Consider the following 135,530-nt stretch of genomic DNA (forward strand, 5'->3'; position numbering starts at 1 on the left):
GGGGAGAGACAGAGGGAGAGAGAGAAAGAGGGAGAGAGAGATGGGGGTGAGACGGAGAGAGAGGTGGGGGTGAGACGGAGAGAGAGGTGGGGGAGAGACAGAGAGGGAGAGAGAAGTGGGGGAGAGACAGAGGGAGATAGGGATGGGGGAGACACAGAGAAGGAGAGAGAGGTGGAGGAGAGACAGAGACAGACAGGGAGAGAGAGGTGGAGGAGAGACAGACAGGGAGAGAGATGGGAGACAGAGCAGAAGAGAGAGATGAAGGAGAGAGAGAGACAGAGAGAGATGGGGAGAGACAGAGATAGGGAGATAGATGGAGGAGAGAGGGAGAGAGAGACATGGAGACAGAATTTGCAGGGACAGAGTGCTTGAGCTCTGGGCTTCCCCTGTTATCAGGGCACCAACCCTGTCCTGTGAGCCCAGCCTCGAGACTTCATCTGACCCTAATCACCTCCCAAGGGCCCCCTCCAAATGCCGTCACATAGGCTTAGGGCTTCCACATACGGATTTGTTCAGTCCACAGCGAGAAGCCTGGGTTCCTCACAACAGAGCTGTGGCGCCTCTGCCAATTTCCATTCCAAGTCAGTCCACAGAGCCAGGCCCTGAGGAAGGACCTGATGACTCTGCCGAGGGATTTTTTTTTTTTTTTTTTTGAGACAGAGTCTCGCTGTGTCGCCCAGGCTGGGGTGCAGTGGTGTGATCTCGGCTCACTGCAAGCTCCTCCTCCCGGGTTCACGCCATTCTCCTGCCTCAGCCTCCCAAGTAGCTGGCACTACAGGTACCCGCCACCTCGCCCGGCTAATTGTTTATATTTTTAGTAGAGACGGGGTTTCACCGTATTAGCCAGGATGGTCTCGATCTCCTGACCTTGTGATCCACCTGCCTCGGCCTCCCAGAGTGCTGGGATTACAGGCGTGAGTCACTGCGCCTGGCCAACACTGCCAAGGATTTTACTGTAAATTTCCTTCCTGGACTTCCCATAGGCCCCTAAGAACCACATGCCAGGTGGCTATGAAGGGAAGGAGAGAAACACAGTCTTTTCAGGGACCTGGCTATGCATGGACGTCGATTCCACAGTGGTCTGCTCGGCATAGCAGGGGCTTGTGGCCATCTGGTGATCCCTGGGTTCTAGCTGAGATCTGTCTCTGGCGAGGGCAGTGACCTGCTCTCTGGTTTCGGAATGCATCATTGGCACAGACATCCTCAGAATCCTACATTGGTCCCTGACCCATGGGATGAGGCATCTCATGTTGGAAAAGGCCAGAAGGAGGCCATAGAGCTGCCTCTTCCCAGGAAAATAGTTCATCGAAGTCAGTCCTGCCTCCTGGAGGAACAGCAGAGAATAGTGCCACCGTCGAGGACCTGAAGATGCAGGGCTGGAGGTTCCACCACAGCCCAGTTTGCCTCCCTTATTTGGCCTGTGCAGAAGGCAGATGGATCTTGAAGAAGGACAGGGAATTGCTGTAAAAATAATCAGACGGTGGTTAGTGTAACTACCGCTGCTGACATGCTTTCGTTGAGCAGCAAATCCACACGTCCCTCGCGGCCTCACGGGCAGCGTATTCATCAGGGCAGGGCTTTGTCTCCACGCCTGCGGGTGAAGACCATCGGGAGACTCTGCCTTCAACAGGCAAGGCCAACAGTTCACCTTCACTTCCCTCCCTCCAGGGACGCCAGCGCCCAGCTCAGAGTCGTCCTCTGGTGACGGGAACCCACATGGCGCTCGCTGCCCTCGCTTGCAGGGAATCACACACCGCCTCTTCCGTGGGAGGCCATCATGTGGACTGGACTCGCTGAGCAGAAAGTAGCCGCTGCCCTCAACACCTCCCTCGAGCATCTGCGAGCCAAACGCCTGGGGCCCACACTCCGGCACGTCTAGGGACCCAATGGCCCATCCCTTCCCAAGCACAAGGCAAGTGGCTACCTCAGTCCCTTCCACCACAAAGAAAGAGGCACGATGCCTAGTGCTGTAGGTCTTGTGTTATTTGGGAAGCAACTTTTGCCTTATTTGGAAGTGCTGCTCCAACCCCTTAACCCAAGACAAGAGGTGGCCTGCTAGGGGCCACGCACCATGTGGGTTGCTCGGCCACTTGGACCCCATGGTAAGGGCCACACACCACGTGGGCTGCTCGGCCACTTGGACCCCATGGTAGGGGCCACGCGCCACGTGGGCTGCTCTGCAACTTGGACCCCATGGTAGGGGCCACGCGCCACGTGGGCTGCTCGGCCACTTGGACCCCATGGTAGGGGCCACGCCCCATGTGGGCTGCTCGGCCACTTGGACCCCATGGTAGGGGCCACGCACCACGTGGGCTGCTCTGCCACTTGGACCCCATGGTAGGGGCCATGCACCACGTGGGCTGCTCGGCCACTTGGACCCCATGGTAGGGGCCATGCGCCATGTGGGCTGCTCGGCCACTTAGACCTCATGGTAGGGGCCACGTGCCACGTGGGCTGCTCGGCCACTTGGACCTCATGGTCGAGCAGACCCAGTGGTGCTTGAACTGTGTGGAGCTTCTGGCTGGACCTCTAGTTGGCCCCTGCGCTGACCTTCAGCAGGGCGTTGCCACCATCTGGAGAGAGGTATCCCAGGGTCCACCATCTGGACAGAGCTGTTGCAGCCCATGGCATCTGGAGATAGGTGTCCTGGCACCCACCATTTGAAGAGAAGTGTCCTGGTTCCCACCATCTGGAGATAGCTAAGCCAGACCCACCATCTGGAGAGAGGTATCCCGGCCCCCACCATCTGGGGAGAGCTGTCTGGCTCCCACCACGCTCCAGATACTGAGCAGGGTCAAGGGCCACATTCTTTTTTTTTGGATAAGGTCTTGCTTTGTCGCTCAGTCTGGAGTGCAGTGGCATAATCACGGGTCTGCAGCCTCGACCTCCCAGGCCTCAGCAATCCTTCCACCCCAGCCTCTCAAGTAGCTGAGACTACAGGTTTGACCACACCTGGCAAATGTTTGTATGTTTTGCAGAGATAGGGTCTCCCTGTGTTGCCAAGGCTGGTCTCAAACGCCCGTGCTCCAGCGATCCTCCCACCTCCACCTCCCAAAGTGTTGAGATTACAGGCATAAGCCGCCATGCCCAGCCCCAAGGGCCACATTCTAACGCCTGGGCTGCCATCGTGCCCTGGGTGTGGTCGGACCCACCAGCCTCAGGGCTGGGTGTGCACAGCAGATGCCACTGACAGAAGTGGTCTATGCCTGATCAGCTCAAACAGGTCCTGGGGGGCCCGAGGTCCTGAACAGGCGTGAACAGGCAGCTCCCCTCACTCCGCCTCATCTCTCTGAAATACACCACTGGGTCGTGAGGAGTTCCCTGGGACCGGATGACTAACAAAGCACAAATGCAGCCCTGGTCACAGATGGCTCTGCATAATAAGCTGGCACCACCCCGAAGTGGGCACCCCAGCAGGGCAGCGCCACCTGGGTGTGGGAGGCCAGGCCTGCACGACAGACGCAGAGGCAGGATGAAGGAGGAGGCAGAGCTCCGTGGACCCCCCGCCATGGCCGACCGTCTAGCTGACCGCCAGGCACTTGGAGGGGTATGACTACAAAGTCAGAGATGAAAAGGTCTGGGTGACGGTGTGTAGACAGACCTCCTGGGGTGGGCAGGGTGTGAAGAATTTGTGTGCAAAGACCTGCCTCAGCAGAGGAGGACCCTAACAGTCAGATGGACAAAATGACCCATTCGTGCGCATAAGCCAGCCTCTTTCCCCAGCTCCCCTTGTCCCGAGTCAGGGCCAAGTGGCTGTGGCAGTGGGAAGCGGGTTACCCTGCGTGCCCCGCAGCCAACAGCAGAGACCAACACTGGCCCCTTCCTCCACCATGGAGGACGCTTGGCCCAGCAGGAAGGGCTCCCACCCCGGCTGTGGAATGCTCAGTGCCCTCAATGCCTCTGCCCAAACCACCACCCCGCACATTCGAGGCACCTCACCCACCCACGGGGTGCTCCACACGGTGGCACTGCCATTGTCCTGGGGACAGCAATGGGCCGGTGCTCCTGGAACCCACGGATCTCGCCGTGTTCCTCACGGAATGGCCTTTGGGAGGCTCAGTTTTGGCACCAGCTGAGTGGCAATGCTGTGGATTCGGGGTCCTCCGGATGCAGCGGACCTACTGAATCAGCACCTGATCTCTGGCTTTTCCCAAAGCTGGGGCTCACTGGTCCAGGTGTGGAGGAGTGGAAACCACAATGTTTTCCCATTGTCGTTAATCTCCAGTGAGCCACACATGAAAGTTTTGCCCCCTGCAGTGTCGCCCGCTGTTGGTCTAGAGGCCTCAGATTCCCAGGGACCAACTCATTCCAGTTGGCTTAAGACTTTGCCAGGTTTAAAACGGAAAGTCCCATGTCCTAGGAATCCCCCTGGTCCCGGGAAAGCTCTGGAGTGCTTCCACCAGGGGACATGTTACGCAGGAAGCTGAGACTGTCCACCTGGACGCGGGTTCCTCACACCAGGGGGTCGACAAAGAAGAGGGTCCCTGTGCTGGCCGGGCTGACTGACCCCAACAAGGGGAACCTGGAACCCGATTACAGAATGGGGCTAAGGAGGAGAAATTTGGGGGGCAGGAGATCATCTGTAATATCGCGTAGCTCTCCTAAGCCTTGTATAAAACGCCACTAGAAAACCAGAACCACCCCATAAGGCAAAAGTGCTAACGGCATAGGCCTTTTGGGAAGGAACGTTTGGGTCACCCCACCAGGCAATGAACCATGGCCAGCAGTGGTGCTTGCAGAGGGCAAAGGGCCCACACAGGAGTGACAGAAGAGCGTGGCCATAAAGACGGCACCAGCCACGACCACGTGACTGTAGAAATGAGTACCTCTTATCCTCACACAAGTCATATTTGTACTAACATTATCCAATCATTCTTCCTGCTTTTCTCCTCTTCCGTTGCCCTGCTATCTGCATAAAATGTGTTAACAATAGTTAACTTCACATTTCATATCAGTATTTGTGTCATCCAACCCCCGAACATGCTCTTTGGAGTGTCAAGTGTTAAATGCTCTTAGAGAAACTGAGTGCAAGAACAAGGACCATCTTCTGAAATGTGGATAAAATGACACGAACCTTTTGTTCAGTCCCTTCTGGTTGGAATATTTGCATCATATTACGTAGAAGCATGAATTTGTTTTTTGCTTTATTCGGAAGTTAAATGTGGTTTTTAAGAGACGTGTGCGTGTGTGCTGAGCTGTCAAGAGGAGGGTCCTGCCAGGTTGTCCTCTTATTCCAAGCTGGAGACCCATTTCCCAGAACCTTTGCCTCTGTGGTTGGGTCACACAGAAGTGAGGCAGTGGCCATTATTCTTTGGAAGGGGCCGAGATGGATGTGGTAGCATATGGAGCATCTGCGTCCGGCAGATCCCAGCCTGCCCCTCAATTGCACAATTGAGCCGGTCCCTCAATTGGATCCACAGAGGACACCATCTGGCTGTGGACCCATCAAGTGTCCCAAACGCGTCTCTCCCAACATTGCCAACACTTGCCTTCTAAGAACCCTGTTTATGGATCAGGCCAGCCGTTGCCTCCCCAGAGAGAGACTGTGGAGCTGAAGCCAGCCTCCCTCCATCCCCCATCTCATCTCCTTCACGTCACTCACCATCAGCAAAGTTACTATGTGTTCACTGGTTTGTCCCTGCCTAGTAACATGTAAACTCCACGAAAGGGGGCCCCTTTCTGTCTTGCTCACTGCTGTGTCCCATAAGTCCCAGCTCGTCAGGACACTAGGATATTAGGTAATGTCCACTGGCTGGATGAATGTGCCTAGGATGGGGTGCCATGCAGTGAAAAGACGGAAAGCATTAGATGCACAGCAAGACAGACACATATAAAAATTATGGAGGCCTTGGAGAAACAGAATGATACATAAAAGAGCACTATTGGCCGGGCACAGTGGCTCACACCTAGAATCCCAGCACTTTGGGAGGCTAAGGCGGGAGGATCACTTGAACCCAGGAGTTCGATGCCAGCCTGGGCCACATGGTGAGACCCTGAGTCTATTTAAAAAATACAAAAAATTAGCCCGGCATGGTGACTCCTGACTGTAGTCCCAGCTTCTCAAGAAGCTGAAGTGGAAGGATCGCTTGAGCCCAGGAGGTCAAGGCTGCTGTGAGCTGAGATTGCACCACTGCACTCTAGCCTCAGAGACACAGTGAGACCCTGTCTCAAAAAGGGGTGGGGCATTATATTTTAATGAATATGCAGATAACAGAAATATGGAAAGTGGACTGCAGGAGGTAGGAGATGAGCTGATGGGGTGGGGGAAGGTTTGAGAGATTGGGTGTTGTTTTAGGGCTGCTATAAACAGCAGGATGCAACCAGCTTGCTTCTTACTTGGAAGTTACGGGAGGAGGGAGGGAAAGGAGGGATGAAGGCAACTTCTGGTCAATCTTCCATTGTGAGGTGGGGTCCACGTCCCCACAACCCACAAACTTGGGTGGCCATGGCGGCATATGGCAAACCTGGCAGGTGATTCCAAGAGGCTTCACTCTGTGTGCTGGACCGGCAGGCTGCCCCGGGAGCTGGGCGTGCAGGTGCCCTGGCCAACCACCCAAGGTGAGCCCAGCCATTCATGCCGAGGGTGCACCAGCTCAGGGCAGAAGCTTCTGGATGGCTCCAGCCTGTCCCGAAGAGCCGGCCCCACCACTCACGTCTTCCCGCGGGAGGCCAGCACCTAGAGAAGCAGAGAGGAGCTGTTCCCGAGTGCCCTGAGTTCCTGACCCACAGAGGACACCATCCGGCTGTGGACCCATCAAGTGTCCCAAACAGGTCTGCTCCTCTGCCGAACAGGAACGCTGCTGTTGGACAGCAGTGAGGTTGGGTGGTTTGTCACACACCCAGAGACCGCTGAAGAGAGGGAGAAGAGTAGGGTCAAGCTGGCAGCTAGACAAGGGAAGTACTTGGGGGACAAAGGGATTGGCGGGGGTTGGTGCAGACCAGGCGAGAAAGGGCACAAAGGGGTACAAGGTCCCGGTGAGAGGCATGGCACGGTCACCCGCCTCAGGCCGCGCTAGATGGGGCGAGGGCCACCAGCTGGGGCCGCTCCTGCCGCCCAGACAGGCGAGATCCCGCAGCGACTGCCACCCCTGGGCTGAAGTCGGTGCTTGCCCACCCTCCTCCCGCCTCTCTCGCCCGCCCCCGTCCCCACCCTCATTCCCCGCCTCCCAGCTCCCCGGGTCCCTCCCTTCCCTCCTCGTCGTCTGGCTCCAGTCCTTCGGGTCACTGTTCTCAGGAGGCTGCCCCGGCTCCTAGTCGGGCTATGCCCATCCCCCGCCGACCCCCACGGTCCCCGAGCCGCGCTCCGTGGCCCAGGTGGACGTGCGCCCCGCCCCCCCCGCCCCCCCCGCCCCGCATCCCTGCCCGCCCCGCACCCCGCGCCCCCTGCCCCGCATCCCTGCCCACCCCGCATCCCTGCCCGCCCCGCATCCCTGCCCGCCCCACACCCGCGCCCCGCACCCCGCCCCGCACCCCGCCCCGCACCCCGCCCCGCACCCCGCGCCCCGCCTCCCCGCGCCCCGCCTCCCCGCGCCCCTACCCCGCCCCGCTCGCCGCCATTGGCTCCCCGCGGCCTGGCTCGGCCCGATTGGTTCCGCGCGCGGCCGGGGCCTGATCCGCGGTGGCAGCTCCGCGGCGTGGATGCTGCTCGGTCCCGCCGCCGCCCCAGGAGCGCGGAGCCGGGAGCGGCCGGGCGGGGGGCACCGCGAGGAGCCGCCCCCGCCGCCCACCCCCGGCCCGCGGCCGAGGGCGGCCTGGGGGGGTCGCGGCCGCACCCGGTGGCCGCACGCGGCGGACAAAGGACCATGCGGGGCCGCGGGCGCTGAGCGCGGCGGGGCGGGCCGGGGATGCGGCGCGGGGCGGGCGGGGGCCGGGGGCTGCAGCGGCGCCGCTGAGCGCGGCCTGGGGCGGGCGCGGCGGCCGCGATGCCGCGGCTCCCGGTGAAGAAGATCCGCAAACAGATGAAGCTGCTGCTGCTGCTGCTACTGCTGAGCTGCGCCGCGTGGCTCACCTACGTGCACCTGGGCCTGGTGCGCCAGGGCCGAGCGCTGCGCCAGCGCCTGGGCTACGGGCGAGGTACGGCGCGAAGGGCGCGGGCGGCGGGGGCCCCGGGGCGCGGGCCGAGCCTCCCACCGCACGGGGTCTCTGCTGGGCCCGACCCGCCCGGAGACCCCGCCCGCTGTTCCCCGCCCTGCGATTTGTGAGGAGGGGGCGCGGTTCGGCTCGGCCCAGACGCTGGATGACGTCGGCAGTGACGCGCGCGACCCTCTCTGGGAGGGACCCTGGCCTGGATCTGGTAGTGAGCGGCTGACGGTGGGCTCCCGGGGGATTCTCTGCCCCAGACCCTGCTGAGCCTTCCGAGAGGCCTTCTCAGGCCTCGCCTCCATCCCCTGCCCGCTTAGCAGGGCCTCAGTTTCCCCGTGTGCTGGGGACCCGGGCCCGGGCTTGGCGAAGTGGCCGGTGCAGCTGGGACGCTTCCCGGCGGGGGCGCCCTCGGTGAACTGTGCCAGTGTTGTGGGGGTCCGTGCGTGGGGATGGGGCCCAGCTTGCAAAGCCTGGCGTAAACTCTCCCGACCCCAACCCACAAACAAAGCGGATCGGGTCACGGTGAGCCAGCCGGGGTAGGGCCCCCTGGAGATGGTGATCTTTGACACACACCTTTTGTGCAAGGAGCATTCCAGACAGGAAGGCGCAGATGAAAGCCTGGGGGGTGGGGGGAGAAGGAGGGACAAAATGCCCCCTCCTGAGGAGGAGGGAGGTTAGTGCCATGCCCAGACCAGGAGAGACCCCAGCTGGCTGCCTCTGAGCCTTCTCCAGGGAGCCGGGTGTCCCGAGGGGGCAGAACAATGATACTGGCGGGGGACACCTGGGCCACTCCACCTGCCAAAGCTCCTCTGTCTTCTCTTCGTGCGCTGGGAGGCCGGGACCCACACAGGCCAACGGTCTGGGGCTTGTCCCAACCCACATACCTCGCAGCTGCCACCCCCTCAAGAGACCCCAGATACTGCTGAATCCCTAAAAGAAGCTCCACCCCAGCTCTTAGCAGACAGGGCAGGATCCACAGCTGCCCCAATGACACAGAACAGAACCAGCCCCCTCTGCAGGAGCCTCTGTAGTTTTCGGAGCAGCGGAGGGATCTAAGCCCAACCTGGAGGGGGCGGATGCATACGAATCCCCCTTCCAAGGACCCCTTGAGGCTAAGCGAGCTCCGCCCCAGGGCACCTGTACTACTTGCTACCTTTGAGGCCAGGGCCAGGACAAGAGGAACTCAACAGCTGCCCAGGGAGATGGGGAGTGAGCAGACTGTTCTGTCGGGGGAGCTGGGGCCAAAGTCGGGGGAGCCCCCAGGGGACCCTTCCCAGGTCTGCCTGTGGACATCTCTACTGCCTCCCCACAAGCCTGGGCAGGCCAGCTCTGCGCCCCAGCCCTCTCCGCTTCCTGGACCTCCCTAAGCTGAGGACCTAGACATCCTCACTGCGGCCCCAGGGGGTTCCACGCCCTGGGACCTGAGCATCTGAAGGGATGCTTCACTTCACCCCAGTTCTGCCCCTCCTGGTCCTCCTACCCAGGGACACTCAATCCAGGGCCACCCTCTGCTCCAGGGCCACGCCTGGGCTTCCGCATCCATGCCTGTCCCTCAGTCCAGACTTTGAGAGCTCAAATCCTTCAGGAGAGGCAGTGCCGGCTTTCCTGACTACAGTCCCTGGCACTAACCCTGAGTTCTCAGTTCTGGTAAGGGAGGCAGACATGGAACACACCAGCACACAGAGAAAGTGCTGAGGGCACAGGGCAGTCCTGGGGTCTTCCTGGAGGCAGAGCCACTTAACAAGAATGGCCAGATGGGGGTGCATGTGGGTGCCTACACACACCAGCTGGCGCACCCAGCTTTCCTCCCTCACACCTGCTGGAGGTTGGGAACAGCCTGCTGGAAGGCTCAGCCTGGGCTGCCCCACCAGAGGTGGGGTGTGGAAGAAGTTGCCTCGCTGTGGGGTGGGGCATCTGGTGGTAGAGGACGCAGATGAGAAGGAGAGGTTTGGCTTTAGTGAGAGACACCACAGCCTCCTTGCCCTGCTCTGGCCATGTGGGTCCTCAGCCTGGCTGACCCCAGCAGCAGGCAGAATGGCCTTGGAGAGAGCCTGGGCCCGAGACAGGCCTCATGTGCCACCTGCAGATGGTGAGAAGCTGACCAGTGTGACCGACGGCCGGGGTGTCCATGCTGCGCCATCCACACAGAGGGCTGAGGACTCCAGTGAGAGCCGTGAAGAGGAGCAGGCGGTGAGCAAGGCCTTGGGGAGAACGCGTGTGCACGAGACGAGACCCCAAAGCCCCGAAGCCACTTGAGCATTGGTGTCTTGAGAACCTGTCCCTTCTGGAGGACACAGCAGGGGGGCATGAGACACAGGACATGTGGGTGGGGAGCACGGCATGGCTTGTCAGTGTGAGCTGCAGCACCAGGCATCCTGTCTGGAGCTCTGTGTCTGGGGGCTGCAGCAGGTGCATGAATGCACCAGCCGGTCAGTATGTGGGGTGGCCGGGCATCTGCTTGGGCGAGAGTGACCAGGGGGTCTGAGTGTACGTGCCAGGGCCATGGGTCAGGGTTTGCGCGGCTGTGGGCTCGCAGGCATTTAGGCCTGTGTGGCTCCATGTTGGAAGGGGTCTTTGTGAAGATCTGTCTTGCTGTTTGTGACCTCCTCCCTGCCCTTCCAGCCCTGACCCCGCTGCCTTTTCTCTCCTGCAGCCCGAAGGTCAGGATCTAGATATGCTGTTTCCTGCAGGGGCTGGGAAGCTGCCACTGAACTTCACCCATCAGACACCCCCATGGCGGGAGGAGGTGAGCTGGCTCAGCCTGTAAGGGGCTGGGAGGCAGGGCGGGGCTGGGGGGGCGGCGGGCCGTGCAGAAGGTAAGGCCCCCCGATCCCCAGTACAAGGGGCAGGTGAACCTGCACGTGTTTGAGGACTGGTGTGGGGGCGCCGTGGGCCACCTGAGGAGGAACCTGCACTTCCCGCTGTTCCCTCATGTGAGTGCCGGGGTTGGGGGGTGCAGGGCGGGCAGGGCACGCAGGGGGCTCCGACAGCAACAGTCACTGCCCCCTCAGACTCGCACCACCGTGAAGAAGTTGGCCGTGTCCCCCAAGTGGAAGAACTATGGACTCCGTATTTTTGGTTTCATCCACCCAGCGAGGGATGGTACGGGGGTGAGGGTGCCCTGGGGGAGGGGTGTTGTGAGGCTGCACCCGCCCTGAGCCTAGTCTTGTGGACTAGGAGACGTCCAGTTTTCTGTGGCCTCAGACGACAACTCGGAGTTCTGGCTGAGTCCGGATGAAAGCCCCGCTGCTGCTCAGCTTGTGGCCTTTGTGGGCAAGGTACCCCCACCCCACCCCTGGTGTCTTCCCAGGCCTCCTGCAGCTCAGTCACCTGTCCCCACCAGCCTCTTGGGAATGAGGACCCGATGGGTTTGGTGTCCCCAGGGAGACAGTGAACCCCCCCCCGCCGCCCCTCCCCTATCACCCCCCAGACTGGTTCCGAGTGGACAGCGCCTGGAGAATTCACCAAGTTCAGCTCCCAGGTGTCCAAGCCCAGGCGGTGAGTGACTGTGGGGTGCATGTGCATGCACTTGTGTATTCGTGGGAGGGGGCTACGTGGTGTTTCCTTACCCGGTGCACGATTGCACACACTCTGCACAAGCACCCGCCCAGCCCAGCTGCCATCCTCCTGAGGGCCAGCCCTGAGGGGTGTGGGCACCACCTGCCCCCTTCCCTGGCTCCACTATGCATGGCGGGGCCCAACCCTTGCTCCTCGTGTCCCCAGGCTCATGGCCTCCCGGAGGTACTACTTTGAGTTGCTGCACAAGCAGGACGACCGCGGCTCGGACCACGTGGAAGTGGGCGTGAGTGCCCCCCACCCCCGGGAGTTTCTGGAGACTCCACTTCCGCTGCCTCCCTTCAGGACAACTGCAGTGGAGTCCCCGTCCCAAAGCTGACAAAGCAGTTGGTCAGGGCCATGGGCCTGAGGTCAGGAGGGTCTGCTCTGCCCTCTTGGGGGGCTCGGTGAGGCCTCACTAGGAGTCACCTTTGAGTAGAGTCTTGAGAGAATGGAGACATTCAGTAGGGAGATGTGGGGGGCAGATAATTTGGGGTGGGGCGTATGGTGGGTGAATTCTAGACCACGAGAGCAGCGAAGGAACAGACTCAGCAGAGGAAGCGGGTCTTTGGGACTGGGAAGGCTCTGGTGGCCAGATCAGGCGGAGCCTGAGCACCACTCTGCACAGATAGGGCTTTGTCCTGAGAATGAGGCCATGGGATTTGCATTCCAGGAAAAAACCCCTGGCCAGAGTGGAGAGAGCCTGGGGGAAGGGTTTTTACTGTGGCCTTTGGTCCTCGAACCCAGGGAGGTGGCTGTGGGGATGGATGGGGGAAGCGGAAAGGGGTTACACAGCAAGGCAGAGGGCCTGGAGCCTGGTGGGTGTTGCGGGCTGCTCCGTGGTGCCTGTGTCTGGTGTGTGGAGGGCGCGTTTCACCCCAGCTCAGCTGGGCAGAGGGCCCAGGCTGGAGACAGGGGTTTGAGGTGGTCTGTGGAGGCCCCAGGATGAGGTGGGAACAGAAGGACCCTGGAGCCCCAGCTTGGCGGTGGGGGCAGAGTGGAGAGGGAATCCAGCCCGACCCTTAGGGGGCCAGCAGTGACTTCACTGGGAATGGGCAGGGTTGGAAGTCATAACCTGAGGCGGGCAGGGGGGCGGACCTCAGGGAGGGCGGGAGGAGGGGAGGGGGTCTCAGGGAGGGAGGGAGGGAGGCATGAGGGGAGGGGGTCTCAGGGAGGGAGGGAGGGATGAAAGGAGGGGGCCTCAGGTAGGAAAGGTGAGGAAGGGAGTATGGGGAGGTCTGGCCCTGCTCCCAGGGCCCCTCAGCTTTCTGGGCTTCCTTCCCCAGCTTCCCTGCTGCCCCTTGTTGGAACCCCGGGACCCCTCTACCATCTCCCCTCCTGCATCCTTTAAGGGATTGGTCCTACTAGTCCCCCGGCCCTGAGCCGGGGTAGACCCTTTCTTCCCTGGACCCAGCCACGGCCCTGCCCCTGACGCCCACCCTCTCTGCCCCGCAGTGGCGAGCTTTCCTGCCCGGCCTGAAGTTCGAGGTCATCAGCTCTGCTCACATCTCCCTGTACACAGGTGCGCGGGCGCCGCTGGGGATGTGGGGCTCCTTGGGACGGGCTCTGGGTGGGAGCGGGAGGAATGGAGGAGTCTGAGCACACCCTGGAACCCCTCTTCCCCCAGATGAGTCAGCCCTGAAGATGGACCACGTGGCCCACGTCCCCCAGTCTCCAGCCAGCCACGTGGGGGGGCGTCTGCCGCAGGAGGACACCAGCGCAGACATGCTGCGGCCGGATCCCAGGGACACCTTTTTCCTCAGTGAGAGGGGGCCCGCGCGGGGGCGAGGGCGGGGGTGCCTGCCCCAGCAGCCCCATGACCGCACCTCCTGCAGCTCCGCGCATGGAATCTTCGAGCCTGGAGAACGTGCTGGAGCCCTGTGCCTACGCCCCCACCTACGTGGTCAAGGACTTCCCCATCGCCAGATACCAGGGACTGCAATTTGTGAGTGCGGGTGGAGACCTGGTCTCCCGTCCAGGACTCCGAGGAGCCTTCTCCAGCCCCTTGGGAGGCCGCCCCGGGAGGTCCCTGCCCTGAGCCCTGAGCCCGCCTACTCCCCGCCCCCCAGGTGTACCTGTCCTTCGTTTATCCCAACGACTACACCCGCCTCACCCACATGGAGACGGACAACAAGTGCTTCTACCGCGAGTCTCCGCTGTACCTGGAGAGGTGGGCTCGCAGCCCGGCTGGAAAATGCGGGGCGGGGCGGGCAGGGCGGGACTCGGCTCTGATGCTTCCGCTCCGTCCCAGGTTTGGGTTTTATAAGTACATGAAGATGGACAAGGAGGAGGGGGACGAGGATGAAGAAGAGGAGGTGCAGCGCCGAGCCTTCCTCTTCCTCAACCCGGACGGTGAGTGTCCGCAGCGCCCCCAGCCCTTACCCACCTGCGCAGGGAGCTTCTGACCCGCGTTTCCCGCAGACTTCCTGGACGACGAGGACGAGGGGGAGCTGCTCGACAGCCTGGAGCCCACGGAGGCGGCCCCGTCCAGGAGCGGCCCCCCGTCCTCCGCCCCAGCGGTCCACGCGGAGCCCGGAGCCACCCCTGCTCCGCCAACCCCTCCCCGCCCCCGGGACGAGGGGACCCCCAGGCACTCCCGGGCCCTGAGCTGGGCCTCCCGGGCCGCCCGCCCCTTGCCGCTCTTCTTGGGCCGAGCTCCGCCCCCGCGCCCTGCAGCGGAGCAGCAGCCCCCGAAGGTGTACGTGACCAGGGTGCGGCCAGGACAGCGGGCATCCCCCCGGGCCCCAGCGCCGCGCGCGCCCTGGCCGCCCTTTCCCGGCGTCTTCCTGCACCCCAGGCCTCTGCCCAGAGTGCAGCTGCGGGCGCCCCCACGCCCACCCCGGCCCCACGGCCGCAGGACCGGCGGCCCCCAGGCCACACAGCCGAGGCCCCCAGCCAGGGCGCAGGCCACCCAAGGGGGCCAGGAGGGCCAGGCGCGCACGCTGGGACCTGCGGTGCCCACAGTGGACTCAAACTTGTCTTCCGAAGCGCGGCCCGTGACCTCCTTCCTGAGCTTGTCCCAGGTGTCCGGGCCACAGCTGCCCGGGGAGGGCGAAGAGGAGGAGGAAGGGGAGGACGATGGGGCCCCGGGCGACGAGGCTGCGTCGGAGGACAGCGAGGAGGCCGCGGGCCCGGCGCTCGGACGCTGGCGTGAGGACGCCATCGACTGGCAGCGCACGTTCAGCGTGGGCGCCGTGGACTTCGAGCTGCTGCGCTCGGACTGGAACGACCTGCGGTGCAACGTTTCGGGGAACCTTCAGCTACCGGAGGCGGAGGCTGTGGACGTGGCGGCTCAGTACATGGAGCGGCTCAACGCGCGCCACGGCGGGTATGGGGCCGGCTCAACGCGCGCCAGGGCGGTTGTGGGGCCGGGGACAGCCGGGGAGAGGAGGTCCTGGCCTTGGTGGGCCCCTCAGACCTTCCCCAGGGCTCAATGGTGTACCGGCCTGGGCTGAGGCACCGCCCCCCACCCCAGCGAAGCCCCAGCTTCTCCCCTTCCTTCCCTGTGTCCTGACTGCCCAGGGCACTTGTCCAGCCTCAGGGACCTCCCTGGAGCCCCACCCAGGGCTGGCGCCTCATCCTTGCGCCTGCGAACCCCACTTCTGTCATCCTGGACCTGGGCCCAGGGATGAGTCCAGGCTACATAGCTCAGCGTCAGTCCCAACCAGTTGCTGGGCAGACAGCCCCATTCAGGGGCCAGGCTGAGACACTTAGGGCAAAGCTCAGGACCCCTGGACCCCTCCTCCTCTCCCCTCGCAGTGCCCCTGGGTGTTCCCAGGTGCTCAGGGCCTGACTACAGAGGAGGGTGCAGGGCTTCTGCCCATTGGCCCCTCTGGTCTCCCCCAGGCCCCAGGAATCTAGTGCTGTCTGCCCTCCCTGCAGGCTGGCGGGCGCGAGTGGGGAGTCTAATTTGGCCTCTGGGAGGCCTGTGCAGTCCTAAGAAGAGGCAGCATCTGTTGTGCCCAGCCTTGAAAGCGAGTTAGGAGCTGCGCAGTGATGACAGGCAGAGGCAGGGTCAGAGGATGGAGGCAGAGCTGGGACTGTTTCTCCTGTGCGTGATGGAAGGTTGTGAGCAGGGCAGGAATTCCACCGGTTTGGGTACAGACAGGTGTGCCGCTGCCTGGAGGGGAAGGGATGGTGGTGGTGGTGACTGACAGCCTGGAGCCCTGGGGGGTGGGTGCTGGATTCAAGGTGGCTCAGAGGGCACGCCTGCCCCTGGCTCTAAGCTTCCTGAGAGCAGCTCGTCATGCCATGGAGGCCTCATGGGATGGTCATTGTTGTGGTCCCACCTTTGCCCACTTGGGTGTGGCTCAAGGAGCAACAGTGTAGAAAGACCAAGAGCATTTGGGGCAGGAGGTCCCTGGCACTCAGGGCTTTGGGGTGGGGAAGGACAGGAATTGGAGGGAGGCCTCGGACCCCTCGGCACCCAGGTGGGCGTCCCCCGGTGAAGGGCACAGACTGCCAAGGGAGGATGTGAGGCCGACTGAAGAGAAAGCGTCGTCTAGGGCAGGATCCTATTTTCTCCAGATGAGGAGAGCAAAGTGGAGGGAAACTGAGGTTCTCGGCTGGGCAGAATGAGGAGGAAGGGGCCAGGAACAGGCTTCCAGCATTGAAGCCTCCTCCACTCGGGGATCAGGACAGGCCCAGAGCTGCTGCCTGGGGAAAGGGGTTCTGTGAAGGCACGAGGGGGGGGGGGGCTTCTCAGAAGAGGTGACCCAGGGCCTGAGAGAGGAGTGGCTGGGAGGGCTGGGGCAAATATCCCAGGCAGGGGACTCCTCAGGACAAAGGAGAGGAGACAGTGGCTGTGCCTGAGGAGGAGTCTGCTACCCCAGTAGGAGGGGAAGATTGAAGGCCACAAATTCGAAACTGCTTAAGGTCCTAGAATGCCATAGAAGCCGTTTGAACCTTGTCCCATGGGCGGTGGCCAACTCCTGAAGGTTTCTGAGCAAGGGGGTAACAGGACAGTTGGACATGTCATAAATGTCACCTGGGACGTGCGTGGTGGCCGGGAGGCCCGCGAGGGGGTGATGATGGGCCTGGGCTCGCTGGTGTGCCCCCAGTCCTGCCCCGACCCTGGAGGGGTGGCTGGAAGGTGGACCTGCCCGCTGGGCCTGCCTGGAGGGGCAGAAGCTGTGCCGCGGAGCCCGCAGCCTCCCGCAACTCCAAGTCAGCTGAGTTTCTGTGGCCAGGGCGGCCCAGGGTTGCGGGTGGGGTGCAGGCTGGAAGCCTTCCTACCGGCTGACCACCCAGCCTTGCAGGCGCTTCGCGCTTCTACGCATTGTGAACGTGGAGAAGCGCCGGGACTCGGCGCGAGGGAGTCGCTTCCTGCTGGAGCTGGAGCTGCAGGAGCGTGGGGGAGGCCGCCTGCGACTCTCCGAGTACGTCTTCCTGCGGCTGCCAGGAGCCCACGTGGGGGATGCAGACAGAGGAAGTCCCGAGCCCGCTCCCGCGGCCTCTGTGCGCCCCGATGGCCGCCCCGAGCTCTGCCGGCCACTGCGCCTGGCCTGGCGCCAGGACGTGATGGTTCACTTCATCGTGCCAGGTGCGCAGGGCGGGCTCGGGGTCTCCGGGAGACCGCGTGGGAGGAATGTGGACCCTAATGACTAGGAAAGGGTGTGGGTGTCCGGGATGAGGTTCTTCGGAGCTGGGAGGCCCCAGCATACAGTGCATACAGTCAGGGTCGGCTCAGCGCCCCGCCCCCCATTTCTCCTCCAGTGAAAAACCAGGCGCGGTGGGTGGCGCAGTTCCTGGCGGACATGGCTGCGCTGCACGCGCGCACCGGGGACTCGCGCTTCAGCGTCGTCCTGGTGGATTTCGAGAGCGAGGATATGGACGTGGAGCGGGCCCTGCGCACTGCGCGCCTGCCCCGGTAACGGCCCCTACTTCCACCTGGGCGGACCCAGCGCACCTTTCCTCCCCGGGAGGTGGGTTTCCCTGACCCCACCCCCAGAGATCGTGCCTGTGACTCCTCCTCCCCAGGTACCAGTACCTGAGACGAACCGGGAACTTCGAGCGCTCCGCCGGGCTGCAGGCGGGAGTGGACGCGGTGGAGGTCCGAGGGCCAGATGGGGGTCGGGGAGCAAAACGGGGCGTATCCGGGGAGGAGCGGAGGGCGGAGCTCAGACCTCCCGCACCCCCCAGGACGCCAGCAGCATCGTGTTCCTCTGCGACCTGCACATCCACTTCCCACCCAACATCCTGGACGGCATCCGCAAGCACTGCGTGGAGGGCAGGCTGGCCTTCGCGCCGGTGGTCATGCGTCTGAGCTGCGGGAGCTCGCCCCGGGACCCCCACGGTGAGGCCCCAAGCGCCCCACCCTGTGATGGCAAGGTTCCCACCAACCGCCACGGTAACGTCCAGGAACCCGGGGCCTCTCAGTCCCCAGGGGAGACCTGGGAGTCCATCAGTGCTCCCCGTAGAGCCCAGAGCCCCAGTCCCCCGGCACCAGCACACCCAGGGCCATGCGGGGGTCCCCGGGGACCTCCTGCAGTATCCTGCGTTTATGCATCGCGCTCCAGGGTCATTACCGGGCACCGCCGGAAGCCCCCATGGTGATGGGACCCTGCCCCTGAGGCCCTCCCGAGGTCTCCTGGCGGCCCTTTGCGGGGAGGCCTTGCAGGACCTGGTCTGAAGGGCAGCACTCCTCACCCTCCCGCCCCAGGTTACTGGGAGGTGAACGGCTTTGGCCTTTTTGGGATCTACAAGTCGGACTTTGACCGGGTCGGAGGCATGAATACAGAAGAGTTCCGAGACCAGTGGGGGGGTGAAGACTGGGAGCTCCTGGACAGGTGACCGCCTCCCACTCCCCTCACCCCTGCGTCCTCCTCGGAATGAGGAAAATGGCGCCCACATGCTGAGAGAACTCTACCCTTCCCCATCTTCCCAGTATCCTGTAGGCTCAGAGAGACCCCCTCCACCCGCATCACTCCTGAGACCCTGTCCCACCCCCAGGGTCCTGCAAGCTCAGGGACATCCCTGAACCAGCTCTGCCCCGGATCCTGTAGGCCTTGGGTGGCCCTGAGTCCCCAACCTCCCACTAGGGCCCTGGAGGCTGGAGGCAGCCCTGACACCCCCAGTCCCTGGACCAGGGTCCTGATCACCTCTCCTCTCTCTGCCCCCGGCCCCGGGGTCCCGACCACCTCTCTGTCTGCCCCGGAGTCCCGACCGTCTCTCTGCCCCCGGCCCCGGGGTCCCGACCTCCTCTCTCTCTTCCCCCTGCCCCGGGTCCTGACCAACTCTCCTCTCTCTGCCCCCGGCCCCGGGGTCCCGACCGTCTCTCTGCCCCCGGCCCCGGGGTCCCGACCTCCTCTCTCTCTGCCCCCTGTCCCGGGTCCTGATCACCTCTCTCTGCCCCCGGCCCCGGGGTCCCGACCTCCTCTCTCTCTTCCCCCTGCCCCGGGTCCTGATCACCTCTCTCTGCCCCCGGCCCCTGGGTCCCGACCTCCTCTCTGTCTGCCCCGGGGTCCCGACCGTCTCTCTGCCCCCGGCCCCGGGGTCCCGACCTCCTCTCTGTCTGCCCCGGAGTCCCGACCGTCTCTCTGCCCCCGGCCCCGGGGTCCCGACCTCCTCTCTGTCTGCCCCGGAGTCCCGACCGTCTCTCTGCCCCCGGCCCCGGGGTCCCGACCTCCTCTCTCTCTTCCCCCTGCCCCGGGTCCTGATCACCTCTCCTCTCTCTGCCCCCAGGGTCCTGCAGGCAGGGCTGGAGGTGGAGCGACTCCGGCTGCGGAACTTCTACCACCACTACCACTCCAAGAGGGGCATGTGGAGCGTCCGCAGCAGGAAGGGCTCTCACACGGGGGCGTCCTGAGGACGGGCAGCCCCTCCTAGCCCCGGTGGGAGTCCGGAGGCAGCTGCTGGGGGCTGGGCTTTGAGCTTGGTCCCGAGGGACCCGGCAGGGCTGGTCAGAGGGGCACAGCCACCACCTGTGCCTGTTCCTCTCTGGCCCACTGGGCCCTGGCGTCATGCCCCTCCCCGGAGAGGCAGCCTTCACAGCGGGTCAGGGCCTGGCCTTGGTCCCCACTCTGCGATGATTTCTGTGAAATTTTGCTGTAGCGACGACATTGTTTTCAGGATTTCCAAGAGTTCCGTCTGTTCTGTTTTTTATTCAGAATGAAATGAAATATTTTTTTTAGTTCTGACTTGTCCTCTGTGCCTGTTCTCTTGAGAGGTGGAGTCCTCACCGCTGGGGGACCCTGAGCACGACCTCCTGACTCCCAGCGGCAGCCCTTCCAGACCCCGGCTTCTCCCACCCCCGAGACCACTTTCCCCTTCCTGCCTGTGAGGTTCGGTGCCCGGCCCTGTGGGGAGGGGGCTTCCGACCTCTTCCTCCCGCCCTGTGTCTGTGGGGTCTGTGCCCGCTGATAACAGACATAGACAGCACAGGGCCCCCCCACACTGGGGCGAGGAATGAGCAGTCACCGCCACAGTGCCTCCATTCTGCAAACAGAATCGGGTGTCAGTCCCACCCCAGCCTCCTCTAGGGTGATGGAGCTGTCTGCACCCAGGTGGGGCATGTCTTGTGCTGGGGCTGGAGGTGATTAGGCAAAACTTGGGGTTGCCAGAAACAGAAACCCAACTCGAGCCAGTGAAGCCATAATCAGGGGGCCTGTATGACTTTGGTACCTTCAAGGTCAGGGTCAGCAGGGCACCAGAGAAGGACTGACTCAGAGGCTGGTCGAAGCCCACTCCTGCCTTGTCTCCTCTCTGCCCGTGGGTCCAGCTCGGTCCTGGCCTGGGCTGGGTCACAGGAGGGAGGCTGTACTCTGCCAGGCACCGAGTGGCCGTGTAAGTTCCTTATGGCTGCTGTAGCGAATTGGCACAAGTGTAGTGGCTTAAAAAAATTATTATCTTACAGTTCTGGAGATAAAAAGTCCTAAAATTAAGGCTGGCACAGTGACTTACGCCCGTAATCCCAGCACTTTGGGAGGCTGAAGCGGCCGGATCCCCAGACACAGTGGTGTGTACCTGTAGTCCCAGGTACTTGGAAGGTTGAGGCAGGAGGATCACCTGAGCCCGGGAGGTCTGGGCTGCAATGAGCTGTGATTGCACCACTGCACTCCAGCGTGGGTAACAGGGCAAGGCCCTGTCTCGGGAAAAAAAAAAAAAAAAAAAAAAAGCCAAAATGAAGGTGTCAGCAGGGCTGGTTCCCTCTGGAGACTTAGGTGTGAGTCTGTGTCCATGCCTTCTCCAGCTTCTCCAGGCCACCTGGATTTCAGCAGCTTGGCCTCTTCCTCTCTCGCACTTCCTCTCTCTCCCTCTCTCTCACCTCCTCCTGTGACTCTGACCCTGCTGCCTTCTCTTGTAAGGCTCCCTGTAATTACACTGGGCCCTCCCAGCAAACCCACAGTAACCATCATGTCCCTCACTGGGTCACATCTGCAAAGCCCTTTGCCGTGAAGGTAACAGTCACAGGTTCTGGGACTAGAACAGGCACATCTTGAGCGGGCACTCTTCTTTCTACCTCCTCGTTCACACTGGGTGGAGTGGCTCATACGCCCAGCAGCCAGAATTGTCCTCTGAAGATGTGTCCTGAGGTCCCCGCTCACCACGCACACAGGGCAGCTGGGAGGTGGAGCCGAAGGAGGAACCATGTGGACCAGCCATTGACCAGAGCAGCATCCAGTCACCTGGTGTGGGTTTCACAGGTCCCGCTGGTCCATAGGGGAGAAGTGCCCGCAGGGCAGAGGACATGGCTGGTCACACACGCCCGGAAGCCATGTGATGACCAGCTGTCCTGCCCACTGATCCCTGTGTATCTAATTCAGATGGAATTGTCCCCACTCACAAATGTTTCACAGCAAGAGAAGAACTAGCCTTGGATTTAATGATCCATGCCACCCCAAGAAAATGAGAAAAGGAAAGAAGAAGCGTAAACCACAGGCGGGGGAAGCCCGCACATCAGAAAGAGAATTAATCTCGGAAAACAAGTCAAAATTCCATGTAATCTGGACGATTCACACCATCGTTTAATCCATTTGGCAATGATTCATTGCACACTCACTACACGTCACGCACTGAGGAAAAGGCAGGGGATGGAACAGACAAAAACCGCTGCCCCCAAGGATCTTACATTCTAACACGGGGGGGTGGGGCACGACGACGCCATCAATAAAACACCTGGTATACCGGCTGGCAGCAAGGGCAGCGGAGGGAAAGGAAGCCCGGGAAGGCAACAGCCCATGTGAGTGTGACTGCGTTTCTGAGCAGGGTGCTCAGAAAGACCAGGTCTGAGAAGGTGAAGGTGGCCGAGGACACAGGCGGGGGAGGGCAGGGTTCAGCGGCAGCCTTTGAAGAAATTTCTTAAAAATCAATGATAAGGCCGGGCATAGTGGCTCAAACCTGTAATCTCAGCACTTTGAAAGGCTGAGGCAGGAATGATGGCAGCAGTGGCCCATCTAGAATGGCCGCTGCCAAGATGCTGGCCGCAGCGGGGAGGCATGGCTGGGCCTCTCACTCCATGGGGCAGGCAGGAGCCCCGCCCTCCCAGGCACTGGGTTCATTTGCGTGCACCTCAACATTCCTGTGCTCTTTGGGGCCCAAGAAGCACCCCCCACTCCCTGTGGGCTCAGAAGTACCTGCTCCTGCCCTCACTGCAGAGTCTGGCGCTCCCTGTAGCTGGAGCCAGGGCCCACAATCCGCTCCCAGAGGCTTCCCCCAGCATGGTTGCGAGTCGGGCGAGGGGGGTGCCCCAGGCTGCCCCTGAGTGTTGGAACTGCAGGGGGAACTCACAGTGACATCGCCTCCCTGTGCCCCGGATGCCAGCCCGGGTACTGTGAGGGCCTAAAGCCTTCACCCCAGGCTGCAAGGAGATGGACAGGGCAGCAGGATGGCTGCAGGAGCAGCAGTGGCAGCACTAGGTCCCCTGTGCCCCACGTCCCCAAGGCTGCCTACTGTGCCACCTCCACCCTCGCACAGCTGGGCAAGACCCACTCCCAGGCCTGGAGCCCCCACAGCCGCCTCAACCTCGCTTCCTGCCGTGTCCCGGGAGCCCATGAGCACCCGGCTGAAGGCACAGCCAGGATTCATGGAACCAGCCCTGGAAGCATTGGGTTTATTTGTGCAGGGTGGGAGCACTGCAGGTGCAACCACAGCCGTCCAGGTTGCAGCTGTGGGCCCAGGCCTCCTGCTGGTCTTGGGGACCAGGGAGGACCCCCTAACACCACAGACTTGGGGGTGTCCCTGCTCCTGGCACCCACTCTGATCTTGGAGTGGGGTTGGGACCAAGCCTGGGTGCTGTTGCAGCCCAGCCAGGTGTGCACCCTCAGAGCAGTGCTGACACACCAGTCCCCTGCCATCTCAGCCCCTCCAGACTTTGGGCACCAATGAGTGTGGGAGGGAGGCCAAGATGGGGCTGGGAGCAGCTCAGTGCTGGCCTGTGGGCATCTCTTGGCACGAGCAGCCTGGGCACCATGGGCGGCCGTGGGAGGCAGACAGGCTCCTGGGAGGCAAGAGGCAAGTCCCTGGTGAGGCTCCACCTTCAAGCCAGGGTGAGCCTGAAGGCTGGGGGCCAGGCTGACACTCCCGAGGACCAGAGTGGGGACTTGTGGTGCCTTTTCCGGGCCCACCCATGGCTGCCCATGAACCAGTAGGCACGAATTTCCTCCCCTCTGAGGCCCGTAAAAGCCCCGGGTTCAGCCAGAGTGGAGAGGAGGACGGAGGGGACAGGACGACCAGCTGCAGAGAGGAGCTGCCGTCTCTGCTGAGGGCTGAACACTCGTTGGGATGACCTGCCTGCAGAGAGGAGCCACTTACTCCCAGCCTCCTCTGCTGAGAGCCCCTGAGCTGTTCTAACACTCAATAAAGCTCCTTTTTGTCTTGCTCACCCTCCACTTGTCTATGTACCTCATTCTTCCTGGACACAGGACAAGAACTTGGGCAAAGGTGCTCCCAGCCACAGAGGTTTCTGGTCAGAATAGCAACACCCCAAATATCCCATAACATTTTTGGGGGCTCATCTGGGATCTGTGGAAGGGTGAGCAAAAGTGGATCTTCTCTTTCTGTCCTTTCTTTGTGGTTCCTAAACTCCACAATAGCTAAAATGAAAGAAAAATACCAGGCCTCAGTCAATCAGTTAAATGTGACGACTAGTCTCCAAGTGCCAGACTCAATACATGGGGGCCAGGCTTGCTGGGGAGGACACTGTCAAGCGCCCATCACCCTCAGGTGTTGGGAATGTTGGCTCTGTTCCAACCCAGTTTTCCTTCATGGAAGTCTAGCTGTCACCTGGGACCAGAAGGAGGTCCTAGGGCAACTGGGGGTATCTGGCTGAGGTTACCCCTTGGTGTTATCCAAAGGCCCCTGGACTGACTCCAGTCCCAGGCCTCCCATGAGGGTGTTGGCACGAGGACCTCCACTCTTTCCTATCATTCTTTTCTTTCTTTCTTTTGTGACTGTCATGGTTCCTATCTCTTCTTTATGTATGATGTTAAATGTTAAGGATGTTGTTGCAAACCAGAAATATTACTGGGTAGAATGAACATTTGGCTGAGTCATCAAAACTGTAAAATGGAAGGTTAAGAATAGCACAGATGAAGCTAAGTGTGCCTCGGTATCTGTATATAAATTTGTGGCAAAAATGTTCTTGTTATTTCCTTGGTCGCCAACTTGGTGCCAAACACCTTGAGACCCAGAAGAGAAGCATGCTCTCAGGAAGGAAGCTTTTCTGTAAACGTGAGACCCAGAAGAGAAGCATAGTCTCGAGAGGAAGCTTTTCTGTAAACGTGAGGGCCGGTGGTCTGAGGACTCGTGTGTGCAGGCTTTCTTTGCTTTGCAGGGTAACTTGGACCTTTACCTCTGTTGTAGGATTGATCCAGCCCTCGTAGTGGCTGTCTCAGGAGAGGCTGCAAGAGGCAATCCCAGGGAAATAGAGAAGCAAACCCCAGAGGCACCTCCAGTGGAGGAATCAAACCCTTCCCTCCTCCCTATCCAGGTTCTCTCTCAATCTTTCCCCAGCCTAGAAATCCTCATTTTAGGCAGTTCCCAGTCAAATTAAGGGAGATCTTGGCAAGTTTTTAGATGGCCCTGACAGATAAATAGAGGCTTTCCAGAACCTAACCCAAGTATTTGAGCTCTCCTGGAAGGATGTCATGTTGCTTCTGAATCAAACCCTGACCACTTCTGAAAAGCAGGCCACCCTGCAACTGGCAGAGAATTTGGGGGATGAGCCGTATATCTTATCTAGGGCCAGGGAAGAGGAAACGCTTTATCCAATTGGAAAAATAGCAGTACCATTGGAGGACCCTAAATGAGACCCCAGTGATAAAATGGGAAAATGGAGGATGAAACACTTTCAGATGTGATACTGGAGGGCTTGTCAGGGACTGGGGCTGGGCCTCTCGATTGCACCAGGCTGGAGGGCTCGCAAGGGAAAGGAACTGGGCCTCTCGATTGCACCGGGCTGTCCGTGGTAGAGCAGGGATTGGCCCCACTGCCTTCCCGGGGGATGGCAGCGGCCTTGGTGAAGGGTGGCTCTCTGTCTCCTGATTCAGTCAATGAACAGCTGGTCCTAGGGGATAAGGGGATGAGTTTATTGCACAGGCAGCCCCTGATGTCAGGGGACATATAATAGGGAAGCAACAGTGGGAATGGGCTGTGGGACCAGATGGTACTTTGGGGGCATCCTGGGAGGGGCAACCTCGGTTTTTTGCAGTGGGGACCGGGAGGAAGTCCAGGAAAGAAAGGGAACGCAGAGGGTCTAATAGCCACCGTGTGGGCTCATGGACCCCAGAATCCCTGGATACACCTGTGACTGCTGCAAAGGTGTTGGGCCAGGGCCCTTCAGGAGGGTTTCCAGACCGTGCAGGGAGGAGGGCCCTTCAGGAGGGTTTCCAGACAGTGCAGGGAGGCCACCTTGGCCCTGTCCAGTTTGCCTTGGGGACCACTGGAGGACAGACTGTCCCTGGAGACATGGGTTGCCAGACCTAGGGCCGGTCTCTCAAATGGTACAGCAGGACTCATGGGTTCCCAGGCTCCTCTCCCCAGCTCCAGTTGTCCAGACCACCACTGCCATTCAGGAGCCCCAGGGATTCTGGAGGAGGATGGACCACCTCCTGGACTCCAGAGCAGGCCTTTCAGTTCTCCTCTCCAATCTGGGCCCCACTCCCCATCTCTTGGCACAACTGTGAGTGGCATCTCAGGCCTCCTTCCTCCACCATGTCAGGAATCAATATAGTCTTGTGAATACGGGGAGCTTTTCTATGGAGGGTTTAATGTTTTTTCCTTTCAAAAGCCAGGCCTTTCCTTCTTAGGCCAGGCCCCCAGTTCCTGGGACTTCCTTCCTCCCCCTTGTTTGAGGAGGACGTGGCCCCACAGCTCCACCTGTTTATAACAGAAAAGCAGCAGAGGAGCTGCCGCCACCTGTTAGTAGCTGCAATTTGGTGAGGGACACTTGGGACTAATTTAATGGGTCCCTACACCCTCCTGAGGCCAGACTCCAGGAGAGCCCCCGGGAGATGCCCTACCCGTCTCGGACATATGCGCCCTTCCCCAGAGCAGCGCCGGGGGCAAAGGAAGAGCCCAGGACTCATCTGATGAACGAGTGGATGGACGGATGGACAGACTGACCAACAGGGCGGCAGCGGATGGGGTGTGTGCAGACGAAAGGTGTCCCCCCAAGAGCCTACTGGGGCCGTACCCCTCAGCTGCCTTCCATGCCAAGGACCAAGGCCAGAGACCTCAGAGCTGCCCACCCACAGGCCCGGGGCAGGGGCAGGGGCCACACTCCATAGGGTGAGGGGTGGTGCCCATAGGCAGCAGGGTAGGCTCCGTGGAGGGGCTGGGCCCTGGGCTGGACTTGGCTGGAGCCCAGGTCAGAAGGTTTGCAAAGCGTGGGCGCCAACAGGAAGCACCAGGACGCTTGCCTCTGGGTGAACTGTGCCCCCACACTGGGTCCATCAACCACCAAGGGCCCCCCAATGCACTCCCCACCCCGCCGCTGCAGGCGGTGGGACCTGAGGCAGCCTCCCAAGCCTCTCTGTGCACCAGCACACTCCTGAATTCGGTTTTGACTATTATTTTGCTTCTAACGTCCTCACACCTTTCTCCCCAGATCCTCCCCCTTCTGCTCCTTAAGGCTCCCACCCCATCCCCCTCCATCCAGGCAGGCTCTGCCCTGTAGACTTGAGTATGTGCCCTCCCACAACTCCAGGCATGCACCTGGCAGCTCTACCCCCGACCTGGGCCCAGCCCACCTTCTCCGTGAGTGCCTCCCATGCCCCCCACGCTGAGCCCACCGCACCCCGAAGCCCTCCTGCGCCCTCTCCCACCTCCTCTTGGGAGGTGATTGACAGGCCACCTGCCACCTGGGATCCAAGAGCAGTGCTCACTCACCCTTCGAGGCCCTCACGTTCCGGGTTCTCAACCTGATTGTGCACCCAGAGCGACCTGAGGCTACATGCAGATTCCAGGCCCCACAGACAACCGCCTCCTCCAGGAAGCCCACCGCCTCCTCCAGGAAGCCCACCACCAAGCCCTCGTCCAGGGCTCCTGTGCCAGGAACTGGCTCCAGGGAGAGCGAGACACTCGGGGCTGGTCACAGGGCTCAGATAAGACTCCCCTGAGCCTGGGGCTGGAAGCTGCAGCGGTGGTCTAGCAGGCATCGCCATCCCTCTGGCCTGACTGCGGTGAGGGAAGGTGCACCCCAGATTCCTGGCTTTGCCAAAACTGTGCCTGGCAGGGACCATGCATCCTCCGGGAGGCGCCGCAGCTCTTGGGGGACACCCGCAGCCCTCTCTGCCAAGGGGAGGAGGGAAGGTCGGCAGAGGCCCTCCAGGCTGGCTTCCCCTGCCACGCGGCCCCGCCTGGCCTCTGCAGGGCCCCAGGTGGGCCTGGGGTGGACCTGGATGCAGGGCGGGGCCCAGTCCATGCCAGGCACATACCTCCAGGCCCGCTCTGTGCCGCACAAACTTGTCTCCCAGGATTTTTCCACACGAAACCCGTCTCCCAGGGAATCAGCCAGTCTGATGAGCTGGGCGTTCCCACCCCGCCCTCCGGGGCCCCCACAGTCCTGTCCCACCGCAGAGGCTGCCCCGCACGCGCCAGGCCAGGGATGGAGCCCGGGACACCTCAGCTGTCAGCAGTGGCCTCTGGAATGAGCTGGGAGGCTGGCGGGATCCGGACCACGGGCAGGGTAGGTCTCCCACCCCTGCCCCACCACCCCGACCCCACCTGGTGGCCCAGCCCAGGCCTCGCCTGTCCTTTCAGTGGGCCCTCCCCTCCCCCTTTAGCCCCCAACGCTGATTTCCGACTCCCACCTCTAGCTTCCTTCCCCTCAGCACTGACCTCACCCTTAATGCTGCCTCCTAACCCTGGATCCACCCTCACTGAGGGGAAGGGTATGCCCGAGAGGAGAGCCCAGAGCCCGGGTCCAGGGTCCAGAGAGAGGCAGAGGCTGTCAGATGAGCTCGTAAGAGAAGCCCAGGGGTTGTCAAGATGTTCAGCTCCCACCCCCAGCCCTCCTAGGCTTATCCCCACCCCCCCCCCCCCATCTACCAGGGGCCTGTCCCGGAGGCCAGAGGGCCTCAGAACCTGCCTGCTGGCTCCACTGGCTGTGGTGCTCGAAGGAGACCTTCTGGGCACAAGCCCTGCTTGGTCTGGGCCTCCCCCGCCACCCCACCCCCACCCTCACTCCCTCTCCATCCCGGCCACTGCTCTCCCAGACCCCCTGGTTCTTCCCCGCACACCCCCACCCTCACTCCCTCTCCATCCCGGCCACTGCTCTCCCAGACCCCTGGTTCTTCCCCGCACACCCCACCCTCACTCCCTCTCCATCCCCGCCTCTGCTCTCCCAGACCCCCTGGTTCTTCCCCGCACACCCCCACCCTCACTCCCTCTCCATCCCGGCCACTGCTCTCCCAGACCCCCTGGTTCTTCAGCGCACACCGCTCCTGCCCCAACCTGGCATGCGCTGACAGGAGTGCAGGCCCCTCTGAGTCAACCCCCTGGGGCAGCCCCGCCCCCTGCACCCTGACTCATGTGCTGGGAACGGCCTCCCACCCGAGGGCCTGGGGGGCAGGCGCAGTGGTGCCAGGGTCCCAGAAGCCAGAGAGGGTCAAGTCAGCCCTTTGGAGGCCTCTGTGGGGGGTGAGGGGGTCCTGAGGGTGAGTTCCAGGGTCGGCAGGCCTCAGGGGAGGGCCGGTCCATCCACATGCTTCCTGTGGGGAGGGGGCTCTCTGGGTTCCAAGCACCAGGGCCTCCATGGAGTCCGGTTGGACCCTAAAGCTCCGTCCCTCCATCCTGTGTCCTGACCCCGGCACTGACCCCTGGCCCCCCACAGTGTCTCCTGCCAACCCCTTCCTAGGCCTCATCCCCGCCTCACCAGCAAGGCTGGGCTACCGTGGAGGCTGTCTGGTCCTTGGAGCTACCTAGGGCCCTAGACCCCCCAGGGGGTGGGACACCCTCCCCTTCATGCTGGGGGTGGCAGGACATAGGCCCCCTCAGGACCTCTGCCCTTCCCTGACACTCAGGACACAGAGGGCCCCTCTGTCCCAGCCCCACAACAGAGGGCTCGGTCCGGCCTTTACAGGCTGAGAACAAGAAGGACCCAGGGCCCCCGTGGCCCTGTCGTGGGATGGGAGAAAAGGAGGCAGGAGGCCAGGCTGGGACCTGGGGCCATGCAGGGCCTGTTCTTCCGCCCAAATTCCACCTTAAGCAGGCGGTGGCCCCTCCCTCCCACCTGGCCAGGTGTCCCCGCCCCCAGCTGCGCTCAGGGCTGGGCAGGCGTCTGTCTCCAGGCGGCCCTGGGTGAGGCTGGCGGGGCGGGGACTTCAGGGAGAGGGCCTGGAGGGACAGGACGTGAAGATAGTTGAGTTTGGAGGCGGCCGCCAGGCCTAGGCCCGGTGGACCTGCCGCCATGCAGGATGGTAACTTCCTGCTGTCGGCCCTGCAGCCCGAGGCCGGTGTGTGCTCCCTGGCGCTGCCCTCTGACCTGCAGCTGGACCGCCGGGGCGCCGAGGGGCCGGAGGCCGAGCGGCTGCGGGCGGCCCGCGTCCAGGAGCAGGTCCGCGCCCGCCTCTTGCAGCTGGGACAGCAGCCGCGGCACAACGGGGCCGCTGAGCCCAAGCCTGAGGCGGAGACTGCCAGAGGTAGGCCAAGGCACAAGGCAGGTGCCGGGCAGAGGGGACCGCGGCGGGGACGATGGTGGCGGAGAGAGGTGTCTGCGGGCGGAGGTGGTAGGGCGAGGGCAGAGGCCGCAGTGAGGCTGGCTCCTGACTCACCAGGCCTCACACTGAGTCACGCACCCCGCCCCAACGGGCGTGGGGAGAAGCCATGGGTGGGGCTCCCCATCCAAGCAAGGACCCCCGGGTCCTCCAGGGACAGAGCCTGGCCAGGCCCCACCTGTGTCCTCAGCCTAGAGCCTCCCCCGTGGGGGATGACAGGGAAGGCTGGCACACGGCAGGCGGGCCAGGCCCCTCAATCGGCAAACCCGGAGCACGCACGCGACTGCCCCAGAAGCACAGGCTCACGCACGGTCTCAGGGACACCCAGACACCCACGCTTCTCCCACACCTCATGGGAATGAGCAGAACAGGAAAGCGGGGAGAGGTGTGGGGGGGCTGGGAAGTCCTGGAGGAAAGCCAGGCCTGTCTGGACCAGGGGCTCCCTGAGGAATTAGAGGGGAGGGCCCCACTGGAGTGACCCAGATTTCTCTGTGGGAACAGCAGGTGGAGGAGCACCCCTCAGTGCCAGCCAGACCCACCTGTGGCGGAATCCTGGCCCCACTCACGCGAGTGCGTGTGCATGCGTGTGAGTGTGAGTGACAGGAGCACGCAGATGCTGTGGTTGAGGGCAGTGGTTCTAGAACGTCATTTCCTCCTTCGCCAGCTACAGCAACAGGGATTAAGGTCAGGCAGTAAGAGGAACCTCCCAGAATGCCAGGGACCCAGATGCCAGTTCATCGTGGTGCTTAGAGGGGACCCCCAGGACTGGTCTCCAGCTACTGGCCGGGGGGAAGTGAAGGTCACCCAGCGGAAGGGCCGGCCTGGCGGCCTGGACTGTGGGGTCCTCCCTCCAGGGGCCTCAGCCTTGCTGGTGACCAAGTTGGGTGCCCAGGGGTCATGGGGTGGAGGACGGTGAGGGAAGGGTTAATTACCACCCTGGCTACCCTGCCAATTAGAGGGGGGTGGATTATAATTGGGGGGTGGGGGTGAGGTCCCCAGGCTGGGGCGTGCCCCTACTCCGGGCTGGGCCTCACCAGCGTCAGAGAGTTAATAGCCCCGGCCCAGAAGCCCCATTAACCAGGGTGAGTCTGGGGCCCCTGCTGTGGGGGTGTACCCAACAGAGCATCCAGCTCTGGGCAGAGTTGTGGGAGGGCCATGGCCCCCTTCCCTGTACCCCACACTGAGCCCCTCAGCCAGTGGTCGCTCTGCTGGGCCTTCTCATGCCCCCGCCATCAGCCCGTCCTCTCTGCACCCACCCACGAGTCCATCCCTCTCCCCACTCACCATCCACCTGCGGGACCCACCATTGTCGCCGGCTCTCCCACCCCTCCGTCCACCACTCTGTCCATCCTTACAACAGTCACAGCAGCCCTCCCATCCTCCTCCTGCCTGTCTCTCCATCCACCCTCCGCCCTCCGCCCTCTGTCCACCCGCCTGTCTGTCCACTCACCGTGGAGTCGGGCTGACGCAGCTGCCCTTGGCGTGTGTGTGGCTGGACGGGGTGGGTGTGGCCCCTGCCTCGGGCTCTGCCGGGTGGGAGAGAGCACTGCAACAGGGCATACTGGTCCAGGGAGACAGTGTCACTCTCCTGTGACTGGGCACAGATGAGATTTGGGCACAGGAGGGGCTCAAAAGGAGTCAGTGTGAGTTGGGGCAGGCCAGGTTGGCTTCCTGGAGGAGGAGGCTGGGCGCTGTACCATGGCAGGGATTGGAGAACTGATGTCAGAGTCCCTGGCACATTCCTCCAGGCGACCAGGAGGTCAGTGGGTGAGCACATCTGCCTTCTTGGGCAGAGGAGGCACAGCTGGGGGGTGGGCTGTGGAAGGTGGACCACCAGGGCTGACATGTGAGGAGACCAGGCCATGGCAGGAATGGGGAGGCCCTGGCCCCGAAGCCCCTGGCCTCCCTGCCCTGGATTGGAGGCTGCTCCTGGGGTTGCGAATAGCGATGGAGTCGGGAGGAGGCAGGAGGCCGGGGCTTTGCCGTGTGGCAGAGCTGGGCTACCACTGTCCCTCTCCACAGGCACATCCCGGGGGCAGTACCACACCCTGCAGTCTGGCTTCAGCTCTCGCTCTCAGGGCCTGAGTGGGGACAAGACCTCGGTAAGCAACGGGCCCAGCCCGAGGGGGACAATCTGAGCTCTGCAGCTCGGAGAGGGGGAGGCCCTGCGGCAGGGCTGGACGCAGGTGAGCCCAGGCACGTCCTCACTGCCCCCTCTCGACCCACAGGGCTTCCGGCCCGTCGCCAAGCCAGCCTGCAGCCCAGCCTCCTGGTCCTCCCGCTCCGCCGTAGACCTGAGCTGCAGTCGGAGGCTGAGTTCTGCCCACAACGGGGGCAGCGCCTTTGGGGCCGCTGGGTACGGGGGTGCTCAGCCCACCCCTCCCATGCCCGCCAGGCCTGTGTCCTTCCACGAGCGCAGTGGGGTTGGCAGCCGGGCCGACTATGACACACTGTCCCTGCGCTCGCTGCGGCTGGGGTCCGGGGGCCTGGACGACCGCTACAGCCTGGTGTCTGAGCAGCTGGAGCCTGCGGCCACCTCCACCTACAGGGGCTTTGCCTACGAGCGCCAGGCCAGCTGCAGCTCGAGCCGGGCAGGGGGGCTGGACTGGCCCGAGGCCGCCGAGGTTTCCCCGAGCCGGACCATCCGTGCCCCTGCCATGCGGACCCTGCAGCGATTCCAGAGCAGCCACCGGAGCCGCGGGGTAGGTGGGGCAGCGCCGGGGGCCATCCTGGAGCCTGTGGCCCGAGCGCCATCTGTGCGCAGCCTCAGCCTGGCTGACTCGGGCCACCTGCCGGACGTGCGTGGGTTCAACAGCTACTGTGGCCACCGAACCCTGCAGAGACTCAGCAGCGGGTGAGTGTCTGGGCCTGGCACAGGGAGGGGGCTTCTGCCACAGGCCCAGCCTGAACCCAAAGTTAGCCTGACCCTTGACCCCTGGCTCCACAGTTTTGATGACATTGACCTGCCCTCAGCAGTCAAGTACCTCATGGCTTCAGACCCCAACCTGCAGGTGCTGGGAGCGGCCTACATCCAGCACAAGTGCTACAGTGATGCAGCGGCCAAGAAGCAGGTGACCACCCGACCACCCACTCACTGCCCCTGGTGACCTCCCTCAGGGCCCCACCACCTCCCACTGACCTCTGCTCACTGACCACCGCTCATGGTCCCCAAGCTGACCAGGCAGACCCCACTGTGTCCAGAGTCCCCTCAGCAGAGGAAGAGCAGTAGGGTACAGTTTGGATACACGTGCATCACCTGCATACATCTGCGTACACTTGCGTTACCTCTGTACACCCGCATACACCACCTCCATACACCCGCATACACCTGCGTCACCTCCATACACCCGCATACACCACCTCCATACACACGCATACACCACCTCCATACACCCGCATACACCTGCGTCACCTCCATACACCCGCATACACCTGCGTCACCTCCATACACCCGCATACACCTGCGTCACCTCCATACACCCGCATACACCTGCGTCACCTCCATACACCCGCATACACCTGCGTCACCTCCATACACCCGCATACACCTGCGTCACCTCCATACACCCGCATACACCTGCGTCACCTCCATACACCCGCATACACCTGCGTCACCTCCATACACCCGCATACACCTGCGTCACCTCCATACACCCGCATACACCTGCGTCACCTCCGTACACCCGCATACACCTGCGTCCCCTCCGTACACCCGTAGACACCTGCGTCCCCTGCATACACCCGTATACACCTGCGTCACCTCCATACACCCGTATACACCTGCGTCACCTCCATACACCTGTATACACCTGCATCACCTCCGTACACCTGTAGACACCTGCATCCCCTCCATATCTACATCTACGCACCTGGACACATCTGCACACATGTGCATAGTCTGCATCCATCCACATGCATCTGTGCGCCCCCATATGCCTCCGCCCGCAGGCCCGCAGCCTTCAGGCCGTGCCTAGGCTGGTGAAGCTCTTCAACCACGCCAACCAGGAAGTGCAGCGCCACGCCACGGGTGCCATGCGCAACCTCATCTACGACAATGCTGACAACAAGCTGGCCCTGGTGGAGGAGAACGGCATCTTTGAGCTGCTGCGGACACTGCGGGAGCAGGACGATGAGCTTCGAAAAAACGTCACAGGTGCTGCCTGTCCCCTCCTCCACCTGTCCTTCCTCCACCTACCCCCCTCCATCTGTCCTCCATCTACCTGTCCTCCATCTACCCCCTCCTCCACCTGTCCTTCCTCCATCTACCCCCCCTCTGCCTTCCCCCCTCCACCTGTCCCCCTCCTCCACCTGTCCCCCCTCCTCCTCCTCCACCTGTCCTTCCTCCATCTACCCCCTCCTCCACCTGCCCCCCTCCACCTGTCCTCCATCTACCCCCTCCTCCACCTGTCCTTCCTCCATCTACCCCTCCTCCACCTGCCCTTCCTCCACCTGCCCTTCCTCCACCTGCCCTTCCTCCACCTGTCCTTCCTCCACCTGCCCCCCCTCTGCCTTCCCCCCTCCCCCCGCCCCCTCCACCTGTCCCCCATCTACCCCCTCCTCCACCTGTCCCCCTCCACCTGTCCTCCATCTACCCCTTCCTCCACCTGTCCTTCCTCCACCTGCCCCCCCTCTGCCTTCCCCCCTCCCCCCGCCCCCTCCACCTGTCCCCCATCTACCCCCTCCTCCACCTGTCCCCCTCCACCTGTCCTCCATCTACCCCCTCCTCCACCTGTCCTTCCTCCATCTACCCCCTCCTCCACCTGCCCTTCCTCCATCTACCCCTCCTCCACCTGTCCCCCCTCCACCTGTCCTCCATCTACCCCCTCCTCCACCTGCCCCCCTCCACATGTCCCCCCTCCACCTGTCCTCCATCTACCCCCTCCTCCACCTGTCCTTCCTCCATCTACCCCCTCCTCCACCTGTCCTTCCTCCATCTACCCCTCCTCCACCTGTCCCCCCTCTGCCTTCCCCCCTCCACCTGTCCCCCCTCTGCCTTCCCCCCTCCCCCTACCCCCTCCCCCTGCCCCCATCTACCCCCTCCTCCACCTGCCCCCCTCCACCTGTCCCCCCTCTGCCTTCCCCCCTCCCCCTGCCCCCTCCACCTGTCCCCCCTCTGCCTTCCCCCCTCCACCTGTCCCCCGCTCCCCCCATGTCCTTCCTCCTCCACCTACCCCCTCTGCCTGTCCCCTACTCCTCCTGTTCTCCCTCTGTGTCCCCCCAACCTGGTCCCCCTCCTCCACCTGCCCCCTCCGCCTATCCTCCCACCTGTTCCCCCTCCTCCACCTGTCCCCCTTTTCTGCCTGTCCCCCTCCTCCTGTCCCTCCTCTGCCTGTCCTCTCTCCTCTGTTCTGATCCCTCCACCCCATTTGGTTCCCTTCTGTCCCTTTGTCCCTTTTGCTGGCCATGCTTCTACTTGGGCCTCCCCTGCCCGCCTCTTTCCTGGACCCCTGGCCACTCTGTCCTGTGGCTTTGTCTCCTTGGAGCCACCTCCCGCACCAAGCCTGCTCACCACACCCCACATTTTGTCCCCTTTTGCTTGGTCCCAGCTCTATCACCCCAAATGCCACCCCAGGGTCTCCCCAGCAGGGCTTGTGGGGGAGGCACAGAACACCAGGCCAGCCCCTGGGGAGAGGCAGGACCTCCTCACTCCATGCCCAGAAAAGTGGAGGGGGTTGGAGGGCAGACTCTGAGAGCAGCCTCCCCCGTGGTCCAGGGATCCTGTGGAACCTCTCATCCAGTGACCACCTGAAGGACCGCCTGGCCAGAGACACGCTGGAGCAGCTCACTGACCTGGTGTTGAGCCCCCTGTCCGGGGCTGGGGGTCCCCCCCTCATCCAGCAGAACGCCTCGGAGGCGGAGATTTTCTACAATGCCACCGGCTTCCTCAGGTGCGCCAGCCTCGGGCAGTGAGGCAGTGGGGTGGGGACTGCGGGCAGGTTCATTGTAGGGACTCCGCCTGGCCTGGCGTTCACAGCCCCACACACCGCACGCCCCGCACTGGAGGATGGGCGTGCGAGGGCCCAGGATGGGATGGGACGGGGCCTGGGATGGGGGGTCCCTGGGGGGCTCTGATCCGCCTCGGTCCCCAGGAACCTCAGCTCAGCCTCTCAGGCCACTCGCCAGAAGATGCGGGAGTGCCACGGGCTGGTGGACGCCCTGGTCACCTACATCAACCACGCTCTGGACGTGGGCAAATGCGAGGACAAGGTGAGGGGCGCGGTGCGGAAGGGGGGGGCCGTGCACCCCGGGCCGCCGCCCTGACCCGCGCCCCTGCCCGCAGAGCGTGGAGAACGCGGTGTGCGTGCTGCGGAACCTGTCCTACCGCCTGTACGACGAGATGCCGCCGTCCGCGCTGCAGCGGCTGGAGGGTCGCGGCCGCAGGGACCTGGCTGGGGCGCCGCCGGGAGAGGTGGTGGGCTGCTTCACGCCGCAGAGCCGGAGGCTGCGCGAGGTGGGCACCAGCCTGGGCGGGGCGTGGGGGTGTGCTGCGACCCCGGCCCCACTGACCCCGCCCCGCTCACCCCGCCCCGCTCACCCCGGCCCTGCTCACTCCAGCCCCGCTCATCTTGCCCCGCTCACCCCGCCCCCTGACTCCAGCCCCGCTCACCCCGGCCCGGCTCACCCCGCCCTGGCTCACTCCCGCCCCGCTCACCCCGCCCCACTGACCCTGGCCTACCGCTGACCCCGGCCCGGCTCACCCCGGCCCCGTTCACCCCGCCCCGCTGACTCCCCCCGCTCCGGCGCAGCTGCCCCTCGCCGCCGATGCGCTCACCTTCGCAGAGGTGTCCAAGGACCCCAAGGGCCTCGAGTGGCTGTGGAGCCCCCAGATCGTGGGGCTGTACAACCGGCTGCTGCAGCGCTGCGAGCTCAACCGGCACACGACAGAGGCCGCCGCCGGGGCGCTGCAGAACATCACGGCAGGCGACCGCAGGGTGGGGCACCCAACCCAGACCCGAGGGGCTCCCAGGGGTTCATGCTGTGGCGGGGGAGGGCAGGGGAAAGAGGGAAGGGAGGAGGTAGGGGACGCAGGGGGCCCGCGGAGCCTCCGAGGTCAGTGTCCCAGTGGGGCAGGCCTTGGGCCCTGGGAGGACTGGAAGTTCTGCCCTGGGTTTGAAGGGAGGCACCTGATCCAGGCTGCGGATGATGTCCCCAACTGGGGGGCAAAGGCGGAAGCAGAGGCCCCCGTGAGGGTGGCAGGAGGATGCAGCGACCCCGTTGTCGCAGGACCCCCCCAGGTGAGGGTCTGAGGCCTCCGGTCACGGCTCACACCCTCCCTCCCCACAGTGGGCGGGGGTGCTGAGCCGCCTGGCCCTGGAGCAGGAGCGTATCCTGAACCCCCTGCTAGACCGTGTCCGGACCGCAGACCACCACCAGCTGCGCTCACTGACCGGCCTCATCCGAAACCTGTCTCGGAATGCTAGGAACAAGGACGAGATGTGTGAGTCAGGCAGACCCTCGTCCCCACCCTGCTGGGCCCACACATCAATTTTGTCTTTACATGTGGGCTTCAGGCCGCTGGAGTCAGTCCAGCTCCCTGAGGGAGGCAGGGGACCCCAGGTGCCCAGGTGGCCGGGAGTAGGGGTGTAGACTGACCCCCGGCCTCCCACAGCCACGAAGGTGGTGAGCCACCTGATCGAGAAGCTGCCGGGCAGCGTGGGTGAGAAATCGCCCCCAGCCGAGGTGCTGGTCAACATCATAGCTGTGCTCAACAACCTGGTGGTGGCCAGCCCCATTGCTGCCCGAGACCTGCTGTACTTTGATGGGCTCCGAAAGCTCATCTTCATCAAGAAGAAGCGGGACAGGTAGGGGCCGACCCAGGCATTCAGCAGCCTGGCCAGGGGTCCTCCCAGCCCACCCTGCTTCCTGGCTGTGTGTCCCCTCCTGACTCCCCTCCACCCTCAGCCCCGACAGTGAGAAGTCCTCCCGGGCAGCGTCCAGCCTCCTGGCCAACCTGTGGCAGTACAACAAGCTCCACCGTGACTTCCGGGCGGTACGTCTCCCGAGCCCAGAGCGAGCCGGGACCCGGTGCAGGGCATGGGATGCCGGGGGAGGGTCACCGAAACCCACGTGGAGCAGACAGTGAAGAGGCCAGTGGGAGAATGGAGACCAGGGACCCAGAGGGGAAGGGTCCGGGCCACACCCCGCACACTGCAGGAGGGACAGAGGGCAGAGGGCTGCACGGGCAGACATGCACCCTGACCTTGGGCCTCTCTCCACTGTAGAAGGGCTATCGGAAGGAGGACTTCCTGGGCCCATAGGTGAAGCCTCCTGGAGGAGGAGAAGGTGACGTGGCCCAGCGTCTGAGGGACAGACTCAGCTCCGGGCTGCTGGGCGGCCCAGCCTGGAGGAGAAGGCTGATGACCGAGGGGCCCCTCGCTAGGACCCCTGTGTGCACCTTTGAGAGTCCTGGGCCACCAGGAGGGGCAGGGGCTTATAGCTGGGGACTTGGCTTCCGCAGGGCAGGGGTGGGGCAGGGCTCGAGGCTGCTCTGGGGTATGGGGTGGTGATCCAGTCACATTGGCAGAGGTGGGGCTGGCCGTAGCCTGGCAGTATCTTGGGATAGCCAGCACTGGGAATAAAGATGGCCATGAACAGTCACTGCCCTGTGTCCTTCCATGGCTGGCCTGACCCTGTGGCTGGCAGCATGATCCTGGGACGTGAGGTGTCCCCAGGCACCCCCCTGCTCCTGAGGACACCCACCCCCTGGGCTCACACACAAGCCTCCCAAGGTCAGAAGATGCAGGACACGGAGAGCCCAGCAGAGGGACAGCTGACACCTCAGGGCCGAGAGGGGACAGGGTGGGCAGCAGGTGCACCACAGACACAGATGGAGCAGAGCTGGGGGCCTCAAGAGCAGAGGGTGACTGGAGTGGGAAGAGGGGGGCTGCCTCGTGGGCTATACTCATTCAGTAAAAGAACCCAACTCCCTCTCCGCCCGCCTTGGGCCCGGAGTTGCCTGGACCAGGGGCTCTCACACTGGCTGCCTGAGGTCTGGGGGCGAGTAGGCTCTCGGACACCTCCATCCATCTCACCCAGTGCCAGGCCATTTATTTGTGAAGTCACTGTGGATATTTTTAAAACAGAAATCTTCTGTGACGCTCAGAACTTGAGGTCTCTAAGGGGCCTGCTCCGTCCAGAATCTGCCTGCATGGGAGGGGTCTAGGAACAGTCACGTCACCAGGCAGGGAGGCCCAAGGAGGCTACTGTGAGCACGGGACATGCCTGAGCTGGCTTAGGAAGGGGGATGGAGAGAGGGCAGATTTGGTGATTTGTGGGGTGGGGATGAGAGAGGGAGGGGTGGAGGGCTGAGAGAGCCACAGAGGGGAGCCGAACCAAAACCTTCTGCCGCATGGGAGGAGACTGAGGCCCAGGCAGAATCCAAAAGGACTTTATTTTCTGGCACTGGGAGGCACCCCTGAGGCCACAGCCTTTTCCCCCAGGGTCCCAGGGCTGCTGGCAGGGGGTGTGGTCCTGCTGAGCAGAGGAGCGATCCCCCAGCCCTGGCCCCCGCTGTCCCTGTGATCCTGCACTCTGGGGTGGGAGCTACATATCATCCTTGGACACCAGGCAGTAGAAGTCTGTGCGGGCACTGTAGTTTCGCGAGCCGAGGTCCGAGACGTCCACTTCACTGCTCCGGCCCTCCCCCAGCGAGACCCCACTCGTGTGCGGTGGAGCTGATGGCTCTCCAAAGACAGGCCCCCGGACACCTGGGATGGGGAGACCGATATGCCTGAGGTGGCCACCCACAGCCTTGGCCCAGACCCACTGCCAGGGGCTGCCCCTGCTCGCCCCCTGCTGTGATGGCCTGTGAGGCCCAGGAAGTTCCCAGGTAGACCGAGGGCCAAGCACCTCCCGGGCAGAGAGGCGGTGCAGGGGCTGTCCGTGCCAGGAGCAGTCCTCACCACCTGGGGCCCCCTCCAGGCCCTCTGCCCTGTGCCTCTCCCCACTCCGCCCCGTGCTGAGCTTCTCCAGTCGGAAAGTGGGGCTGGGCGGGCATACCCAGGTCTCCCTCAGGGTCCGGGTCCACCTCTGAGTCCAGGGCCCGGCCCTCCGGGACTCGGCCTCGAAGAATCAGCATGGGGTCCTTGTCATCCTGGAGCTGCGTCTGGGGGTCTCCTTCCACCGGCCTGTAATGCACCTTCCGCGGCAGCGCCAGCTGTAGTTCTTTCCAAAACTCGGAGGAAGGAGTCTGGGGGCCAGGTTGGGGCGGTTCGCAGGTGTGAACACCTCGGAAGCCCCTGGCGTTCTGGCCCCCAAGGGCACACCTGCGGCTGCCCGTGGGTTCCACGTCCTGCAACAGCTATTCCGTGGCTCCGGGGCCCTCAAGGGCCGCTCCCCGCATCAGGGTCCCAGGCAGCGGAACCTCCCCCCAGGGCCCATTCAGAAAGCGTGGTGCCGCAGAGCTCCCCACGGAGGGGTCCCCGCCTGGAGCCCGGGCACAGCCCATCTCCAAACCGCCGCTCGCCCCGGCCCCCCACGCCTGCTCCGCACCACGGAGCCGGGCCTCCAGAGCAGCAAGGTCACCAGGTGGCGGTGCTGGCGCAGCAGGCGGAGCGCCGGGTGCGCGGGATCGCGCCTCTGGCCCTCGAAGGTGATGAAGATGGGTCTGCGGGTGAGCTCCAGCAGCCGGCACAGGCCCTCCCTGCGGGGCGGGACCGTCAGGGGGGTGGGTGCTAAGCTGGGTCCCACCCAACCCCGCGCGGGACCAACCGGAAGCTGTGGCTGCACCAGGCCCGGCTCAGGAAGGCGTCGGAAAGCACCACGATGAGGCGGCGGCAGCGGCTCAGGTTCACCAGGAGGTCGGCGGAGGGCTCTGCGGGAGGGCGGGCGTCGGAGGTGCGGGGCGGGGGCGCAGGGGCGGGGGCACAGTGGCGGGGGCACGGGGCGGGGGCGGGGCCCTGATCGGTGGGGCGGAGCTCGTGGTGGAGGCGGGGCTCGGGGTGGGCGGTGAATGGGGCGGAGCTCGGTGGTGGGGGCGGGGCTCCGGTGGGATGGTGGTGGGGCGGGGCCTCTGGGGGGCGGGGCCCGATTGTGGGGGCGGGACCTCTGGGGCAGGGCCCTGTGGGGCGGGCCCTCCGGGTGGGCGGGGCCCGGGATACCAGCGCGCGGCAGGAGGTCGCGGTCGTCCAGGAAGAGCTTGTATCCCCGACGCCGCTCCAGCTGCGGCTTCAGGATGAAGTTCACGAACTTGCGGTCCTCTGGGCAGTCGCTGTAGGAGACGTAGGCGTCGTAGAGCTTCCCGTCTGCGGATGGCGGCCAGTCATCCCGGTGGCTCCTGAGGCGTTACTCCAGCCCTGGGGGTCCCCAACACCCCTAACCATCTCCCACGTGCACAGAGGCAGACCCGCCCCGGACTTTAACCCCAGCCGGGCCCGCACAGAGCCCCCTGGGGCTAACTCCTCCCCGCCCCACGCCTCCAAAGCTGAGCTCAGCAGCGCAATCTCAGAGAGGCCGTGGCGACCCCTCCTCGTGTCCACGCGGGCCCCACGCACCGTTCATCTCCACCTCCCCATACGCGTCCTGGTACCAGAGCAGCACGTTGAGACGGCACTTGACATAGAGCAGGGCAGCCAGCAGCAGGGTCAGCAGGACCAGGAGGGAGGCCAGCACCGCAGCCACGTGGCTTGTAGGGCCTGCCGATGGGCTGCCTGAGCCACTGCCCCTCCAGCAGCCCCCAAGCCTCAAGGTCCCTGGGCCTCACTAGGTCTAGGTCCCCTCCTACCCTCCACCTGGGGAACCCCCATCACCAGCTCTCTGAAGAGTGAAGGAGGAGGAGCTGACGTTCTGGATGGAGCAGGCAAAGGCCCCGTAGACCTCAGCGCTGGTCACATTGATCCCCAGGACGCTGGACACAAGCACCTCTGACAAGTTGGCCTTGTCCCTGGGGATACCAAGCCAGGGTCAGGGTCGGCCGTGGATACCAGTGGACACCCCAGAACCCCACCTGTCTGGGTTCGCCCAGGGAGGCTGCAGAATTGGGCCTCCTGGGTGGTTCTTGGGCCTTAAGCCAAGAGAAATGACCTGAACCTGGAGGGGGTGCAGATTTGTTTCAGAACAGCCGTCCCAGTCCTGGGTCTGGGGCCTGGAGGTCCTCTGATCACAGGCTTGGCCAGATGGTCAGCGTTCATTCAGGCCCTAGACTTTGCTGACACCCATAGCCCTGGGCAGTTACAAAGTGTGTGTCTACAGGGGCCATGCGGACCCGAGGGTCTGTCCCTGACATCACTGACCCTCCATCTGGGTCCACAGAGGCACTCTGCTCATGTCATGTCTGGCCAGGTGGTTACAGACCCAGGCGTTGGTCAGGGAGACCACTGCCCTTGGCATGTCTGAGAGGTCACTCTGACCCTGGATACCCAGGTCTCTTACCAGGAGTACTCGTGGAGGCTGTAGTGGCCCCCATTTCCCAATGGAAGCCCATCTTTCAGCCACTGGACTGAAGGCAGGGAGCAGTGGGGCCCAGAGACTACCCAAGCTGTGCAGTTCAGAGCCACTGAGCTGCCCAAGGCGGGCCTCAGCACCTGGTCTTCAGACGGGGAGAGGAAGTCAGGGGCCTTATCACAGACACCTGAAGAGAGAGGACACAGTGGGTCAGCTGTGCCAGGGTGCCTGGCCCTGCCACGTCCACAGTGGTCCGTGGTGCAGGAAGAAATAAGGCCTCTGTGTGGCTTGGCAGTCACACCATGTCTGCCCATGAGTCCCATGAGGACAGGCTTAGCACTTGGCACGTCTTCCCCCAGTAGTGGCCAGGCTTTGTGTGTTCCACCCACCCTGTGCTGAGGGGGCAGAGAGCAGTGGCCCGTCACAGTTGAGCTGCCTCAGGCCCACACTCAAGCCTCATCTGGCTGCTTGTCCACCCAGGACGTGAGTCCAGCCCCCCATTTCCCAGGTGCACCTGTTGCCCACCCCTGGTGACACCGTGAGGCCTGTCTCAGAGGAGGGGCCAGGCACTGCGCCCCTCAGCCTGGCCTGCCTCTGCTGGGGGATCTGCAGACAGTGTAGGCGCCAGTGGGTTTGGGAACCCAGATGCCCAGTGTGCCAGCACCTTCCACCTGGATGGGCAGAGCTAGGAGCCTGGAGCAACTGGCCTCATTCTTGCCTCAGGAGTCTTGGGGCCCTCTGCTCCTGGCCACAGGCAAGCCCTCCTCACCACCTGAGGCCTGAACTTGTTCATCTTTACATCAGGGTGATGAGCCTTAGCGGGAGTGAGACTGCCATCTTCTCAGTGGGGTATGGTCTCCTACCAGCTCACATCTGCCACACCCCTGCTGTGGGCCCCAGCAGTGCCCACTCCTAGTGTTCCTGGGCTTTACTGACCTCATGAGCCTGGTCTGAGGCAGGAGAGGGTACAGGGCTCATCCTCACCACTCGCCCTGGTTTCAGGGCCAAGGGCCCAGAGGGAGGGGTGAGCAGGGGCCTTTGTACCCCCGGCATGTGGCCAGGCAGAGCGCCTGGGACAAGAGAAGGATGCACAACGTGAAGCTAGCCTGAGGGGCAGGAGGTGGGAGTGGGAACTCAAGCCCATCCCTCTCTGACCTGCCTACCTGGCATGGTGCTGAGCCAGGGCCTCCTCGGGGCAGGCTGGGCTCCAGGGTCACCCCCGGCTCCACCGGGCTCCTCGGCCGAGCAGACTGATTCAAGAGCTGGGCAGGACTCCTCTCTGTCCTTGCAGTCAGCTGGACAGGGCACCTGGACGGGTCAGAGGCTGCCGCCATCCCCAGGGAACAAGTTAAACAGGAACAGGATGAGTTAACCAGTAACTGCCGGCCACAGACAGCACTGGCCCTGACCAGATGCCACCTTGAGCAGCCGCATGGATGCTGGCAGAGTTCTCAGAGGCCAGCAGGTGTCTCTTTGAGCCCCTTACATGTGGCCAGAATGGGCATCACCTCATGCAGCCCAGGGCCACAGGGAGGAGCCATCAAGTCCAGGACCACCTCCACCGGCCCTGGGGCCACCATGACGACCCCAGGGTGCAGTGGACGTACACCAGGTGGGACCCTGTCTCCTGAGACGGCAATTGGCCTCACTCCTGGCTGTCCCCTTCAATGGAGCTGCCACTGCAGGGGGTGCTGCAGTGCCAGAGACACAGCCTGGTCTTGGGGCAGGGGTGAGTGATGTGCCCTATACCATGGGGGGCCCATCTCTGACCACGTCTGGATGCAGCCAGGGGGTGGGTGCCCAGCTCTGACCCATGTCTGGATACAGCCGGGGGGGTGCCCAGCTCTGACCACGTCTGATACAGTCAGGAGTGCACATGAGCACAGACACCTTGAAACGCCTCGGGAAACGCCTCGGGAACCTCAGCTTAGCCTCGCCCTGCGGTTGTGAGGCTGGAGGGTGAGCGGGGCCCAGTGGGGATATAGGTCCCGGGTCCTGGGCCCTTTCCCAGCCCGTAGCAGCAGCCACATACACCTCAAGTCTCCCAAAGCTCCTCAGTGAGGTAGCCGCAGGGAGGAGCCCAGAGCCTCTTCCTTGGCAGCCCAGGGCCCTGAGGGCCTCCTCACTGGGTACCACAGGGTCACCCTGTTTATCCAACAGGCACTGACTGTCTACGCCTCTCCCTGCTGCAGGGACACAGTGGAAGTGGGGATGTGGGGATCAAGCCTAAGGTTCTGCACCCCAGCTCCCTCAGGTTTCTCCCCGCTAAGGCCCCAGAGGCGGTAGCAGGGACGGTCCTCTTAGCCTGCCACCTGTTCCCTCTGCATGGGTGAAGCACAGTCAGAGGCCCAGGTCTGGCTGTTTGGCAGTTTCCTCGGGAACCAACATGGCATGGGGTGCACTCCCATGGGGGATGGCAAGGGGGTCCTTGAAGAAGCCCTTGCGGTGGAGGACAGTCCAAGGAAAGTCTGACCCAGGGGAACCACCCACTGAGGGTCCTTAAAACACACACTTCCCAGGCCACCAACTCCTCACAGCAAGTGCGGGAGGACACACCCCCAGCCCAGCAGAACCCCCGGCATCTCCTGCAGTGCCTCCATGACTGCCCCAAGCTCAGACCTCAAAGTCCTCCCTCCAAAACAGCCTCAGAGCCTTCTGGAAGTCAAGGGCAGACTGCCAGGATATGAGCACAGCAAGAAAGTAGGTGCCCTCCCCTGCACCCTCTCCCCTGCCCACCTTCCCCTGCAACCTCTCCCCTGCACCCTCTCCTCTGCCTGCCTCCCCCTGCACTTTCTCTCCTCCCCACCTTTCCCTGCACCCACTCCTCTGTGCACCTTCCCCTGCACCCTCTCCTCTGCCTACCTTCCCCTGCACCCTCTCCCCTGCACCCTCTCCTCTACCTACCTCCCCCTGCACCTTCTCTCCTCCCCACCTTTCCCTTCACCCTCTCCTCTGCCTACCTTCCCCTGCACCCTCTCCTCTGCCTACCTTCTCCTGCACCCTCCCCTGCACACCTTTCCTTGCACCCCCTCCCCTCCCTACCTTCCCCTGCACCCACTCCTCTGCCTCCCCTCCCCTGCACACATCACATACACACAGCCCTCTGCCCAAGCACACCTGCACTGAGCTTCAGTCTCAGCCCGTGTGCACGCTTGCACCTCCCACACAGCACACTTCCTACCACACACAGCTCCCATTACCACTGCACAGAGCTTAGGCTGCAGACCCCTCACACACCTTCTGAGTATATACAACACCCATTGCAACACTTGTCACAGAGCCCAGGACCACAGGCACCCCACAGCACACACACTGTACCTCACACCCACCCTTGGCCGCTGATGCCACACTCACAGCCTCCTGCTCTCTTGCACTCTCTCACACACACATACACACATGCATGCATGGGTCCTGTGCACCGCAGGCCTCCTCTCAGCCAGGCCCTGACACAGGCTCACTCAGAGCAGCAGGGAAGGTACAGTCACCTGGTTCCCGTTCTTTCCTCCGGGGGGCAAATGTTGGTCATTGATGTGCCTTTGGGAGCAAACTCTCGCCTCTGCTGGGTCCCAGTGAGTGTCCACAGCACCAAGGCTGCTCTGGGTGCATCACCAAGCGCGGTGGGGACCTGGCTTGTGTTTATGTGTATTTTAATCAGAACTTTCCTGTAGCTTCCTGGCCTTGCAGTCACATCCTCTCCTAAACCTAAACCCCACCCAGGCACCCACCCCTTCCCTAGGCGGGCGGGAGGACGGGCAGTTGGTGGTTCTCACCCCGCCTGCCCCGGCTCTTCCTGTAGCTCTGAGTCAAGCGGCTCCTTCCTCTGGGGCCCGCCCCAACCCACCCAGGCACAGCACTTTCCTCTGTGCTGTGTGTGTGTGTTGTGTGTGTTGTGTGTGTGTGTTTGTGTGTGGTGTGTGTGTGTGTGTTGTGTGTGTGTGTGGTGTGTGTATGTGTGTGGTGTGTGTGTGTAGTGTGTGTTTGTGTTGTGTGTGTGTGGGGTGTGTGTGCTGTGTGTTGTGTGTGGTGTGTGTGTGTGTTGTGTGGTGTGTGTGTGGGGGGTGTGTGTGTGCTGTGTGTGCTGTGTGTGCTGTGTGTGTTTGTGTTGTGTGTGTATGTGTGTGTTGTGTGTGTGTTGTGTGTGTGTGTGTTGTGTGTGTGGTGTTGTGTGTTTGTGTTGTGTGTGTGTGGGGTGTGTGTGTTTGTGTGTGTGTGTTGTATGTGCGTGTTGTGTGTGTGGGGGGGGTGTGTGTTGTGTGTGTGTTGTGTGTGTGCTGTGTGTGTTTGTGTTGTGTGTTGTGTGTGTATGTTGTGTGTGTGGTGTGTGTGGGGTGTGTGTTGTGTGTGTGTGTTGTGTGTGTGTGTTGTGTGTGTTGTGTTTGGGGGGGTGTGTGTGTTGTGTGTGTGTTGTGTGTATGTGTGTGTGGGGGGTGTGTGTTGTGTGTGTGTTGTGTGTGCTGTGTATGTTTGTGTTGTGTGTGTTGTGTGTGTGTTGTGTGTGTGGTGTGTGTGTTGTGTGTGTTGTGTGTGGGGTGTGTGTGTTGTGTGTGTGTGCTGTGTGTGTTTGTGTTGTGTGTGTGTGGGGTGTGTGTGTGTTGTGTGTGGGGGTGTGTGTGTTGTGTGTGCTGTGTGTGTTTGTGTTGTGTGTGTGTTGTGTGTGTGTTGTGTGTATGTGTGTGTGGTGTATGTGTTTGTGTTGTGTGTGTGTTGTGTGTGTGTTGTATGTGTGTGGTGTGTGTGTGTTTGTGTTGTGTGTGTGTGGTGTGTGTGTGTGGTGTGTGTGTGTTTGTGTGTGTGTTGTGTGTGTGTGTTGTGGGGTGGGGGGGTGCTCAAAGGGGCAGGTTCCGGGGGTAATGGGTGGGGGGTCCTCCAGCCAGAAGACCCCAGCCAGGGCCATCCTGCGCACACACAAGGAGGACGGGGGACCGTGCAGCCTCCCCGGTGCCACTAGGACTCACACTCAGGAGCCAAGGGGCCAGCCGGTTTGCGCTCCGGTGTGCCTCTGACCTCTGACCCGGGGAACGGGGACCTTCAGAAACTTCAGTCAACAATGGGGCTCCAGCAGAGCTCATCAGCCCTCTCCCGGTCCCTCTCCCAGGCCCCGCATGGGTGAGCAGTTGCAAGGGGCTATGGCATCTTGCGGACCTTCCCTTCAGGCTGGGTGGGAGGGCAGCGCCCCCTTTTCCAGATAAGGAGCAAACACAGGTGGCTGAGGATCCTGGCTCAGAGCAGGTGAGGGGCAGACGGCATCTCCTGTTGTCACCACACTGACACCCCCCAGGTTGACCTGGGACTCGGGACCCAGTGACCGGTGGCTCGTGCTGCCCACACAATCAGACAAGGGTCTCCTTTGGCCCCTGGCCCTGCCCTCAGCCACATGGGGGCAGGGCTTCACCATGGAGGGGCTGCCCTCCAGCCTCCTGGCCCTGGCTAGGCAGCCTCACAGCAGCTTTCTCCAGGTACTTACCTGCCTGAGTCCCAGCCCCGCTAGGACCCTCCTGTGTCCAGGCACTCAGCCTAGGGTGATGGTGGACCTTGGGCTCGGGATCGTAAAGAGCTGGACGGACAGCATCCCTTCCCCCACAGAGCCTGGTACCAGCCCCTCCTTGAAGTGGGCCCTTGGAAGCCCCTCAAGAAGGTTCTCCCCACACTGCAGGTCAGGAAGCAGGCACAGCAGAGCCCAGGGCACCCCCGCAGGAAGCGGGAGCAGGGCCTCCAGCACAGGCCCCGGGGTCAGCCGCCAACTCCGAAGCCCGGGCCGGGCGGCTGCTCTGTGCACCGGTCTCGGCATCACCATCTCTCAGGGCTGGCTTGAGGTGACTTGGCACCCCCTCCTTCCCTCTCTCTGCTAAGGTCCTCCGCCCCCGAGCCCCCAAGTCCACCGTCCAGGGTGAGCATGAAAACCCACAGTCTCCGACCCTCGCCCGCACAGCTCTTTCGAGGCGCCCAGAATCTCAGTCCAAGCCTGGCCCTGGTCGCCTCGCACTGCCCACCGCACTCTGCTGGGCACCCTGAGGTCCTTAGAAAGCGCCAGCTCCTCCCGCCCTCAGACCCAGCCAGCGCCCTCGGTGCGCGGCCGCCCCTGCCCGGTGGGTTTGGTGCTCAGCACCCAGCAGCCTGCGGGTGACTCCCGCTCAGCTCCGACGCGCCGCCCCTCCGCTCCCCGCGCGCGCTGGGCCCCCTGCGCCGGTCCTGAATCAGGAACGTGGGCATCAGGCCGAGGGGCTCCGTTTCGCTCCCCTACCTCGTGCCCACATGCGCCCTGGGCACCCTCCAGGTGCGGAGGGCGGAGGACTGGGACGCGCGCGGGGGGCGGGCACGGGGGTGCGGCTCGGGGCGCTCGGCCCGGGCAGAGGCGCGCGGATGGCGGAAGCTCCACCCGGCGCCCGGCGAGCTCGGGCCCCAGCCTGACTCTTGGTCCGCCCTCGGCGCCTCAGGAAGCCTCGAGCTGGGATCCCGGCTTGGGGGACCGAGGTGGGATCCCCGCGAGCCTCGGCGCTCCTCGCCACGCTCTGTTCTGCGCCGAGGGTCACCAAAAAGCCGCTGACCACGTCCGGGAGAGGAAAGGGCGGCCCCCGCCCCCTTCGCCCACTTTCCTCCCTTCCCCCAGGCCTGGAAGGGGCCAGGACGCGGGCGAGCTCGGGCTTCCGGGCGACGCGGGAACCTCCCCGGCCCCGAGCCACTTCCTGAGAGACCGCGCCCGGGGACCAGCAGCGCCCCGGGCCCCCGATTCCAGGCCTGCAGCGGCTCTGGGAGGACAGCGACCTCCACTCACCTTCGCGGGTCTGATCGCGACCGCCACTCACCTGCTGCCAGGACTTGGGCTCGCGCGGGGCGGGGGCGGGGCAGCTCACCTGAGCCAGGTGCGCAGCGGCAACAGCCCCGGCGGCAGCAGCAGGTGCGGCCCCGCCCCGCAGCCAGGGCGGGGGCGGACCCCAGCGTCCCGCTCTGCGCCGGAGGCTGACGCTGGAGGCTGCGCTGCTGCCCGGGAGCCGCTGCCAGTGGCCAAACCAGCCCAGCCAGCCTGCAGAGCCCCGGAGCCCCAGAGCCTTGGGGACTCTTTGGAGCGTCCACCACCCGCAGGGTTCTGCGCGCCCGCCCCTACCTCTTCCCTTTCCTCCAGGAAGCCTGTCTTGACCCCCACCTCACCCCCAAGTGACCCTGATGTCTTCTCTTGCTACCCTCAACACCCCAGGTGCAGGGAGGAGAGGACTCCCATAGGCGCCCCTCCCTTGGAAGCCCATGGAAAACCGGAGAAGGGACAGGTGGCCTGCGGCGCCCTCACCTGGTTCCAAACCTTCCACACTCTGGGTCTCAGTTTCCCATCTAGCCCTGAGGGCAGATATAATCCACCCGGGACCCAGCCAGGCCAGGAAAGCAAGACAGACAGGTTTAATTTTATTACAGAAGCCACTGCTGGCTGAAGGGAACAGGCCAGCAAGGTGGGCTCAGGCTACCCCCAATAGCCAGGATGGGGGCATGGCCGGATCTGGCGCCTAGAAGTCAGAGGGAGGCCCAGGAAACTTGCGCCAGTTTTCCTGCCTTGTGGCTGCCTGAAGAGCCCCCTACTCCCAGTTCTGTGGGTGCCCGGAATCACCCAGAGTTCAAGTCAGGTCTGTGCCAAGCCTGAGAGCCCCCACAAAGACGGAGCAGGTGGAACAGGCCGGCGGCTTCCAGATGCCCTGAACATACAGGGGACTCCTGTGGCCCCCCATAGGCATGGCCTTCTTACAGCACCCCTCAACACGCATAGCGGTGAGCTGGTGGGAGGTGCTGGTGGTGGCACCGTCTCAGCTCCTAGTGGCCTCTAGACGGGCTCTGGCCCTACACGTCTGTGCTCCTGGCACTGAAGATGGAGGTTGGGGTGGGATGGGCAGGCATTGGGGGCTGAGAGCCTGCCCCCACCCCGCCCAGCCTCTGCCTTCCATGCCACATCTTCTCACGCAGTCTCTGGTACTTCACCTCCAGAACCTTGTTCTTCACTGACTGAGGGACGTCGGGCACGAACCAGGCCGCAATGAGCTTGATGCACAAAGCCACATGCTAGGGGCAGCACAGGAGAGGTCCGGCAAGATCAGGCGCCAGCAGGCATTTGGGGGTTCCGGGCCGGGGAGGAGGGCTGGAGAGAGAACTGCCCAGACCCACTCCAAGGCCTCTCCCGGTTCCGGCTCACCTCAAAGAGGATGACGAAGGCCAGGCGGATGGCCAGGAGGAACCAGAACTGCTCGGAGAAGTTGTAATCGGGGGGATTGCGGTAGTCCCTGTATCTGGGGTAAGGAAGTACCTGAGGTCAGGGGTCGGGAGTTCAGAGGGCATTCTTGGGGGATGGGGAGTTCCAAACCTGCACAGAGTCACGTTTTCTGAGCCCTCAATCCTATCGGGGTCCTGGAAGTCCTTGGTGTGGAAGACGGACAGGCTGTGGTTGACGTAGCCCTTGAGGCAGCTGGGGAGAGGGGAGAAGAGTGTGGGGTGGGGTGTCTTCCAGGGCGGCCCCTTCAGGCCCCAGGGTGCTTCTAGCTTGTGTTATGGAGCAAACAGTGAGGTGGGGGCCACACCACAGACTGCCTCCAGTGGGATGGGGCTCCCAGGCCAAGCACATCTTCACATCCAGGGGCTTGGGGGTGCTGTGGGGACTCTGGACATCACCAGCCACTTTCCCTGCCAGGGACTGACCCTGGGGACCCAGTCTGGTTTGGTGGTTCCTCCAGGTCAGAGAGCTGGATAAATCAGAAGAGGACATGCGGAACCTCACGTCAGGAGGAAGCCGTTCTGGCAGGGCCTGCTCAGGAGGCAGCCAGGTCTGGGAACTTCACCCCCAACTGCGGTCCTGGCCAGTTATCCCTGACCTCCAGCCCAGGGCCTGCAGTCAGTGGGCACAGGGCAGGGGCCACCCCCCGGGCCCCAGCCTCATTAAAGCCCCAGGGGTATTGACAGATCCAGCCATTCCCAGGAGAGACAGTCTGGGTTTCCCCAGGGCTTGGCTGTCGTGGGGCCAGTTTCTCCTCGGGGTCTCCAGACACTGTGAGGCCTTACTCGACGGTGGAGTTGGCTTCTTTCAGGCATGGGCTATAGCGGTACTTGTAGACCACGCGGGGGATGAACTCAGATGTGAAGGCGATGACCAACCCGTTGGCGATGACCGCCAGCACACCGATGGTCTCCAGCACCTGCAGCCAGGTCCCTGCACCAGAGCAGTGGACAAGCGGTCTGACTCGTCTCCCTCGGCTGGTTCTGCCCCCAGAGCAGTGGACAAGCGGTCTGACTCGTCTCCCTCGGCTCGTTCTGCCCCCCACCCCCGGCCAACGACGGGCATGCCATGTCTCTGTGCATGGTGTCCCATTGCAGCCCTAGGGCCACAGTATTCATGAGGAAGTCCCCAGCCACGGCAGAGCATGGCCTCAGCGCTCCTGCACCCCTCACCCTGACGTGGACAGGGAGGGACCCAGGACCCTCATCCCTCCATCTTCCTGAACTTCTCCCCCAAGCCACTCCACCTCGTGGGTTCCCACCCCAGGGTAAGACCTTGTAACCTGGGCCCCAAGACTGGGGGCCTCCCTAACACCTCTCTCCCTTTCCCCACATCCAGCGCCCCAGCCCCTGTGGCTCCCCTGCTGCCTGTCCATCTCCACGTGACCAGTCTTGGGACACAGGCCGGCTGCTCTGTTCCTGCCCCAGCCACTGGCAGAACCTGGGTCCCGCTTGGGGACGTCAAGCCCCTCCGTGAGAGCCTGAAGGTTTGTGGGAGGGGCCTACAAAGCGCCCCGCCCCGCCCACTCTGGGACCCTCCCACCCAGGCTCAGCCCACATCCGAGGCCGAGGCCATCAGAGGAGGGCTGGGGGCTGTCTGCGGTGTGAGATCACAGATTATGTCCAGCTGAGCCGGCGTGGCCAGCGGGAAGCCCACAGGCCTGAGGCCGCCCGGTTCCCACCCATCCTGCACCCGCGGGGCCTGACCGATGTCCTTGGCCTTGCGTGGCACCAGGCGCCGCTGCAGCCAGACCATCTTGATGGCGTCGAGGCGGATCTCCACGAGGTTGCTGAAGAGCGCGAGCAGCGGCGCCAGCGGGAAGGCGGCCACGAAGATGGTGGTGAAGCCGTACTGGATCACTGCGGGGCGGGGGTCAGGCTCGCCGGCGCCCCGCGCTCATGGCCGTGGACCCCCGCCCCGCATTAGTCTCGCGAACCCCCGCCCCGCAGCGCCCACGCACTCATCTCCATGAACTCGTCGAACAGGCTGAAGACGTTGACAGAGTTCAGAAGGTAGTTGCGCCGCCAGTCCCTGAGCTCGGGGTCCCGGGGCAGGTGCCCGGCCAAGGAGGCCCGCAGAGAGCGGAACTTGTGGGTCACCCACCTGCGGGGAGAGCTGCGTGGCGGGGAGGGCGCAGGGGCGGAGGGGCCGGGGGCTCCCGGGGCTGGGCGGGGTCGGCACTCACGGGACCAGGTACTCCCCGCAGTTGCTGAGTGTCTGCTTCAGGCCCATGATGATGGCCATCTGCACGAACAGGTCCATCATGCAGCCGCTGGCGTGGCACTGCGGGGCCAGAGAGGAGGAGTCAGGGAGGGGTCCTGGGGGAGGGCAGGGGGACAGGTCCACCATGCAGCCGCTGGCGTGGCACTGCGGGGCCAGAGAGGAGGAGTCAGGGAGGGGTCCTGGGGGACGGTCAGGGGAGCAGTGGCCTGAAGCCTGGGGGCGACTGACCTCTTCCAGCTTCCACAAGCCTGCCAGGCGCGTGGACTTCCCGGGGTGGCCGTTGATCCTGGGGGGGAAGGGGAGGTCTGGGGCACTGCAGGCCTGCCTCGGACAGGGTGGGTGCAGCAGGACAGAAGCAGAGAGGAAAGAACAGGCAGGGCAGGCCCTCAGGTGAGCGGGGCACAAGTGCTCACATCCAGGCGAACCACACCCACACGTGGACGCGCACACACACACACACACACACACAGGGGAGGCCACAGGCTCCCAGACAAACTGTACCTGCACGTGGGCACACACACACACACACACACACACACAGGGGAGGCCACAGGCTCCCAGACAAACTGTACCTGCACGTGGGCGCACACACACACACACACACACACACACACACAGGGGAGGCCACAGGCTCCCAAACCGCACCTGCACGTGGGCACGCACGCACACACACACACACAGGGGAGACCACAGGCTCCCAGACAAACTGTACCTGCACGTGGACGTTCACACACACACACACACATACAGGCGAGGCCACAGGCTCTGACACGTGCTCCAGACACTGTCTGTTACAGGTGGCCTCAGTTTCTCCCCCTGGAAACGGCACATTGGGTTATTTTGTGTTTAAAATCACTTGTTTTCCATAATATGAGAAATACATGAACTATCTTAAACCAAAAGTCAGGCTCGTGGTCAGTGGTGAAATCCGAAAGCATTCCTATTGTAGCTCAGGACAGCTGGTATTTAACACGGTTCTGGAATTCCTTGCAAATCAGCAAGAGAAATATAAAGTATAAATAGTATACATTTGCAAAGGAAACAATGTCTCTTTTTAGAAAACATGATTATATACCTGGAAAATCAAAATAAAACAACTGAAAGGCTGGGTGGATAAATCAATCGGGTGCTCAAGTGGATACAAAGTGAGCATCCAGCAGAACTGGCTTGTCTGTGTGGGGAAAAGCTGCAGGGAAATGTGGCGTGAGAAAGCATCGGTCGCCCGCAGACACCAGCACCAGTTATACCATAACGAGACTGAAACTCACAAGGCATCTGTGGGGCCTACATGAAGAAAACTATAGAACTACTAAGGAGCATGAAAGACTTGCGTGGAGAACCTTGTTCTTCCATAAGGAAACGCAGGAGGTATTTGTAGTCAGAGCGAGGGGCTGCAAAGACATCCACGTGCTCATTCTTGGAGCCTGTGACCACGTTCTTACCTGGCAAAGGAATTTTATCTCACACGGCAGATGGGATTAAGGCTGCAAATCAGCTGGCTTTAAGATGGGGAGATTATCTCGGGTTATCTGGTTTTCCTGGTGTAATCACAAGGGTCCCTCCATGGGGACAGGGAGCAGCTGGGAGTTGGCCTGAGTCAGAAGGACTCAGGACCCAGAAGGACTCAGGAGTCAGGAGGACTCGGGACCCAGGAGGACTCAGGACCCAGAAGGACTCAGGAGTCAGGAGGACTCAGGACCCAGAAGGACTCAGGACCCAGAGGGACTCAGGATCCAGAAGGACTCAGGACCCAGAGGGACTCAGGAGTCAGGAGGACTCAGGACCCAGGAGGACTCAGGACCCAGAAGGACTCAGGACCCAGAAGGACTCAGGACCCAGAGGGACTCAGGATCCAGAAGGACTCAGGACCCAGAGGGACTCAGGAGTCAGGAGGACTCAGGACCCAGGAGGACTCAGGACCCAGAGGGACTCAGGACCCAGAAGGACTCAGGAGTCAGGAAGACTCAGGACCCAGAAGGACTCAGGACCCAGGAGGACTCAGGACCCAGAAGGACTCAGGACCCAGAGGGACTCAGGATCCAGAAGGACTCAGGACCCAGAGGGACTCAGGAGTCAGGAGGACTCAGGACCCAGGAGGACTCAGGACCCAGAGGGACTCAGGACCCAGAAGGACTCAGGACCCAGGAGGACTCAGGACCCAGAAGGACTCAGGAGTCAGGAGGACTCGGGACCCAGGAGGACTCGGGACCCAGGAGGACTCAGGACCCAGAAGGACTCAGGACTCAGAAGGACTCAGGAGTCAGGAGGACTCGGGACCCAGGAGGACTCAGGACCCAGAAGGACTCAGGACCCAGAGGGACTCGAGAGTCAGAAGGACTCAGCCCCACACTACAGGCTCTGCAGGGGGAGGAGCAGCCATACACCAAGGAGAAGCTGAAAACGAATTCTCCCCTGGGGCCTCCAGAAGGAGCCCAGCCCTGCTAACCCCTTGGTTTTCAGCTGGTGGGACTCATCTGGGACTTGTGGCCTGCAGAACTGGGAGGTAATAATTTGACTGTTTGAAGCCACTAAGCTGTGGTCATTTGTTATGGTGATTTTCTTGGAAATAATGTATCATTTTACTTCTACGATCTTAAGCCAAGTCCCATAGTCCCACATTTTTTTTTTTTTTTTTTTTTTTTTTTTTGTTGAGACAGAGTCTTGCTCTGTCGCCCAGGCTGGAGGGCAATGGCGCGATCTCGGCTCACTGCAAGCTCCGCCTCCCGAGTTTAAGTGATTCTCCTGCCTTAACCTCCTGATTAGCTGGAATTACAGGCGTGCACCACCACGTCCGGCTAATTTCTGTATGTTTAGTAGAGACGAGGTTTCACCCTGCTGGCCAGGTTGGTCTCAAACTCCTGACCTCATGATCCGCCCACTTCAGCCTCCCAAAGTGCTGGGATTACAGGCGTGAGCCACCGTGCCCAGCCAGTCTCACAGAATTTTTAGGTAATTTGACAAAATGATTCTGACATTCATCTGAAAGAATGAAATACGTAAATAACCATTAAAAAAGTAGAAAAGAAGAGTGATGGACAGCAGCTAGCCCCACCCTACAGTAAGGCATAAAGCAATAATACCCAACACAGCAAGGGGCTAGCCCTGGACTTGTCAGAATCCATGAAAAGACAATATATAAGCAAAGAATGGAATTTGGGGTATGATGAAGAAGGCATTTCAAACAGGCTTCCCTCATTTCAAACAGGCTTCCCTCCTCTGCCCCTTGGAGCAAAACAAATTCCTTACAAGTCAGGGATTTGAACGTTTAAGGTTTTTTTTGGTTTGTTTGTTTGTTTTGAGACAGGATCTCTGTCACTCAGGCTGGAGTGCAATGGTGAGATTATGGCTCACTACAGCCTCCACCTCCCAGGCTCCAGTCATCCTCCCACCTCAGCCTCCCAAGTAGCTAGGACTACAGACCCACACCACCACACCCAACTAATATTCTATTCTTTGTAGAGATGTGCGATGGGGGCTGGGGGGGGCAGTGGCATGAAAAAATAGAACCATAAAGGAACGTATTGTCAAAAAGAAAATTTGCTGTAGTGTAACATGGGAAACCAGATACATTTTCACCTCTGTTTTCCAAGAGACCCCCTGTGCAAAGAGGCACTGCCTAGAACTAAGCTCTAGAGCCAGACTTTGGGGTTTTTATCTGTTCCACCACCCACTGGCTGTGTGTCCTAGAGATAGTTTCTTAACCTCTCTGATTCTCAGTCATCTAATCTGTAGATCAGCTGTGCCCTATAGGGCTATTGTGCAGATTAAATGAGTTAATGATAGAATGTGTGAGTGTGCAATGGATGTAGCTACTATTATGCCACTCCTCAAGATTAATCAATATGTTCAACTGTGGGCCAGGTCCAGTGGCTCACACCTGAAATCCCAGCATTGGGAGACTGAGGCAGGCAGATCACTTGAGGTCAGGAGTTCAAGACCAGACTGGCCAACATGAAGAAACCCTGTCTCTACTAAAAATACAAAAATTAGCCAGGCATGGTGGCGTGAGCCTGTAGTCCCAGCCATTATAAAGACCCATCTCATCCATCGAGAAAAATCAATTCAGATCTTGGGTCCTTAATATGAATGAATACCCACGAAGGTTTACTCACAAGAGGGAAACCACCTGTGTAACAGGAGGATAATGATTAAAAACCAAAAATGGACCCTTTAGGAAACAAGAGATAATCAGGGAACAGATGAGAACTTAGGGAGAAGGAAAACCTAATTGAAATCCTCAAGAAAATAAAAACACAGATGGGATGCTGTGAGTAAAAAATAAATAGGGAACAAAAAACACTCTTAGAAATTAAGACTTTAGGCCGGGCGCGGTGGCTCAAGCCTGTAATCCCAGCACTTTGGGAGGCCGAGACGGGCGGATCACGAGGTCAGGAGATCGAGACCATCCTGGCTAACACAGTGAAACCCTGTTTCTACTAAAAAATACAAAAAAATAGCCGGGCGACGTGGCAGGCGCCTGTAGTCCCAGCTACTCAGGAGGCTGAGGCAGGAGAATGGCGTGAACCCGGGAGGCGGAGCTTGCAGTGAGCTGAGATCCGGCCACTGCACTCCAGCCTGGGCGACGGAGCCAGACTCCGTCTCAAAAAAAAAAAAAAAAAAAAAAAAAAGAAATTAAGACTTTAATAGTTAAATGTAAAACAAAGAAATCAATGGATGGAGAAAAAGGCAAAGTGAAGGAAATCTCCCCAGATGTTACAGGAGGAGACATAGAGACGGGATGCGCCAGCAAAAAAGGTGAGGAGTGTGGTCAACAAGCCCACAAGGACCAGAAGCTCCGTGAAGAGAAAGCAGAAGGAAACATTTTTAAAACCAAACCTGAGGGAAAAAAGTATTTAAAAAAGAAGAAAATTTAAGGAGCCTAGACAGGACACAGGATTTCAATGGGAAGGGCTCACCGATTGCCCAGCACAGTGATAAAGAAAAACCCACCCCTGTATTGGTCCCCAGTTTAAAGAGAAGGTCCTAGAGCTTCCAGAAGGAAAAAAGTAGTATTGGTCCCCAGTTTTTGTTTGTTTGTTTGTTTGTTTTTGAGACAGAGTCTCGCTCTGTCGCCCGGGCTGGAGTGCAGTGGCGCGATCTCAGCTCACTGCAAGCTCCGCCTCCCGGGTTCCCGCTATTCTCCTGCCTCAGCCTCCCGAGTAGCTGGGACTACAGGCGCCCGCCACCTCGCCCGGCTAATTTTTGTATTTTTAGTAGAAACGGGGTTTCACCATGTTAGCCAAGATGGTCTCAATCTCCTGACCTCGTGATCCACCTGCCTCGGCCTCCCAAAGTGCTGGGATTACAGACATGAGCCACTGTGCCCGGCCATTGGTCCCCGATTTAAAGAGAAAGTCCTAGAGTTTCCAGAAGGAAAAAAGTAGAAGGCCTAGGAAGGAATGAAAATCAGGTTTTCCACACACTTCTCACCAGTCGCTTTGTGTGTTAGAAGGCAACACAGTGCCTTTCAAGTTCTAGAAGGACATTTATTTTGAACTTAGATTGCTATACCCAGCCATGTCAATCACATGCGAGGGTAGAATAAAGACATTTTTAGACATAGAAGAATTCAGAAAGTTTACCTCCCAAATATACTTTTTTTAGTGAAGAAGAGCAAAAACCAAGAAAGAAGATGGCTTGGGAATTCAGGAAATAGTGGCCCTAACCCAGGAAAGTAACAGAAACAAGTCCCAAGAAGACAGCCGTGAAAGAGACCCAGAGAGCAACCTGCCAGGCGTGGGTAGGAGAGTGGAGGGCTCCCAGGGAAGGTCTCTGGAAGAAAAGGGAGTCTGTGCAATACATGGTACACCGTAGAGAGGCTGGATAAAATTGAGGGTATGATAAAGGCATTCAAGAAAAAAAGGCAACTAGAAACCCCAGGACTGGGCAGGAGAGTGGAGGGCTCCTGAGAAGATTTCCGGAAGAAAAGGGACTCTGTGTAATACACAGAGATGGATCCCAGCAGATGGATTGGAAGGCAGACAAAAAAAAAAAAAAAAGATAAAAGAGACTGCAGGAAAAACAAAGAGCTGCACAATAAATGTTATAAATATGATGCAAACTAAAACATACCATGATTTTAAGAAACTGACAAGAAAGAAAGAAAGAAAGAAAGAAAGAAAGAAAGAAAGAAAGAAAGAAAGAAAGAAAGAAAGAAAGAAAGAAAAAAGAAAGAAACTTTGCCTTGGTGCTACGATAACAAAAATGCTTAGATAATATGAACAGTCAGTCAGTCGTAGGAAAAAAACACAATGGTCAATAAATATCTGGAAAGATGCTAAACCTCACCAATAGTTTTTTGGTTTTTTGGGTTTTTTTGAGACTGAGTCTCACATTGTCACCCAGGCTGGAGTGCAGTGGTGCGATCTCAGCTCACTGCAAGCTCCGCCTCCCAGGTTCATGCCATTCTCCTGCCTCAGTCTCCCCAGTAGCTGGGACTACAGGCGCCCGCCACCGCGCCCGCCTAATTTTTTGTATCCCTGGTAGAGACAGGGTTTCACCGTGTTAGCCAGGATGGTCTTGATCTCCTGACCTCGTGATCCGCCCACCTCGGCCTCCAACAATACTGGGATGACAGGCCTGAGCCACCGTGCCCGGCCCCTCACCAATATTTTTTTAAAGGCACATTTAAAAAATGAAAAGACTGCCCGTTGGCTCAGGATGGAACGTTTCGCACACTGTGGGTGACTTTGTTGCTGACACGGCCTTTCTGGAGGTCTCTTTAGCAGGATCTATGTTAATGTAAACGCACACTCCCAAGTCACAATTAAACTGGCGACTGCAGGCACGGAGGCTCACACCTGTCATCTCAGCACGTGGGGAGGCCGAGGCAGGAGGATTGCTCGAACCCAGGAGTTCGAGACCAGCCTGGGCAACATGACAAAACCCCGTCTCTACAAAAAATATAAAAAATTAGCCAGGCATGGTGGCACATGCCTGTAGTCCCAGCTATTCAGGAGGCTGAGGCAGGGGGATCGCTTGAACCAGGAGTTTGAGGCTGTACTCCAGCCTGGGGCAATGGATCAAGATACTGTCTCGAAAAGTAAATAAATAAAATAAAATGACAGGCTGCTGACACCACTATCAGGCATCACCTTACAGGTAGAAGGGAACCGGAGAGGCCTGCAGTCCGCTCAAGACATCAGGCTTTCAGGGGAGATACTCAGGAAGCAATCCAGCGCTGCCGGGAGCCCCAGGAAGCCTCAGGACTTGGCTGCCTGGTGACTTGGGGGCACTGATTCGGAGAATGCAGCTGCAGCTGGAAGGTCCCTGGGCCTCCTACCTGACCACAAAGTCCCCTCAGGAGGACTAGAAGCTCACTAGGGTTTTCAACAACCAAGGACTCAGCACACAGGGTTGGACCAATTGACACTGAGGCCCCACAGTGTCCTCCCCAACCCCAGCCCCAGCCCCAGCACATAGACAGCGTCCTCCTGCCTGCAGACAGGAGACCAGGGTTCAGCCCCAGGAACTTCCAGAGTGAGAGGTCCGCCAGGAGATACGTGGCCCACAGCAAGCCATGGTGCACGCCTTTCCCAAGACGGATGGAGGTCGAGAACCAACATCTACAGGGCCAGGCGTGGTGGCTGACACCTGTCATCCCAGCACTTAGGGAGGCCAAGGCAGGTGGGTCACCTGAGGTCAGGAGCTCAAGACCAGCCTGGCCAACACGGTGAAACTCCATTTCTACAAAAAATACAAAAATTAGCCAGGCGTGGTGGTGGGCGTCTGTGGTCCCAGCTACTCGGGAGGCTGAGGCAGGAGAATCGCTTGAACCCAGGAAACAGAGGTTGCAGTGAGCCAAGATCGCGCCACTGCACTCCAGCCTGGGTGACAGAGTGAGAATCCGTCTCAAAAAAAAGAAAAGTAAAGTTGCAGCCAGCATCCCTCTCATCTCACCTTCCTAATTAGTGAAATGAACCTTTCTGGCTCCACAATCAATGTGCACCTTTTTTTGGCCAGGTGCAGTGGCTCACGCCTGAAATCCTAATACCGAGCCTGAGGCGGGAGGATCGCTTGAGCCCAGGAATTCCAGACCAGCCTGGGTAACACGGTGAGACCCCATTTCCACAAAAATTATTAAAATTAGCTGGGTGTGGTGGTGCACACCTGTAATCCCAGCTATTCATGAGACCCAGGAGGTCAAGACTACCATACAGTCAGCCAACATTGTGCCACTGGACACCAGCCTGGCGGCAGCGAGACCCTCTCTCTCTCATGTATATGAGGGTGCGTGGACAGGCAGGCCCAGGAAGACACTGAGTGCATTTCCAGCATAAAGAGCAGGTGCCCTTATTCCTAGGACAAAGCCATTTCTGCCAGTGCTGTTACGTGCCTGCAAATGCATGAGGAAGCCTGGGAGGCCACCAGACTGTCTTGATGGACCTCAGGGCCTGGAATTTTCAAGCTGGGCTCACTGCAGGCTTCGTTCACGTGTCTCTATGTTGGATTTCCACTCGTTCTCAGCAGAAATTATTTTTAAAATTAAAAGAATGGATATTGCCACTTTAAAGGCGGTGGAACAAGCCCTCGTGAGTTGGGTTGGAGCAGCCTGGCGCCGGCCCTACCTGCCCAGGATGAAGGCGATGTAGATGAGAGACGAGAAATGGGTGAAGAACTGCAGTGTGAAGAAGCGGATGGTGAACCTGCTCTCTCGCTCCGAGTGGGTCCTGGGCATCTCTGGAACGGAACGGGCCCTCACCTCTCTCCCTGCTCATGGGAGAGGCCCTGGGGCAGCAGGAAGGGCCCCCTCCCCTGCTCTCTGACCACAGCTCCAAGGCCCAGCCCTGAGTCCTCCCGCCGGGTCCCCCAAGAGGGCCTGGGGTCGTCCTCTCACCGAAGTCACAAAGCTTCAGGGCCACGTACTTGTTGATCTGCGGAGGAGGGCACCGAATGGGCTCACTGGGGCCACGGCAGACCCCCCAGCTCGCGCCTGCCCCGCTCCCGGCCCCACCTTGGTCATGATGCTGATGGTCACATAGTGCACCAGGGCTCCGGTCACTACCACTGCTGTGGTCACCTGATCCTCCAGGAAGGGCAGGGCCGAGCTGCTGAAGAGTGCAGAGGCCAGGACGCGGTAGACCACCAGGATGTGGGCCATGCCGATCATGAGGCAGATCTGCGGGACGGCTGTGGTGGGTGGGGGCCAGGGCGGGTGCGCAGCCCGGGTCTCCAGCCCCACCGCGGTGTCCCCCGAATACCATGATCAGGGACAGGATGAGGATGACGGTGCTGCGCAGGTAGGAGTGCTGGTGTGGCCGGAGCTTGTAGTCAGGGCAGTTAATGAGCTGAAGTGCCATTTCCTCCTGGGGAGAGCACCAGGCAAGCCTCAGACACGGGACACGCCTCACAGGTGGACAGACGGGACACACGCCCCACATGTGGGGACACGGACACAAGGACATGCCTCGCAGGTGGATAGACGGGACACACACCCCACATGTGGGGCGACAGACACGGGACACGCCTCACAGGTGGACAGACGGGACACACGCCCCACACATGGGGACACGGGCACAGGGACACGCCTCACAGGGGACAGACGGGACACACATCCCACACGTGGGGAGATGGACACGGGGACACGCCTCACAGGTGGACAGACGGGACACACGCCCCACACGTGGAGAGACAGACACGGGACACACGCCTCAAACACTACAGGCATATGTAGGCCGTGCAGGGCACCAGGCGCCCACAGCCTGTGCCCAGGTCCACCTCAGCTGTGCTGCCAGCTCCACCTCACCTGGTCTTCGTCCCACGTGTACAGGTCCCAGTGCAGGACCACGCGGGCACGCTGCCGCTTCCAGATCTCCAGGAACACCGTGGCTGTGGCGGGGGCAAGGAGGGGCATCACTGCGCTACGCCGGGTGGACCTTGGAGCTCAGGCTGGCACTTCCCCTGGCCCCGCAGAGGTGTCCCGCAGCAACTCACCCCAGAGAGCCATGAAGATGGCGAACACCACCGTGCCGTCATTGTCAAAGAGGTGAGTGAGCTGGGGGGGTGATGGGTGGGCCGGAGAGGAGACGGGTGAGCTGGGGAGGGGGGCAGGTGAGCCGGGGAGGGGGGTGTGAGCCGGGGAGGGGGCGGGTGAGCGGGGGAGGGGGGTGAGCCAGGGAGGGGGGTGGGTGAGCCGGGGAGGAGGGGGTGAGCCGGGGGGGGGGCGGGTGAGCCGGGGAGGGGGGGGTGGGCCGGGGGGGGTGAGCCGGGGGGGGTTGGGCCGGGGAGGGGGGGTGGGCTGGGGCTGGGCCTCCCCCTCAGCCCTGTGGGGAAACTGAGCAGCTCTGCAGGGCTCCAAGGCCTTGGCCTCCCCACCTCCGGGTGGGCGCACTGTGCCCATCATCCGCAGGCCCTGGGGTGGACCCAGAGGTGACAAACCTTGGCGAAAGTGCAGGTTTCCGAGAGCCGCTGGTACCTGCGGCTGTGGTCGCCGAGGGGACACATGAGGATGTCGTGGGCCTCACAGATCTCCTTGCTGAAGGGGCAGGGATGAGGCTGGGGCCAGCTCCTCCTGGCAGCGGGGCTCAGCCCGGACCCCCATGCCCGGCCCCTGCTGCAGCCCACCTGATCTGGCTGGCATCAAACAGCGAGAATCCGCTCAGAAAGACCAAGAGGCCTGTCAGGGCGGCCGGCACCAGCATGTAGTTGTACCAGCCCAGCCAGGCGAAGTACAGGGCCACCTTTTCCCCAAAGTAGTTCCTGCAGGCAGCAGCGGTCAAGGCCCGCTCCGCTGGGCACGTGGCTGTCAGGGGGCGGTGGGGGAGGGACGGGGGTGGGAGGGGGCGTAGGGGTGGGACGGGGGTGGAAGGGGTGGTGGGGGAGGGACGGGGGTGGGAGGGGCGGTGGGGGAGGGACGGGGGTGGGAGGGGTGGTGGGGGTGGGAGGGGTGGTGGAGGTGGGAGGGACAGGGTGGGGGAGGCGGGTCTCTCCTTTGGTGGCATCAGTGAGTCTGAATGGGGAGCACATCTGTGGGCATGGGGGCATCTGTGGGGGTGTGGGCAGTGTGGGGGCATCTTCTGGGTGGTGTGTGGGGGCGTCTACAGGGGTGAGGGCAGCCGTGGTGGTGTGGAGGCATCCACAGGGGGTGGCAACTTCCGGGTGGTGTGTGTGGGTTAGTCTGCAGGGCTGTGGGGGCTCCCGTGGGTATCTGGGGGCGTCCGTGGGGTTCCTGCGATCTCTTTGGCCAGCGTTACCTGATCTCGTCAACTGGCTGCTCGCGGAACACGTGTCTCCAGCCTGCCCACGTCTTCTTCAGGTGTCCCTCCCCCTGGCTCGGGCGACAGGGAATGAGAGCCCCCATCCCAGGGTCCCACCCCAAGGCCCTCTCCCGGCTGCCCACTCCTCACCTTGTGCAGGGGGAACTTGGCCTCGAAGACCCCGTCCTTTTCCAGATCCTCGAAGGTCTCTGTGGGTCACAGGGGCTCACGAGTCAGGGGGAGTGAAGTGCTGGAGGAGGCTGCCCGCGGCGCCCCGTCGGTGCCCCAGCCCTGCCCTCACCGCCAGCAGAGGTCTTGGTTTTCATGACAACGAAGTTCACGATTCGGATTCTGAGATTCAAGAGCCAGAGCAGGGTGGGCCCGTGTGACCACAGTGGACCCTGCCTCCAGGTCTCGACCTGCCCTCTGGTCTGGCCAGGCCCAGGCCCCTCCCTGTCCTGGCAGAGCCCCCAGCCTGCCAGCCCTGACCGGAACCCGGAATCCACAACCCACCCGGGAGCTCCCCCCGTACCCTCCTTAAAGTGCTCCCAGGGCCTGACCTGCCCCACGGCGTCCAGGATGAGGCTGGGCTGGGAGCTTCCTCTCCTCCCAGCCCGTCCCTCCCAGAATCCCAGACCACAGCCCCCACCTCCAACCACACCTCCCACCTGCGGGCCCCTTGTGTCCAGAGCACACCCCGGCCTTTATCCGCACACACCCTCCTTATACCCTGGGAGCTGTTCTGTCTGTGCAGAGACTGAGGCTCAGGAAAGGGAATGTCCCAAGGCCACACAGCCACAAAGCAGCACAACCAGGTGTCCGACGGCAGAGCCGGGCTCCGAGCCTCCCCCTGTGCCTAGAGACATGGCTCCTGGACACCCCAGGGCACGTCGCAGGCACGTGCCCCCTGAAGCCACCTCCCCTCCTTTGATGCCCCCTCGCGACCCCTGAAGACCCACAGCTCTCTGTTCACGGATCCGCTGCCCCGTCCACTGCCTCGTGACCACTGCCAGGAGTGTCCTTGGCCAGTCCACAAAGCAGGCTCTGGCTGAGCCCTGCGGGGCCTGGACGGGGCTGGGCAGGTCATGGGGGCATGGAGGGCCAGGCTTGGAGGCTCCCTCCCGGGCTGGAGGACTGGGGAGAAGCAGGGCCTGAGGGAGTGAGGAGGCTGTCCCTGCCGGGCCTCTGGGTCTGTGCCTGGGAGGCCAGGGACAGTGTCCAGGAAGGGGCATCAGACCTGGAGAGGAGGCGTCTTCAAGAGACACTGGCCTTGGTCCAGGAGGGGCCACTGGGCCTCTGCAAACCACGCCCACCCCCTAAGGCTGGCTCTGACTCTGTCCCCAGGAACGAAGGCAGCCACACGGGGCCCTCAGAACGCTCTGAGAGGTGAGAACCACCATGATCCTTTATTGGGATGGGGAAGCTGAGGCTCACACGGCCGGTGGGTCTCACACCTGTGGCCCCTGCCCTGAGACCACGCGGCTGTCCCGCCTTGGCGATGCCCGGAGCCTGGCACTGTCTCCTGCCCGGTCTGGACCAAGCACACGGGTGGCAAGGGGTCCTCCTGGCCGCGGCTCTGGGTGCAGCCTCTCACCTCGTGGTGACCGGGACGGGGGTCGGCGCGGCCAGCTCGGCGTGGGGGGCAGGCCCCTCGGGCTCCAGGAGGAGGGTGCGGTACAGGTCGAAGATGCTGCTGTCAGCACGGATCCCAAAGAAGACCCGTTTCTGGTCCTGTATCGTCTGGGGCTGGGGGGCACACGGGACCCTCTATTCCACCTCCGAACCCTCCCTACCTCTGCAGCCCTGGCCCAGACCACGGAGCCTCCTCGCTTCTCACGCCCCTGCTTCTCCCCAGTCCTCCAGCCCGGGAGACAGCCTCCAAGCCTGGCCCTCCGTGCTCCCGTGACCAGCCCCACACCCCGTGCCCCTCGCTGGGCACCAGCCCACCTTGATGTGGAAGCCCTTTCTCCTGAGCTCCTCCAGGAACTGCTCTTGCCGGGGGTCTCCCTGGGTGCGATGATGGGCCACGAGGACATAGTCCCACTGCTCAGAGGCCTCGGCCTACAGGAAGGAGGCACCGGGCCAGGTGCAGGTAAAGGGGCAGGACAGGGCCGGGGGGGCCCGGGAGGGGCCCACGGACACCCACCTCACAGGTGCCGATCTCCATCAGAGGGAAGCTGTCCCCTTCGGGCTCCACCAGGATCCGGAGGCTGTCTTTGCCCTGGGGGTTTGGGGGCAGAGAAAGGGATAGGAGGATGTGATTGGGGGCAAGAGGCCCCTCACTGGCGGGTCCCTGCGTCAGACCACATAGTCACACACCGTCCTTCCCCACAGCGAGAACAGCAGAGTCCCAAGGAGTTGGCTGTAGGCGGGTGACAGGCCAGAGGGCCAGGACCTCCTGCAAACAACCGACAAGACTGTGGAGACGGAAGCACGTGAGGGTTCCTGCAAATGCAAAAGGGAAGATGCAGCCCACAGAGGCCAGCGGGATTGTACGGAAGAGGAGCATGGTGAGCAGCCGACAGGGGAGGCGACGGGAACGCCAGAACAGCCAGGGAAATGCAGGTCAGAGGACCAGGAGACGCCGATGCGCGGGAGAAGCCACAGGCACCCCTGCACACTGCTGGTGCTGTGCGTATCAGAGCATGGGTTTGGAAACCTGTTGGACTGTGTTTAAAATCGAACGCTCCCAGCTCCTGGCCCAGCCCGTCCACCCCTGGAGGTGCAGACAAGGGCACTCACGGCGGCCCCATTTCACATGAGGTCCCGGGGGCTGGGCTGACGGATGGACACCATGCCATCCTCACACAGGGAGGGTCCTGCAGCAGGCGAGGTGAGTGCCTGCAGGGCACAGCACACGGGGCTCCCGCGGGGTGACTGCCAAGGCACATCCCAGCAGTCACAGGGACAGGAGAGTCTGGGGCCAGAACCTTCCGGAGGAGGGGAATTTGCAGGGCCTCAGAGCGTCCGCCTGATATTTGTTAATTACTGAGGCAGTCCCCATGCCATCTCTGGCTGCATCATACCCGGTCCCTGCACCTGAGTCCTTCCCCTCTCCCTGCTGCATCCTCGCCAAGCTCAAGACCTGCCTCCTTGCCGGGCGCGGTGGCTCAAGCCTGTAATCCCAGCACTTTGGGAGGCCGAGACGGGCGGATCACGAGGTCAGGAGATCGAGACCATCCTGGCTAACACAATGAAACCCCGTCTCCACTAAAAATACAAAAAAATTAGCCGGGCGTGGTGGCGGCGCCTGTAGTCCCAGCTACTCGGGAGGCTGAGGCAGGAGAATGGCGGGAACCCGGGAGGCGGAGCTTGCAGTGAGCCGAGATCGCGCCACTGCACTCCAGCCTGGGCGACAGAGCGAGACTCCGCCTCAAAAAAAAAAAAAAAAAAAAAAAAAAAAGACCTGCCTCCTCCGGAAAGTCTCACTTGACTGCTTGAGCCTGTTGGCCCTTGAGGGCTGCCGGGTAAAACAGAGGCCACCCAGTCACACTTCATTTCCAGATAAACAACAGGAGGATGTAGTATAGATAGGGCAGGGTAGGGTAGGGTAGGGTAGGGTAGGGTAGGATAGATGCCCCAGTGATTGCATGGTGCACGCCTACACTAAAAATGTTGTTTATCTGACATTCAGCTTGACTGGGTGTCTGTTTCTTTTTTTTTTTTTCTTCTTTTCCTTTTTTTTTGAGACCGAGTTTTCCTCTTGTTGCCCAGGCTGGAGTGCAGCGGTATGATCTCAGCTCACCGCAACCTCCGCCTCCCGGGTTCAAGCGATTCTCCTGCTTCAACCTCCCGAGTAGCTGGGATGACAGGCACCCACCACTGCACCCGGCTAATTTTGTATTTTTAGTAGAGACAGGGTTTCTCCATGTTGGCCAGGCTGGTCTCGAACTTCCGCCCTCAGGTGATCCGCCCACCTTGGCCTCCCAATGTGCTGGGATTACAGGCGCCTGGTCCTGTCTCTTATTTTGTTTCGCTAAGTCTGTAACCCTAGTCAAGGTCTGCCCTCCAGCCCCCACCCCCCCCACACACACCAGGAGCTACTGATTCCGGGACAGGTCTCCCCATTCTCTCTAGTGTCTCAACCACAGAAGCCAGGAAATGCATCCAACCAACCCCAGAATGGGAGGCTCTCAGGCAGGGGATTGGTCCACAGCTAGTATCAGTCCTCGGCCAGTCAGGAACCGAGGAGAGCAGGAGGTGAGCAGGGGGTGAGCAGGGGGTGAGCAGGGGTGAGTAGGGAGGTGAACAGGTGAGAGGGGGGTGAGCAGTGAGTGAGCAGGGGTGAGCAGGGGGTGAGCGTTCCCGTTCCCGCCTGGGCTGCGCCTCCTGTCAGATCACCGGAGGCATCAGACTCTAGCAGGAGCGAGAGCCCTGCTGGGAGCTGCACATGCAGGGATCTCAGCTGCTCCTTATGAGAATCCAGTGCCTGATGATCTGAGGTGAGACAGTTTCATCCCAAAACCATCCCACCACACCCACAGCTGTGGAAAAACTGTCTTCTGTGAAACAGGTCCCTGGTGCCGAAAAGTTTGGGGAGCGCTGCTCTGAGGCATCCGACGCCCTGGTCACGGGGAGATGGGCTGCGCAGACACCATCTCAGCGCCCAGCGCCACACTGCAGCCTCCCTGGGGCTCTGAGGCCTCCGACACCCCGGTCACAGGGAGATGAGCTGCGCAGACACCATCTCAGCGCCCAGCGCCACACTGCAGCCTCCCTGGGGCTCTGAGGCCTCCGACGCCCCGGTCACGGGGAGATGGGCTGCGCAGACACCATCTCAGCGCCCAGCGCCACACTGCAGCCTCCCTGGGGCTCTGAGGCCTCCGACGCCCCGGTCACGGGGAGATGGGCTGCGCAGACACCATCTCAGCGCCCAGCGCCACACTGCAGCCTCCCTGGGGCTCTGAGGCCTCCGACGCCCCGGTCACGGGGAGATGGGCTGCGCAGACACCATCTCAGCGCCCAGCGCCACACTGCAGCCTCCCTGGGGCTCTGAGGCCTCCGACGCCCCGGTCACGGGGAGATGGGCTGCGCAGACACCATCTCAGCGCCCAGCGCCACACTGCAGCCTCCCTGGGGCTCTGAGGCCTCCGACGCCCCGGTCACGGGGAGATGGGCTGCGCAGACACCATCTCAGTGCCCAGCGCCACACTGCAGCCTCCCTGGGTGGGGAGGTTCTTGCCCTAGTTGGCCCACGGGGCTCACCTGGTCCTTCTGCCCCATCCTAGACCAGCAGTTCTTCCTGCCTCAATCAGCCCTTCCTCTGACTCCCTGCCTGGCCTTCCCAACAGCCCACGGACAGATACCTGCACTCAGGTGTGGCATGCCACACTGAAACTTCTCCCCCGTGCTGGGTCAGAGGAGAAACCTCCATCCTCAGACAGATATGCAGGGAAGGGCGTGGCACCTGCCCAGGTGGGAGAGGCACCTCTGTCTCAGTGCAGAGGGCAGCCTCGCCCGAGGGGACTGGTGGCCCGGGGGACGTGGGCGTCACCACTCTGGCTCTGTGGTTTGCCTCCATAGGAGCCCGGGAAGTGTGTCAGTGGGGTTTGTGGGGGAATGGCCCCTCACATGCCTGGCTTCAGACCCAGGATGAGGGTCCCTCCTCTGCCCAGAACCCCAGCTCCTCTGGCAGACGCTGAAATTAGAGACCCCCTCCCATCAGCCTGGGCCCAAAGCTGAAAGCAGGCAGGATGAGCCCAGACCCCTGAGAAGGAAGGGACGAGGCAGGGACCCCAGACCAGGCGGGACTTTCAGAGAAGCCTGGGAGAAGGGACTGTCCTTGGGGATCACTCTCAAGGGTCAGGGTGGGAAGTCATCCTTCACCCCAGAAATGAGGCACAGAAACCTCTTCCCCACCAAAGACATCGTGCAGCCCTGGGGTGATGACCCCACGCCTCGAAACAGCCGAATCAGCCTACCCCGGGGAGTGGGGTGTGGAGCCCTCATCACTGATGTGGGCTGACAGGGAGGCCTCCACCCGGGGCAGAGCTACATGCACACCTGGGGCGTGCCAGCCCCTGGCTGCCCTTAGCTGCTCCCTTAGACCAGGCAGAAGCACTAGGGCTGGCAGGTGGAGCCCCCCCAACGGCCAGACAGGTGGAGCCCCCCAGCACACACAGCCAGACGGGTGGAGCCCCCGAGCACACACAGCCAGACGGGTGGAGCCCCCCAGCACACACAGCCAGACAGGTGGAGCCCCCCAGCACACACAGCCAGATGGGTGGAGCCCCCCAGCACACACAGCCAGACAGGCCTCAGGCTCTGAGACTCTGCTGCGGAACTCTGGGCCCACCGGCCTCCAGGACCTGCCGTCCATCTGTCCATCCATCTCCAGGGCCAGTGTTTACGGAGCCACACCCACCGGCCCATCCCCGGGGCCGCAGCCACAAGCCTCCAGGACTGGGCCGTCCATCTGTCCTTCCATCTCCAGGGCCTGTGTTTATGGAGCCACGGGGGCCTGGCTTCTCCACACCGCCCTCGGGGTCTTCACAGGTGGGGGCTGGACCACCTGAAGTCACCTCTGCTTCCACCCAAGCAGACTGTTCGGTTTATCCACAGTGAGAGGTTTATCCACAGTGAGACGTCTGGGACCCCCATGTCCCCAGTCCATGGGCTGCACCTCCAGAAAGCTGTGTGTGGGCCCAAAGGCTCCCAGCTCCCAAGGCAGGGACTGGGGCTGGCCCTACACACTCAGTCTTGGGACCTCTGAAGCTTCAGCCAGCCTTGCCGTCTGCAAACCCAGAGAGGGAGGCCAGCTCCGGGTGGACAGCCGGCCAGGCCGTGGCTCTGACACAACTGAGACGCCCCAGGCCTCAGTTTCCTCATCTGTGCAACAGGGTGCCCTCACCCCAGCCCCCAGAGTCACCTGAGCGGTGTGCAGACACAGGAAGAAGGTGGACAGAACCACACACTGTCCTCCCCGTCCTTCCTGCACCACAGCCCTCGCAGGCAACACACCCAGTAATCCAGGGCCCCAAGGAGTTGGTGGGGGGCCCCTGGCACCCCCATTGTGGGCATAGGCCAGCATCCAGTGGGCAAGCCCCCGGCTCCCAATGAGGAAGCTTCTAGAGATACTGTAGCCCACAGGAGACCCTTCCAAGGGCTGGAGTGTGAGGACGGAGCTGGGGGTCCTGCCCATCCTTCCTCTTCCCAGTCCAGCCTCCAGGTTGGGGGCAGGCAGAGGAGACGGCTGTGTAGATATGACCCCACCCTGCTCTTGAGAGGCCTGGCCAGGGGTCCCGTGACACATGTCCCCCCAGGTGTGCATGGGAAGGTGTTTGGGCCTCATCTCCTCCTGAGGTCACGTCAGGCCTCTTGGCCAGCACCCTGAGCCCTCTGGGAATCTGGCCCTTGAGAACTTCAGTTTCCTCATCCCCGGAGGGTCCCCTCCTGCGCCCACCGCAGTCCCAAGCACACAGAGGCCCACCTTGTGAGCCACAGTGCCCAGCCTCTGCCCAGCCTACGCATCCTCTGAGCAAACCTTCCCTTGGAGGCCCTGAAGCCAGTCGTCCGCCCACCCAGCTGCCCAGTCTGTCATCTGTCAGTTCACCCATCCATGTGCCCGTCCATCCCCAGACACTGACGGAGTGACCTGCATGCAGCCCTCCCAGGCAGTGCATGGCGTTCGTGGATGCAGGGGCAGGGGCCTACTTGGCAGGTGAGGAGGCATGGAGCTTGGCATTGTAGGGTAAGAGGTTGGCAGAAGGTGAGAAAATGGGAGCAGAATTCCTGGGAGAAAGAACATGTGTGGGCAGGCCCTGAGAATCAGGGTGCAGTTGGTATCTGGGACTCAGCAGTCAGCACCTCCCAGGGACTCAGCACTCAGCACCTCCAAGGAGGACTTGGTAGCTACTACTCCTGGTGACTCAGCACTCAGCACCTATGGAAACTGAGTCCAGGGACTCAGTCCTTGGCACTTCAGCTTTGCAGAAGCATAAAGGACAAGAAGGGAGCTGCCAGAGGGGAGGCTGGAGGTTGGCAGAAGCCAATCAGGGAGGGCTGCTTGGCCAACTGGAGAGCTTGGACTTCAGCAGGGGCAGTGGAGAGCCATGGAAGGGGTTAGAGCAGAGGAAAGGCACGCTCAGATCCAGCCTGGAGCTGGGACTACCAAGTCCTCCCCGTGTCTGCAACTGTCCTTTTTGATCACCACGGGAGTTTGGACCTGCTCCGTTTCCGACCCGGACCTGTTCACCCCTCCTTAGGCAACTTGGTGGTCCCCTGCTCCTGGGAGGTCACCATATTGATGCTGAACTCAGTGCAGACACCCAATCAGCCTAACACACTACAGCCCAGAACTCCCAGGCTCGAGCAGTCCTCCTGCCTCAGCTTCCCAAGTGGGACTGCAGGCATGTGCCACCAGGCCCGGGTTCGAGCAGTCCTCCTGCCTCAGCCTCCAGAGTAGCTCGGACTGCAGGCATGTGCCACCACGCCCAGGTTCGAGCAGTCCTCCTGCCTCAGCTTCCCAAGTGGGACTGCAGGCATGTGCCACCAGGCCCGGGTTCGAGCAGTCCTCCTGCCTCAGTCTCCGGAGTAGCTCGGACTGCAGGCACATGCCACCACGCCCAGGTTCGAGCAGTCCTCCTGCCTCAGCTTCCCAAGTGGGACTGCAGGCATGTGCCACCAGGCCCGGGTTCGAGCAGTCCTCCTGCCTCAGCCTCCAGAGTAGCTGGGACTGCAGGCACACGCCACCAGGCCCGGCTATAACTGTCCTTTTTGAAGGACTGATGCTCTCACTTCTGGCAGACCAGGTGCTGCCTCTCCCAACCCAGTCCCTGGCCAGCCCCAAGTCTCTCCTCCACCCCCAGCATGGGAGGAAGGGGCTGGCAGTGGGGACCCTGAGCTCAGGCCAAGGGGCATCAGGTGCTGGGCTGAGCAGCCAGGGTGTCGGAGCTGGATGTGGAGGGCGGAGGAGAGCCCTGGGCAGAGGTGAAGCAAGAGGCCGCCTGCGCAGCCCACGGGTGGAGGCCCTGGCAGGCCGAGAGAGAGTCTGGTTTCACTCTGCACCTCACCACTGCCTCCTCCCTGGGCCGACCAGGTGCTGACCCGCCCAGGTGTTGGCCCCTGGCCCCAGGTGACCTCTTCACTGGCGGAGGGGAGAAAGGATGTCTTCCTGTGTGTCCTCCTGCACCGCGCCCCCTTCTGCTCTGCACCCCCACCCCCAGATCGGAATCCAGCTGCAGCAATCGGCCCCACCTGTGCCTGGGGAGGGCTCCTTGGGGAGCAGAGAGCCCACAGCCCGCCGGCCACTCTGCAGCTCCCAACTCTGGGGCAGCCCGCCTGGAGCCCACGGCCCCTCCCCCTTAGGGACCAGCTGCAGGGTCTGGGTCCTCACCAGCAGCCCCAGCCCCGGTGGACTTGCCCGCTCCATCTCGTATTGAGGACTCTGGTAAAGGTTCCCGGTCCCACACACTTGCTAAGAACCCGGCCCTGGTGTCCTCAGAATCCCGAGCTAGAGGGAGGAGCACGGCCCTCCTCCAGCACTTCCAACCCCCAGCGTGCCCCAGGGGTCCAGCAGGCAGCTTAGCTGAGCCGGGCTCTCACCCTCACCATACCTGGCAGCCTGCAGGGACACAGGCGCCTTCCTGGTGGGGCTGGTGGCCGGTGGCTGGGGCCGGGTGGCCCAGGTGTGGGTGTGGCTGGGGCCACGCAGGTGTGGACCCTTCTGAGCGCAGAACTCACCTGCATTCTGGCTGCGGCTGCAGTTCCGGCCGGGGTTTGGCGGCCAGGAGAGCAGCTGCCAGTGGCGGGCGCTCCTACCTGACTTCCGCGTGGGGTTCGCCCCTCCCTCCTCCTCCTCCCGCGTCCCGCAGCCTCTGCGCCTGGGTGTAGTCGGGGAGGAGCTGGCGTCCGGGCCAGGAGAGTCCCCCAGCCCCTGGGGCCTGCGACACCTTCCTGGAGCCCAGATGGCGGGTCAGGGGCCGGAGGGGCCAGTGGGGAACTCCTAGGCTAGAGTTCCCGAGAACGGGGTTTCCACTGTGAGATGGAGCTCATGACACCTGGTCCTAGGGGGAAGCAGGATGGCACAGAGCCCCTGACAGAGCTGGCACCAACACCCCCACTTGCCTTGCCTCTCTCACCCCTGCTCACACATCCCCATGTTCCCTCCAAAAGCATCCCACCCCAGGCCACGGCCTCCCCAGCCCAGGCCACCGCCTCCCCCTCCCAGGCCATGGCCTCCCCAGCCCACAGGTCCAGTGTTGATTCCCTTAGAGGAGAAACTGGGGCAAGGAGGACTAAGGACGAGACAGACTCCCAAAGAAACTGTCTTCTCCCACCCGAGTCCCTGCTTTCTGGGCCCCAGCTGGGCAGTCCTTGGAGTCTTGGGGACACGTGGCTGGCCCCAGGCTGTGTAGACAACGGAGGAGGAGTCCCCCACCCCACATCCCCAGGCCCTGAGCACGTTCTGTGCAGCCTGGGCTGAGGGCAGCAGCTGGGCAGACTCTGGGTGTCCTGAGAGTGACCGTCCAGTGGAGTGCCCCAAGGATGGAGGGGATGCAGGGAGTGGGGGCCCAGGCTGCGGGCTGCAGGCATTGTCTGCAGTGTGTGTGGCGAGGAGTCCGCTTCTGAAAGCTGCTGGGAAGCTGGGGGAGCAGGGACAGGGCTCTGCAGGCAGACGCTGTCACACCAAACAGCACCAGGCCCACTGGGGCCAGAGCACCCCCGGCAAGCCCAGCAGCCCTCTGCTGTGGTTCAGGCCCAGGGCTGACAGTTGGCTCCGGTTTCCCCAAGGGTTAACATGGCCCCACCCATGTTTCTCCTTGGGGGACCTCCTGACAGGCTGGGATAGCAGCAGAGACCACAGCTTTACCACTTTGGCAAAGACAAGGGAGTGAAGTGGTGGCCGAGGACCTGTGAACTCAGATGGAGCAAATCCAAATGGGACACATTAAGATTTGTGTGCAGAATGGTGGTGGCTTCGACAAGCTGTGTATTTCTCCTGTAAGTGAAATCTGGAGTTGGCCAGGCGCGGTGGCTCACACCTGTAATCCCAGCACTTTGGGAGGCCGAGGCGGGTGGATCACCTGAGGTCAGGAGTTCGAGGCCAGCCTGGCCAACATGGTGAGACCCCGTCTCTACTAAAAATACAAAAATTAGCCAGGTACGGTGGTGTATGCCTGTAATCCCAGCTACTCGGGAGGCTGAGGCAGGAGAATCGCTTGAACCTGGGAGGCAGAGGTTGTGGTGAGCCAAGATCACACCATTGCACTCTAGCCTGGGTGACAGAGTAAGACTGTCTTTAAAACAAAACAAAAGTCTGGAGTTGGCTAGTCCTGGACTAGCATGGCCGCACTACAGTCATCAGAGACCCAGAATGCCTTTAGCTTGTTGCTGTGCCGCCTTAAACATATGGTCCCATCACCTGGTCCAAAACGGCTGCTCAAGCTCCGGTCACCTCATCCACATTCCAGCCAGTGGGAAGAGGAAAGGGTGAAGGAGGCACCCTTAGTCACATGACCACACTCTACGGCAAGGAAGCCTGAGGCATGTGAGCTCTTTTCCCATGGAAGAAAGCAGGGTAAGCGGGACAGGGACCATCCAGCAGTCTCACCAGAGAGTCATAGCGGCCAAGTTCGATCTAGTTCAGAAACAGAATCTGCAAGGCTTGTTGAGCATGGGTGGAACTTACACGCAAGATCCACGTGCCCAGCTCCTGCACTGTCCGTGACGGGTGTGGCTCCCCAGTCCCCAGCTCAGCCTGCCCAGGATTCTCTGTGCTCACGTTGTCATTGTGCTAAAGCAATCTGCTGGCAGGTCGTGTGAGTTACTCAGGCATCACTTCTGCTGTCCACACAGCTGCTGTGCTCTTTTTCAATGACTTTTTCAGCATTCCAAGTTTCATTGCAGAAACTGTTCCTCCTCCCCCCACACCTTCCGTGGGCATCACCTGAGAAATCCTCAGTCACTCCCAGAGTCCTGGCTGCAAGGCCAGCTCATCCAGCCTCAGGGGAGAGAGCTCACTGAGGTGGCTGCACTGGCCGCGGGCCTCACCCGTTGTGGAAGTTCCCTCGCATTCAGTGAAGGGTGGAGAGGGAGGGGGACCTCACCCAGTCCTATCTGGACAGAAAACCAGTACAGCCCTTTCAGAAGGCAATTCGACTATAATACGTATTAAGAGCCTTAAAATTGTTTAGACTTTGGTCCATTAATCTAACTTTTTGTAAACTGTTCTAAAAAAGATGCAAAGTAATGAAAATACGTATATATGTCATTTGCAGCAAAAATTGTAAACCACTAATGTTCAACAATAGGAAAATATCAGCGAAAACGTGGTATTCATATTTATATGCTGATTAAGCAGACATTAGAAGTTATACTTTCAAAGAGTTTTTGAGAACATAGGAAAATGCTTATGTTATACTGTTAAATAAAAAAACATAGATTACAAACGTATAAAAAAATTTTGCAGATTAAAATAGATGTATTTATTATTTTTTTTTTTTATTTTTTGAGGTGAAGTCTTGCTCTGTTGCCCAGGCTGGAGTGCAGTGGCGCGATCTCAGCTCACCCCAACCTCCGCCTTCCGGGTTCAAGGGATTCTCCTGTCTCAGCCTCCTGAGTAACTAGGACTACAGGCATGTACCACCACACCCAGCTAATTTTGTATTTTTTGTAGAGATGGGGTTTCACCATGTTGGCCAGGCTGGTCTCAAACTCCTGGCCTCAGGTGATCCGCCCACCTCGGCCTCCCAAAGTGCTGGGATAACAGGCATGAGCCACTGCACTTGGCAGAGATTAATTTATTTATTTATTTATTTTTTTTTTTATTTTTATTTTTTTTTTTGAGACGGAGTCTCACTCTGCCGCCCAGGCTGGAGTGCAGTGGCCGGATCTCAGCTCACTGCAAGCTCCGCCTCCCGGGTTCACGCCATTCTCCTGCCTCAGCCTCCCGAGTAGCTGGGACTACAGGCGCCCGCCACCTCGCCCGGCTAGTTTTTTGTATTTTTTTAGTAGAGACGGGGTTTCACCGTGTTAGCCAGGATGGTCTCGATCTCCTGACCTCATGATCCGCCCGTCTCGGCCTCCCAAAGTGCTGGGATTACAGGCTTGAGCCACCGCGCCCGGCCTAATTTATTTTTTTAAATATTCTTTTACTTTAAGTTCTGGGATACATGTGCAAAACGTGCAGGTTTGTTACACAGGTGAACGTGTGCCATGGTGGTTTGATGCTCCTATCACAAACATGTATAAAATGTTTATTTAAACTAAGCTAAGGTGCATTAAAATATGGGAAGAGTAGATTGATATTTGATATTTACATTTGCTTAACAATGTCAATGAAGGATGGTGTATTATGCTTTTCTTCATTATGTTTGTTTTCAAATTTTCTAACACAAACACGTAACACTTCAATAAACTGTCTTATTAAATTTGCTTTATTTCCATATTCAAGTCTATTACTTTAAACTTTCTTTCCCCCACACTCAGCCTGACTCTTGGCTTCCGGGTTTGAATGCAGCTCCTAAGAGGCAAGAGTTTGACCTGGACGTCCTGGCAGTTGGCCCTGCCCTGCGCTGGCAGAGAACTTTGGTCAAAGGCCCCGCAGGCCTCCTGCTCTTCCTATGTGGACCCTGGACCCTGCTCCTCTGTCCTTCCTCCTCCCACTTCAGAAGACCCCGTCCACCAGACCGCCTCCCCCTGAAGCCCAACGTGCAGCAGAGTCCGCTCCTCCATCCCTGAAGCCTCCTTTTAACTGGGGGATATGGCAGCCACCCGTGGAGAGGTCAGATGACAAAGCCGGCGAGGGCCAGGGAGCGCCCAGGTGAAATCCCTCGGGCAGGTGTGAGCACCAGTTGTCATTACCTTTGCTCTGGGCCCCTCAGAGACCTGTCCTCCCCACCCCACAGCCTCCTGGGCGTGGCCACAGACACTAATGCCTCGTCCAGAGCACTGCTCAGAGGCAGCCCCTGCCCCTGTATTCTCTCCGGGCTGGTCTCAAGCATCCTGCTGGCTCCAGCCTCTTGGCTGACAGTGCTTGGCAGGTGACCGCCAGCCTCAGGCCCCTGCAGGGGAGACCCTCTCCCAGATGGGCCTCTGCCCTTGAGGTCCACCTGAAGCCGTCCTTGCCTGCCACACCAGGCTGGCATTGGGGTGGGGACCCAAACCCCTCATGTCTTCATTGCAGGGACAACTGGGTCTCCCTGCTGCCTCCCCAACACCTCCGGGCCTTAAATTTCCACCCGTTCCAGCTTCTTGACTTGGGGAGCAGTCCTGCTGTGCACACTTCCTCCAACAAGCCGGAGAAAGCTCCCAGGCACAGGTGTGCATGTGGCACGGTAAGTTTTCTGTAATCCACTCACCTTTACGGATTTACCGCACCAGGGGAAATATTATAACAGGCATTGTTACTTTAGAAATTCCTGGGCTTCCTCTCCCTTCCTTGCAAGGGCATTTTTAGAAAGCATTTCGCCAACATTCACTATTTACTACCATAAATGTGACTCTGGCCAGCTCTGTCCCTGGGTAAGGCTGGAATTGACCATTTTCTTTTTTTTTTTTTTTTTGAGACGGAGTCTCACTCTGTCGCCCGGGCTGGAGTGCAGTGGCCGGATCTCAGCTCACTGCGAGCTCCACCTGCGGGGTTTACGCCATTCTCCTGCCTCAGCCTCCCGAGTAGCTGGGACTACAGGCGCCCGCCATCTCTCCCCGCTAGTTTTTTGTATTTTTTAGTAGAGACGGGGTTTCACCGTGTTCGCCAGGATGGTCTCGATCTCCTGACCTCGTGATCCACCCGTCTCGGCCTCCCAAAGTGCTGGGATTACAGGCTTGAGCCACCGCGCCCGGCGACCATTTTCTTTTTTCTTTTTTTTTTTTTTTTTTGAGACGGAGTCTCGCTCTGTCGCCCAGGCTGGAGTGCAGTGGCGCGATCTCGGCTCACTGCAAGCTCCGCCTCCCGGGTTCACGCCATTCTCCTGCCTCAGCCTCCCGAGTAGCTGGGACTACAGGCGCCCACAGCCGCGCCCGGCTAATTTTTTGTATTTTTAGTAGAGACGGGGTTTCACCGTGGTCTCGATCTCCTGACCTTGTGATCCGCCCGCCTCGGCCTCCCAAAGTGCTGGGATTACAGGCGTGAGCCACCGTGCCCGGCCGACCATTTTCTTAAAAGTTCCAGCGCCCTAAGGCTCCTGGTGGGCATCTCCGCAGCTGAAGAAGGCTTCTGTCCCGTGCACCCTTCCCCAGGCGGGGGACCCCCAGTTCTGCTGCTCTGGCATTTCAAAGAACCAAGTCCTCCAAGCTGCTCCACTGCCTCCTAACACCAGCCACGGTCCTCCCTGAACCACAAACCTCCGGCCTCACCCCTGCCTCTCAGGCCCATGTCTTGCAATGGACTCTGCCAGTCCACGCATGCCTGGGTGTGGGGGGGGGGTGCACTTATGCAGCTGGGGTGAAGACAGGGACAGGGTAATGTGAGACTCAGATATGAGACGCCAGGTGCAAAACTGCAGGTAGAAAGCTCCCTGTAGAGTTCAGGGGTTCAGGGTAGAGGCTCCGGGGTCTGGAAAGAGGTGGGTGTAGCTGTCACCAACCTTTCTCTGCCTTAGCTTTTTTTGTCTCTAAGCGACAGTCAAAAATAGAACCTAAGGGGTGTGTTAAGATCATAATAGTTGGCCGGGCGTGGTGGCTCACGCCTGTAATCCCAGCATTTTGGGAGACCAAGGTGGGCGGATCACCCTGCGGTCAGGAGTTCAAGACCAGCGTGGCCAACTTGGTGAAACCCCGTCTCTACTAAAAATACAAAAATTAGAGGCATGGTGGTGGGTGCACCTTTAATCCCAGCTACTCCGGAGGCTGAGGCAGGAGAATTACTTGAACCCGAGAGGCGGAGGTTGCAGTGAGCCGAGATCGTGCCATTGTACTCCAGCCTGGGTGACAGAATGAGACTCTGTTTAAAAAAAAAAAAAAAAAAAAGAGATCACAATAGTTAGCATTTACAAAGCGTTGGGAATTCTACTTGGCACTTGGCCAGAGCTCCGTAGTGATGGGCAACGAACACGTGGTCTGCGCGCCCGGGCCGAGCGGTCTGGCAGCGCCCCGCCTTCCAGATCACGCTACTCCGGGTCCCAAGGCCCCGCCCACAGGCCGCATCCTCGGCCCCGCCCCCGGCCCCGCCCCCGAGCCCACTGGCCAGCGCGTCATTGCGAGGCCGCCTCGCGCGCAGCGTCCTTGGGGCCAGGGACCCCAGTGGGGCCGGTACATCTCCCCGCCCCGGCCTCTGCACCCCGGAGGGACGGCAGGAGGGCTCTCTGTGCAGTTTGAGGGAACACTCATACGCAGGAAATGACCCCAACACCACCGAGAGGCGCCTGGAATGTGAGCGCCACCGGCTGGGATGGGAAGAGGTCTGGGAGGGGACCTGAAGGATGGTTCACAGGGCACCAGGCCTGTCGGGTGATTGCTGGAAAGATGGCATGGGCGGGAGCTGGCTGCTCTGGCCACTCAGCCGACCCCAGCTGGACGGCGCCAGGGCCTGGGGCAGGGGGCCAGGGCCTGGGGCAGGGGGCCAGGCCTGGGGAGGCCCAACAGCACGCCTCTTGGGGCCAGCGCGTCCCCCACTGCCCAGCCTTGTGTGTCAGGAGCTGGGGTGAAGGTCCTGTCACAGGCCCCATCCCTGCTGGGCGTGGCTGTGCAGGAGCCCCGCAAATACGTTTATGTATTTAGTATGTGAGTTATATTTCAATAAAGTTGATATGAGATATACTTCACATACCATGCAGTTCACCCGTTCAACTCGTTTCGAGCGAACAGTTCAGTGGTTTTTAGGACATTCACAGATAGGAGCCGAGGTCAATTTTACAGCATTTTCATCGCCCCAAAAGGAACCTGCTACCCTTTGTAGTCGCTCCTTATTACCCCTTCCCCAGCCCCCGGTGAAAACTCATCTAATTTCTGTCTTCATGGATTTGCATTTCCTGGACATTTCATACAAATAGATCACAAAAGGCGTAGTCTCCTGTGACGGGCTTCTTTCACCTGGCATAATATTTTCTTTTCTTTTCTTTTTTTGAGACGGAGTCTCCCTCCGTCGCCCAGGCTGGAGTGCAGTGGCACAATCTCGGCTGACTGCAAGCTCCGCCTCCCGGGTTCAAGGGATTCTCCCACCTCAGCCTCCCCAGTAGCTGGGATTACAAGCGCCCGCCACAACGCCCGGCTAATTTTTGTATTTTTGCGCCACAACGCCCGGCTAATTTTTGTATTTTTAGTAAAGATGGGGTTTCACCACTTTGCCTAGGCTGGTCTCGAACTCCTGACCTCAACTGATCTGCCCGCTTCGGCCTCCCAAAATGCTGGGATGACAGGGGTGTGCCGCCGCGCCCGGCCTGCCTAGCATGATGTTTTCAAGGTCCAGCCGTGCTGTAGAAGCGCGTGCTTCGCTCCTCTACGGCTAATAACATGCCGCTGTTATCAAAATGCTGCAGCCATGAGCGCTGTGTATAAGTTTGTGGACACTTGTTTCCATGTTTGAGGAGCTGCCACATTGCTTTTCAAAGTGGCTCAGGAGCTAATTTTTTTGCGGGGTACCATGTCAACAATTTGGGTCAACCAAAACCAGCGTGTCCGCACCATTCTCGCCGCCCAATTTCGCGCGATCTCGCGAAAGAATGACCCAGATCAGTCCGGGCGCGGTGGCTCACGCCTGTAATCCCAGCACTTTGGGAGGCCGAGGTGGCAGATCACAAGGTCAGGAATTCGAGACCAGCCTGGCCAACATAGTGAAACCCCGTCTCTACTAAAAATACAAAAATTAGCAGGGCCTGGTGGCGGGCACCTGTAATCCCAGCTACTCGGGAAGCTGAGACAAGAGAATCGCTTGAACCCGGGAGGCGGAGGTTGCAGTGAGCGGAGATCTTGCCATTGCACTCCAGTCCGGGAGGCGGAAAAGAATGACCCAGATCGCTTGGGGTGAAGGATCGAGAAGCGCCCCAAAAGGAGAACGGGGCTGGGCTCCGGGATCTGTCGGCGAGGAAGGGGCGAAGGGGTGGAGGGACTGGGGCCAGGCCGCCGGGGATGTCTGTGGTTACCTCCAAGCTCTGGCGGCCTTGGCGAGACCCGCGCCACCCGCAGCTGGGTTCCCGCGACCTCAGCCGCAGGGCGGTTCGGCTCTGGTTTCCTGGCAACCAGGCGGCATCCTTCCCAGCAAGCACTGCGTCCAACTGGCGACGCCGGATCACGAGGCCCAGTATGCCCCGCGCGGACTACAATCCCCACAATGCACCGCACACCCTTTCCTGGCCGGCCCCGCGCCGCTCTCCTGAGACCCCGCGGGCCAGCGCCGCGACCCCTTCCCGGCGCTCTTCGCGCTGTGGGCGGCGCGTCCTCTAGCCGGTGACCCGGTGTGCGTGGGGTCGAGGGGCCGGGCGGAGCGGCTCCGGGCCGAAACGCCATGCGGAGGGGCGAGCGCAGGGACGCCGGGGGTCCGCGGCCCGAGTCCCCGGTGCCCGCGGGCAAGGCCTCGCTGGAGGAGCCGCCTGACGTGCCGTCTGCCGGCCGAGCCACCGGGCCGGGCGCGGGCCGCCGCAGCACCGAGTCCGAGGTCTACGACGACGGCACCAACACCTTCTTCTGGTGAGGGGCGGGGGGCGGCTGCGGGGCGGCGAGGGTGTCCTCGGCCTGGGGGTCCCCGGCAGCGCCCTCCCGCCGTCTTGGAGTCCAGGGCTGCGGCCGGGGATTCGAGGGTGTGGCAGCACCGCCCCCCGGGTCCCGGGGAGCGGCCGGACCGAGCTCCAGACGCCGGGTCTGACGGAGGGCGGAGGGCGGCGCTGTAGGCGGGGGAGACCCTGGGCAGACCCTCCCTGCGGCCGCTTTGCGTCTCTCTCGCCGCCCTCCCCACCCCTGCCCGCCTTGCCTCTGACCGCGCGGTTCTGCGATCCTGACCCCTTCCCCACCGCTCGCCTCCAGCGTCACCCCAGAAACGCTCTCTCTGTCCTGCGGTCCAAGCTTCGCCTGTGTCCCCCGTCATTCTGCCTGTGGTTGCTCCTCTGCTTGCGGCTGCAGGAAATCATCTTGTGTGTCGCCCCCGGCCCCACGTGGCGATCGTGTTGATTAGCAGAGTGTTGTACGTGCTTCAGGAATGTAGTCGGTGTTCGTCGAATCAAGGCTCTGTTTCTCTCCTCAGTTGCCCCTAGCGGGGCCAGCGCCTCCTCCCTGCACAGCTCAGCCTCAGCTAAACCTTGGGGTCCCCCGTCCGCCACTCTGCCTTTAATGGGGGTGGAGAAGGAAGAGGCCCCCGGGAGCAGCTGGAGTGTGGCACTCTGTGTCCAGACAGGCTCCAGGCGCCGGTCCTCCTCCCGGTGGCTGCGACCCTGGGCTGGCCCTTTGCTGATGCTTTTCTGTGAGAAGGATCAAGCCGTCCACCTGAAAGCAGGCTTCGTGAGAGGAGGGTTTGGCTTTTCTTGACTGCAAGGTGCCCAGTTCCCATCCTGTGGAAGGCCGGGGGGCACAGGGGCAGTAGAGATGGCGTCAGCCCCAGGAAAGCGTGTGGGAGACAGGCACCTGCGGCCAGCAGTGGAAGGAAGGCTGTATGGACGCTTCCAAGAGAACCGTACTGTGGGATGGTCGGAGAGCAAATCTGAGGGGTGAGAGAGCCTGATGGAGGAGTAAGGGACATGTCAGGGGAAGGTACCACCACAGACAGAGACTGAACCGGCCCTGGCCTGTCACCGGCAGCCAAAGCTCTGGAGAGAGACTGTCCAAGTGGTGGGAAAGTGGGTTAGGGTGGAGGAGGCCCCACGCAGAGTCTTCCATGAGGTGTGGGCAGCTGCTGTTGCGGGGAGGGCATCCGAGCTCTCCTTTGGGGAGATGAATGCACCAGCTGGCTGTGGGGCCCTCGGGAGGGAGAGGAGATGGGGTGCCTGCCACGTGGACCCTCTGGCCTCCCGGCCCTGTGGACATCAGGCCTCTCCGTCAGGTGCCCTGCCACACCCCTTCAGGCAGTCCTCGCACAGCACAGCTGGGGACCACCGGAGTCTCTGAGGTCCTGGAGCAAGAAGACTGGACTGGCTCTCCTTGTTTCTCATTTGGCCGTTCAGCACATTTTGGGGACCCCTACTGTGTCAGTTACCGTTCTACGGGACACAGCAGAGAACTAAACAAGAAGCTTAGATTCTGGCACAGGCATGGAACTTCAGAAGGCACAAAATGTGCTGGCTGGAGGGGTGCTGAGTGTGGTGGAAGCCAGGGGGCACACACAAGCCCACCCAGTACCAGGGAAGCAGCAGCAGCAGCCCAAAGGTGGGAGGTGCTGGTCTCTTTAGAAGCACAGACCAGTGGTCCCTGCCCACAAGGGGTATTTGGGACACAGACGCCTGGGCATAGAAGGGCTTGCCTGTCAGGAGGCCAAGGGGGCCGGGGTGCTCTCCAGGAGCGGGTGCAATGGGGCTGGCTGGTCCGGGTACCTGCTTCCTGGGTCTTCTTGGTGGGTGGCTCTGGCTCTGGCTTTCCCCTCGACCCTGTCCCTGTAGAGACGCATGGGGCAGATTCTTGCTGCACCTCCTCCCTTCCCTGTGCAGAGGCAGGAGCTTCATGCTTCCGCGTGGCAGGTAACTCAATGCCTGTCTGGTGAGAATTCTGTTTACCTGCAGAGCCTTGCACTGACCTCCTGAGTCCACCTGTACTGATTTGCTGTGCTGGCATTTTTTTAACTCTTAATTTTGTGTTTTAGATAGTTTTACTTTTTATTTTTTATTCATTTTTATTTATTTATTTTCAACAGAAACAGGGTCCGCCTGTGTTGCCCAGGCTGGTCTTGAACTCCTGGCTTCAAGTGATCCTCCCGCCTCAGCCTCCCAGAATGCTGGGATTACAGGCGTGAGCCACCACACCCAGCCAGGGCGTTCATTTTCCAGGATGGGTGCACTTCCTCCGGCCAGTGCTGGCTGCCGTGTGTGAATTTTGTTTCTCTGTGATTGCTTGTCAGCCTTAGGGATAGGGCTTGCAGTTAGATTCAGGGCTCACCTGGCGCTGGGAGCACAAGGCTGAGCTCTTCTTCTCTAGATTCATTCAGGGTAGCAAGGACAATTGTGGGGAATGTCCAGAGGAAAACGTTTAGATCCACAGACTCCGAGAAGCGCTGTGCGAAGACGTGGCAGCTCGTGTGGTCTGGAAATTGTTTGGGAGAACACCTGGAGACCCCTTACCTGGCGAGGTGCCTGTGAACGTTGTCGCCTGTCCGTGGAAGACGCTGAAGCAGCTTCGGATGACCACACTTGCTGATCAGCTCCCGCCGGGGACCACTGTGATGTTCTGAGAGTTTTTATGTTTATGTCTCGGTATGGGCGCCTCGAATGAGCCTTCTCAGTGACCCCCGGACTTTGTGTGTGGGGTGACCTCTGACCTTCAGATACCCCAGGTTTCTGGAAGATGCCTTTCTCTGTTGTCCTGGATTGGGCTTTCCCAGCTTTGCCTGTACCTGGGAGCACGAATAGCCAGATGAAGTCTTTCTGGTCTTGCTGGTCAGAGCCAGGAGGGCCAGTGCCTGGTCCAGGAGCCTCTCGCAGGCCTTGAGCAGCCCATCTGGGCATGGCCTTTCCTTGGCATTTTTCTCTTGGTCTTGGCCTTCCTGCCCACCATGAGAGTGGGCATGAGACTGGCCATCTCCAAGGAGGCAGCTGGGCCTTTTCCACTCCCCGTGGCAGGGAGCCAGCTGTCCCCATGGCCTCACCCTAGTGAAGTGGCTGAATTCCCAGGATTTATCACAGCTCTGTTCTGTGTCTGATCACAGGACCCACACCTTCCCGGGGAGTCTGCCCAGACAGCAGGGGGGTGGGAGGAGCCATTGAACAGAACTGGCATCCTGAGAGGGACACAGAAGTCTGCCTTTAGAGTCTTGTGCTATCTCGAGCAGCACTCTGTCACTTCCAAGATGTGTGGAGGTCATGCTGTGTGTAGCACAAGGACCAGAACTCACTAATACGGATTGTACTTTCCAGGAGCATTGGGTTTGAGCAGCTTTGAGACATGTCCTCCTGCAGGGCTGCTGTGCCCTTTCTCTGGGTCCCTTACCCTCTGCCTCCCTTCCTGCTGGGTCCTCTGTCTTCCCATTTCTGCTTCCCCAGGGCCAAGAGGGTGCTGGGCACGTGGTGGCCCCTCAATGGCTGTGCACATTTACCCGAAGGGACAAAGGTTGTCTTTGTATTTCAGGTAATCTCTGTGTTTTGGGGAAATGGAAAGATGGTGTCGGATTAGGGTTGGTTAATGATCAGAGTTTCCCTGGGCTTCACAAGGAGTGAGTGTCGGGTCGGGGTTGGTTAATGGTCAGAGTTTCCCTGGGCTTCACAAGGAGTGAGTGTCGGGTCGGGGTTGGTTAATGGTCAGGGTTTCCCTGGGCTTCACAAGGAGTGAGTGTCGGGTCGGGGTTGGTTAATGGTCAGGGTTTCCCTGGGCTTCACAAGGAGTGAGTGTCGGGTCGGGGTTGGTTAATGGTCAGGGTTTCCCTGGGCTTCACAAGGAGTGAGTGTCGGGTCGGGGTTGGTTAATGGTCAGGGTTTCCCTGGGCTTCACAAGGAGTGAGTGTCGGGTCGGGGTTGGTTAATGGTCAGGGTTTCCCTGGGCTTCACAAGGAGTGAGTGTCGGGTCGGGGTTGGTTAATGGTCAGGGTTTCCCTGGGCTTCACAAGGAGTGAGTGTCGGGTCGGTGGCCACTTTAGAAACCACGGGAAGGTCTTTGTCATGGAAAGTCGTGTGTCCCACCTGTAATCCCAGCACTTTGGGAGGCCGAGGTGGGTGGATCAGGAGGTCAGGAGTTTGAGACCAGCCTGGCCAATATGGTGAAACCCAGTCTCTACTAAAAATTCAAAAATTAGCCGGGCATGACGAGGCTGAGGCAGGAGAACTGCTTGAACCCGGGAGGCGGAGATCGCGCCACTGCCCTCCAGCCTGGGTGACAGAGCAAGCAAGATTCCATCTCACAAAGAAAAACCAAAGTCAAGTTTTAATTTTAACTTGTGTTAGCATGTGATCCTGTCTTTGTGTGCTATAGGGACACGGGCTGCTCGCCCCACCCCTCAAGCTTTGCGTTTATTCCTGGGATCCTGCATGTGAATTGGAGCCTGTGCTGTGTCTGGCAGACACTGACTGGGGTGCGGGCACGTCTGAGGGTCAGGGTGGGGCCAAGCGCAGCAGCCGCCTCCTCCGGTGGGTCTGTGTGTAGAGTGGTGGCATTCTGGGTGTCCCTGGGGCCTGGTTGTTCCCATCTTCTTCCTGAGCCCACGTGGAGAGGACGAGGGGTTTCCTCTGGGTCCTGCTGGTCTCTTGCAGAACAGGGGTGAGCAGTGTCCTCAGGTTGATCTAGCCTCTGGGTCTCCCATTCTGCATCTGAGCAGGTTGATGGGCTGTCTTCTCTTCCATGGTTAACCTCCCTTAGGCTGGGGCTCCTCCACCCGTTTTCTTATAGACGTTATGCCCAGAGTGAGAACCCCTCACGTGGGGCGGCCGTGTGGTTCCAAGGCAGGGTCCTGTGGAGGCCCTGTTAGCTTCCCCACTGGAGGCCTCCCTCACAACAGGCTCCTGTCCCGGCACCTGCTCTCCAGCCAGGCAGAGTCCCGCTCCTGTGCACACCACACCGTCTGTCTGTGCTGTGGGCCCTCGGCAGCGTTCTGGGTGTCTGGAGCCCCTTGACCTTGTTCCTCTTACAAGATGGGCCTCATCAGGAAGCCCCAGGATGAGGCTGTCCCTGGCTCCTCCGAAGGTCACTTCAGCCATGTGCACCCTTTGGAGAGGTCCCTGCTGTTTCTCAGAACTGCTGGGGATGGAGGCTGAGCTCGAGACTGCTTGCTCCTCATGCTCCTTCCTTGCTGTGGTCTCCGGAGATGCCTCCCAGGCCACGAGCCCTTCTGGCATGGTTTTACTGGGACCTGGCTTTGCAACAAAAATAGTTGTTTTAACCTCCCTAATCACTCCCATCCCTCTTGTTTTTCTCTGTAACATGTAGGGTTTCTTAGCCCGCCTGTACTGGTCTCACTCCACTGGAAGGAAGGCTCAGGAAGGCAGGCTGTGCCTTCTCCAGGGTGCGGCTGGGACGGAGGCTCAGGGAGTGGCTGTGATGGCCGAGTGTCCAGGAGGCTCCAGGCCCCGCTGCCCGCCTTGCTGTATGACCTGCACAGTGTCACTTACAGCCCTGACTTGCCTGCAGGCACCACACACACTGCATGGAGGTGCCCTGGCCGGGCACGTACACAGCCAGAGCCACCGCGCTCCTGCTCGTCATCACATCAATGGCTTTGTGATCTAAACGCTGCTTGTTGTTTTTGGTTTGTTTTTCTTTCTTTTATTCTTTCATTCTTTTTTTTTTTTTTTTGAGACAGGATCTCACTCTGTCACCCAGGCTGGAGTGCAGGGATGTGATCTCAGCTCACTGTGGCCCCCAACTCCTGGGCCGAAGTAATCTCCCCTCACCCTGCCTCCTCCCAAGTAGCTGGGGCCAGACACATGCCACCACGCCCAGTTATTTATTTACTTTTTTTTGGTAGAAACAGGGTCTCACTATGTTGCCCGAGCTGGTCTCTAACTCCTGGGCTCAGTTGATCCTCCTGCCTCAGCCTCCCAAAACTCTGGAATTACAGGTGAGAGCCACGGCACCTGCCCCCAAACACTCCTGACTCTTATCCTAACCGGGGTCATCTTACTCTCCTCACCGAAATCTGATGTCACCTGTATGGAGGAAAGGGTGGGCCTCATGGAGGGGCAGGCCGGGGGACACGGGACTCCTGGGCCCCAGCGGAGCCCCAGCCCGTTTCCCCTAAAGGGCTGTCTCCAGGAAGACGCGTTCTGTAAGTGTAGTGTTGAGCGGAGAGTGAGTTTCTGGGTCGCCAAATCCAGGCACCCTTAGGAGTGGAGGTCTACGGGGCCTTCTGAAATGGGTCCTCTGCTGTGATTGTGGCAGGTCTCTGAAGGACCCCACTGTACTGAGCTCAGCGGGAAGGCTGAGGTGCCCTGCGTCTCCTCGTGGCTTAGGACTCAAATGCAAATGTATTTTTTAAAAAAGGTGGTTGATAGTTACAATGAAACTTTTATTTACCTCTGGTTGTCTTAAATGCCTAGTATTGTAAAATATGGCAGAAGAATTCACTTTTATGCCTGTAATCCCAGCACTTTGGGAGGCCAAGGCAGGCGGATCACTTGAGTTCATGAGTTTGAGACCAGCCTGGAAAACATGGCAAGATGCCGTCTCTACGAAAAATACAAAAAAATCCAACCTGGCCAACATGGCAAGACCCCATCTGTACAAAAATACAAAAAATTCAAGCCTGGCCAACATGGTGAAACCCCATGTCCACTAAAAATACAAAAATTAGCTGGGCATGGTGGTGCGTGCCTGTAGTCCCAGCTACTCAGGAGGCTGAGGTAGGAGGATAGCTTAAGCCCAGGAGCGGGAGGTTGCAGTGAGCCAAGATCACACCACCTCACTCCAGCCTAGGCAATGGAGACAGACCCTGTCTCAAAAAAGAAGAATAATTCATTCTCTGTTTTCTTCACTTGCGGCTTGAAGGGGACCAGCCCCCCCCACCCAGCCCCGCCACACACACACCTGTGGGCGTTTCTCGTCAGGTGGAACGAGAAACTTGAGAAAAGAAACAGAGACAAAGTATAGAGAAAGAAAAGTGGGCCCAGGGGACCAGTGCTCAGCATACAGAGGACCCAAGGACCCACGCCAGGCACCGGTCTCTGAGTTCCCTCAGTATTTATTGATCATTATCTTTACCATCTCGGAGAAGGGGAGGGGGGCGTGGCAGGACAGTAGGGTACAGTGGGGAGAGGGTCAGCAGGAAAACATGTGAACAAAGGTCTCTGTGTCATAGACAAGGTTAAGAAAAGGGGCTGTGCTTTGATGTGCACACACACAAACATCTGGGGCGTAAAGAGCAGCATTGCCGCCAGCACACTAACCTCCAGCCCTAAGGCGGTTTTCTCCTATCTCAGTAAATAGAACACACAATCAGGTTTTACACCCAGACATTCCATTGCCCAGGGACCAACAGGAGACGGATACCTTCCTGTATCTCAGTTGCAAAGAGGCCTTCCTCTTTCACTAATCCTCCTCAGCACAGACCCTTCACGGTGTCGGGCTGGGGGACAGTCAGGTCTTTCCCTTCCCACGAGGCCATATCTCAGGCTATCACCTGGGGAGAAACCTGGACAATACCTGGCTTTCCTAGGCAGAGGTCCCTGCGGCCTTCCGCAGTGTTTGTGTCCCTGGGTGCTTGAGATTAGAGAGTGGTGATGACTTTTGTTTTTTTTTTGTTTTTTTTTTTTTTTGAGATGGAGTCTCGCGCTGTGTCACCCAGGCTGGAGTGCAGTGGCGCGATCTCGGCTCACTGCAAGCTCCGCCTCCTGGGTTCACGCCATTCTCCTGCCTCAGCCTCCGAGTAGCTGGGACTACAGGCGCCGCCACCACGCCCGGCTAGTTTTTTGTATTTTTAGTAGAGACGGGGTTTCACCATGTTAGCCAGGATGGTCTCGATCTCCTGACCTCGTGATCCACCCGCCTCGGCCTCCCAAAGTGCTGGGATTACAGGCTTGAGCCACCGCGCCCGGCCTCTGGTGATGACTTTTAACAAGCATACTGCCTTCAAGCACTTTTTTAACAAAGCACATCCTGCATAGCCCTAAATCCATTAAACCTTGAATCAACACAGCACATGCTCTGCGAGCACAGGGCTGGGGCTCGGGTTACAGAACTGTTCTTAGTACAGAACAAAATGCAGTCTCTCATGTCTACTTCTTTCTGCATAGACACAGTAACAGTCTGATCTCTCTTTCCCCCGCGGGGCTAGTCTGCTTAACATAACCGGCTGGGCATAAAACAACTCCTAAATAAATGGAGAAATAGTCCGTGTCTCATGAATGGGAATCCTAAATGTTAGTCACCCAGCAGTTCTCCTCACACTACTTTGTAAATTCAATTCCACTCCAGTCGAAATCCTAATGGAATCATTTGTGTCAACTTGCCAAACTGCTGTTTAAACTAATATGGATTAAAATTAATGTGGAGTGAATGTGCAAGATTAATTAGGATTAAAAATGATAAAAAGGGCAGCATTCCGAACACAGGTGGACTCTGGCCAGGGTCTAGCCTGGAGCCCCCACCTGCACTCCTGCAGCTCTACCCTGGCTCTTCATGAAACCGGCTGAATCCAGGTGTGGGTGCGTTCCATGGAGCACCCATTTTCAGGTGACACGTCCATGCGCCGCCACAACCACGCTCACTGGAACATTCCATCACCCAGAAGGCCCGTGTCTCTGCTCCAGTCTGCTTTTCGTGGATGTAAACTCTTTTCCTTGAGTTGTGTGTGGGTGGCAGCAGATGGGAGGTTTCTTTGGTGCCTGGCTTCTGTAGCCTCTTTTTCTTTCTCTTTTTTTATCTTTTGAGATGGGATCTCACGATGTTCACGATGTTGCCCTGGCTGGTCTTGGCCGAAAACAGTCCTCCTGCCTGGGCCTCCCAAGTGGCGTGTCTTTGAGATCCGTCCACGTTGAGGCCGTTGCCAGCAGCACGTTCCTCTGAGTGCTGAGCTGTGCTCCGCAGTACGGAGGGACTACAGCCTTTCGTCCACTGATAGAGTTTTGGTTTGTTTCCCGTTTTAGGTTATTATACCTGAAACATCTGCATGTAAGTCTGACTGGACCTGTGTTTTCATCTATCTCAGGTCCACATTTGGGAGTGTGTGGCTGGCTGGATGGTGGACGTAGGTCTCACTTTTCTGTGCCTTTTGCAGTCCCACCTGCAGTGCGTGAGCGTCTTGCTCTGAGACCTCACCAGCCCTTGGCGTTGTGCTGCTTTTAACTTCAGCTGTTCTAGCAGATGTGTACTTATGTTGTGTCATGGCTTGGATTTGCTTTCACGGTGACCAGTGACGCTCCTCATTTGTCATGTGCTTATTGGCCATTTGAATGTTTTCCTTGTGAAGTGTCTGTTCAATTATTTGCGTATTTTTTCATTAAATTTTTTATTGAGCTGTATGAGTTCTTTATAAATTCTGGATAAAAAGTCTTTTGTTTTGTTTTGTTTTTTTGAGAGAGATCTTGCTCTGTCTCCCAGGCTGGAGTGCAGTGGCACGATCATCCTAGCTCACTGCAGCCTCGACCTGGGCTCAAGCAAATCTACCACCTCCTGAGTAGCTGGGACTGCAGGTGCCCTCATCATGCCCGGCTAATTTTTTATACAGATGGGGTCTCACTGTGTTACCCAGTCTGGTCCTGAACGCCTGGGCTCAAGCAATCCTCCTGTCTCAGCCTCCCAAAGTGTGGGGACTGCAGACATGTGTGGCCTACAAAGTTTTATCAGATATGTGTATTGTGAATATCTTCTCCCAGTTTGTGCCTTGCCTTTTCATTTCTTTTTTTTTTTTTTTTTTTTGAGACGGAGTCTCGCTCTGTCGCCCAGGCTGGAGTGCAGTGGCGCAATCTCGGCTCACTGCAAGCTCCGCCTCCCGGGTTCACGCCATTCTCCTGCCTCAGCCTCCCGAGTAGCTGGGACTACAGGCGCCCGCCCCTGCGCCCGGCTAATTTTTTCTATTTTTAGTAGAGACGGGGTTTCACCATGGTCTCGATCTCCTGACCTTGTGATCCGCCCACCTCGGCCTCCCAAAGTGCTGGGATTACAGGCGTGAGCCACCACGCCTGGCCGCCTTTTCATTTCTTTAGGGCACAAATAGTTTATGTTTCATGGAGGCAAGTCCTGGGCAACATGCTTTAAGTGCGTTGTTCACTTAATTTTCATGATGTCCTTGGAGGTCAGAAGCTCCCCCATTTAGACATGTGGAAACTGAGGCAGGGAGGGGGTGCATCATCTCTCTGAGGACACACTCTGGTGGATGTAGGACCTGGGTTAGACACGAGGACACACTCTGGTGGATGTAGGAACAGGGTTAGACAGGAAACTGAGGCACAGAGGGTACATCCTCTGAGGACACACTCTGGTGGATGTAGGAACAGGGTTAGACATGAGGAAACTGAGGCATGGAGGGTACATCCTCTGAGGACACACTGGTGGATGTAAGAACTGACGAACTGGGTCTCTGCCTCCATTTGCAGGTGGTTGTGCAGAGGGGTCTCAGGCGAGTGTCTGGCACAGGCAGTGTCTGGGGTCCGGTGGCCCCTGGTTCTGGTACTGGGCTGGTTGTGGGCTTTTCCACCAGCGATGGGACAAGACAAAACTGCAAAGGGAGTGCCCTGCCTCCTCCTCCCACGTCTGGGCTCTGACAGGCCAGAGGACGACAGACCCACGGCTCGCATCTTCCCCCACCTGGCAGCGGTCACTCTGCAGGCCTCTGCTCAGGCCCCTTCTCAGCTCTTGGTTTCTTGGGCTGCTGCACTGAATGCCAGATGTTATTTCATGGACTGAAAGACTGGTTGTCTCGGCTTGTCTTGCGCAGTGAAGAGCACCATGTTTATGTGTCCAGTTGCTCTTACTAGCAGACACCTGCCCTGGACGCCATGTGCGGCACATGCCCTGTGAGCAGCAGCCTTCAGCTCCCTGGGAACGCGGGGCTCTTCCTGTCCAGCCTCCTGGGGGTTGGTCTCAGCTGTGACTGGCCAGCAGACGCTGGGTCATCTCGGAGTTACCCAGCCAGGGACTTGCAGCCAGTTGCTGGCTGGGAGTTGGAGCGTGGAGTTTAAGCCCTCTCCTTGATGTAGAGAGGATTTGGGGCCTGTTACGTGAGTATTTAGCAACGTTGCCCGGGCTCTGACACCACGCTTATGCGTTTTTGGATTTCAGGCGAGCCCACACCTTAACCGTGCTCTTCATCCTCACCTGTACGCTTGGCTATGTGACGCTGCTGGAGGAAACACCTCAGGACACGGCCTACAACACCAAGAGGTAACCTGTCATCTCGTCCTGCCTTCTGAACCTGCCCTGTGCCCCTGTGTGGTGGGTGTGCGTCCTTGCTGCTCGGGCTGCCAGGGGCTCAGAAGGCCTTCACCAGAGGGCTGCGTGGGGCCGCCAGCCTCTCCCTTGAGTGTGTCTGACGCGCGGACTCCCGGGACTGCCCTTGGTGCTGCACGGCGTTCCTGGTCAGCCCCCTCGCCTGTCACTGGGAGCCAGGAGTCTGTGTCATCTCCATGTGGCCGGCAGCCTGTGCCACGTTTCCCCTGAGTTTTGCATGTTGAGAGGCTGGAACGAGCTGCAGCAGCTACAGGGCTGAGCCCTTGAGTTTGGGCGTCTCCGGGGGTGAGGTTCCTGTGGTGGCCACATGCTGGTTCCGTCGGCCCGTGGGGCTCTTGCACGGACGGGGGCCGACACGGACCGCTGACCATCTGGTCAGCAGCCTGCGACCTTGCTTATGTGGTCAGGAAGTGAGTAAACTCATCTTCTCAGGTGTATCTCCACAGGCAGGCTAGACATTGGGTGTGTCCTCTGCCTGAATTCCGTGGAATCTGATGCCAGTCTCAGAAGTGTGTGTGGAAGAGAAGCTGGTTTTCTTTTTTTTTTTTTTTTTGAGACGGAGTCTTGCTCTGTCGCCCAGGCTGGAGTACAGTGGCCGGATCTCAGCTCACAGCAAACTCTGCCTCCCGGGTTCACGCCATTCTCCTGCCTCAGCCTCCCGAGTAACTGGGACTACAGGCGCCCGCCACCTTGCCCGGCTAGTTTTTTGTATTTTTTAGTAGAGACGGGGTTTCACCGTGTTAGCCAGGATGGTCTCAATCTCCTGACCTCATGATCCGCCCGTCTTGGCCTCCCAAAGTGCTGGGATTACAGGCTTGAGCCACCGTGCCCGGCCGAGAAGCTGGTTTTCGAGCCTATAAATCAGTCTTGAGTTTTCTGCACTGCGAGACTCTCCTCTCGCATTGCTCCTCCGACGCGCTCCCAGGGTGTGTCTGCCCAGGGCTGCCTCCTGCCCAGCAAGGCCGCCGTCACCATCAGGGCTTGGTCCCTGTTTGCTCCGGCGGGAGGAGGCCGGAGCAGGGTCCGGAGACCAGCACCAGGGTGGGGACGGAGGTGGAAGGAGGCATTGGAGGCCTGTTGGTGCTGGGGCCACAAGTCGGCTCTGGTTGGCGGGAGCCCGGGGGTTTGTGGGACTTCCGCTGTCCCTACAGCTCTCGGGCCAGCACTTCATTTTGTAAAGCAGGAGTCTCGATGTCTTCGTGAGTGTTGGATGGCGTGATGGGTAGGCATGGTACAAACGTCGCCACGCTTGCATGGGCGTTGGTAGCCCTGTTTGCCCAATGACTTGCCACCAGCCCTGTGGGCTCTAGAACACAAGCACGCCCAGTGCCCTGTCTGTAGGCGACCGGGATGCTTTAGAATCACGCACAGCAGACCTCATAACCGAGCCCCTCTCCCTGGGGGCAGTGGGGCATTTCTGGTTAGAAATTGCCATTGGGGTGCCTGGACCCAGGGCTGTGTGGCCTGCTCCCCAGAGGAGCTCACCCTCCATCCTCACCTGGGAGGCGCAGGTGGCCTCTCCTGTCCTGGTCTCCCTACCCGGCTCCTGGCTGCATGCTCTGTGGGTTCTCTCCCACCTCACTGCCATCCCTCTCCCAGTCAGCTTTGCCGGCCCTTCCCCTTTCCTGCCAGCTTGCTCCCAGGCCTGGCCTGGCCAGCGCCTCCCGTCCTGCAGGCCCAGCTCACTCCTCCTCCCTTTCTCAGGCAATCCCAGCAGGGGTCACGTGCAGAACCTGCAGGCCTGGTGTGCACTGGGTAACTAGGCTCCAGAAATAGATGAGGCAGCATGTGCCGTGCCTGGGGCCCCTGGACCTGTGGCTCTGGAGGCAGCGAGGCAGTGGGCAGGAGCCCCATGTATGCCTAGAGGGAGCTTTCAAGTAGGACTTGGTCTTTCTTGAATTCATCCATCAGCACCTGGCTAGGAGGGTCTGTGGCATCTGCCGGGCACAGCAGGGCAGGTGGATTGGGAAGCAGGACTGGGTCTCACCTCAAGTGTCCCACATGGCAGGAACTGTCAAGAGCAGGAGTACAGGGGGTGTCTTGGGAGCGCTCCCCGAAAGCATTCACCAGGCCCCCACCAGGCGCATCACAAAGCCTCACCACCCCAAGTCAGACCCTGCCCTCCCAGGCCTGGGTCCTGTGGGAAGCACTGGGTGACCCAGACCCAGAGGGGCCAGGAGCTTAGACCCCTGAGGGGGCAGCAGCGGAGGGCATGTCCCCCACTTCACCCAGCGCTGGCCTCTCCTGAGTGGCCCCCGACATGAGAGGCTGGGTTCTGCCATCCTGTCCTCTACAGCAGGGAGCCCCTGTGTGTGTTCACTGAGAGGGGCCAGGAGACGGGAATTCACAGGGCCCTGGGCATTTTTCTCTGAGGTTCTGTTTTGGGGACACTGTATGTGCTCCCAGCTCACATTCTCTGCCCCCCTCACCCTCTTTGAGGGCACAAAAGAAGCCACCCATCCTCTGCTGCTGGCACCTGGAACCTGCTCCGGGCTCCTTCCTGCAAGGCTCGGCTGCTGTAGGTCACCCTGGCACTGAGCGTGGCTCTGCGGCTCCTTCCAGTGAAATTGCCGTGGTGCACCTGTCCCGAGTCCATTCTCATGGCCTGGACCCGCACTGCTGCACACCAGGAGCCCAGTCACACACACGCACAGGGCGGCCACACACACACAGGGTGCCCACACGCAGGGCGCCCACACGCAGGGCGCTCACACACACAGGGCGGCCACACACACACACACAGGGCGGCCACAGACAGGGCGGCCACAGACAGGGCGGCCACACGCAGGGCGCCCACACGCAGGGTGCCCACACACCGAGTATCCAGGAGGCTGGGGGGGGGCTGGTTTACTTTTAATACGAGAATTATCTGATGTCCTCAAGGGTAGATTTCTTATGTAGAAACTACCTTCTAGGCCGGGCGCAGTGGCTCACGCCTGTCATCCCGGCACTTTGGGAGGCTGAGGCGGGCAGATCACGAGGTCAAGACATCGAGACCAGCCTGACCAACATGGTGAAACCCTGTCTCTACTCAAAATACAAAAATTAGCCGGGCATGGTGGCTCATGCCTGTAGTCCCAGCTATTCGGGAGGCTGAGGCGGGACAATCGCATGAACCCGGGAGGTAAAGCTTGCAGTGAGCCGAGATTGCGCCACTGCACTCCACCTGCTGACAGTGAGACTCCATCTCAAAAAAAAAAAAAAGAAAATACTTTCTAGAAGTTAGGCTTATTTTTTTTTTTTATTTGTTTATTTTTTTGGAGATGGAGTCTCGCTCTGTCCCCCAGGCTGGAGTGCAGTGGCGCAATCTCGGCTCACTGCAAACTCCGCCTCCCGGTTTACACGATTGTCCTGCCTCAGCCTCCTGAGTAGCTGGGACTACAGGCGCCTGCCACCACGCCCAGATAATTTTTTGTATCTTTAGTGGAGACAGGGTTTCACCGTGTTACCCAGGATGGAAAAAAAATTATTTTTTTCTGTCAACATTGACCAGGTTGGCCTCGAACGTGTAGCCTCGCCTCCCCGAGTGCCAGAACAACCAGCCTGAGCCACCGCAGCTCCCAGCCTTATTTTCTAAAGTTAATATTTATGTTATTAAAGGTAAAAAGTTATAAAACTAGCTAGTGTGTCTTCCTTCAGCTTGCTGTCATTGTTGTTTTTATGCACCTAACAGGTTCCCCACCTTGGGGGATAGTTTTCTTTTTTCCCTGTTTTTTTTTTTTTTTTGGGAGATAGAGTCGTGCTCTGTTGCCCAGGCTGGAGTGCAGTGGTATGATCTCGGCTCACTGCAGCCTTCACCTCCCAGGTTCAAGCAATTCTCGTGCCTCATCCTCCTGAGTAGCTGGGATTATAGCCGTGCACCGCCACGCCCCACTAATTTTTTTATATTTTGGTGGAGACAGGTTTCACCATGTTGCCTAGGCTGGTTTTGAACTCCTTAGCTCAGACAGTCCACCCGCCTCAGCTTCCCAAAGTGCTAGGATTACAGGCGTGAGCCACTGTGCCCGGCCCCGTTTTGTTTTTCTTGAGTCAGCTTTATTGACCTATAATCTGTGTCTGATTCGCGCATACAGCTGATGACTTTTAACGGATTCATACCCCTGTGTGCCCACCACTGCATGGAGGTGTGGAAAATGTTCATTGTTCAAGTTTCCTCTGACCCTGTGCTCAGAGTGCCTCCCTGCGCTCGGGTCACCCCGGCTCGGGCAGTGCCTGTGCATCTGCCTGAGTGAGGGCGGGGTCTGCGCTGCCGGCCCCTGCTCCTTGTGAACGCAGTTTCTCCTCCGGCCCAGACTCACCCGCTGGAGGGCGTCCTTGCTGTGCCTGCCAGTGGCTCGCTGGGGAGTTTCCACTGCGTGGACACGGTACCGTTCACTGATCTGCCTGTGTCGGGGTGACCTTGGGGGAGTGTCCAGCTTTCCTCACCAGCCCATTACATTTTTATCCCATTTTAAACTTAGTAAATTAAACCTCTTCACACATTTTACTCAATAAAATACATGTAACATATATAAATATAATACACTTAAAATATAAATATCCTTACTTGTAATACATATGAAACAATGCATATAAATATACTCATAGAGCTGAAGAATAACAAAGTTGGACACAGACACTACACAATTTCAAGACTTCCTGTCAAAAATACACCAAAATACCGAGCCCAGAAACAGGCACGCCAACTACAGGCAGCTGATCCTTAACAGAGGAACAAAGGCGATTCCGTGGAGAGAGGACGGCCTTTTCAACACTGGCGCCAGAGCAACAGGACATCCACATGCAGATCTGGACACAGGCCTTGCACTTCTCACGACAGTTAATTCTAAATGGATTTTAGATAAGCCTCAATGTAAAATGAAAAGCTATAAAACTTCTCTTTTTGTTCGTTTTTGAGACAGGGTCTTGCTCTGTCACCCACGCTGGAGTGCAGTGGTGCAGTCATAGCTCACTGTAGCCTCCAACTGCTGGCCTCCAGCAGTCCTCCTGCCTCAGCCTCCCAAGGAGCTAAGACTACCGGTGTGCACCACCACACCCAGCTACTTTTTAAAATTTTTTGTAGAGATAAGGTCTCACTATGTTGCCCAGGCTGGTCTCAAACCCCTGCTTTGGCCTCCCAAACTGCCGGGATTACAGATGTGAGCTCTCATGCTCAGCCTTAATTATAAAACATCTTGGAGAAACCACAGGAGAAAGTATAGTGACCTTGGGTTTGGTGATAATAAAATACCAGCAGCACAATCCATGAAAATAAAAACTTGATCAACTGGACTTCATTACAACTTAAACTGTCTGCTGGGTGTGTGGCTCATGCCCCTAATCCTAGCACTTTGGAAGGCCAATCTAGGAGGATTGTTGGAGGTCACAAGTTCAAGACCAGCCTGGGCAACATAATGAGACCCCTCCCCCCCATCTCTACTAAAAATTAGGAAGAGGTAAGTTGGCTAATTGTGGTAGTACAAGCCTGTGGTTCCAGGTACTTAGGAGGCTGAGGCGAGAGGATTGCTTGAACCCAGGAGGTCGAGGCTGCGGTGAGCTACGATAGCACCACTGCACTCCAGCCTAGACCCCAGAGTGAGACCTTGAAAAAATTAAAACTTCTGCTTCGTAAAAGACGCTGTTGAGAGAATGAAAAGGTGAACCACAAGCTGTTAAAAATGTTTACAAAACGTCTATCTGACAAAGGACTTGTATTCAAAATATGCAAAGAACTCTTAAAGCTCAAGAAGAAGAAAGACAGGCTGGGCAGGGTGGCTCACACCTGTAATCCCAGCATTTTGGGAGGCTGAGGCAGGACGGTTGCTTGAGGCCAGGAATTCCAGACCAGCCTGGGTAACATGGTCCATTAGTCTGTTTTCGTACTGCTGTAAAGAAATACCCAAGACTGGGTAATTTATGAAAGACAGACATAGAGACAGATAGTAACGATAAATGAGCATCAAGCCACGACGACAGGAAGGAACCTGAAATCCACGTTTCTAGAAATCCACGTTCCTAAGAGAGAAGGCCACGCACCACGATTTCAGCTCGATGACCTGGAAGAGGTGAAATGATGTGGTAGTGAAAGCATCCGTTGTTTCCTGGGGAAAGGGGAGAGTGGATAGAACGCAGCATGCGTGTGGCAGTGAGGGCGCTCTGTGCTGCACCGTCCTGGTTGGTACACGAGACTGTGCATTTGTCCGAACCTGTAGAACTGGACAACACAAGAGCAGACCTTGTGCAGATTTTAAACATTCATTGAGGACATGGGGGTCCCAGCGGGGGAGGCCGACGGACGAGAATCTTAACTACTGCAAATGCATTCTGTGACCTTCCTGAAGGGTGTTCAGAGGAAGGTGCTGAGTAACTTTGGAAATGAGCAGCGTCTGTAAGGCCAGAGGCAAAAGGAATGACACAGACGCTGCTCTAGTCGATAAAGTTTTTCTCCACAGAGGTGCTGGGTGGCAGCTCTTGTCACTGTGGTGTGTGTGATGGCTGTGGGAGGGGAGTCTCTGGGTAATCAGAGGGAGGAGGAGGGGAGTCTCTGGGTAATCAGAGGGAAGAGGAGGGGAGTCTCTGGGTAATCAGAGGGAGGAGGAGGGGAGTCTAGGTAATCAGAGGGAGGAGGAGGGGAGTCTCTGGGTAATCAGAAAGAGGAGGAGGGGAGTCTCTGGGTAATCAGAGGGAGGAGGCTGGAGTGACCCCTGTGATGGTGGATTACTATTGCACATTTAGCCCAGAAGAGACACAGATGGTTAAACAGTGTGTGTGCAGTGGTTAATGGATACACACGTATCTTGTTGCTCTGCAAGCTGAGGGGGACTAGAACCAGTTATGCTTGCAGCAGTGAGCACACCCAGGCCCAGATCCTGGTTCCTAGTGCCCTCCAGTCCATGGGGCCAGGGCTCTGTCTGACAAGAAATGGCTGATTCTAGCACCGGAACAAGAAATGCCCAGGATCAGCTGATCCTGGCAGTGCCAGGACGTGAGGAGCTCGGCCGGGCGCGGTGGCTCACGCCTGTAATCACAGGACTTTGGGAGGCCAAGGCGGGTGGATCACGAGGTCAGGAGATCGAGACCATCCTGGTTAACATGGTGAAACCCCGTCTCTACTTAAAAAAAAAAAAAAAGCAAAAAATTAGCCAGGCGTGGTGGCGGCGCCTGTAGTCCCAGCTACTTGGGAGGCTGAGGCAGGAAAATGGTGTGAACCCGGGAGGCGGAGCTTGCAGTGAGCCGATCGCGCCACTGCACTCCAGCCTGGGCGACTGAGCGAGACTCCGTCTCAAAAAAAAAAAGAAAAAAAAAGTGAGGAGCTCGGTGAACAAAACCCCACAGTCACAGGATTATGTCCCAGCGAAAGAGCCTCCCAGTGGCCAAAGAGCAACAAATCAATCAAGTAGTATTAGAATATAACCCAAAGTATAAAATAAACATGCACAAGCCCATACTGATATAACTGATTGAATAAATAGAGGGAAAGAGACCAACCGTCCCTGCAGAAGGTTTTCAGTAAATGAGGTAGAGCCCCCGCTCCAGGAGGTGGCGAGCTCCCTGCCCCACAGTGCGCTGCGCGTGGTGACCTCCCTCCTCCCTGCCCCGCAGTGCGCTGCGCGTGGTGACCTCCCTCCTCCCTGCCCCGCAGTGCGCTGCGCGTGGTGACCTCCCTCCTCCCTGCCCCGCAGTGCGCTGCGTGGTGACCTCCCTCCTCCCTGCCCCACAGTGCGCTGCGTGGTGACCTCCCTCCTCCCTGCCCCGCAGTGCGCTGCGCGTGGTGACCTCCCTCCTCCCTGCCCCACAGTGCGCTGCGTGGTGACCTCCCTCCTCCCTGCCCCGCAGTGCGCTGCGCGTGGTGACCTCCCTCCTCCCTGCCCCACAGTGCGCTGCGTGGTGACCTCCCTCCTCCCTGCCCCACAGTGCGCTGCGTGGTGACCTCCCTCCTCCCTGCCCCGCAGTGCGCTGCGCGTGGTGACCTCCCTGCCCCGCAGTGCGCTGCGCGTGGTGACCTCCCTCCTCCCTGCCCCGCCGCGGGCTGTGCATGGCGCCCTCCTTCCTGGGCGTGCAGCACGGAGGGGGCGGTGGGATGGGGACGCTGCAGTGGAGGCGCCCGCAGACACCCCTGGGCCCGGTGGTCAGGTCGGCATCCACTGGTGATGTTCACAGTGTGGCCGATGGTGAGGCTGCTGCCAGATCCTCCCAACCCTGACGACCCCAGCCCGGCCACACAGAGGCACAGCCCACCGTCTCACTAAGGAACGTTCCACAGAATTCCTCACCAGGCCTCCTCCAAACCGCCCAGGTCATCAGAGACAAGGAGAGTCTGAGAAACCGTCCCAGCCTAAGGGAGCCTGAAGAGACAGGACGAGCAGATGTCGAGGAAGAGATTGTTGGTGGGGGTGGATGAAGGGGGAAGGACGTCAGGGGAGAACAAAGGAGGCGTAGGCCTCGGCAGTCGTGTGGCAGCACTGGCTTTTTTTTTTTTTAATGTTTGTTTATTTATTTTTGAGACTGAGTCTCGCTCTGTTGCCCAGCCTGGAGCGCAGTGGTGTGATCTTGGCTCACTGCAAGCTCCACCTCCTGGGTTCAAGTGATTCTCCTGCCTCAGCCTCCTGAGTAGCTGGGATTACAGGTGCCCGCCAGCACGCCTGGCTCATTTTTTGTATTTTTAGTAGAGACGGGGTTTCACCATGTTGGTCAGGCTGGTCTTGAACTCCTGACCTTGCGATCCACCTACCTCGGCCTCCCAAAGTGCTGGGATTACAGGCGTGAGCCACCGCGCCCGGCCAGCACTGGCTTATTAATGGTGAGATGTTAATGGGAAAGCTAGGCGTGTGAGATATGGGAACTTTTACTATTTTTACAATAATTCTGTAAATTTAAAACCATTCTAAAATTAAAAACTTATTTTTGAAATGCAATATATTTGCTTTCCTTTTAAAGCACTTCCCTCATTCTTACCCAATGGACACACCTTCTCAAGTACTTAAGTAATTCTTTTTTTTTTTTTTTGAGACTGAGTCTTGCTGTCACCCAGGCTGGAGTGCAGTGGCTTGATCTCAGCTCACCATAACCTCTGCCTCCCAGATTCAAGTGATTCTCCTGCTTCAGCCTCCTGAGTAGCTGGGATTACAGGCTCCTGCTACCACACCCAGCTAATTTCTTGTATTTTTATTAGAGACGAGAGTTTCATGTTGGCCAGACTGGTCTCGAACTCCTGGCCAGGTGGAACTTAGTGATCCACCTACCTCAGCCTCCCAAAGTGCTGGGATTACAGGTGTGAACCACTGCACCCAGCAAGTAATTCTTATGAACAAATTAGCCTTATAAAGTTGTCATAAACATGTGATGTGTGGCCAGGTTAGAGTCCCGTGTGACCTGGTCTGAGCTGGCCTCTGGGCGGCGTGCCTTGTCGGGGGTGCCATGGGCTGTTTCGGGGAGCACCAGCCTGGGGTGACACGCGCCTGTCGGGCCGATGGCGGCCTGGGGTGACACGCGCCTGTCGGGCCGATGGCGGCCTGGGGTGATGCGTGCCTGTCGGGCGGATGGCGGCCCGGGGTGACGCGCCTGTCGGGCGGATGGCGGCCGGGGGTGACGCGCCTGTCGGGCGGATGGCGGCCGGGGGTGACGCATGCCTGTCGGGCGGATGGCGGCCCGGGGTGACGCGCGCCTGTCGGGCGGATGGCGGCCGGGGGTGACGCGTGCCTGTCGGGCGGATGGCGGCGGGGGTGACACGCCTGTCGGGCGGATGGCGGCCGGGGGTGACACGCCTGTCGGGCGGATGGCGGCCGGGGGTGACGCATGCCTGTCGGGCGGATGGCGGCCCGGGGTGACGCGCGCCTGTCGGGCGGATGGCGGCCGGGGGTGACGCGTGCCTGTCGGGCGGATGGCGGCCGGGGGTGACGCGTGCCTGTCGGGCGGATGGCGGCGGGGGTGACACGCCTGTCGGGCGGATGGCGGCCGGGGGTGACACGCCTGTCGGGCGGATGGCGGCCGGGGTGACGCGCCTGTCGGGCGCATGGCGGCCCGGGGTGACGCGCGCCTGCACCAGGAGCAGCTTTCCTTGGCCAGTGCCCATGTTCCTGTTTTCATTTTTATCTTTTCTGGGGAGGACAGGAGATGATTTCAGTGTCTTTCCACTGAATGTTACGACCCGCTCCATGCACCGTGGAGGCACAGCTGAGGTGGGGCCTGTCTGGCTTCAGGGGGCCCTGGAAGGTACTTTTCACACCTCCCAACCCTCAGCACTGAGAGACTTCGGGAGGGGCACCTGTGACAGGGACGCGGGTCCCACCTTGCTGAACCCAACAGCGAGGGCATCTTTGCTTCTGTCCCTGGAGGTTGACAGCAGTAGTGTGGGAGCTGGGGCCTGGGTGGAGACCGCGTCAGAAACTCTGGTTTCACCTGGGGGGCCATGAATGTCCTGCCAAGGGTGAGACCCTCGGGGCTCTGGGTGGAGAGCAGCACCTGCCCAGAACCACCAGACCCTTGTCCCGGCTGCACCAGGGGCCAGTGGCCTTGTGCCCTCCTCCATCCTCCGTCCTGCAAGCCTCCGGCGGGGCTTGGCCTCACCTGCCTCTGTCTACTCAGGACTTTCAGGACCAGGCACTCCTGCAGGCAGAGAGGGGAATTTCTCGGACTGAAGTTGTTATTAGGTATTTTTTAAGACTGTTGTCTTAAAAACAGATAGCTTGTCTCTGTGGCCCCCACGCAGCAGCTTCCTTCACGGCAGCCACCCAGAAGCAGCCCAGCGTGCGAACACACCGAGGTGTGACTGTCAGCACAGCACGACTGAGCCGTGGGAGGGACTGGGTGATGCAGCGGCCAGGGGGTCTCAGACCCCGAGCTGAGCACGAGCGGAGAGGATGGGTGCATCCGAATGCCTGCAGAGCACAGAACGGGTCCACGGAGCACATCCACAGAGCGGGTCCACAGAGCACATCCACAGAGCGGGAGCACAGAGCACGTCCACAGAGCAGGTCCACAGAGCACATCCACAGAGCGGGTCCACAGAGCACATCCACAGAGCAGGAGCACAGAGCACGTCCACAGAGCAGGTCCACAGAGCGGGTCCACGGAGCACATCCACAGAGCGGGAGCACAGAGCACGTCCACAGAGCAGGTCCACAGAGCACATCCACAGAGCGGGTCCACAGAGCACATCCACAGAGCGGGTCCACAGAGCACATCCACAGAGCGGGTCCACAGAGCACATCCAAAGAGCGGGAACACAGAGCATGTCCACAGAGCGGGTCCACAGAGCACATCCACAGAGCAGGAGCACAGAGCACGTCCACAGAGCGGGTGCACGGAGCACGTCCACAGAGCGGGAGTACGGAGCACGTCCACAGAGCGGGTCCACGGAGCACGTCCACAGAGCGGGTCCACGGAGCACGTCCACAGAGCGGGTCCACGGAGCACGTCCACAGAGTGGGTCCACAGAGCACATCCACAGAGTGGGTCCACAGAGCATATCCACAGAGCGGGAGCACAGAGCACATCCACAGAGTGGGTGCACGGAGCAGGTCCACAGAGCGAGTCCACGGAGCAGGTCCACAGAGCACATCCACAGAGCGGGTCCACGGAGCAGGTCCACAGAGCACATCCACAGAGCAGGTCCACGGAGCAGGTCCACAGAGCGGGTGCACAGAGCAGGTCCACAGAGCGAGTCCACGGAGTAGGTCCACGGAGCACATCCACAGAGCAGGTCCACAGAGCGGGTCCACGGAGCAGGTCCACAGAGCGGGTCCACAGAGCACATCCACAGAGCGGGTGCACAGAGCAAGTCCATGGAGCAGGTCCACAGAGCACATCCATGGAGCAGGTCCACAGAGCACATCCACAGAGCAGGTCCACAGAGCACATCCACAGAGCAGGTGCACAGAGCAGGTCCACAGAGCAGGTCCACAGAGTACATCCACAGAGCACATCCATGGAGCAGGTCCACGGAGCAGGTCCACAGAGCACATCCATGGAGCGGGCCCGCAGAGCACATCCATGGAGCGGGTCCACGGAGCAGGTCCACGGAGCAGATCCACAGAGCGGGTCCGCAGAGCACATCCACAGAGCACATCCACAGAGCGGGTGCACAGAGCAGGTCCACACGTCGGATGCGGGGGCGGATGTGAGCAGTGTGCCTGTGGCCAGGGCTGTGTGTCTGCACGTCCACCAGCCTAAGCTGCTTCTCAGTGAAACCCACTGAGACTCTGGCTGAGGCCTGCCCCAAAGAGCTTTGCCGAGGAGGGAACCCCTCGCGCCCTCCTTCCCTTGAGCCTGCGTCTTTGGTTGCAGCTACAGCTGTCATGCTTCCATCTTATGAATCACAGGAGTCCTGTTGGTGTTGGATGAGTTGACCCCAAAAAGACACAAGAACTCTCTAGAGACACTTCCTGGGGGTCCTGCGTGCTGGATCAGGGAGGCAGTAGCTCCTGACGCCTTCCTCCTACGTGGGCTTTGTGATCGCTGATGGTCACATGGGGGGCGTTTGGTGGCCTCTGTAGAGCGAGTGTCTTCCTGATGGGACACTGGGAACCACCAGCAGCCCGAGCACAAGGGCTCCCGGCCACTGGGCGGGCGGCAAATGTGAGGGCGAATGTTGGGCCCAGGGTGGTGGAGGTGTCCGGGCCTTGCCCGCCCCGGAGTTGCCCAGCTCTGCCCGAGGCCCTTCCTCCCGCCCCAGCATCGGGCCCTTCCTCCCGCCCCAGCTCTTCCACAATGGGTGTCTGGGGGTCCCTGCAGCCTCCCACCTCCCTCCTGGGAGAAGCCTGCACACACTGAGGGGCTGTTTGTTCTTTATTTGCAGAGGTATTGTGGCCAGTATTTTGGTTTTCTTATGTTTTGGAGTCACACAAGCTAAAGACGGGCCATTTTCCAGACCTCATCCAGGTAACTTGCCATTTCCTTCTCCGTGTGCCCCGTGGCAGTTCTGTTCTGAGCAGCCATCTGTGTCTGTGCTGCTGGGTGTGAGTGTCCCGTCCTCCCCTCCGCCCGGCCCTCCCCAAGGTCTCCAAGGCCACTTCCCACGTGGACGAGGACGTGGCGTTCTCAGCTGGCCGTGTGCTCCTCCTCCAGCCACCAAGGGTCCCTCCAGGCCTTCTCTGGCCCTTTCACTCTTCCCTGTCCAGGGCTCTCCGTCCCTTCTCTTCCTGCTTCTGCCTCCTCTTTCCACAGACCCGGTGGCAGAGGGCTCCAGGTGGGGCTGTAAGGCCGGGGACTGCAGACTCCAGGTGGGGCTGTGAGGCGCTGCCCACCCCCTGCCCAGCACATTCTGCCTCGGCCTCCACCCCACCTTATGGCCCTGACTTCTAACAAACCCTCGTGGGCCAGAGCTTCCCCCAGTCTCAGTGCGCTGTACCCACGTCCCACCCCAGGGAGGGGCTCAGGCTTCTGTAGGGTTGGTGGTTTCCCCAGAGTGGCCACACGAAGTAATTAGAAACATAGTTTCTGGTTCAACAGGAGTAGGTATTATAGGAAATTTCAAAAATGCAAAAAATACTTAAAAATAAAACTACCCACAAATAATAACCACTGTTAAATTTTCACGTTTGTGTATATGGACATATTCACGACCTCGAAAGACTGGAATCCTGAACGTGTGGCTTCGTGCGTTCCCCACTTCAGGTTCAATAACTTCAGTCATTTTCTTATAATTTTTTTTTTTTTTGAGACGGAGTCTTGCTCTGTCGCCCAGGCTGGCGTGCAGTGGTGCGATCTCAGCTCACTGCAAGCTCCACCTCCCGGGTTCACGCCATTCTCCTGCCTCAGCCTCCCGAGTAGCTGGGACTACAGGCGCCGCCACCTCGCCCAGCTAATTTTTTTGTATTTTTAGTAGAGACTGGGTTTCACCGTGTTAGCCAGGATGGTCTCAATCTCCTGACCTCATGATCCACCCGCCTTGACCTCCCAAAGTGCTGGGGTTACAGGGTAAGCCATTGCACCCGGCCCTTCCTTACTGATTTTTTAAATGACTTTAGTCATTTAGGTTTAAATGACTTTAATCATTTCCTTACTAATTTTTTGACAGCTGAAATTTTAATGACTGCTTGTTTAGCTGTCATTTGAATGTACTACATTTAACCAATTTATTTAAGCCATAATACTGTATATTTAGAAAGTTTCCAGTTTTATTTTAATAAACTAGGCTGTGGTGAATTTTTTCCCTATGCTCTGTGTAAATATCTGATTATTCATTTAATAAAATGTCCCAGAAGTAAGTATTGAATTATAGGACACACACAGTTTAAGCCCGTGATACGTGTTATAAAATTGGCCTCCAGGAGAGCGGCGTCTGCCCCGGGAGAGCGGCGTCTGCCCCAGGGTCAGCACCATGGTGGTGAGTGAAGCTTCCCCATCCCCAGAGGCCCTGAGCGGGGAGCCGTCCGGTGACCCAAGCAGGCTGGTCTTGCTGGCCGCTTCCTTGCCCAGGGCCTTGAGAAAGGGCTCCTTGAGTGCCTGGTGGGCCGCTCTGCTGACTGACAGCTGTGTAGGAAGGGCCCAGGGCTCTTGTCTGCCCAGTCAGCTGAGCACAGACGGTCTTGCCTCAGACGGGTTTGGATTGCTCAGCAGAGCAGTGGAAAGTGCAGCGATAGTCTAAAAACTGCCTGTCACACAGTGAAAAGCCTGGTGCAGTTACATGTTTGTTGGGTGGATTTGGAGGGAAGAAGAGCTGCCGGAAGCTCAGCCAGTGGCCGTCCTTGCTTGGAGATGCACCAAATCCCTCCTGGGTGCCGGCATCACCGGGTGCTGGGACGCAGCCGTGAGTGGGGCAGACTGGTCAGCAGGCAGCAGCTTTTCCTGGCATGTGGCCCCGGCACAGGGAGAGACTCCCGGGAGGTCCTCAGCTCCGTGCAGTCTAGGAGCTCCGGCTGCAGGTCCCCTGGTGGGATGTGGAGCATCTGGGCCTGAAGGTCTTGATGCTTCTGAAAGCTCCAGCCATGGCTCCTCTGAGCTGTGGCTTGTCCCCTCCTGCTGGGCAGGGCTGGGAGTTCCCAGGGTGTTCAGTTTTGGTTTGAGCTCTGCTCTACCTTTCTTCTGTTAGTTTAGTTTGCTTGGCATAAATTCCACGTTACTTTGCCAGTCTTCAATTTACTGATGGGGAAACTTGTCCTGGAGCCACCTTCTTCCACGTGTCTTGTTAACTTGGGGGCCGGCAGGGAGCCCTCAACCCTCTGCAGTCACAACACATTGAAGTGGACAAGTGAATCCTGTGCAGCGGAGGTTCTGGGAGGGGCAGGGAGAAGGGTTCTCCAGAAAGGTGGTCCCTGTGGGCTCTGCCCACCTTCTTCCCACTCCCCTGGGTCTGGCCCAGGAATGCCCAGTCCGGCGGCTGTAGCCGTAGCCATTAGCGACTGGGCCTCATGAGGAAGAGTGGAAATGAGCCCAGCCCGGCCGTGGAGGGAGCCGCTTTCTTTGGAAACTTGAGTTGGCTGCAGCTCGGAGGGAGGCGGAAGGTCCTGGGCCACTGAGACGGGCACCCCTTCTGTGTAAACTGCATTTTCTTCCTGGCTCCCTCTGAAGGCTGAGTCAGCCACAGTGTTGCCAGGGCTGCTGAGGCTGCCTGTCTGTCTTTCCCCTGTGGTGTGATGTTTAGAAAGGCAAACGAGCGCTGGGGGCTGGAGGTGGCCCTGGGGTCAGGGAGGTCTGGAGTTGCTCCGGGGAGCGAGGCAGGAATGCAGACCAAGGGCCTGCTGGGTATTCGGGGGCGGCAGCCTGGTGCTGGTCACATGTGAAGCCTGAGTGGGGAGAGGAGTCCGAGATCACCTTTCTGATCTGGGGCCTTCCCCAACAGGAGAAATGTGAGAAAGATTCGACTCAGCAGTGGCGGGGAGGGAAGTTAGCCCCGGACGTGGTGACCTGTGGCCCACTCAGAACATTGTGGTTTCATGGGTATAGCTGTCCCCTCAGAGAGCGCCGGCAGGCCGGGCACCTGCTCCGGAGGTGTCCCCTTCAGTCAGTGTCGGGCGAGGGCTGCCCCAAATTAGTCTCACCACGACCTTTAGCTCTTGGGCCACTGGGAAGTGTTCAGGTTCTCACCCCGCACGTGAGGAATCAGTTTGTGATCTCAGCTGTCTGTCTTGGGTCCCAGACCTCCCTAAGCAGCTTTTCCTAAGAACACCAGGGCGTTTGTATTTCCTGCCGATGGAGGGCGGCTTTTCGTGAGCCATGGTGGCCGTCTTCCCCTGAGTATGTCGGGGCCTCCTGCGTTTGGTCCTAAAACCTCACGTCTGCGTGTCTTGCCATGAGCTGCTCGGAGCCGTGGGAAGTCAGGAATTGAGGGATGGTTTCACATTAGAAGTCTATTAACGTAACTCATCACATCAACATGAAAAAATTAATCCCCTTAAATGCAGAAAAACAAAAATTCATATTCATCTATGACAAAAACTTAACATACTGGAATTTAAAAAAATTTTTAACATGATAAAAAAGTATCCTAGTCTGGGCAACATGTCAAAACCCCATCTCTACAAAAAAAAAAAAAATTAGCTGGATGCGGTGGCAGTCACCTGTGGTCCCAGCTACTCAGGAGGCTCAGGTAGGAGGTCACTCGAGCCAGGAGGCAGAGGTTGCTCCAAGGTTGCGCTCCAGCCTGGGCGACAGAGACTCCATCTCAAAAAGAAATATCCACCAGAAACCTACCCCAGACTTCATGGCACAAGGTTAGAAGCGTCACTGGTGAACAGGACAGGGATGTTTGCTGACTGATTCTGTGCAGCAGTTCACGGGCCGAAGATTTAAGGGCTGGAATGGAAAAAAATGAAGAAAAAAATTCACTTTTTAGAGGGAAATTGTGCCTAATTCTCAGTTACAGCTTTATAAAGGCTCTCCAGGGACCTGTGAGGGGCCCAGAAGAGACCGGGTGTGAAGGAGCCAGGAGCCAGCCTGGGGCTGAGCGGGGCCCGGAGGCCTGGGCCGGGCGCACTCACCTTCTGTCATCTGTCTTTGTAGCTTACTGGAGGTTTTGGCTCTGCGTGAGTGTGGTCTACGAGCTGTTTCTCATCTTTATTCTCTTCCAGGTAAGCCGTGTTTCTGGGTTGGATACCTGGGAACTTAGGTGACGGTCTGGCCCCAGGCAGGGTGACAAAGGAGGCCTTGCCCACCCGGCCCTCGAGTGATGGGAGGAAGCAGGGCCGGACCTCAGAACATAGGCCGAGCCGCAGGGGCCTCCAGGAGCATCTGTGTGGCCCTCGAGTGATGGGAGGAAGCAGGGCTAGACCTCAAAACGTAGGCCGAGCCGCGGGGGGCCTCCAGGAGTATCTGCTGGTGGGGGGCTGACTGTGGCCGTGTAGCAGGGCCACACCTAAGTGTGGACACAGACGAGGGCAGGGCCAGTGGTGCAGCTGCCAGGGTGGCTTTGCCCACAGCTGTCTGAGTGCGGGTAGGGACTGGGCATGAAGGGAGCAGCAAGGGACCTGCGATGCAGGCCAGCATGTGTGTGGCCAGGGCACATCTGGGCCTCAGAGGGGCCCCCAGCGCCCAGAGGGACAGGGTCTTTGTGTCTGTGTTTTGTGGTTGACCAGTGTGGCTGTGTGTGCTGCTTCCCCATCCTGAACACCTTCCGCAAGACGGGCGGGTGCGGGTGGGAGATGCAGCTCCTTTGTAATTCCTGGGTCAGGCTGTGTTGCTGCCACAAATGCTTACTTTATTAATACTCTCTGTTCCGTTTAACTCAGTTTAAACACACATTTTGGGGCTGTCTTCAGGTTACAAAGGACTTTGCTATTCCCAGTCTTAAAACTCTGTCAGTGCGTGACCAGATTTTTTTATCATCATGGCAGAATTGGCTTCTCTGGGGCAGTGTACGTTCTATGAATTTTAGCATTTGTGTGGACTTATAGAAACACAATTAGGATGTACAACAATTCCACTGGCCCCAAAATTCATTTGTGTTACCCCTTGGTAGTCGTACCCGCCCCGACCCCTGACTGCTGGTGAAGGACACTTCTGCCTCCGAGAGTGTCCTATACACGGAATCATGCAGTGGGCAGCCTCTTCCCGCCCTGCACGGTGCCTCTGAGGTTCATCCAGGTTGCATGTGTCTTCCCGTGCTCCTCTTTCTTTTAGTATTTATCTGTTTTTGAGACGGAGTCTCACTCTGTCACCCAGGCTGGAGTGCAGTGGTGTGATCTCGGCTCACTGTAGCCTCCACCTCCCGGGTTCAAGTGATCCTCCTGCCTCAGCCTCCCAAGTAGCTGGAATTACAGGCACCCGCCACCACCCCCCACTAATTTATTGTAATTTTTAGTTTCATCGTGTTGGCCACGCTGGTCTTGAACTCCTGACCTCAAATGATCTGCCCGCCTCAGCCTCCTGAAGTGCTGGGATTCCAGGTGTGAACCGCCCCGCCGCCCTGGGCTCCTCTTTCTTGGCAGTGACAGTTTCTCAGGCTCCTTGTGTTTGGTGACCTGGACAGTTTTGTGGATTGGTCAGGAATGTAGTGGAATACCCCTCAAGTGACATTTGAAATTGGACAGTGTGAGTCCACCCAGGTTGTTCTTTTTCTTTTTTTTTTTCTTTTTTTTTTTTTTTTGAGACGGAGTCTTGCTCTGTCGCCCAAGCTGGAGTGCAGTGGCGCGATCCTGGCTCACTGCAAGCTCCGCCTCCTGGGTTCACGCCATTCTCCTGCCCCAGCCTCCCGAGTAGCTGGGACTACAGGCGCCCGCCACTGCGCCCGGCTCATTTTTTGTATTTTTAGTAGAGACGGGGTTTCACCGTGGTCTCGATCTCCTGACCTTGTGATCCGCCCGCCTCGGCTTCCCAAAGTGCTGGGATTACAGGCGTGAGCCACCGCGCCCAGCCGGTTGTTCTTTTTCAAGATGGTTTTGAATCATCTGGGTCTCTTCCATTTCCAAACAAATGTGAGGATCACCCTTTCCAGTTCTGTGGAAAGAACAGGTGGAATTTTTTATAGGGATTGCATCGAATCTGCAAATCTGTTTTGGGAGTAGTGTCATCCTAACAATATTAACTCAGTCCTTGAAAATGGGATGGCTTTCTGTTTATTTAGGTCTGTAATTTCTTCCAACAATGTGTTAGAGTTTTCAGGGTTTAAGTTTTGCACTTCCTTTATTACATTTACATCCAGTTATCTTATTCATTTTATGCCCTTGTAAGTGGAACTGTTTTAATTTTACTTTTGCATTGCTCATTACTAGTGTATGGAAATGTAGCTTATTTTTGTGACTGGTCTTGCATCCTGCAACCTTGCTGAACTTATTAGCTCTAAGAGTTGTGGGGTGTTGGGGTAGATTCTTAAGAATATGCTATAGTCAAGATTATGTCTTCTACAAATAGAGTTTTACTTCTTCCTTTCCAGTCTAGATGTCTTTTATTTTCTTGTGTAGCTGCGCTGGCCAGAACCTGCAGCTCAATGTTTCCTAGAACAGGCAAGGATGGGCTTTTTTTTTCTTTTTTTTTGGAGACAGGGTCTTGCTCTGTTGCCCAGGCTAGAGTACAGTTGTGCGATCATAGGCCTCCACAGCCTCTAACTTCCCAGGCTCAGGTGATTTTCCTGCCTCAGCCTCCTGAGTAGCTGGGACTACAGCCATGTGCCACCACGCCTGGCTTTGTTTTTTTGAGACATAGTCTTGCTTTATCACCCAGTCTGGAGTACAGCGGCATGATCTTGGCTCACTGCAACCTCCACCTCCCAGGTTCAAGCTATTCTCGTGCCTCAGTCTCCGAAGTAGCTGGGATTACAGGCACGTGCCACCACACCCAACTTTTGTATTTTTAATAGAGACAGGGTTTCACCATGTTGGCCAGGCTGGTCTCAGAATTCCTGGCCTCAAGTGAGCCACCGCACCTAATTTTTAAATTTTCTGTGGAGGTGAGGTTTCGCCATGTTGGCCAGGCTGATGTCAAACTCCTAGGCTCAAGCTATCCATCCCCCTTGGCCTCCCAAAGTGCTGGGAGTATAAATGTGAGCCACTGTGCCTGGCCAGATGGACATTCTTACCTGATTCCTGATCTTAGGGGAAAAGCATCCGGTCTTTCCCCACTGAGTGTGTTAGCTGTGAGTTTTTCATGCATCTCCCTTACCGAGTGGAGAACATTCTGTGAGTTTTTCCTGGATCTCCCTTACCGAGTGGAGAACATTCTGTGAGTTTTTCCTGGATCTCCCTTACCGAGTGGAGAACGTTCTGTGAGTTTTCATAGATCTCCCTTACCGAGTGGAGAACATTCTGTGAGTTTTTCATGGATCTCCCCTACCGAGTGGAGAACGTTCTGTGAATTTTTCATGGATCTCCCCTACCGAGTGGAGAACGTTCTGTGAGTTTTTCATGGATCTCCCCTACTGAGTGGAGAACGTTCTGTGAGTTTTTCATGGATCTCCCCTACTGAGTGGAGAACGTTCTGTGAGTTTTTCATGGATCTCCCCTACTGAGTGGAGAACGTTCTGTGAGTTTTTCATGGATCTCCCCTACCGAGTGGAGAATGTTCTGTGAGTTTTCATAGATCTCCCTTACCGAGTGGAGAATGTTCTGTGAGTTTTCATAGATCTCCCCTACCGAGTGGAGAACGTTCTGTGAGTTTTTCATGGATCTCCCTTACTGAGCGGAGAACATTCTGTGAGTTTTTCATGGATCTCCCCTACCGAGTGGAGAAAGTTCAGAGTTTTTCATAGATCTCCCTTACCAAGTAGAGAACATTCTAGTATATTCCTACTTGGTTGAGTGTTTTTATCATGAAAGGTTGTAAGAGTTTTGTTACATGTTTTTTTTGCATCAAGTGAGATGATCATATGGGTGTTTTTCCCCCTTTGTTAATATGATGAATTACATTTATTTTCTTATCCTGAACCAACCTTGCATTCCTGGGATAAATCCTGCTTGGTCGCAGGGTGTGCCTTTTTACATATTGCCGGACTTGCTTTCCTAGCATTTTATCTGAGATTTTTGCATCCATATTTGTAAGAGATACTGTCCTTTAATTTTCCTGGAATGTCTTGTTCTGGCTTTGGCACCAGGGTTTGTGAGGATGTGTCTGATGTTTTCTCATGATTCGTCTGGGGTGAAGGCACACACTGGCACCATCACCATGATGCACCTGTGGTGCTGTGGACCTTGACCACCAGGTGAGGTGTGTCTGTCAGGCTTTCCACAGTCAATCCGTAGTGCATTCTCCACAGGGGGTCACTGGTGCAGCCTGCACAGAGGGGAGTTTCGTTGCCCTCCTTGGAGTGTGCGTCTGTGCGCTACCTGGAACTCTTGTGCACGGGAGAGATCCTGCTTCTCTTCCGTTAGGTATTCCATCACGTGTTTGTTTGTCAGTGCGGAATTACAGATACGTGTCTTACACGTGGATATTTATTTCAGCGCTGCTGTATTTATCATGGTGCCCAAATTCTTTTGCCTTTGGGAGTTTCCACTTGGTTCCTGTATTGCTTTCACACGCCATCACTGAGTTTTTGGCTTTTTGTTTTGTTTTTCTGAGCACATCCTGACTTCCTAGCACTGCGGGATGCTCCAGGCTCCTCCTGTCCACTCCCTACCCCAGTCCTGGAATCAACCCCTTCTCTAAGAGCCCTGGGTCCTTCCTGAATATTAGGGACTGAGACCTGGGTGCTGGGTGGGCTGCGTGGTCCTGGGTGCCACAGCTCACTGTGTGCTCAGACGTCTGTAAATGATGTAAACCTCCCTTGAGGTCAGGCCCAAGAGCCTGCCTTGCCCCAAGGCCAAGAGGTGCATCTGGCTGATGCCAGCGTCTGGGTGAGGAAAGAGTGATGCCCCACAAGGGTGACTTCTGTGAGGGTGTTGGCCAGAGCACATGTGTGGGGAGGGGCCGGGGGTGGGGCTGCGCAGCAGGAACTCGGGGCCCCGTCCCACTGCTGTCTGTCCAGTGGTCCTAGTCCCCCATGTCCTGAAGCCCACCTATGCCCACCTGGCCCCGGGGAGCACAGGTGTGGAGACTTGGGTTGTCGTGCCGGGGGTTCCTTCTATACGCGCTATCCCACCAGGATTTCCCTGGGGTGGGAGGGCTGCTGAGACAGGGCGCTGCCCTCCTCCAGGGTGACTGAGATGCAATTTACAACCATGATCTCCCGGCAGGGCGCAGTGGCTCACGCCTGTAATCCCAGCTCTTTGGGAGGCCGAGGCGGGCGGATCACGAGGTCAGGAGATGGAGACCATCCTGGCCAACACGGTGAAATCCCGTCTCTACTAAAAATACAAAAAAAAAAAAAATTAGCCGGGCGTGGTGGCGGCGCCTGTAGTCCCAGCTACTCTGGAGGCTGAGGCAGGAGAATGGCGTGAACTCGGGAGGTGGAGGTTGCAGCGAGCTCAGATCGCGCCACTGCACTCCAGCCTGGGCGACAGAGTGAGGCTCCGTCTCAAAAAATAAATAAAAAATAAACAACCATGATCTCCCGTTTCAAGTTGCCACCACTAACTCTAGCCCCACTGACGGGGCACTGGCCTTGCAGACTGTCCAGGACGGCCGGCAGTTTCTGAAGTATGTTGACCCCAAGCTGGGAGTCCCACTGCCAGAGAGACACTATGGGGGAAACTGCCTCATCTATGACCCAGACAACGAGACTGACCCCTTCCACAACGTCTGGGTAAGACGCCGGGAGCCCTGAGGTGGATCCCTCCCCAGGTGTGGCCTGTGCCGGACCAGGCACCATCCATGCTCCTGCCTTGCCCCCCGTGCCCCTTGGCCCACATGTGGGGTCTCCTCCTGGCCCAGAGATGTGCTGAGGCCCTGTCCGTTTGGGTGGTACTCACGATGGCCGGGCCCCGCTCTCTAGGCTGTCAGGGACGTGGTCTCCACAGGCCACAGCAGCACCTGTGAGTCCCTGGCCTTCTTCCCAGCGTCTGGCAGGTGCTGCTCGGTTGTGGGTTTGACCTGCCAGTGTGGGGGGTGGGGGTGGCTGTGCCCCAGGGTCAAGGGTCACACCCTGTCGCCCACAGGACAAGCTGGATGGCTTCGTTCCCGCGCACTTTCTTGGCTGGTACCTGAAGGTACGGCACCTCCTCTTCGCGGCCACCCTGCCCCAGTTCTCAGGCCTGCCCTGTCCTCTGGGCCCGTGGGGTTGAGCTCAGGGTGCTCTGAGTGTGGTGGGAGGGTGTCGCGCTGCATCCTCCCTGGAGCCCTGGAGCCGAGCCCGGACCCTGGCCGGGTCCTCACTCCGTCCTCAGGGTGGGGGCGGCGGAGAGAGGCAGCAGGGCAGGAAGTCCCGGCCCCACCTGGGCTCAGGCACTGCCCCGTCCCACTTCTGAGGGGCCCTGTGCTACTTGGGGGGCCAAGAGCGGTACCCGCTGGACCCTGCAGCGCACCCGGCAGCCCCTGCACGCAGCCTCGGCTGGCTTGGCAGAGGGACCAGTACCCCGGCAGTCTGGTGTCAGGCCCCGGGCATGGGGATGCTGCCTTGTTTGCTGACAGTGATAGCATCGAGGCTGCTGGAGGGGCAGCCACCCCGCCCACACTCACCCTGAGACCTCGCTGGGGGGCCGCCCACTCACACTCACCCTGAGACCTCACTGGGGGGCCGCCCACCCCACACTCACCCTGAGACCTCGCTGGGGGGCCGCCCACCCCACACTCACCCTGAGACCTCGCTGGGGGGCCGCCCACCCCACACTCACCCTGAGACCTCGCTGGGGGGCCGCCCACCCACACTCACCCTGAGACCTCGCTGGGGGGCCGCCCACCCACACTCACCCTGAGACCTCGCTGGGGGGCCGCCCACCCCACACTCACCCTGAGACCTCGCTGGGGGGCCGCCCACCCCACACTCACCCTGAGACCTCGCTGGGGGGCCGCCCACCCAACACTCACCCTGAGACCTCGCTGGGGGGCCGCCCACCCCACACTCACCCTGAGACCTTGCTGGGGGTCCTGCCAGTGCTCTCAACTCCAAGAATGTTGCCAGCCGGGGTGGGGGCCGTGTGCACCCGTGGGCAAGGCCGAGCATGGCAGCACATCCCACACTCTGGTTGACCCTGGCACCCGCAGACCCTGATGATCCGAGACTGGTGGATGTGCATGATCATCAGCGTGATGTTCGAGTTCCTGGAGTACAGCCTGGAGCACCAGCTGCCCAACTTCAGCGAGTGCTGGTGGGACCACGTAGGTGCCGGCAGAGCCCCCAGGGCAGTGGGTGCAGGCTGAGGGGCGTTCTCGGTTCCCCTGTGCCCTGCTGGGGTCTTCCTCAGGGGCCCCGTTACCCCCCAACCCCTGCGACGAGTGCTGGCCCCTCCCCGCAGTGGATCATGGATGTGCTTGTCTGCAACGGGCTGGGCATCTACTGCGGCATGAAGACCCTCGAGTGGCTGTCCCTGAAGACGTACAAGTGGCAGGGCCTCTGGAACATTCCGACCTACAAGTACGTCGTGGGGGCTGCAAGGGCAGGGCTGGGTGCGGGTTACCCAGAGGCAGCCTCAGCGTCTGTGCCCCAGCGGACCCCGAGCACCAGGCCTGTCCAGCGTGCGGCTCAGCGGGGTGACTGCGGGGCTTTGCCTCCCGGAACCTCCCGTCTGACCCGTTGTCACTTGAGCCTGGCCGCCCCTCATGGTGGCCACGGCGTCTGACCCACTCACCTCGCTCCTCAGTCTCCGGCCGGCCTGGCTCAGGGGCTCTGGGATCCTTCCGTGCTTCTCCCTCCCCTGGTTGCTTTGGTTATGAAATAGTTGCTGGTACTTTGTCATTATGACTTTGGAATTTTAAAAAGTTACGAAAGTCTAAGGAAAGGCCTGGGGGGCGGGGGTCTCCCCTCCTGCCTGTGGGTGCCCCGGCTCTGCCTGGACACCTCTGCACACGTGGCCAGCTCATGGCGCCGTGGAGCGCCCTCTGAGGCGCTGCGGCCGCTGCTCAGACTGGAAGAGACTGAACAGCAGAGGGCTGTGGGGAGGCAGGGCTTGTGGCTGCGTGGCCAGACCTCGGAGAGCGGCCAGGCAGCAGCTGGGTAACCAGGAACAGAGTCCGTGGCCCGATGCCGCAGGGTGGGGCCGGGTGACCAGGAGCAGAGCCAGCCCGTTGGCGCAGGGCGGGGCCGGGTGACCAGGAACAGTCTGTGGCCCGATGGTGCAGGGTGGGGTTCGGTGGGCTGCCGTCCTCAGGCTGCCGGCTCTGTGGTTCCCAGGGGCAAGATGAAGAGGATCGCCTTCCAGTTCACGCCCTACAGCTGGGTTCGCTTCGAGTGGAAGCCGGCCTCCAGCCTGCGTCGCTGGCTGGCCGTGTGCGGCATCATCCTGGTGGTAAGGCCGGGCTGCCTCGCGACGGCGTGGCGGGCTGGGGGCCAGAGCTGGTGCTCACCTTCTCCTCCCCTAGTTCCTGTTGGCAGAACTGAACACGTTCTACCTGAAGTTTGTGCTGTGGATGCCCCCGGAGCACTACCTGGTCCTCCTGCGGCTCGTCTTCTTCGTGAACGTGGGTGGCGTGGCCATGCGCGAGATCTACGACTTCATGGATGACCCGTGAGGGCTGCGGGGGGCCGGGCGGAGACACCCCCGGGGCGGGGGTCCGGGTGGAGACACCCCTGGGGGGCAGGGGGCCGGGGAGCAGAGACTGGGAGGCTGGGGCCTGGGCAAGGCCTCCTGGAGGACCCTGGGGGGCCCGGAACGCTGAGCCCCCTGCTACCCCTGCAGGAAGCCCCACAAGAAGCTGGGCCCGCAGGCATGGCTGGTGGCGGCCATCACGGCCACGGAGCTGCTCATCGTGGTGAAGTACGACCCCCACACACTCACCTTGTCCCTGCCCTTCTACATCTCCCAGTGCTGGACCCTCGGCTCCGTCCTGGTGCTCACCTGGACCGTCTGGCGCTTCTTCCTGCGGTGAGTGGGGGCGGGCGGGTGTGTTCCGAAGGAGGGCTGCTGTCCGGGTCTCTTGGCGCAAGCGCTGTGGGAGTTTGGTGGTGATGGTGCCTCCTGTCCCTGCTCCAGCCCTCTGGCTGCTTCTGTGGGAGGGGCCTTTCCTGACCCAGCCCTCGGGTCCTTCACTCTGCACTGGTGGATCCAGGCTCCTCAGGGCTCCAGTCAGCCACGGCTGCTGTCGCAGGGCCAGGGTACCCGGCTCCCACCCAGCCCATCCTGGACCTCCACAGGGATGAGGTGCCAGCTGTCCGTGGGGCCTGCAGTGGGGGCTGGTGTGGAAGCAGGTGATGACACTGCCCCCTGCCCCCAGGGACATCACTTTGAGGTACAAGGAGACCCGACGGCAGAAGCAGCAGAGCAAGGATGACCAGGGCAGCGCCGTCGGCAACGGGGACCAGCACCCGCTGGGGCTGGACGAAGACCTGCTGGAGCCTGGGGTGGCCGAGGGCGAGGGGCCACCAACTCCAAACTGACCTGGGCCGTGGCTGCCTCGTGAGCCTCCCAGAGCCCAGGCCTCCGTGGCCTCCTCCTGTGTGAGTCCCACCAGGAGCCACGTGCCCAGCCTTGCCCTCAAGGTTTTCTTTTCCTTTTCTCCCGTGCATCTGGCGAGGCTGAAGGCAAGGGGTGGAGGAGGCCCCAGCACAGCCTCATCTCCGTGTGTACACGTGTGTGTGTGTGTACACATGCATGGCCACCTGTGGTGTGCACGTGTGCTCTCCTCCAGTGCCGGGAGCTGGCTGGCGTGGCAAGGGTGTGCTCTGGGGCAGCGTGTCCCTCAGGAACCAGGTCCTCCCTCCCCTTTCTGCCTGGTCAGCCCCGTGGCCTCTGGCCCACCAAGCTCCGTGTCACTCAGCCACGGCATGGCCCCGGCAGGGACATCACAGTACCCTTTGCACTCCGTGGGCCCCGGGTGCACTGAGGCCTGGAGGAGTCCACCCTGGCTCCACATCCACCTCCGCAGCTCGCGTGGGCGTTCGTCCACAAACACTCCATAGCTGAGAGGCAGTGGATCCAGGCGGCGACGCTGAGCCATTTCCTCAGAGCCTTCCTTTCACACAGACCACCCTGGAGGACACGCGGACGGGGTCAGAGATCACTGAGCTGGCCCCTCCGGGGGGCCTGGAACCCGGATGCTGGGGCCATGACGCCTCTGGCTCCGAGTTGAGGGTCATCTTCACGAGCAAAGAGAACCAATAAAGTGACAACGAAAGTCTGAGGCTTCCAGCCCTCCCCCCAGCTCCCCGTGTCCTGCTTTGGGGTCCAGTGCAGCCCCCCAGCCTGCTCTCACACCCAGCGCCCACTTGGGGAAAACCACAGAGGACGGGAGGCACCGGGGTCAGCCTCAGCCTCTGCGCCTGAGCAAAGACTTGGCGCCCGCCCCGCCCTGCCTCCCAGAGAGAGCAGGTGCCAGACGCAGCCCCTCCCCCAGGCCCCAGGAGGGTCCAGCACCCACCCTCTACTGCGTTTGTCCCGGGGCCGGCGACCACTGGGCAGTGGACACAGGATTCCTGGAGAGGGGCAGCTGCCTTCTCGGGCCACTTTTTTTTTGAGATGGAGTCTTACTCTGTCACCCAGGCTGGAGTGCGGTAGCACCATCTTGGTTCACTGCAACCTCTGCCTCCCAGGTTCAAGCAATTCTGCCTCAGTCCCCCAAGTAGCTGGAATTACAGGTGCCTGCCGCCACTCCCGACTAATTTTAGTATTTTTAGTAGAGATGGGGTTTTACCACATTGGCTAGGCTGGTCTTGAACTCCCAACGTCAGGTGATCCACTTGCCTTGGCCTCCCACAGTGCTGGGATTACAGGCGTGAGCCACCGTGCCCAGCCAGGCCACTATTTTTTAAACTTTACCATGAAAATTTTCAAACACAAATGGAGGGAAAAGGGGTTCCCTGAGCCCGGTTCCTAGCAAGGGGGAGGTAAGGGGTGTCGGTGGCTGGTTGGACACAGCCTGAGGGGACTCCAGGAGCCAGATGCACCCACACTGCCTGCTCTGCCTCAGGGCCCCAGGCTTTAAACGGCTTTACTTTTTTTTTCTTTGACTACTTTTGGGGAAATTTTCAACCCCTGTATGTCAAGGGCTGTAATGTGGAGCATACATGAGAGCAGCCTCCCGGGCTCGGCAGGAAGATGTCCTGTGTGGCCACCACGCCCGGTGCCCAGCAAATCCCTTTTCCAGTCACAGCCACTCACAGCTTTGGCCTCTGCGGCCCTGCCCTGTGCGGCAGGACACACGGGGCCTCAGCATCTGCTCTTTGCAGGTGGCAGCTTTGACCCCTCAGGAGGAACTCCCCACTGTGGGGGCCCCTCTCCCCTCCCTCACTCCTGTGGGACCCCACTGTCACTCCACCCGTGCTCTGCATCCCCCTGATGCTCTGAGCCCCGTGGCGGCCGGTGGGGGTGACGGCAGGCGGGGGTGACGGCCGGCGGGGGTGATGGCAGGCGGGGGTGGTGGCCGGTGACAGCAGGTGGGGGTGACGGCCGGCGGGGGTGATGGCAGGTGGGGGTGGCGGCCGGTGGGGTGGCGGCAGGTGGGGGTGGCGGCCGGTGGGGTGGCGGCCAGTGGGGTGGCGGCAGGTGGGGGTGGCGGCCGGTGGGGGTGGCGGCAGGTGGGGGTGGTGGCAGGCGGGGGTGGCGGCCAGTGGGGTGGTGGCAGGCGGGGGTGGCGGCAGGCAGGGGTGGCGGCAGGCAGGGGTGGCGGCAGGTAGGGGTGGCGGCAGGTGGGGGTGGCGGTCTACTCGTGGTCACCGTCTGCTCTTCCCAAGGAGCAGGACGAGGCGGGGCTTGCGATGAGTCCTGTGTTCAGGCGCCCGCCGTGTCCCAAAGGTGGCCCCTGGGAGCCTTTCCGGCAGCAACTCAACCCCAGACAGCGCCCAAGGGCTCTGGTTCCCCACACACCGAGATGCTCCGAACTCACCTTGGGCATCTCTTGCCCCAGGCCTGGCATCACCCATGTCCCCAAGGAGCCCTGTTCCCCTGACTGGGGGGGGTCATAGTTAAGAAACTAAGATCCTGGGTCATTTTTTAATGTAGGTATGTATGTATATATGTATGTATGTATGTATGTATTTTTGAGACGGAGTCTTGCTCTGTTGCTGGAGTGCACTGGCGCAATCTCAGTTCACTGCAACCTCCACCTCCCAGGTTCAAGCCATTCTCGTGCCTCAGCCTCCCGAGTAGCTGGGATTACAGGCATGGCCACCACGCCCAGCTAAATTTTGTATTTCTAGTACAGACGGGGTTTCATCATGTTGGCCAGGCTGGTCTCGAACTCCCAACCTCAGGAGTTCCCGACCTGATCCACCCACCTCAGCCTCCCAAAGTGCTGGGATTACAGGCAGGCGTGAGCCACTGTGCCCGGCCTCCGCACCCAGCCCCTGGGTCGCTTTAAAGGGCTTTATTGGGCCGGGTGCGATGGCTCACACCAGTAATACCCAAGACCAAACACCAGCCTGGGCAACACGGCAAGACCCTGTCTCTACAAAAAATACAAAAATTAGCCAGGTGTGGGGGTGCACGCCTGTAGTCCCAGCTACCTGGGAGGCTGAGGTGGGAGGACGGTTTGAGTCCCGGAGGTCGAGGCTGCAGTGAGCCGAGATCGCACCACTGCACTCCCACCTGGATGAGTGAGAGACCTTGTCCAAAAAAGGAGGTTGCCAGGGAGCTTCTTTGCAATGAATTTGTAGTTGCTGACTCAGCATCAGACCTTTGAAAGCTGACAAGCGTCCCCCCTCTTGGCTTGGCAGGGCAGGGCACCCCGGGCTGGCCCACCTTGATCAGCTGCCCACCCGTGGGCAAGATGGGCTGCCCCTGAGGGTGGGCCCCACCGTCCCACACAGAGCTGCAGACAAAGCTGGGGCGAGAACTGGGCTCCAGGCAGGACCCCAGGTCGGGCTGCACTGGGCAGTGCTGGGAGCTCCTGAGGCTCCAGGGTGGAAGCTGTGGGAGTGGCTGGGCCTGCGGGCAGCTCCCAGCAGGCGTCACCCTGCACAGGCAGAACCAAGGGGCATCCCCCACCCCAGGCAGGGCCTGTCCTGTGCTCCCCAGTGTGGGTGGGGTGCGGCTCACAGGACCCAGCTGAGCACAGCCAGGGCCTTGGGCTGCTTCCCTGGTGCAGGTCCCTTAGGCAGTGAGAAACCCATGCCACGTGAGGTGGTGTGTCTCTGATGCCAGCACAACTCGCAGGGACCCCAGGAAGGACAAGAGCCCCTCCTGCCAAGAAAGTGCTTTAATGGTTTATAAAGTGTCCAAAATATACTGGCAAAAATAAGCGGATCTGAGCGTTTCTCTTCAAACCTAGGATATGCAGGGCGAGGACATGGCAGGGGCTGGTCAGCCCCAGGGGTGCCTCGAAGCCGGTCGTCCAGGGAGAGCAGCGGCAGGAAGCGCCTCAGGAGATGACCCTCAGGGATGGCTTCTCCTCCTCCAGGGCCTGCAGCCGGTCTTCCATCGCGTCGGACCAGTAAATGTCGTACAGGCTGCACAGAGGCCAGAAGGGAGGCATGGGCCTGTGTCCTCCCCAACCCCCGCCTTCCTCCCTGGGCAGACCTGGCCACACCACCCGCCGAACGCGTCCACATACACCAGCTGCTCCAGGAGGCAGCCCGGCTGCCGGACACTCTCCACCAGCTGCAGGACGCCCGCGTCCCCCAGGCAGTTGTTGCTGAGGTCCAGCTCGCGCAGGCTATGGTTGGCCAACAGGGTCGCGGCAAGGCTGCTGCAGCTGCTGTCACTCATATCACAGTCGCCAAGCCTGGGTGGAGCAGGGTGGGGGTCAGGGTGCGGGGCGTGCCTGGCACCACATGACCGGCCGAGCAGCCTGGGCCTGGGGGGGTGCGATGGAGGCCCACGCCACGAAGCCCAAGGACCGACGGACACCTGTGCTCGGCAACTCGGGACCCTCAGGTGGGGCCGTCCCCAAGGCTCAGCCTTGGCAGCTTGTCTCACTGTCCCTCTATGGCCCTGGGCAGGTTCCCCACCACAGACAAAGGCCACACAGACAAGTGGGGCACGGCAGCCTGACATCTGAGACCTTCCGCAGGGAGGAGAAAGGACAGGAGGGAGATGCCGTCCACCCAGAGAGCCACACCCACCCCCTTGCCTCTCCTCGGGGTGGGCTTCAGAGGAGAAGCCAGCCAGAGGCCGAGGGGCAGCTGTGGGGAAACGAGGGTATGGAGACCACCAAGAAAGGCACAGAGTGGACAACAGACTTGAGGTTCCAGAGAGTAACGAGGGTACAGGCCAGACAAGAGGGTGGAGGAGACAAGACCCGACACCCACTTCCCGGGGTGGAGCCGCCACAGGCCGGACAGCAAGGCCAAGGAGTTGTGCTGGGCCTCTCCAAAGTGGGGGCCAGAGAAGCTGCAGGACCCCCACCCTGTGCGGTGGCTCAGGGGGAACCAGTCTGCAGTGACCAGGACCCAAGGTTCCTCTCCACACCTGGAACACCCACAAGGTCCTGGCAGCCAGGATGGTGTCCCTTGGCAGGGAACTGGAAATCCCCCAGCAGGAGGAAGCCCTCGGGAAACATAGCCATGACTCAGTCTGCAGGACCCCTGTCCAGCATGACTTAGCCTGCAGGGCCCACTGTCCAGGGCTCCGAGGCCTCACTCAGAACCTGGTGCCCAGCCCAGGATGACCAGCCACCCATGGAAAGCCCCTGGCAAGAGGCACACGGGAAATAGCAAACAAAAGACAAAACACTGAGGATGGAAATTCAGTAGACTGGCTGGTAAATGAGAACATCTCCCAAAAATAAAACATCGAAGAGAAAGAAAATTTGGAGAGCACAATTAGAGGGCCAGTCCACAAGACATCAGGACAGGCTCATGGGCACACCAAAGAGAAAGGGAAGAAAAGAGAGAAAAAAATCAGCAAAGGCATATTTTCTTAGAACCAAGTATCCAGCACAGTCAAAGAACAAGACCCACATCAAAGCCAAGCACATGGAACCCCGAACACAATGGACAAAGAAATCTGGAAAAACTGCTGAGAAAAAGCAGATCATGCGCACAAGATCACAGTGGCTCATGCCTGTAATCCCAGCACTTTGGGAGGCTGAGGCAGGCAGATCATTTGAGGTCAGGAGTTCAAGACCAGCCTGCCCAACATGGTGAAACCCCATCTCTACTAAAAATAAAAAAATTAGGCCGGGCACGGTGGCTCACTCCTGTAATCCCAGCTCTTTGGGAGGCCAAGGCAGGTGGATCACGGGTCAGGAGATCGAGACCATCCTGGCTAACATGGTGACACCCTGTCTCTACTAAAAATGCAAAAAATTAGCCGGGCGAGGTGGCGGCGCCTCTAGTCCCAGCTACTCGGGAGGCTGAGACGAGAATGGCGTGAACCCGGGAGGCGGAGCTTGCAGTGAGCCCAGATCGTGCCACTGCACTCCAGCCTGGGCGGCAGAGCAAGACTGTCTCAAAAAAAAAAAAAAAGCTGGGCACAGTGGCACACGCTATACCCAGCTAAATGATCCAAGGGCAGAGCAGGGGCACAAGGCCTCCAAAAATTACCTTCTGCAGAAACATTTCTCAGGAAGCTGCAAGAAAACGTCCTTCAACAAAGGGAGGAAATCCGGAAAGACATCCTGACCCGGAAAGACATCCTGACCTGGAAAGACATCCAGAGCCGGGCAGGGTTCCCGCGCGGGAGGAAGGTGGGCGGGGCTTCCAGGAAGATGGACCACAGGGTGGCCAGGGAGGCTAGAGCCGCATAAAGCTCTCAGGTTTCATGAACTATGACCTCTTTCAAAGCTAAAAAGAGAACTCAAAGTGGTGCCACCACCCTGCCTTGCCCAGCACATGAACATGCATGCTCGCTCTCACCCATGTACTCATGCACACGCACACTCGTGCTGACACGTGCTCTCACACACTAATGCTCACTCTCACCCATGTGCTCCCACACATGGACAGTCGTGCTCACACTCATGTTCTCACACACAGACACGCACGCTCACTCTTGCCTGTGTGCTCATTCTTGCTGTGTTCATACACACACTCATGCTCACAGACACGTGCTCACTCTCGCCCATGTGCTCCCACATGGACAGTCGTGCTCACACTCATGTTCTCACACACGGACACTCATGCTCACTCTCACCCATGTGCTGACACAATCATGCTTAGACGTGCTCACATGGACACTCGTGCTCACTCTTCACCCATGTGCTCAATCATGCTCACATGCTCCCAGACATGTATGCTCACTCTCGCTCGTGCTCGTGCTCACACGTGTTCACACACGTGCTCTCACCCATGTGCTCATACACGGACACTCATGCTCACACACACGGAGTCGTGCTCACTCATGTTCTCACACACGGACACTCATGCTCACTCTCACCCATGTGCTCATGCTCACACGTGATCGCATGGACACTTGTGCTCATACTCGCTTGTGCTCACACACTCATGCTCACGTGCTCACTCGTGCTCTCACCCATGTGCTCACTCTCGTGCTCACACACACGGACACGTGGCTCACTCTCGCCCATGTGTTCACACACGGGCAGTCATGCCCACACGTTCTCACACACGGACACTCGTGCTCACACATACGAACACTTGTGCTCACTCTTGCCCATGTGCTCACACAGTTGTGCTCATACATTCCCACACGGACACTCCTCTGGCTCGTGCTCACACACACGGACACTCATGCTCACATGCTCACACAGACACGTGCTCACTCTCGCTCGTGCTCACACGTACACTCGCTCACTCTCGCCCATGTGCTCAGACACGCTCATACACACTAGTGCTCTCACCCATGTGCTCACACACGGACACTCGTGCTCACACGTGCTCACACGGATACTCGTGCTCACCCATGTACTCACACACGGACACTCATGCTCACTCTCGCCCATGTGGTCACATGAACACTCGTTCGCATGCCCATGTGCTCACACAAACGGACATTTGTGCTCACACTCGGGCTCACTCTCACCCATGTGATTTCACAGACACACATGCTCACACTGTGCTCACACTCACAGACACTGCTCATTCTCGCCCATGTGCTCACACACACGGACACTCGGGCTCACACATGCTCACATTCATGGACACTCGTGCTCACACATGCTCACATGGACACTTGTGCTCTCTTGCCCATGTGCTCACAGACACCCATGCTCACACTCATGCTCACACACACGTGCTCACATACGCCTCACCCATGTGCACACTCATGCTCACACACTCGTGCTCACACCCACATGTGCTCACACACGGACACTTGCGCTCACTCTCACCCATGTGCTCGCACACACGGACACTCGTGCTCAGACACTTGTGCTCACTCGCCCATGTGCTCACACACGTGCACATGACCTCCCAAATATGTGTACTCGTGTCCCTCTCACACTCACCAGAGCACCCGCAGCACGGAGCCGGGCTGGCCCAAGCCCTTGCAGAGTTCCTGCACGCCCGCGTCCCCCAGCCTGTTGTTGCTTATCTGCAGCTCCAGGAGAAACTTATTCTGGGTCAGCACCGAGCTGAAGTGGGAGCAGCAGGCGGCTGTGAAGCTGCAGGACTTCACCCTGTGGACGGACAGGACTGAGGCCTGGCAGCGGACCAGGCTGGCCCACAATTGCAACTGGCCCTTCTCCTGAAAGCCCCACATGGACCTGAGCAAAAACATCTGAGAGCCTCCTGAGGTGTGGGCACCTGCACCTGGTCCTCAGCCCCAAGCACCGTTACTATCAAACCACAGGCTGCTCCCTGGCCCATGCATTCTGAACGCCAGAGCTGAGCCCAGCACCTCCACTGGAGTCGCTCACTCCTCCCCTGGTCTCCTTGGTGACCCTGGCCCTCTCTTGGGCGACAGGGCCCTGCCCCGACAGCCACACTCACCACAGTGACTCCAGCTGGCAGCCGGGCTCCAGCAGCGTCTCACACAGCAGCCGGGCACCCTCGTCCCCCAGCTCGTTGCCGGCCAGGCTGAGCTCCTTCAGGCTCTCCTTGGTCCTGAGGACACGGCACAGATCCGCGCAGCCCTTGGCGGTGATGCCACACTCCCAGATCCTGCAGGACATGGACCCCCCCAGACTTTCCTTAGCGCCATCTCATGGCCTGAGGCGCGCCCAGCGGGTGGGGGAGGGCTCTGAGGACGGCCCGCGGCCCCTGACCCTCCAGGAAGGAGGCCTCGGGGAGGTGACTCACCACAGGGTCCTGAGGCTGGAGCTGGGGTGGAGCAGCCCTGGGCACAGCTCTGCAATGCCCACATCACCCAGCTTGTTGCTGCCCAGGGCCAGCTCCCGCAGCGAGGCCTTGGAGGCCACGATGCTGCACAGGTCCCGGCAGTTGTTTGACGTGATACCACAGCTCTCCAGCCTGGGGATGCAGGTCACGCGTGAAGCAGCATGGGACCCCCGGCCCACACCCCGCACCTCCCCAAGGCCCAGGGCCTACTTGAGCGCCTCCAGCTGGCAGGGGGAATCCTTCAGGCCCTGGCACAGCACACGGACGCCGGCCTCATTGATGTCGTTGTTGCTAACCGTGAGCTCCTTGAAGTCCGGCTTGGCCCTGAGCACGGAGGCCAGGGGCTCGCAGCTGGCAGCCGAGAGGTTGCAATACTCAAGCCTGGGGGGTAGCCGAGCTTAGCACCACACAGGAATGTGCACCAGCCAAGGGTGTGATGCCAGGGAGTGCAGGGGGGTGCTGGTGTCTCATCTCTCCCTCAGCCTTCTCCTGCCTAGGCATCAGGTGGCAGTGCTGAGGGCCCCCCCAGACTCATCCAGAGGCCCAGGCCTCTGTGGACACCGGCATTCCTTCTGGAAACCCCTCACCCCCTCCCCGACCTCGGACCTCGGGGCCCAACCAGGCCCAGGACAAAGAAACCAGCCTCTGGAGGGCAGGGCCGCCTGCACGTGCCAGGCCGTGGTCAACTCACAGTGGCCGGGCCCCCCACACACACTGAAGTGGTGAGTGGAGCCGGACTCACGGCCAGGTCTGTTCCCACTGTCAGGTCCTGGGGCAGCTGTGCCTTGCAAAGGGCAACTGGAGGGGGAGGGAGGGTGACGACAGATCCCCCCAGTCCCAGCATCATGGAGAGGGGAGAGCACCACAAGGACCCTGTGACCTGAGTCCCTCCTCACGGCTCCTGGCAGGCGATGTGCTATATAGGGGGCTGGCTGGGGGACAGGCAGTGGAGAGCACAGGTCCCGGGGCAGGGGACACACTCACTGCAGCTTTTCCAGGCGGCACTGGGGGTCCAGGAGTCCCTCGCAGAGCAGCTGCAGGCCCGCATCCCCCAAGAGGTTGTCGCTGAGGTGCAGCTCCTGAAGCGTGGGCAGGGAGCGTAGCGTGCCGGACAGGACCCCGCAGCCGGCCCCCGTCAGGTAGCAGTTCTGGAGGCTGGAGCATACCTGGCCGTCAGCAGGGCTCCCCTGAGCCAAACTGCCACACCCTTCACCTGCCAGAGCCTGGAGCCCGGAGCGGCGCTCTGCAGGCGGTAGGTCTGTACTGCTCCTTCCCTGGACAGGGCTCTGGGGTCTCCAGGCCGAGTGAAAGAGGGCACACGTGTGGCTCGGCTCAGGGAAACCTTGTCTGCAGACACACCCTTCAGCAGGGGTCCTGTGGTGATGCTGGAAGGCCAGGGATGGCGGGCGGGCCCAGACCTTGGGCGCAGGGGCTGGGACAAGGCAGGAGGGGCCCTGTCCCCCCGCCGTGAGGCCACCAGGCCTGTGTGCCTCTGGCTGATGCTGGAAATGCCCGCTGCCACCGCCTGCCCACCCACAGCTGCCCACGAGCCCCTGGCAGCTTTGTCCCCTGCTGCCGGGCTACCAAAGCAGGCCGCACCAGGCCAGAGGCAGTGCCAGGCCCCACCTCACCTCAGCTTCTGGATCTTGCAGGAGGGGCTCTGCAGGCCCTGGAGCACGCAGTGCACGCCGGCATCACCCAGCTCATTGCTGCGCAGGCTGAGTTCTGTCAGTGCAGGGTTGACTCGGAGTGCCGAGCTGATGTCGCCGCACCGTGCCTCTGTGAGGCCACAGTCGTCCAGCCTGCAACCAGACCCCAGGGTCATGCGGGCCACGCTCAGGCTCCTCCACTACCCTACGCGCAGATTACAACCCATCAGCGGGCCCAGAAGACAGCACGGCAAGTCACACAGGACGTTGCAGAAATGAAACAAAAAAGAGGAGAACTGTTCTGTGAAAGTTTTAAGGCCGGGCGCGGTGGCTCAAGCCTGTAATCCCAGCACTTTGGGAGGCCGAGACGGGCGGATCACGAGGTCAGGAGATCGAAACCATCCTGGCTAACACGGTGAAACCCCGTCTCTATTAAGAAATACAAAAAACTAGCCGGGCGAGGTGGCGGGCGCCTGTAGTCCCAGCTACTCGGGAGGCTGAGGCCGGAGAATGGCGTGAACCCGGGAGGCGGAGCTTGCAGTGAGCTGAGATCCGGCCACTGCACTCCAGCCTGGGCGACAGAGCGAGACTCCGTCTCAAAAAAAAAAAAAAAAAAAGAAAGTTTTAAGATGCTTGCACGTATGCAGACGTGTGCCTGAGGCCTCACGTGCTCCTCGCCTCCAACCCTGAGGCACGAAGCACAAAAGCTCCTGGTCTGTCTCTAGGGAAAAAAATCAAACCTGTCTGAGGTGACACCTACGGGAACTGCCTGGAACAGGACGCAGCAGGTAGTTCAGACACCGGAGCAAATACACAGTGACACCAGCTTCTAACATGACAAATACACATACTCCAGTCCTTCCTGATTAAATGAATAACTGAATAAATACAGCCAGGAAAAAAACCAGGTCTTGCTCACAAAAGAATGACAATTGATCAATGTGGAGGAAAGAAAGAAATTACAAAATTCAGACCGGGCGCGGTGGCTCACACCTGCAATCCCAGCACTTTGGGAGGCCAAGGTGGGCGTCACCTGAGGTCAGGAGTTCGAGACCAGCCTGGCCAACATGGTGAAATCCGTCTCTACTAAAAATACAAAAAGTAGCCGGGCGTGGTGGCAGGTGCCTGTAATCCCAGCTACTCGGGATGCTGAGGCAGGAGGACTGCTTGAGCCCAGGAGGTCGAGGCTTCATGAGCCATGATGGAGCCGTGATGGAACCACTCCAGCTTGGGTGACAGAGTGAGGCCCTGTCTCTAAAAACAAAAAGAATTTAAAGTATCTCTCGAAGGCACTGATCGGTCACAGGAGGAAAGGCAGTGGCGTCACAGTGAAGAGGATTCTTGACAAAAATGCGGGACTTCAACCATGAGAAACCATCAGACAAGCCCCAAGAGAGGACGTCCTACAGGAGCACGGCCAGACCCTCAGACCACCAGAACCAGAGAGATGAGGGGACAGTCACAGACGTGGAGAGGGCTAAGGAGACGGAGGACTGAGGGCCACGCAATCCTGGACCAGTCAGGAAGAAGAAAAGGGCAAGACGGAAAAGCAGACTCTGCCTGGAGGTGCTGGGCCAGAGCTAGCGTCCGCAGGTACACAGGACCACCCCACCAGGGAGCCCCGTACAGTCCTCATAACCCTCCGCAAACCTGACACTACTTCAAATAACCAGCTAGAAAGAGACAAGATGAGACCCACCCAGGCACTCATGTCCTGCTTGTGAAGCCAATGGGGTTGTGAGGACCTCGAGGGCCAAGGACTCCCAGCCCCCAGCTTGGCAGGGACAGGCAGCGCCCCACGGAGGCTCACGGAGGGGACCCCAGCTGTGTCCTGCCCTCGTGTCTGCAAGGGAGGGAGACGCGCGGAGACACCAGAGCCAGAGACCCACTGGCCAGTGCCGGCCCACACTGCATGAGCCTGGAATGGGCTTTACATTTCTAAATGGTCGACGAGAAGCACAAGAATCACATTTCATGCACGTGGAAGCTGCACGGAATTCATACTTCACGTCCATAAACAAGGCATTCCAGAGCAGTGCACCCTTCAGAGGACGCCGCCACCCGCGAGCCTGCCCCTGCCAGCACCCCAAGGCCACCCCGAGGGCAAGTGTACCTGACCACTTGGCACTGCTGGAGCAGGGGGAGGAGCTCGGCCCACCTAGCGTCACTCAGCTGCTCACACTGGATGTCCAGGCTCATGGTGGAGGTGAAGAGCCGCTGGGTGGGAGGCAGAAGGAAGAGAACGTCTTGGCCAGATCCCCTCACGGTTTCACGGGCCGGAGATTCTGCAAACGAGAAAAGTCCAAACAGGACCCACAGGGCTGATGTTTCAGGAGGAGCCGCAGCCTCTCCCGGAGCAAACACTTCCTCTTCAGCACCTTCCCCACCTTCGTCTCTGGAGCAGCCGTCGGGAGTGGGGCAGGGGGGCAGGGACCAGCACCCACCCCCAGAAAGGCCACCATGGGCAGCAGAGCTTGGGAACACAGATGCCAGCCCACCACCTGGCTGTCGCCACCCAGCCTCTGTGGGCACCTCCTCCTGCCTTATAGAGGGCGGGACAGCAGCAGTCCAGGAAGCCCATGCCTCTCATTTGCCTGGGCAAGGACAGGGTAGGGTGGGGTGGTCTGTGAGCCTGGAGGCCCCCGCAGGGGAGCAAGGGAGTCTGTGCACTTGGCCTGTGTCTCACTCTGAGGACAGGAGGACTGGGCGGGCCAGGCAGGCTGCCCACAAAGCCAGAGACCTCTCAGGATGCCAGGATCCTGGACCCGGCCAGTGTCCCAAGCAAGACAGAGCAGGTGGTGCAGCCACTTGGGGTGCCAGCTTCCATGGCCCCCCTCTGGGGCTGGGGACTCTGCACCAGGCCAGGGCACATCCCCTGTCCCACGGCACACCAGCCCAGAGGCCAGACTGCCAGGCAAGCTGGGAGAGTCAGCCTGGGACGGGCACGGCTGCCACATCCTGAAACCTCCCCAGGCACAGGCCCTGAATATGGAAGGAGGTTCCCGAAGCCCTGCGAGCACAGCTCAGGTACCTGCCAGGGGCCTGGGGAAGGGAAGTGGTCAGGCAGAGACAGCCACCCCAAACCTCGGTAGGTGGATACATTCCCTGAGCACCTGCCAAGCACTGGCCTGGGGACTACAGCAGGGCAGGAACCTGGAGAGGAGGCTCGACGGCCAGGAGGCCTCCCTGGAAGCAGCAGCCCTGATGCCACACTGAGGGGAAGGGCGGGCAGGGCTGGGGAGAGGCTCTCATCCAAAAGCCCCAGGGAGCTGGCAGGATCCACTCCAGGAAATGACGCAACCCCAGCTGCCCTTCAGAAAGACGGCCAACAGGACCGCTCGAGAGGCTCCTGGTGCCCCGACACCCCCAGCTGCCTGAGTCTGTGTGCCAGGCACTCCTCTTCCCGGGGCTGGTTCAGAGGCGGCTGGTCCACTCCGGATGAGTGGAGGGAAGAGGCCCCTGGTACCAACCAGGAGGAAAGAGGCAAGGCTGGGCTCGGGTCCACACGCCTGGGCGCCAGGCCTGCAAGGACAGTGGTAAAGGGCGGTGACACCCCATGGCCCCACGCGGAGGAACTGAATCCACCCGACCCGAAGCGCGTGAGCAAAACCGACCAGGGTGTGGTCACCCAAACTCTGACTCCAGAATCTAGTCATCGGGAGGTGCTGTGGACGGCAGTGGGGGTGGAAGGAGAGCCTCAGGCAGCTGCCCAGGCTGCACATGCTCCGCACATCCAGCCCGACACTCTTGTGTCCTCCATAGCCAGATGAAAGGTGGCCCCAGGGTGTCCTCCTCCTGGGAAAGCTTGGTGGGGGCTCAGGGAGGCCAGCGCTCCTGTGACCATCTGGAACTAGGGCTGTGGGAGTGGCCCCGTCCCCACCCCTCAGGCTTGGCCAGACCCTGCTGTATCCCAGGAAGGCCCTTCTGAACCTCTGTGGGTCACAGATCCCACTGAGAACCCCATGAAAATGCGGGTGTAAACGCCCTTCTCTGTGACTGGAGAAGGCCCTGGCTCCCTACACAGCCAGGGCTAAAGCACACTCAGGAACCCGCCACCACCAGCCAGCAGCCTGCTTTGGTCAAGGCAGAGGTCTGAACAGCGGCCCTAACGGTCCCTTATCCGGAAACCAGACCTTCCCAACCTTAGGGCGGGAGGTCTCCGCAGCGCCCAAGACCTGAGCCCCCCCGCCCCGGGGAGCCACACGGGAGGGGCCGTTCGGAGGCCAATTCAGGTCCTTCGGTTCCGACGTGATGGGGACGTGGACACGGCGACCTCCGAGGGGCGCAGGGCCACCCCCTAGGGAGACACGGGCCACGCTCAGGCGACGTGCAAACGTTCCTGGTCCCTGGGACCCCCGCCCGCGTCGAGTCCCTCGAACCCGCTAGTTCTGGACACCCTGCCGCATACTAAAGGGCTGGGAGGGAACCTCAGAAAAACACGGAGTGGGTCTCCCCTGCTTCTCTGCCCCCGCCCGCGCCCGCTCACCCGGCGCCGCCGCCGCAGACCCAAGGCCCGAGCCGCTTCGCGCTCCTTCCGCCCAGGCGGGGGCGGGCGGAGCCTCCAGCGTGCCCAGCTCAGTCCCCGGGCCTCGTTCCAGTTACTACCCCAGCTTCCCCACTCCCCCCTCGGTTGGGGGTGAAGCCTGACGTCCGCATCCCGTTTCCCACCGTCTGCCCCCAACCAGCCTTTCCACTTAATCTCCCGGAACCGGCGCCTGCACCCGCCTTCCCCCAGACCATCCCTCCAGCTCTGGCAGCCCCTGCCTCCTCCCACAAACAGGCCGGATTCCAAGAATTCCCCAAACACTAAAATAAAGCAAACCTGAGATACTCCTTTTTGCTACCAGACTGGAGATCATGGAACAGATTGACGATGATTTGTTGCGGCTGACGCGAAATGGGCGAGGCTGTGAGGAGAGGTTTTGGAGAGCCGCTGGGCCCTCCTGAAAACTTTGGACACACCCTCCGTTTCTATCAGTCAAGAGTTCTGGCCGGGCGCGGTGGCTCAAGCCTGTAATCCCAGCACTTTGGGAGGCCGAGACGGGTGGATCACGAGGTCAGGAGATAGAGACCATCCTGGCTAACACGGTGAAACCTTGTCTCTACTAAAAAATACCAAAAAAAAAACTAGCCGGGCGAGGTGGCGGCCGCTTGTAGTCCCAGCTACTCGGG

The 135,530-nt window shown here is 59.8% G+C and overlaps 6 protein-coding genes and 1 long non-coding RNA gene across 35 annotated transcripts in view; 4 read left to right on the forward strand and 3 right to left on the reverse strand.

The window, feature by feature from the left end:
• Positions 1–7,610: 7,610 nt before the first annotated feature.
• B4GALNT4 (beta-1,4-N-acetyl-galactosaminyltransferase 4) lies at positions 7,611–19,775 on the forward strand. Its single transcript, XM_045372491.2, has 20 exons — positions 7,611–8,073; positions 10,169–10,272; positions 10,736–10,828; positions 10,920–11,015; positions 11,094–11,184; positions 11,260–11,360; positions 11,513–11,580; positions 11,806–11,884; positions 13,093–13,159; positions 13,265–13,399; positions 13,473–13,582; positions 13,707–13,807; positions 13,889–13,989; positions 14,059–14,965; positions 16,896–17,179; positions 17,353–17,506; positions 17,617–17,689; positions 17,779–17,932; positions 18,299–18,425; positions 19,321–19,775. Exons 1-20 carry the CDS (start codon positions 7,923–7,925, stop codon positions 19,442–19,444), a joined length of 3,120 nt encoding a protein of 1,039 aa, XP_045228426.2. The 5' UTR covers positions 7,611–7,922; the 3' UTR covers positions 19,445–19,775.
• A 9,626-nt stretch (positions 19,776–29,401) lies between these two features.
• On the forward strand, positions 29,402–38,390 carry PKP3 (plakophilin 3). The gene is made up of 13 exons (XM_005576723.4): positions 29,402–29,717; positions 31,815–31,894; positions 32,021–32,646; positions 32,740–32,863; positions 33,741–33,945; positions 35,506–35,680; positions 35,882–35,999; positions 36,073–36,243; positions 36,539–36,724; positions 37,077–37,230; positions 37,402–37,594; positions 37,695–37,782; positions 38,015–38,390. The coding sequence occupies exons 1-13, from the start codon at positions 29,486–29,488 to the stop codon at positions 38,048–38,050; spliced, it is 2,388 nt and encodes a 795-aa protein (XP_005576780.2). The 5' UTR covers positions 29,402–29,485; the 3' UTR covers positions 38,051–38,390.
• Positions 38,391–39,164: 774 nt separating this feature from the next.
• SIGIRR (single Ig and TIR domain containing) lies at positions 39,165–49,078 on the reverse strand. 8 transcript variants are annotated; one of them, XM_074012657.1, is made up of 11 exons: positions 47,129–49,078; positions 45,659–45,798; positions 43,337–43,497; positions 42,162–42,360; positions 41,540–41,673; positions 41,285–41,425; positions 40,892–41,035; positions 40,503–40,605; positions 40,284–40,434; positions 39,792–39,981; positions 39,165–39,499 (listed from the first exon to the last, which is right to left on the reverse strand). In XM_074012657.1, exons 3-11 carry the CDS (start codon positions 43,341–43,343, stop codon positions 39,336–39,338), a joined length of 1,233 nt encoding a protein of 410 aa, XP_073868758.1. In that variant the 5' UTR covers positions 43,344–43,497; positions 45,659–45,798; positions 47,129–49,078; the 3' UTR covers positions 39,165–39,335. The 8 variants fall into 8 exon arrangements, 7 of the variants coding, with proteins under 7 accessions (XP_073868758.1, XP_045228423.2, XP_045228425.2 ...); XM_045372488.2 differs by lacking the exon at positions 45,659–45,798 and having other exon boundaries at positions 48,977–49,078; XM_045372490.2 differs by lacking the exon at positions 45,659–45,798 and having other exon boundaries at positions 48,946–49,078.
• Positions 49,079–49,555: 477 nt separating this feature from the next.
• Positions 49,556–73,597, reverse strand: ANO9 (anoctamin 9). 3 transcript variants are annotated; one of them, XM_045372487.3, is made up of 23 exons: positions 73,518–73,597; positions 65,983–66,057; positions 65,784–65,897; positions 65,431–65,582; positions 64,138–64,187; positions 63,987–64,045; positions 63,834–63,907; positions 63,205–63,339; positions 63,019–63,115; positions 62,575–62,635; positions 62,387–62,469; positions 61,842–61,946; positions 61,661–61,759; positions 61,478–61,514; positions 61,209–61,320; positions 52,870–52,927; positions 52,604–52,701; positions 52,379–52,521; positions 52,125–52,277; positions 51,204–51,351; positions 50,512–50,613; positions 50,344–50,437; positions 49,556–50,213 (listed from the first exon to the last, which is right to left on the reverse strand). In XM_045372487.3, exons 1-23 carry the CDS (start codon positions 73,521–73,523, stop codon positions 49,995–49,997), a joined length of 2,274 nt encoding a protein of 757 aa, XP_045228422.2. In that variant the 5' UTR covers positions 73,524–73,597; the 3' UTR covers positions 49,556–49,994. The 3 variants fall into 3 exon arrangements, 2 of the variants coding, with proteins under 2 accessions (XP_045228422.2, XP_045228421.2); XM_045372486.3 differs by having other exon boundaries at positions 61,595–61,759; XR_012422858.1 differs by lacking the exon at positions 52,379–52,521 and having other exon boundaries at positions 61,595–61,759.
• On the forward strand, positions 52,311–62,533 carry LOC141408413 (uncharacterized). Its single transcript, XR_012422860.1, has 3 exons — positions 52,311–52,430; positions 60,604–60,694; positions 62,411–62,533. It is a non-coding gene; the product is annotated as an uncharacterized lncRNA (long non-coding RNA).
• A 3,864-nt stretch (positions 73,598–77,461) lies between the features above and the next one.
• Positions 77,462–120,710, forward strand: PTDSS2 (phosphatidylserine synthase 2). Of its 12 annotated transcripts, none has more exons than XM_074012712.1 (13): positions 77,462–77,616; positions 77,962–78,112; positions 93,549–93,650; positions 106,492–106,574; positions 110,637–110,704; positions 116,113–116,247; positions 116,600–116,650; positions 117,645–117,758; positions 117,896–118,014; positions 118,771–118,885; positions 118,959–119,104; positions 119,276–119,461; positions 119,811–120,710. In XM_074012712.1, exons 8-13 carry the CDS (start codon positions 117,651–117,653, stop codon positions 119,971–119,973), a joined length of 837 nt encoding a protein of 278 aa, XP_073868813.1. In that variant the 5' UTR covers positions 77,462–77,616; positions 77,962–78,112; positions 93,549–93,650; positions 106,492–106,574; positions 110,637–110,704; positions 116,113–116,247; positions 116,600–116,650; positions 117,645–117,650; the 3' UTR covers positions 119,974–120,710. The 12 variants fall into 12 exon arrangements, with proteins under 12 accessions (XP_073868813.1, XP_073868814.1, XP_073868818.1 ...); XM_074012713.1 differs by having other exon boundaries at positions 77,462–77,598; XM_074012717.1 differs by lacking the exon at positions 106,492–106,574.
• A 3,003-nt stretch (positions 120,711–123,713) lies between these two features.
• The window catches only part of RNH1 (ribonuclease/angiogenin inhibitor 1), a 14,414-nt gene continuing 2,597 nt past the window's right edge, over positions 123,714–135,530 (reverse strand). For 2 of the 9 annotated variants that reach the window (XM_015434203.4, XM_065529318.2), the window contains 10 exons: positions 135,181–135,265; positions 132,472–132,643; positions 130,341–130,511; positions 129,694–129,864; positions 128,920–129,090; positions 128,671–128,841; positions 128,362–128,532; positions 127,878–128,048; positions 124,083–124,253; positions 123,714–123,978 (listed from right to left, as the gene is read on the reverse strand). In XM_015434203.4, the coding sequence (XP_015289689.2) occupies positions 123,891–123,978; positions 124,083–124,253; positions 127,878–128,048; positions 128,362–128,532; positions 128,671–128,841; positions 128,920–129,090; positions 129,694–129,864; positions 130,341–130,511; positions 132,472–132,643; positions 135,181–135,217 (1,494 nt within the window). In that variant the 5' untranslated portion in view covers positions 135,218–135,265 and the 3' untranslated portion in view covers positions 123,714–123,890. Of the gene's footprint in view, positions 123,979–124,082; positions 124,254–126,015; positions 128,049–128,361; positions 128,533–128,670; positions 128,842–128,919; positions 129,091–129,693; positions 129,865–130,340; positions 130,512–132,471; positions 132,644–134,500; positions 134,656–134,844; positions 134,886–135,180; positions 135,266–135,530 lie in introns of those variants that run through there. The other 7 variants (XM_005576728.3, XM_005576730.5, XM_065529320.1 and 4 more) reach the window with 6 other exon arrangements.

Source organism: Macaca fascicularis, chromosome 14 (genome assembly GCF_037993035.2).
Source record: "Macaca fascicularis isolate 582-1 chromosome 14, T2T-MFA8v1.1".
NCBI lineage: Eukaryota > Metazoa > Chordata > Mammalia > Primates > Cercopithecidae > Macaca > Macaca fascicularis.

Excerpts from the sequence above, each read along its gene's own strand:
- B4GALNT4 (XM_045372491.2), top strand. The coding sequence starts at position 7,923 with ATGCCGCGGCTCCCGGTGAAGAAGATCCGCAAACAGATGAAGCTGCTG. Across the intron at positions 10,273-10,735 it reads GCCGTGAAGAGGAGCAGGCG|CCCGAAGGTCAGGATCTAGA; the intron begins GTGAGCAAGGCC and ends TCTCTCCTGCAG. Across the intron at positions 11,581-11,805 it reads CAGGTGTCCAAGCCCAGGCG|GCTCATGGCCTCCCGGAGGT; the intron begins GTGAGTGACTGT and ends TCGTGTCCCCAG.
- PKP3 (XM_005576723.4), top strand. The coding sequence starts at position 29,486 with ATGCAGGATGGTAACTTCCTGCTGTCGGCCCTGCAGCCCGAGGCCGGT. Across the intron at positions 31,895-32,020 it reads TGAGTGGGGACAAGACCTCG|GGCTTCCGGCCCGTCGCCAA; the intron begins GTAAGCAACGGG and ends CTCGACCCACAG. Across the intron at positions 35,681-35,881 it reads AATGCCACCGGCTTCCTCAG|GAACCTCAGCTCAGCCTCTC; the intron begins GTGCGCCAGCCT and ends CTCGGTCCCCAG.
- SIGIRR (XM_045372488.2), bottom strand. Across the intron at positions 40,606-40,891 it reads CGACCTCCTGCCGCGCGCTG|AGCCCTCCGCCGACCTCCTG; the intron begins GTATCCCGGGCC and ends GCCCTCCCGCAG. Across the intron at positions 39,982-40,283 it reads TCTGGAGGCCCGGCTCCGTG|ACTCCTTCCTCCGAGTTTTG; the intron begins GTGCGGAGCAGG and ends CCTGGCCCCCAG.
- ANO9 (XM_045372486.3), bottom strand. Across the intron at positions 65,583-65,783 it reads GAAAGGGCTTCCACATCAAG|CCCCAGACGATACAGGACCA; the intron begins GTGGGCTGGTGC and ends TGTGCCCCCCAG. Across the intron at positions 61,321-61,477 it reads CCTGAAGCTTTGTGACTTCG|AGATGCCCAGGACCCACTCG; the intron begins GTGAGAGGACGA and ends GTTCCGTTCCAG.
- PTDSS2 (XM_045372485.3), top strand. The coding sequence starts at position 83,638 with ATGCACCAGCTGGCTGTGGGGCCCTCGGGAGGGAGAGGAGATGGGGTG. Across the intron at positions 106,575-110,636 it reads ATTTTCCAGACCTCATCCAG|CTTACTGGAGGTTTTGGCTC; the intron begins GTAACTTGCCAT and ends CTGTCTTTGTAG. Across the intron at positions 116,248-116,599 it reads ACCCCTTCCACAACGTCTGG|GACAAGCTGGATGGCTTCGT; the intron begins GTAAGACGCCGG and ends TGTCGCCCACAG.